This window comes from Dama dama, chromosome 25 (genome assembly GCF_033118175.1).
Source record: "Dama dama isolate Ldn47 chromosome 25, ASM3311817v1, whole genome shotgun sequence".
NCBI lineage: Eukaryota > Metazoa > Chordata > Mammalia > Artiodactyla > Cervidae > Dama > Dama dama.
The window spans coordinates 62,708,668-62,852,846 of NC_083705.1; the positions used below are offsets into that span (position 1 = coordinate 62,708,668).

Below are 144,179 nucleotides of genomic sequence, written 5' to 3' on the forward strand. Positions count from 1 at the left end.
TGAGAGATCTTGTATACAGAGTTTAAATATTGGTGAGCTTTCAGAGAAGATGCCAACTTCTTGGAGAAATGCCAGTTCAAAGGAAGCTGGTGAGGATCAAGGCATCTAGTAAGGGTAGAGAGGGGACTGGCTGGTCAGCTTGGATATGGAAGCTTTTATGACTGGAAGAGCCAGCAGGGACAGAGAACAGGGGAGAGATACAAGAGGCAAAGACAGAAGGATACATACAAAGAAAGTATGGTATGAAACCTACAGGTTGAATCAACACACGTTAGAATGCAGTGTAGTATAAAATCAAAAGAAGAGCATGATGGATGATCAGTGAAATTGCTCAGACATGGATACCATCCATCCATATGCTTTCACTTTCCCTTAAGACCAACGGTGTGTGCTTTTAAATTTCTGATATCTTCATATCAGGTCAACCAAGAGTTTGACTTAATATGCCTGGTAGCAAATGACAAATTAGGCAGCAAATAAAAAATTTCTAAGGAAAAGAATTATTTTTAGGTAATTTGACTAAGAAATGAGGAAAAAATGGCATCACATTGAATGCACCAAAATTCTGTGACTGCATCCTTTCTTGTCCTACAGATTGCATTCCCACCTGGAAACTGTGGTTTAGCCACAGTGCCTGTGGTTTAGTGCCTTAAACAAGAAAGCTGATTAATAGTCACCTGCTCAGTTTCTGTGAGTGCAACTGTGAGTGAGTGAAAGTCACTCAGTCTTGTCTGACTCTTTGTGACCCCTTGGACTGTAGCCTGCCAGGTTCCTCTGTCCATGAAATTTTCCCAACAAGAATACTAGAGTGGGTTGCCATGCCCTCCTCCAGGGGATATTCCCGACCCAGGGATCAAACCTGAATCTCTTGCATTGGAGGCAGATTCTCTACTGTCTGAGCCACCACAGAAGCCCCAAATTCTTCATACATTTGTTTTGTAAGATTGACTGAACACTCCTCTGATCAGGCACTGTTCCAGGCCCTGAGGATAGAGCAGCAAACAAAATAGTCTTCAACAGAGCAAGTGTTCCAGTGGGACAGTGACACAGAAGTCTGGAATTCAGTAGTGGGAAACTATTCCAGTAATCCAGATATTAGATAAGGAAAAAAAAAAAGCAAGCAAAATATGTGCACATTATGTAAATATATACATAGCAGTAAATCAACTTAAGAAAGTATAAAACTGGGCAAAGGTTAGAGTTAAAATGGGGGTGGAGGATTCTATTTCACTTCAGAAGCTTGAGGAAGGTCTTTCTGTTGAAGTGTCTCGGAGCACAGATCTGAGTGAGGGAGTGAGCCATTATAACTGGATGAGGAGTGAGAAGGGAATCTACTTGGGGCGTAGCAAGGAGGCCAGCATGGCAGGAATGAATAATAAGGACCAGGAGAGGGTGGGGGAGAGAATATAGAGATAGATGTCTTCAGAGATGTAGCCAGGAGCTACACTGAGGCTTTGTAGGGCATGCTAAGATTTTTGACATTTGCACCAAGAGTGATGGGAAGCCATTGGTGGGTACCAAGCAGGGGGATAACGTGATTGGACTTTCATTTGAATTGGATCATCCAGGCTGCTGTAGGCGACAGACTCAAGAATAAGAAGTAGGTGACAGGAGACTAGACTATTTTGATAAACCTGGCTTATCATGGTGGTTTGAACTGGGATGGTGGGGACGGAGGTGAAAAGCAGTGAACTTTGAAATATAAAAAAAGTACATGTGAGATAATTTTTTGCCACACTGACTATATGAGCTGAACAGTTAAAGTCAAAGTCCAAGGATTTTGGCTTAAGTACCTGGATGAGTGAAGAATTGGTTTATTGGTTATGATGAAGATCGGGAGATGGGCAGTTTTGGGGTTGTTTGCTTTTGGACTGGGTTAGTTTGGAATACTCTCAGGTATCTACATAGAGCAGTCATAGTGGCAATTTGACACAGAAGTTTGGAATTCAATAAGGAGGTTCGAATATGAGATATAAGTTGTGGACTTTTCTGTACATGGCATTGTGTGGTATGGTGCTGACTCTGCTTCATTTCTAGCATACAGTGAAGCTGTTCTCTGCCCCAAGTAGTTGCAACTTACAAGATTGCACTTGACTCTCCTCTTTAAAATTACCCTCCCACTCACACAACATAACCTCATTGCTCTATAATATACTGAGTTCTTAACTACTTTTCTCTCAGATATTTGAAGACAATTGAGAATTCTCTGTACTGTACTTGATGACCACAGATAAATAAATATACCCCAAAAGTGCCAAGTTAACAATTTTGGAACATCTCTAAAAGTTAAACTTAACTGAAAGGCAACTTTTAAATATTTTTTGTTGAAGTATACTTGATTTACAATGTTCCAGGTGTACAGCAAAGTGATTCAGATATACTATGTATGTATATACATATATTCAGATATATAGGCATGTTCGTATATGTATATATGCATATACATACATATATATTCTTTTTCAGATTCTTTTCTACTATTACAAGATACTGAATATATTAATAGTTCCCTGTGATATACAGTAAATATTCATTGTTTATGCATTTATATACAGTCCTTTGCGTCTGTTAACCCTGAATTCTTAATTTGTTCCTTCCTTCCCCCCATCAACTTACCCTGTGGTAATCATAAGTTTGTTTTCTATGTCTGTGAGCCTATTTCTGTTTTGTAAATAAGTTCATTTGTATCTTTTTTAGATTCCACATATAAGTGATGTCATATATTTATCTCTGTCTGACTTCACTTGGTATGATAATTTTTAGGTCCATCTGAAAGGCAGTTTCAAAGAGCTCTTCAGGCTAACTCTATTGGAGGACACATCAAGATCATCACACCTAGTGTAGCTTCAGAGTCATTCCTGAAACAACTCTGACCTAGTGTAGCTTGAATTGTTTTCTACCTAATATCCCTGAGGTGACTTCAGGGGACACCTTCAAGGTGTGGTCACAGGGAAGTTCAAGGAGAATATTGTACAGATATCCATTAATATCACCAAAGAAATTTTTGGGACATAGTTGCCTGGGGTCCTTCCATCTCTCTTCCATCCTTAGATTCAACTCCAAGAGACGCCTGGTGTCTAAAGAGTTTGCATGTTCATAATGAAAGACCTCTTTTGGTAAAGGTACATGTAACTCTGCATGTATGGGTGGGTGGAGTGGGGAAAAACATGAGGATGGAGACTTTTCAAGCATCTCTTGTGTTACTTAGATCTTTCTCTTCATTTGAATAGGTTGGATGTGCCTTTCCCTTTTTGCTCAGATTGGTAGAATTGCCTCTCCCTTCATCCATTTTTTAGTTGGTGGACGCACGTCAGCTATTGGATGGCTGTTGATGGCTGTGGGTGCCCTGTGGTTCTTTATGTGATGCCTGTGTCTCTCTGTCAGCTCTCCTATATGGGTGCCAGCAGCTGAGAGTGGTTTATCCTTTCAGTACACTCCACTGTTTTTATATATTTATGGCAGAGGATGCAGTCAAGGTTACAAGGGTTTTTTTTTTTTTTTTTTTTTTTTTTGATCCATTGAAGACTTACTGAGTTAACTGAAGATTACAAACAAGTTTCCCTTTGTTCAGGTCAGCTTTGGAGGTCGCAGATGCTAGGAAATAATATTTTTACATGGCTACTCATCATCACAAGGAAAGTTAATTTTCTCTTACCAGAGTTATTTTTCAACAATCAACTGAAAGAACACATCTAGCTTTGTGGCCATTTTACTCTTTCATCCATGTTACTTTGCTGCCTGAGTCATTGCACATAGTTCATCCAGAACTCACAGCTTTTATATACTGTTCTTCAGATAATGATGGACTGCATCATATTTGGGAGAAATGTATTGGTTGTAAACTGAATTATTTAGGGGAGTTAAAAAACAATTTAGACACCTTTTAATTCAAGAATTTAGGATTAAGGCTTATGATTATGACTTGTGGTAGTGTACAATCTTGCGCAATGTCATTTTGACAGGTGAAGACAGAAAATGAAAGCATTATCTACAACCATATTTCTTTAGTGTGATAAGTTCCTAGGGCATTCAAGGATTATTATTTTTTTTTTTAATGTGCTTGCTGCTTACCATTCTGCTACCAAAAACAAGCTAGTCAGAGGAGGCTAAGTGTTAGAGGACATCTCTGGTAACTCTTTCATCTGGAATCACTTGTAACAAAGCATTCTTGACTTCTTTTTTACTACTTCCTTCTCTGCTTTCCAACCAAACCAATTTCTGTCGAAGGAGCTGGACTATTTTTTTTTTTTAAACCAAATATACTTCTTACTGCCAAATGTATAGTGGAAAAATTAAATTAGGCTGGTAGTTTATCTTAATCATTCAAGAACATCTAGCTATTAATGGAAGTCAGTGCCACCAAACATGCCATGTATTATTAATACAGTATTGTTTTAGGAGGCAGGAAACAGAATTGGGAGAAAAATCATTCGGTGTTTGAGTCAGAAAATCTGTGGAGTCAGGGAGCTCAAAAGTTCTTTGTTAATAGTTCTGTGACCTTGAACAAGTAACTTTGCCTATCTGATCCTGGCTCTACAGCTATAAAATGCAGCCAAAAAGGACTGCCTGGAGAGCAAGTCAGTTGTGTCAAAGACATCAAAGTGTTACACTAGTGAAAAGAACCAGTGCTTTGAATAGACACATTGCAGTAAATAAATCTATTGCTTTGTGATTTTACACTGTACGAATTTGGAAACTACAGCATGTGCACCGGTTTTTTTCCCCGTCTAGTTCCCTGCAGGTGAGGTAGTTTATTTTCAGAAAAGAACTGAGCTTGTTGCCCTGCGGGAAGAGGAGGTTTTTCGGAGGGGAGTTCCAGAGAAACTGGCTGGCTTCGGGGTGCATAAAATTGAAATCCACGACTGCAGCCACTTCTGCAGGAGAGGTGTCATTTGAGTCCTTTCTATGGCAAGGGTGAAAGAGACCACCCATCACAGAAACGTGCATCAGGGTTCACTAGGAGGAACCACTCTAGGACATGATATTTACAATGTCACCAGAATATTTTCAGATAAACCAGGATACTCACTGCAGGAGGGAGAGGGCGAGGGGGGCAGAGAAGGAAGATGCAGTTCCAGTGAGTTCTGTTTTGGAGGCTCCGGAGGGTCCGTGAGTGTGCCCTTCCCTTGAGGGAGAGGGCTCAGGGGGCTGGAAGCCATCTAAGGGGAGCATCCGTTAGTCCCCAGGGCCCCGCGAGCCTTTTCCTTCGCCCCATGCTTAGGGGGCGGCTGGGGCGCGCTAGGGGCAGCAGGGTCGCGAGCCCCCCGCCCCCCCCCCCCCCATCCCACGCAGGTATCGGGTTCGATCGCCCCCGCCCCGTCCCGCGGGCATCCCCCTGGCCCATCCGGTAACGGTTTCTGGACCCGGAGGCCCTCCACTCTCCCCCCCAACCCCGCCTCCTCCACCCACCGGAGCCGCAGTGCTGCGCGGTTCCGAGAGGGGTAATCCGCCCCGGAACAGACGTGAGCGGCCCCGGGGCGGGGTCGCGGGAGGCGGCCCAGGGATTCCCCCACCCGCCTCCCCCCAATTCCCGCCCGCCCGCCGTCCCCGCACCTCACCGGGGGTTTGCACTCGCCCTCCCACCCCCGCCCCTTCCCCATCCCCCGGAACGACCCCGGCTCCTCCCCGCCTACCGCCCGGCGCCGGCTCCAGCCGAATACCTTCTCCCGGGCCCATCCCCTCCGCGGCGCGGCTCCTCCCCCTCCCCTGGTTCCCGGGTGTCCCCCCACCCCCACCCCCCACTCCGGGCCGCGCGGCTCTCTCGCGCCGCTGAATCGGGCACCGCCTCCATCAGAGCCGAGCCCGCGGCTCCGCGGAGCAGCAGCCGCCGCCGCCGCCGCCGGACCCTCCGCGTCCCCTCCCCGTCCCGCCTCTCAGTCCCGGGCGCCCGGGCCCCCAGCCCCCACCCTCCGCCTGCCCCCTCTTCCCTCCCTCCCTCCTCCGTTCTCCCTTCGCCCGCAGCCCGAGCCGGGCTCGCTCGCCGGGCTGGCAGGAGGGCGGCGGCGGCACCACCATGAGCTTTGAGGGCGGCCACAGCGGCGGCCGGCGCCGCGGGGCGGAGAGCGGGGACGCCGAGCCGCCCCCGTCGCCTCCCCCGCCGCCACCCCCGCCGCCGCCGCCGCCGCCGGGAGAGCCGACTTCGGGCCCCGCGCCCCCTCGCTACCTGCCGGCCCCGCCCGCGTCCCCCGAGCGCCGCGCGGGGTCCGACGAACCGCCCGCGGAGGTGGTCCCGCGGCACCGGGGCGCCGAGGAGCTGCCGCAGCCGCCGGCAGGGCAGGAGGTGTCGGCGACCGGCGACTCCGGCGAAGGTCCGAGGCGCCTTCCGGAGGCGACGGTCCCCGAGGTGGCGGCTGGGAAGGGCGGCCCCGGGGAGCCCGAGGCCGGCGCGGGTGGGGAGGGCGAGCGGCGGGGCGCCGGCGAACAGCCCGAGACGCGCTCCGTGTGTAGCAGCCGCAGCAGCAGCAGCGGCGGCGGCGGCGACCAGCGCGCCGGGCACCAGCATCAGCACCACCAGCCCATCTGCAAGATCTGCTTCCAGGGCGCCGAGCAGGTGAGGCCCGGCGGGACGCCGGGGCAGCGGGCCGTGGGCTCGGGCAGATCTGGGCTGGCTCCGGGTCCGGATGGCCGACTTTCAGCACCACGGACAGCGCCCGCTTCTGGGTTCCGTTCCTGGGCTGAGCGGTTGCGTGGCGGCTACCGAGTGTCCCTTTCCTGCTAAAGGCAAATAACCTTGTCCCAGTGGCGAATAGTGCTTGATTTGGTCTACACTTTTTTTTTTCCTACCTGGTTTTGCAGTTACACACTCCTCAGGTGTTTTAGTGATAATGCTATAAGTATCTCTTTGGTGAATTACTAAATGGATTTGGTTTATACATAGAAACCAACCTATATTCCTTTATCTACAAGTGTATCCTGAGGCAGATAGTCTTAGAGTACAAACAGGGAGTGAGTCATTTCAAAAGCAAAAAGGGCAGAGTCTTTCCTTGCAAAATGGCAAATTTTGGTGACTCAGTCTCACTGATGTGAAAAGCATGTTAGAGTTTTTAATAGGAGAAATAAAAATGGACTTTGATCTTGTGAAAGAAAGCCTATTTACCAACAGTGTACTTGATTAGAAACACAATTCTGAAATTATTATCTCCTTTAGAGGTGCATGCAAACTTATAAGCGAGTAATCGCGGGGGAAAACAGGATAATACGTCTCTCTTATGAAATGTGTGGTCTCAGAAAACATTAGGTTTAATATTTTTATAAGTAAGGAAATTGCATAAGAACATGTAGGCTTTCAGGAATATAGTGCCCTAAGTCAATATTTATGATGCTACATTTAGAAAAAAATAAAAGCATAATGCTATTGCAAGCTACTTTCTGGGATGGCATGCATTTCTTCTTTAGCAATGATTAAGAATAACTGCAGAGGAAATGCATCTGACCATCCACTTAAAAGTTATTAAAGAGATTTAATAGTACAGCTTTCTCCCAAGGGTATTGAGAGCTATATCTTGCAGACATTTTGTATGTTGGTAGAACATTTATGTCATGACTCTAAGTAATATCTTTGAAATAGTTTTAAGACTTTAGTTTCCTTCCCACCAGAGGTATAAAAATTTAATTTCATTTTTTAGGATAGAGTTCAATGCTTGTATCCTTCTGAGTAAATGGCTTTTCAAGAAAAGAAAGCAAGTGTTCTGTTTTAAGACAGAAACACAAGCATAAAGATTCATGCTGAGTTGTTTTCTTTTCAGGGGGAGCTGTTGAACCCCTGCCGATGTGACGGGTCCGTTAGGTATACACATCAGCTGTGCTTGCTAAAATGGATCAGTGAGAGGGGTTCCTGGACCTGCGAACTCTGCTGTTACAGATACCATGTCACAGCCATTAAAATGAAGCAACCCTGCCAGGTAAACTGTTGTGACATTTCCTTCCCCCGAAGTCATTTTGCTAATAAGCATGAGGATATCTGCATATGCTACTTAAGATATTCTGTGCAAATCACACTAAAACCAAGATTTAGAATTTGTAGAGATGTGCTTTGAGAAGTCTGTGACATTTTTATTTGAGAAACTCCAAAACCATTTTTATTCAAATGGCTTCGTTTATTAATTGGTTGTTTATGGATGAAATTATACTCATCCTAGTTTGTAAATGGGCAAGTTGCTAAAAAAAAAAGTCTTATACTTCAGTTAATTCAATTTTATTAATTAGAAATGTTACACAAATTATTTTAGTTGTATTTTGTTAATTTAAGCATTGAAACTCTAAATGGGCTCCATTAACAGGAGATAGATGCAAGTAAAGCAAAACTTTACTAATCTGGAAACTTTGGTGGAACCCATTATTTCTAATCTGGGCCATTTTTTCACTTAACCAGACTTTCTTTTTCATATGAGTATTTTTTCACAGTTTTATTTTGGCTACTTTCATTCATTGCTCTGTTCAACTACACAGTGGATGCAGAAGTATTCCCAACAGTTACTCTCAATAATATTACTGAAATTGTATGTATTCTTAGAACTTTTAGTGCATAATCACATGATCACATAATGCTCATAACCAGACAAAAATTCTTGGAGAGATAAGCTTTTTTTTTTTTTTTTTTTTGTATGGTGGAACAGATTTAGGTTCTTGGAGTAAACTGGTAGGATGTAAAATAATTCTAAGAAAGACATCTTAGACTAAAGCAGAATAGTGTGTAATTGACAAGATCTTATAGTGACATAGGATTGAAGTCCAGCCGATATAAAAGAGTAGGTTCAAAACATAGAAGTGAAGGAGGTAATGGGAGGAAAAGGAAGAGGAACTGAAAGTTAGGAGGGTGAGAAAGTAATAAAGTCCCATATTCCCTGTTTCACTTTAAGTTACCAAATTTAGTTTGCATTGAGCAATGTAAAATAGATGAAACTGTTAGTGATGGCAGTAGGAATATGGAAGCTGAATTAGTAGTTTAAATTTCATAGTTTTAAATTTGTGCATCCTTCATATAGTTTGCAATTAATTTGCATTTCTGATACTCACCATTTAAGGCATGATTAGGTGGCATGAAATGAAAGTATGAATTTTCTCAAGCTGGCCTAGGCTGATAAATAGTTTGGAAAGAAGATGAGTAACTAATGTGAATGAATGACGACGATGGTAAAGATAGGCACAAACCTGACATATTTTCTCAGAACCACTAACTGATTGACCTACTTGGGTATCGATTTATAGATCTGTCATAATTGTCTTGAAAAGCAGAGGGAATCATGCCCAAATAACAGGATATGAGTAGTATAATTGAATCTATAATAATTTTATGAATAGAATGTGTGGAGATGAGAAATGGAGAGCTTTGAGGCTCCAGTGAAAAGTCCCATGAGGAGTGCTATGGTCAGATGTTCCAGAGCTGATATAGATTGCTAAGTATTTTAAAAACTTCAACTTATGCCACAATATATTAATTCGCTTGGGGTGGCTAATTCTAAAGTAAATATAAATAGGTACTTGATGTAATTTTAAAATAGAGAAGAGACAGAGAGTTGGGGCAAAATGATATTTACTAATTCTAAACCTATAGCAGTATAGATTATTATTGTATTTTGCTTCATTTTAAAAATCAGTAGTTATTTTAACAAAAACAATTCCCCAAAGTGTGTATGTAATATGACTGAAAAATCAAGAGCAAACAAAAAACAACCAAAACCCAAAAGCTAACCTGGTATTACTAATACATTTAGGATTAATTTTATTATGACATGTGCAAATATTGTCATAATCTGTGGCCTGACCTGTTTGTTCCAGTGAACTACAAAATAATATTTAGAAACAAAATTGATATGAGCATGATGATGATAGTTCAGATCATGCCTGAAAACACAACTTTCCAGGACTGCATTATGTGCTTATAAAGCTCAATACTCTTAATGAACAGAACTCAGTTATGAGGTTCCCATAGTCTAGATTGCCATACCTAGGAGTAGATTATCCTCAGATAAAATTTGAATGATTGACTGACATATCTGTTATTGATGACCCACAAACTGAGCATTTACTCTGAGTTTTGGTTTCCTCTGGTGTGAAGCTAATCAAATTTAGCATTTGTCACACTCATGTTTTCATGGCATGGCAGAGATCCTTCTCATCATGGTATAGGATCAAACAGGAACCATGTCATGTCCTTCCCTTGCACTTTCCGAACCCCTTCATTTTAAGTAGAGAGCTTTCCCATAGCTGTGAGTGGGCAGCTCCTTGGATGTAGAAAGGAAAAAGATTAAGTAATGCTAGTAAGAGAAAGCATTTACTGAACACTTACTTTGTGCCAGGCACTGTTCTAAGAGCTTTACATATGCTGTTACTGATGTTTAATCTTCAAAATAAACTTATAAGGTAGAGAATATTATCTCTATTTTATACAAAAGGAAACTGAGGTACAGCATAGCTGAGTACCTTTTACTATGCTCATATCTAGTAAAAGACAAAGCCAAGACTCAAACAGTCTGAGGCTCTGGGGTCCATGGCCTTAGCCACTGTGCCCTAGTTGGAAAGTGTTCTTCTCAACTTCATCGTAGCCATCCTGATGTTTCTGGGTTCATCACGACTTATCCTGTGTTACACTGAGTCAAGCAGGCACTGGTTTCAGCCTGAGTCTTGATGATGGTCTAGAAAGGCTTTACCTATTGCTGTTTAACAAACTACCTCACACACTTAGTGGTTTAAACAACATCCATCATTTATTATCTCTTAAGAGTCTGTGGGTTGACTGAGATCAGTTGGAAGGTTCCTCTCCATATATGGCGTCATTCTGGAGCTGTGAGGTTTGACTGGGGGGGAACATCCAAGAGGGCTCACTTTATTTGACTTGCTCTTCACTGACTCAGTGGACATGAGTTTGAGTAGACTCCGGCAGTTGGTGATGGACAGGGAGGCCTGGCATACTGCAGTCCATGGGGTCGCAAAGAGTTGGACACGACTGAGTGGCTGAACCGAACTGAACTGACTTGTGCTGGTTGTTGGTTGGAAGCTCAGTTGGGGCTGTCAGCTGGTACTTCACTACTTTCTGTGTGTGATTTGGGTGTGATGATTGGGTTCCAGGAGCATAAATGTAAAAGTTACAGGTCTGTTATGACCCATCCTTGGAAGTGACATGGTTTTATGTCTGCTGCATTCCCTTGATTGAAGCAAATCAGAGGACCAACCAGATTCAAGAGAAGGAAAAATAGACTCCATCTCTGGAGCCTGCCCTAAAAAGAGTGGACATCTTTAATCCCCTGTGTGAGATAGCTTCTAAAATGGTGCTCTTTACCTACCCTGGTGTCTGCATTTTTTGGTCCTCATCAGGTCCAGATTGGTCAACTTGTACCACCATAACTCCCCTTTCAGGGATCAGAAATAAAGAAAGTTAAAAAATGGATGGGAGTTGGACTCCATCTGTGGTGCTCGATGCATACACTGAAGCACTTTCAGAAGTGACTGTTGCCATGATGCTCCTCTTGGTGTCCAGAGAGATGTGGGGACAAAGAAGGAAAGGAGCGGCTAGCCAGGAAGCATGTGTGTGTGCAGGAAACGTATTGCAATGAGTCTAAAACCTTAGTTCTACTTGTTTTCCTCATTGAGATTAGAATTCTTTGAGAATTTGGGTGTAAGCCTCCCCATTTCGTGAGCTTTTAGTGATGCTCAGCAACATGACCCAACAGAAATCTGATGTAGCCTGTAGAATATATTTAAATCTTAATTACTGTATCATTAGCAGCAGGGGCTAATTAAGACATTAGAAGTAATTAACATGCGTTTACGTTCCTACTACCTCCTTGCTGAATCTCTTTTATTGATTACCATATTCAAGATGATGCATTAATGATAATTTTAAGAGTAAAAGCTAATTCTGTTTTGAATCTCATATGGTGGTATAAAATTAGTGCAATCTAAGAACATATAAGATCAAATTTATTTTGAGATGTTGGTGATATTTTAAATTAATTAAGCAAGTATATTTAGCTTTATGAATGCTTTCAGTACTTTTTCAAGAACTAGAGATGTTTGAAGAGAGAACATTTGCTAGATGAAGTATTGTATGGGAAACTTTAAACATTCTATAAGACATGGACTATAATGCCTAAACATAGAAAAATAAAATATTAAATGGAAGGCAGTAGCTATGTTACCTTGGCTAAGTTAGTTAACTGTTTGTGCCTCAGTTAACTCATGTTTAAAAGATAATAATGGCACCAATTTTATACATTTTGGGGGGATTAAATATGTATATACCTGTAAAATGCTTAGAACAGTGCCAGCACGTAGTAGGTGCCATTTTAATGTCAACTCTGACGACATTTACTTGTTCAGTCGGCTAAGAGATGGGGACCTTCGCTTGCTCCCAACCACAGTTCCTGTTGTTTCCTTCAGTCTCTTGTCACCAAAATAAAGTTATTGACTCTTCTTTCCATATCATTCTTTATCCCTGCATGTTTATGCTCTGTTTTTCCTAGGAGAGCCCACCTAGGTTTGCAAGCAGATTGGTTATTATAAATAAAGAAGGAACCAGCATTTAAAAAATCAGATGTAGTGAGATGTAAAACGATCTCAGCCCATGGGCACATATTTGCTCTCCAGGTGTTCCTCCCCGTGAGTCTCTGTTGGCGTCTGCTTATAATTGGAGAGATGCTTTTGCATGGCCAAGCACAGGGCAGTACCCTCCAGGGTTATTGAGTAGCATTGCGTGTTTATGCTCTGGAAAGGCCCCTGAGTTTGGGGTGTGTGTGATAAGCAGGAGGTCAAAGAAACTCCAGAGATCCTGGGGGGGCAGCCCCAGAGGGCAGGTAGGTGGCCCCGCCTCAGTCACAGTGAATCTGGTATCCATCAGCTTTCCTTCCTCCTCTGTTTCTTGGAGCACCAACGACTGGCAAAGGGCTTGTGGGGTAGGGTCGGAGACTTCCAGGTGGGCCGCCTGCCTTTATAGATAACAGGGCCCCGGCCATCTTTACCAGCCAATAACATTTTTGTTAGTCTGCCCCTGCTGCTTTTCCTTGAAGCTCTTATAATGGGCTGTCAGCGACAGGTCTTCTTCCAGCAGTGAGACTGACTGGAGCCACTCCTTGGAAGGAGAGTATTTTTCATTTTTATCCATGTTCTTTTCCTGATGGGATTCATCGTGATAGTTTTGTATTAGAGATGTAGTTGACACCAGGCAGCTTCAACGTGGCTACCGTTCTAAGGTACAGCTTCTGGACTACATGCAGAGCGTTTATAGACCTTTAATGAACTTCTTGAGGGCCCTGTGATCATTATTTTGCTAAAGAGGGCTCTGTCGTGAAAGGGGTATTTCCTCCTTCAGAGGGGATTTAAGTTGTTCTCATGATGTAACTGATGCAGTAGGAGAAGCTGACAAACTATCACTGAGAATTGACTGTGATTTTGGGAAGGTATTAGGAAAACATCAGAGCATAACCTTTATCAGCGTTGCTGTCCATTGAAATACTCAGGCATTTGCATTTAATGGATTAAGAATGTCTGCACACATTCAGCATGGCTGAAGTGGTGACACCACCCCTTTCACTTTTTCTCTGTTGCTCTTGTTAGCATCTCTGTAGGTTTCACAGCAAATGACACGTAGAGGGGAAGCTTTTTATTACCATGCCTGAATATCTGAGAAACTGTGCTGGAACGTTAATATTTAAATACATGTACTGACGTATTTAACAGGTAATTAAAAATATCAAAATAAAGAACACATCATGAGGCATCTCCCTGGCCTTTGAAGTGATTTTTGTTTCATTTGCTTACTAATTCTCAAAGCACTTAGATCTGCATTTTACTCACTAGAGCAGATTAATAATCCTCTAGTGAATAAAACATGTAAATTATGCTGCATCTACTGCTATAGCCATCTCACTTACTGTATGGGCCGTGTGTACAGTAATTTTACAATCTGTCTCAAAGCCAGGTGGTTCCAAGATGGTAGTTTAAAAAAAAAAAAAGATGGAGACCCTTCAGGGCATCGTGGACTGGTGCTTGCTTTTATCCTTTATGGAGAGAGGACCAGGGATGATGCGGTCCTGATGGATGACGCTCTCCAGAACTTTCTTTCCCACATGTGTCTGCTTTTCTACATTCATTCTAGCTCTTTTTCAAGTATATCTTTCTTTTGACACCTTTCTCTTCTTTGCTCTCTTGGCCTCTCCACTCAGCTGCTTGTAGAAGAAGAATCTGTCCCTAAAATCTGTGGGACAGATTTTAGAAAAACTGAGGTAACACAGATCAATGTAGCTTGGCAGTCATTCTCTTGGTCACTTCGTGGGCATTCAGTGAATATTTGTTGTATGCATGAATGAATGAACACATGAGCGAGTGTTTTAGAAAGACAGAGAAAATCATGGGGGTTCATATTTCTGTGGTGAGAATGTGACTTAAGGAAATTAAGTCGCATTTACTGCTCACCCATTAACCATCTACTGTCAATTTTTAACTCCTTCTTCAATTGACCTCATACTCCTATTCCGAATCTGCCTGGGAAAATATGTTAGGTCCTTCAGACCACAGGAAAAAAAAAACCTTAAAAGTAGAGTCTATTTTTAAAAACCTAGAATAAAGAAAATGGTTTCCAGCGAGACAGATCTGCTCTTTTCAAAAACTAAAATGTCATGAAAAAGACTCTGTGAATGTGAAATTACCCATGTGTGACACACTCGGTTTCTTGAGGTTGTCACTGGTTGAAGGATTTCATCTAGCATTTGTTCAGAGAAACTGAATAATTTGTTGGAAATTTTACTGTATGATCATGGGTATTGAGGAACTGCTAAGAATGTCTACTGGGTAGTTTTCTTGGTGTGAAATCTGCCACCTGGCTGAAAACTAGGTGATGGATTTTTTTTTTTTTTAATGAGCAGTTTGTACAGTTGTAACATAATTTCCAGAATGATTTTCCACTGGTGTGTACAATACCTCAACACAGCGCGATGCAGCAAGAGAACCGACCATGTCTCCCTTACTCATTTCCTGCTTTGTCTTGGCGTGTGGCTTTGCCATGATATGACTGATGTTTGCAGAAGGGATTGGAACAAAGGAAACTCAGCTTCCTTCTATTTTTGGACCTTCTAAGAGTAGGATGGGATGACTCTTGAGGGTGAAGCTACAGTGCTTCCGACCCTTCAGAGCAGCGGGGAATGGACGAGATAATCGTCTACAATTACAAGGAAATGGATAGCGGACACTTGAGGACGTGGCCAAGAAAAACTGCACCATGGCTTGTACTATATCCTTGGATATTTGACAGCATCTTCTCTGTTCCCATAACTTATAATTCAACAACTGTTCTTATGATTTAGCCAAATGAAGTCCCACATTAAGTAGAGGTGGTCTGGAAGTAGTCCTGTGGGAAGACGTGACAAAAGCGTTGCTGTGTAAAGTCAATGAGAACTTATTGGGGAGATATTTCTGATTCAGTCCTTCCTTTTGGGTATATATGCTCTGAAAGCGACTGTCTAAAAACCTGTCCCCCCCCCAGTTTTCATCTCTTCAACAAAGTTGATTTTGAATAGTGACACCTGGGCAATGAATCTGTCCTTTTCATGGTAACAGGGTTCCATTGCCCTAATGTGTTTTTCAAGTTTTCTTTCTCATTTTGGTATGCTAATTATGTGCAAGTGGCCAAGGCTTAATCTAGGCACAGGGGCCCTCCTGGTATGAATGGAGCATCCAGCTCTTATTTCGGGAACCTTCTGGGCACTCCTTTGTTATATATGGACCTGCAGTTGTGCCCGGACACTTACATGTCATAACTCCAGGGTGCAAAATAGTTCAAATAAACAAGAACTATTTCAAGAAATGTATACAGGCTTGCCTTGGTTTGTTCAGCCTGTTTTTAAAAAAAGTCTTTAAGAAGGATAATATCTCTTACAAATATTGGGGGATTTTATTTATATTCTTGTGAAAGAATATTCCAGAAGCCACAGGAAATACTTTTTCTCTTTTCTTCACACCCCAGTGTTAACTTCTTTTCTGTGTTACATTTGCAGATTTTAATATAAGTATGTATGTAAGTGTCCTCGCTATCAGTCTAAAGGAAAATAAGAAAATCAAAGGCTTCCCAGGTGGTGCTAATGGTAAAGAATCCACTTGGCAATGCAAGAAAAGCAAGAGAGTCAAGTTTGATCCCTGGGTTGGGAAGATTCCTTGGAGTAGGAAGTGGCAACCCACTCCAGTATTCTTGCCTGGAGAACTCCGTGAACAGAGGAGCCTGGAGGGCTACAGTCGGTGAGGCTGCAAAGAGTCAGACATGACTGAGCAACTGAGCACAAAGAAATTAAAAACTTCACCAACTTTTGGTAAAATTAGTTGTAATCTTAAGAGCAAAAGTAATAATAAAGAGCACAGGATTTTCCAGGCATACACTGAGCATTCTGTAAATATTTCTTTTATCTTCCTTCCATCTTTTTCTTCCTTTTCTTGACAACATCTTATCCTTCTCTTTGTAGTGAAGATAGATGGGAGGTTTCCAGGGGAGCCTCCAGTTCTTCAGAGAGAAAAGACACAGTGAACAGGGTGACAGCCCTTGTCCACGTTGTGTTCTCTAGGGCCATCAGGCATGCCTTAGGGCAAACCTGGAAGTTTAAAGAAAATCTTGAATGCAGAATCCCTTTCAGTCCCCTCTCAAACTGTCTTCCTTTTACCTTTCACACTACAAAAGCTTCTATAAAAGACATTTTCAGATCTAGATAAGACTTTTAATAATTTGAGAAATAGTAGAAAGAAGAAAAATGTTAAATCAACAAAATTGGAACTAATTGTACTGAAATTTGTTGGGTAGCTTTGAGTGACACGTGGTCCCTAGACTTGGGGGAAAAGACCTCCTTGAGTAGTTTTGTGAAGCATAAGGATGGGTGAGGAATGTCCTTATCTCCTGTCTGGCTCTTCTGTCTGACCTACATGCTACTAAGACTGAAGTAGTATATATTACATAGAAGGAAATCTGAGATAGAAATGTGTTACTTTCATTTGGGGCATGATTAAGCTCTACTATAGTAAACTTTAGGGGAAAATCCTCAAGCATTCCTTGAATTGCTTTTGGGGAAACTTTCAACTTCAAGTGGTGGTGAATGCATAGAGATTATTGATATAACAGGGCATAGAGTTGGATTAATATCTGTTTCTTTTTCTTTTTTTTTTTTTTGTGGTTCTATTTTTATTTTTATTTTTTTAATTATTTTTTATTATTATTATTATTATTTTTTGGTCTTGGACATGAGTTTGAGTAAACTCCGGGAGTTGGTGATGGACAGGGAGGCCTGGCGTGCTGCAATTCATGGGGTCGCAGAGTCAGACATGACTGAGCAACTGAACTGAACTGAACTGATTTTTCATTTAGAAGATGATCTTAATCATGTCAAGGGTTAGCCTCAAAATATTTCATCTTTTTTTCTACTATGAATTAATTGATAATTATATATTGACTATTTTTTCACTCATCAGTGCATTAACCAATCCCACGTTACAAACGCTGTTCTCGGTTCTAGAGCTATGGAATTTGTTAAAACAGGCCTCTGCTTCTAGATTTAAATTCTTGATGATGAAGGACAAAGAACAAACAATAAGCAAACTAGGTAACTTTAGATTAACTTAATAATTTCAGTAGGAAAAATCTGGATGATTATAAAAATGGTTTACTGTAATGAACCATGTGATACTAGGTTAGAATTGGAAACATCAGTGTAAACTCATGTTTTGCTTACTATTGATACAAATGGTTACATATGGAAATGTTTATAGATATGTACTTGTGCATGGGTTAGTATACACACCCCCATTTCTTCGCTCTGTCTCTTGAGAAGGCCTAATAGTAAAACCCCAGTTACAGTTTACCTAGCACCAGATCTTGGTTTCCAATATCATCCTCCAATAAAAGGAACCAGTCTTATACAAGATGCTATTCTATGAGGTTGGAGTGTGTTGTTCCAAAAAATAAAATGTTCAAAAAAACACAACGATGGGACACAGCAGAAGGACACAAGAGCCAGCCTGAAAGATTCCCCAGTGGCTAAATTTGGAACAATTTAAGCAATAAAGTAAGTAATGTAGTATTGGATTATAATGTAAACTGTAATATGAACTTCCATGTATGCATATTATTATAAATAAATGACTACATGAATGAGCAAATGGAGGAAAAGAGACAAATCTCCCACAGAAGAATTCTAAATTATATATTTATATATTGTCCTCTCCAGGAGGTGAAGCCCAGCTCCCCTTGGCCCTTGAGTGTGGGCTGTACTTAGTGGCTTGTTTCCAAAGAGTTGACCGGTTACAGGGTAGAATGTGGGGAGAGGGATTAACTCAACAGTAGAGAAGTCTGGCAAATGGTGCCTAAGCCTGGTGGCCAAGTTTAACATTATCAGTGATAAGCCATGTTGCTAATATGTGCCCTTGATATGATGTGATGAGACTACCTTCCTTACCTTTGTGGTCTTCCTCCTAAAAACCCATAACCCTCATTGAACCATGAGAAAACCAGCAGACCAAACCAAACTAGGGGAACAGCCTACAAAATACCTGGCCAGTACTCTTCAACACTGTGAAGAAGAAAACAAGAAAAGTCCCAGAAGCTGTCACAATCCAGAGAAAGCTAAGGATATGTGGTGTGCATGCCCCTCTGTCCATGGAATTCTCCAGGCAAAAATACTGGAGTGGGTTGCCATTTCCTTTTTCAGGGGAATCTTCCCAACCCAGGGATCAAACCCAGGTCTCCTGAACTGCAGGCAGATTCTTTACCGACTAAGCTATCAGGGAAGCTTAGTAAAACTTAGTAAAATGTGGAGTTTAGTCAATAGTAACGTACCAGTGTTGATCTGTGACAAACGCACCTTAGTAACGTTAGATGCTGACAATAGGAGAAACTGTGTGTGGCATATGGGAACTCTTTGCACTATCTTTGCAACGTTTATGTACATCTAAAGCCACTCGCAACAGTTAGAACTGGACATGGACCAACAGACTGGTTCCAAATAGGAAAAGGAGTACGTCAAGGCTGTATATTGTCACCCTGCTTATTTAACTTATATGTACAGTACATCATGAGAAACGCTGGGCTGGAAGAAACACAAGCTGGAATCAAGATTGCTGGGAGAAATATTAATAACCTCAGATACGCAGATGACACCACCCTTATGGCCGAAAGTGAAGAGGGACTAAAAAGCCTCTTGATGAAAGTGAAAGAGGAGAGTGAAAAAGTTGGCTTAAAGCTCAACATTCAGAAAACTAAGATCATGGCATCTGGTCCCATCACTTCATGAGAAATAGACGGGGAAACAGTGGAAGCAGTGTCAGACTTTATTTTTTGGGGCTCCAAAATCACTGCAGATGGTGATTGCAGTCATGAAATTAAAAGACGCTTACTCCTTGGAAGGAAAGTTATGACCAACCTAGATAGCATATTAAAAAGCAGAGACATTACTTTGCCAACAAAGGTCCATCTGGTCAAGGCTATGGTTTTTCCAGTGGTCATGCATGGATGTGAGAGTTGGACTGTGAAGAAAGCTGAGCGCTGAAAAATTGATGCTTTTGAACTGTGGTGTTGGAGAAGACTCTTGAGAGTCCCGTGGACTGCAAGGAGATCCAACCAGTCCATCCTAAAGGAGATCAGTCCTGGGTGTTCATTGGAAGGATTGATGCTGAGGCTGAAACTCCAATACTTTGGCCACCTCATGTGAAGAGTTGACTCATTGGAAAAGACCCAGATGCTGGGAGGGATTGGGGGCAGGAGGAAAAGAGGACAACAGAGGATGAGATGGCTGGATGGCATCACCGACTCGATGGGCATGGGTTTGAGTAAACTCTGGGAGTTGGTGATGGACAGGGAGGCCTGGCGTGCTGCGATTCATGGGGTCCCTGAGTCGGACACGACTGAGCGATTGAACTGACTGAACTGACTGAAAGCCACTCTAAAAGTCAGTTTTTTTTTTTTTTTTAAGGTATGGGAAACACTAAGCGTATCTAGATAGAAGGGGTAAGGAAAGTCTTTGTGAGGCGATGATAGTCAAACTTAGACCTAAGATTGATGATAGGGGGAGCAGCTAGATTAAAGACTCGAAATAAGGAAGACCTTGTTGTATTGGACGGAATAAAAGGAGATCCATGAGTGAGGAAGAGTAGGAGATGTTGGGGAAGTAGATATGCACCTTACCCTGCAGGCCACTGTGACAGATTTGTGTTTCATTCTAAGAGTAATGGGACATCATTGTAGAGTTTCAGGCAGAGGAGTAAAATAATAAAAGTAACAAATGCCTTTGGTTACTTTGTAAAGCCTGGATTGGAAGGAGCCTGGGCTGAGAGCAGGGATGCTGCTAGAATGCTACTTGATGGATAGGAAGGAGATAACAGGGGTTCCTATTAGGATGATGGCAGCAGAGATGAAGAGAAGTGTATCCAAAATGCTTTGAAAGTAGAAGCAAGAGTTAACTTTTTTTTTTTTTTGTAATTTATTTCATGACAAAACACCTGAACTGCGTTGAAGCTGCATATAGTCTTTTTCTAAGGTAGTGTCAGTTTTCATATATTTTGCTGTAGAAATATTGTGATTGGTTATAGGATATTGACCTAGATCCTGCTGAGCATGTAGGATATTATATAATACCATAAAAATGCAACATATTTTAAAAATATGGACACTTTGAAATTCTGAAACACATATGGTCCAAAGTGTTTTGGGTAAGGGATTTTGCTCTAACATATGGTCTATTCTGGAGAATATTCCATGTGCTCTTAAGAAGAATATATATTCTGCTCTTGTTGAGTGATGTATTCTATAAAGGTCTGTTTGGTGTAATTAGTTTATTTTCTTGTTGATCTTCTGTCTAGTTGAAAGTGAGGTACTGAAGTCTCCAAATGTTATTGATAAATTGTCTATTTCTCTCTTCAGTTTTGCCGGCTTTTTCTTTATGTATTTTGGGGCTCTGTTATTAAGTGCAGATACATTCATAAGTGTTATGTCTTGATGGATTGACTTTATTCTTTTTAATTATAAAATGTTCTTGGTCTCTAGTAACAATTTTTATCTGTAAGATACTAGAAAAGCTACTCCAGCTGTCTTTTAGGTATGTCTGTATGATTTCTCTTCATTCTTTTATTTTCAACCTATTTGTTTCTTGAATCTAAATTGTGTCTCTTGCAGACAACACATCATTGGATTATTGGATAAAAGAGTTTGGACCTGTGTGTAGTTATTCCTGTATGTAGTTGTAGTGTCTAATGAAAATCGACAAATACTGTTAACATTGCTTGAAAGGAACTGTATCACCTGAGGCTTGATGTGAGTAATTGAGAATTTGTGGAACCCTAGGCTTTTCTGATAAATAGGATATTCTTATAGCCATTCATAAATACTCAACTGTTTCTTCTAAGTCTCCAGAGCCCCCTGAGTATGAGCATTTTGACACAATTAACCTTTGTTATTTTAGATAATCTTTTTATACACTTGTTACACATCGTCTAGAGGAGCTGAGATTATATGTGGTATGATATAGTGGACAAAACATAGACTTTAGCAACATGCAGACCAGGGTCTAAATTTTAGCTCAGCTACATGCTGAGTTGTGTGACCCAAAGTGATACCATATGTATTCATTCTTTAGTGTTGTTGGAAAGTTAAATCAGGTAACATTTTCAAAGTTCTTGGTGTGTAACTGTTTTATTAGTTCTGTTAGAACAAGAGTTGGAAAACATAAAATTCTGCTAGGTTTTAGATTTGTTGTTTATTCATTTACATTCATCCATTTAATCCAACAAATATTTATTAATTACTTACTAGGCCAGGCACTGTTGTAAGGGTTGGAGATAAACAGACTCGATGGGCATGAGTTTGGGTAAAAACCGGGAGTTTGTGATGGACAGGGAGGCCTGGCGTGCTGCGATTCATGGGGTCACAAAGAGTCGGACATGACTGAGTGACTGAACTGAACTGAACTGAAGCAAAAAAAATAAAATCCCTGCTCTCAGAGGGCATATACTCCAGAGAGGAAGATTGATAATATACAAATAAAAATTCCAAGTAAAAAAATTAGTAAATTAATTCATGGTAAGTGCTAAGGGAAAAACTTTGGCCAAAAAGAAGGGTATGAAAAACTGAGAGAGGTGGTTAAAATTTTAGATGAAGCAGTTAGGAGAGGCTTCCCATGCATGAGATTTGACATTGATTGACAGAACTTTTCCATATATGGCTTTCTAGAGACAGGAAGTGGGATATACTCATGAATGTTCAGGGCTTCCCCAATGGCTCAGTGGGTAAAAAGCCACATGCAGTGCAGGAGACACAGGAGCTATGGGTTCGATCCCTGGACTCGGAAGATCCCTGGTTTGAGAAGATCCCCTGGAGTAGGAAGTGGCATCCTCTCCAGTATTCTTGCCAGGAGAATCCCAGGGACAGCGGAACCTGGCGGGCTACTGTCCAAAGGGTTGCAAAGAGTCAGACATGACGAAGCATGACAGTGATGTTTACCATGGTTAGTTTTCCTACTGAAGTACGTTCCATTCTGGGTTTTAGTTTTCCATCAGTAGACTGAAGAGGTCAATATTTTACAGCCTATAGTTTTCAAGTTTACATAAGTATATTAAAAACCTTGGTAGTGGCCCTATTTCCTTGACCCGTTGTATATCTTGGATATTATGGTGACTGTTCAGATATTGGTTTTAAAAGCAAGGAAAAAGACTACACAGATATATATATATATATATATATATATATATATATATAAAGAGAAAAAGAATAGTGAAAAGTGTATTTTGGATTCTAAGAATCACAGATGCTCAATTTGTACTTCCTAAATTATTTAAAACATTTGTGTTGCCACATTCACTGTTCAATCTATAGAATTATCATGGGATCTTAAATACAAACTATCATATATTAGAAACTTGAGAAATTCAGCCTGTTTGGATTATAATTCTTTTTAACACTGATTTTTATAAGTACAATATATTTTATAAATATAGTGATAATAAAACACTCTTCTAGGACAAACACTTTTTTTTTCTGTTGAGAAACACACATTTTCTGAGATGGGTTATTTTGAAGGGAAGCTCCATCATCTCATGGAATGCCATCCAAGAAACTTGGTTATCTGGAGAATGAATGTGTGAGGCTGTAATTTTCAACGTACTGTAATTAGGAGCTTTTGACATGGCATGTATATGACTTGGCCACTCTGAAAGTCATGCAGGGGCTAAAAGAAGAGAGATGGCTTTTTATGTTGCTCCTGGAGCTACAGAAATCGATATTTGGGTTTCCAAAATCTGCTTGGCATAAATGGCTTCCATTTATCAGTGCAGTGGAATGCAGGGTACCCATCTTTTTTGAATCTCCGCCGTTGACAGAGAATGAATACAAAGGAGCTCTGAAGGTTGAACACTTCCTCCTCCTCCTCAGAAAACTTTTAATAATACGGAGACATTTTGTCTCAGCTTATGGTACTTCGCTCACCAAAATGGGATAATCAGTTCCTCAGATTTGACGGGAAATGTCATCTGTAACAAAATCCCTGGGTTGCAAAGGCATGAGCATAAGTGGGTTATTCACAATCTTTTATTCAGGAGAAAAGGGATGGTTCCTTCACGAGGAGTGACGTGTTATAAACACATGCAGGAAGGAAGATAGATGTTCTTACGGCAAATATTCTCCATGGAGCTCCAGCCTGGGTGTCCTGTGTTTGATTGTAGTTTAGATCTTCTGTTAAAAGTCTAAAGCCTTTCAAGATAACTCAGCATCTTGAGAGTTTGTATAAAGGGCAGCATCTGACGACTGACATCCCCTTCCCCAGTGAGATGTCAGAAAAACTTCACCATGCAATTCCGCCCTCTAGTGTTTCCTGATAACTACAGTCATGGTCTCGAAATTGGACCCACGGTGCCCAGAATTTCACTAGATCAGAGATAATTCTACATATTTCACATCTTGTTTGAAAATAAATTTGGCCCGGGTTCCATTTGTGTAAAAGGCGTTGACATCTGTTTCTGTTTACCTAATTTGTTTCAGAAAAGGTGCTCCCCCCATTTGATTAGATTTTTATTAAATCAAACTTGTTTTCTTTATTCTACTTTGCAAATATGGAGGATTAAATTTTAGTCTGTTGAGAGACTTTGGAATAACTATGTCTTAAATAGTTTAAGAATATAAATCATGTGAGCTCAAGAAGAATGTTAAATCCATTTAAAGTTATTTCAGGGAGCACATTCACATGTTGATTCCCCACTGAATATCTAGGTGCAACAAGTTTACATAGAAGATGATTATGACATCTAGCATCCCTGTCAAAGCTGTGGTTTTTCCAGTAGTCATGTATGGATGTGAGAGCTAGACCATAAAGAAAGCTAAGTGCCAAAGAATTGATGCTTTTCAACTGTGGTGTTGAAGAAGACTCTTGAGTCCCTTGGACAGTAAGGAGGTCAAACCAGTCCATCCTAAAGGTAATCAGTCCCGAATATTCATTGGAAGGGCTGATGCTGAAGCTGAAGCTCCAATATTTTGGCCACCTGATGTGAAGAACTGACTCATTGGAAAAGACCCTGATGTTGGGAAAGATTGAAGGCAGGATAAGAAGGGGATGGCAGAGGATGAGATGGTTGGAAGGCATCACCGACTCGATGGACATGAGTTTGAGCAAGCTCTGGGAGTTGGTGATGGACAGGGAAACCTGGTGTGCTGCAGTCCATGGGGTCTCAAAGAGTCAGATATGACTGAGCAATTGAACTGAACTGAACTGAGCATCTTTGTCAAAATATTTGCAGTACATTGATGATCAAGTATTTTAGGTATTTTGGAAATAAGACAAAAAAATCCTTAGTATTTGGATTAATGTATTTAAGAGAAACTGCTGTTGTTATTCAGTCACTAAGTAGTGTCCAGCTCTTTGCAGCCTCATGAATTGCAGGAAGTCAATTTTCCTTGTCCTTGACCATCTCCCAGAGTTTACTCTCAAACTCATGTCCATTGAGTCAGTGATGCTGCCTCATCTCTGCCTCGTCTCATCCTCTGCCTCCCGCTTCTCCTATTGTCCTCAATTTTTCCCAGCATCAGGGTCTTTTCCATAAGTCAGTTCTTTGCAACAGGTGGCCAAACAACTGGAGCTTCAGCTTCAGCATCAGTCCTTCCAATGAATATTCAGGGTTGATTTCCTTTAGGATTGACTGGTTTGATTTCCTTGCAGTCCAAGGGACTCTCAAGAGTCTTTTCCAGCACCACAATTCTAAAGCATCATTTCTTAAGAGAAACTATTGATCAAATATTGGGGTGGTTTTATTATTTGAAAGAGAAACTGATCATATTTCAGCTTCTTTTGTTCAGCTTCAGATTTTTCAAAGAGGCCCTTTTATTTTGCTGCGGGCAACATTTTTAAAAAGAGAATTAGATGAGAAGCAATGTTCATGATGTAAAACTTATGAACTATATGTGAAAATGAGGTTTTTAATTACTGCTGATTGTTTTACTAATGGTGAGCCATCTTGCTTGAGGGAGAAAATTTTTCCAGGAGGCTTAAGTTCTTAGTTAACAACCAGAGGAACCTTAATTAAGCAGTTACTATTGAGGCCCCAGCCGCCTCCTGAGGTTTATCACTGTGGGGAGGGATGGTGGAGAGAGAGTGTTTCTGTCTGGTTTGAGTACCCTCAAAATAGCTAGAATAAATAAAAAGAAATAGCAGAAGGAAAAGGAATGATAAGTAGAGTTTTCTTTTTATAAGTGGGAATATAATTTTATTTTAGAGATACAAAGGTTTCCAAGAATATTAATAGGGGTATTAGACAAACTTAGTTGTCTTGAATAGTGTTAATATCCTTTCCAAGTCAATGAGGCCATAGGTACTCTTGGTTCCATGCTCAGAAACTAAGACCTGTTAGTTATTTTGTGTGTGTGTGTGTTAAACTTGTGGTTTGGTTTCTAAGTAGTAGTTAGTTTCTAAGTAGTCTTGGTAATGTGGTTATATAAAATTGCTCATGGTTAGAAAACTCAGATGTTTTAAAACTTTATATTTTATATTGGAATATAGCTGTTAACAACGATGTGATAGTTTCAGGCTTTCGGTAGAGTGACTCTACAGCCACACATACACAAATATTCATTCTGTCCCACACTTCCCTCCCAACCAGGCTGCCATATTAGCATTGAGCAGAGTTCCATGTGCATATAGTAGGACCTGTTAGTTATTGAAAATGAATAATACATAACTATCGATAGGTCAAAGAGCTCAGTTTGCAATACTGTCCCTGCCTTCTTGGCTGAGTAATTCAATTATCAAGAAGTACAAGAAAGCATGGTAAAGGTGGAAGGAATGTTACACTCTGTTGGGGAAAATGATTTCAGCACTGTGGTGTCCAGCCTCATAGGTGGGGCAGGGGGCTTGTAGAAAGCTTCTGATAGACAATTATGTGGGCATAACATTCATTAAATATATTTTAAATAGGGATAATGTGAGGGGGATTTTAAGTGAACAGATAAACATTTAAAAGAAATACACTGTCTCTTCCATAAAGATGCACATGTAGTTCTTTCGCCTTATCAAAAATTGAAGAGTATTTTGAGACCAGTCCTACAAACCTGGGGAGGACTGCTCGTAGGATTTCAGAGAAGATTTTAAAAAGCTGAACATGATAATAATTGCATAAATTAGCATGATAAATTTACAGTTGAATATCTTGGTCGTGTATAAGCTTTAGTTTTGACAGCTGGAAAAATGTTCTTCATCAGATTTTCATACGGTGAGAAAAATGGCTTACATTACTTACTAAATGCCTTTTTCTGAGTAGCAAACCATAGGTGCTAAATGAAATAAACACAGAGTAAATTAAAATTATTTTTGCAAGGATGATAACATGCTTTCAGTGGTTAAATCTTACAGCAAAATGAAAGCATATTCATTTTTATGGTGTTATTGCAATGGAGAGTTAATAGCAAATTGGGACAATTTTCAATGAAATAGCATAACGTTTCATTAAGAGTAAGGAGAGGAATTCTTATATCAATCATGTATATGCATTACACATTCTGTGTGAAAACATATTCATTTAACCATTTCCCAGCAGCTTCACATCGATATAAGATTAGTATTTCCATAAAGAACTACAAGAATATTGGCCATTGTTGAAGGCAGTTTTAGTTTATAGTTTGAAGACAAGGCCTTAATTTCAAATAAGGTGCTAATTATATGTAGATGACAGTTCTGTAATATGAAAAGAAAACACAGAACTCCTTATCAACTGTGAGTCACAATTTGGCCAGCACATTAGAAGTAAAGAGAAGCCCATTTCTCATATGGTATCAGAATCCAGTGATGGAATTTCTTCTAGATATCTGGTCAAAACCACACAGTGCCAGCAGAGTGACTTTACAATGATGAAATTATACAGTGACTATCTTTTAAGTATCTAATAAATCCACTCAGAACTCAGTACAAAATTATATTACTTTATCTACTTAGAGATATTTATGGATTAAAACGAACTTGATTGCACCGCGAGCAAAGTGCAAAGTGATGTAGATTAGACAAGCGTTTACTTTAAGCAAATCCCAATATGTCATTTCCAGGATGGAAAATATTTCTAAAGTATGATTGCAAGCTATCCGGTATAGGAGGATTAGAGTACGTTTGAGCATCTTCCCTTGGACACGCTTTCTCTGCGGCAGAGCCTTTGAAGAGCTCGGAAAATAAGCGTGTATTGTAAAGTTTGTGTCACACTACAAGGACACTTGTGGAGGTTCTTACTGATAATAATAATAGCTGTTGTTTATTGAGCTCTTAGGTGCTTAAGAGGCACTGCCCCATTTAATTCTCAAATATACTGTAAGAATGAACATCTGGAAAAATGGTGCTTCAGTTTAAGTTTGTGTCCACATTTACAGGATCAGCCAAACTCTCTGGAGTTCAGTGAAGTGTAAATCAGTTTGGGAAAATGGAAAAACCCTTTCCAATCAGTTAAGGAGACTGAATGTTAGTTTATGAGTCACCACATATAGTGGCTCAAAGGTGAAGAATCTGCCTGTAATGTGGGAGACACAGGATTGGTCCCTGGTCTGGGAAGACCCCCTGGAGAAGGAAATGGCACCCCACTCCAGTATTCTTGCCTGGAGAAGCCCATGGACAGAGGAGCCTGGAGGGCTACAGTCCACGGGGTCAGAGCGTTTCAGACACAATTTAGTGACTGAAATACTACAACAACAACAACACGTCACTCTGAGATTTGGGATAAATGTAATAATTTGCTGAACTGTTTTTACAGAGATAACTCAGGAAAGCATGATATTGTCAGAAAGCATGTTAAAACTGTAATAATTGAGATAATATAGAGACCAATAAAAAATGAATAATCTCTCTCTCTATTAACCCCAAGGCCCCACCCCAATCCAGATAATCACTGTTAAAACATCGGTCTGTATAGCTCAAGTCCTTTTTGAAGAATGCATTTACATGTATATACACATATGTTTGTGCATTTATAGTATTTTTTTCCTCACTTCATGCCTTGTTCTTTAGTTTCTTTTACTGGACAGTATATCATTACATATGACTATTATTTTTTTAATTAATGCATTAAGTATATTCTTCAGAATGAATCTAACAGTTTATTGGACAGTTTTTCTGTTGAAGGACACTTACATTATAATTTTTCACTGTTATAAAAGTGCTGCAGATAACCCTAGGCACATGTTGGGGACTTAATGGTAGGGTGGAGCCAGATGTGGAAATGTTGGTGTATAGGGTATGGGCCATAAACTTTTGAAAGACAAAGTCCCTTCCCAATTGACCACCATCTCCACTGTCTTAATATGACACTCCATCAGCGGTGTAGGTGAGCATTTTCCATATCTTCACCAACACTGGCAATCATCAATTATTGATAGTAAACTAAATTATTAATGTTTTATAAAAATGATACTTTGTTATTTTAAATTGCATTTCCTTAATTATCAGTGAGCTGGAGTACTGCTTTTTGTGTTTACTGACCATTGGCATTGCTGTGTGTGCTTACATGCTCATACCCTTGGCCTGTTTCTGATTGAGACCAAGTTTATTAGTTTTAAAAATTTATGTTCACATCTTTACAAATTTTCCCCTTTTCTTGACCAGCTTGATCTGTCAGTTTCTCTTGTATAACTTAGAATCTAATTGGGATATAGACATTAACAAGTCATCATGCAGTTAATTTTTAAATGTGTAAGGATTATCTTTGTGTTACTGATTTTTAATTGAATAGCCTTGCGATTAGAAAACATACTTGATAAGGGTTCAGTGTTTCAGTATTTGCTGAGACTTGAGTTTTGGTCAACTCTATGGGTAGTTTCTGTGAATGTGTAATATGTGCTTGAAAAAGAATGTGTTTCCTTCAGTTATTGGATGCAGTTTCTCAAGTCTGATTGGATTGTCCGGTATGGCTTGCCCCACCCCTTACAGAATTCTTGAATTCCTAAGGTGAAGTTAACAGATTTGCTGGATGTGTGACTACAAAAAGCCTCTTGCATCCCTTTCTCAACCATGTCAGAGAGGATTTGGTTTAGATGCCAGTGGTGAATACCCAAAATACCCAAAGCTCAGAAAAGATAAGAATGTCTTTCTCTCTTTCATGAAAATGTCAGATAAGGTGCTCTGGTCCTGTGCAGGTGCTCCAGGTGTGAGAGTCCAAGTTCTTCCTCTTATTGTCCTGACATGTGAGACCCTCATCTCATGGTCACCTTATTGCCAGTGTTGGCTGCTTCAGCTCCAGACATTACACCTACATTCCAGGATGAAGGGGAAAAGAAGGGAAAGAACCCTCCACAAGAGATGTGTGGAAATGTCTTGAGGCCACTTCCCAGAAGTGGTGCACAGCACTTCAGACTATGTCCCATGGTCCGCAGTTTAGTCTAATGACCTCATCCAGCTGCAGGGCAAATTAGGAAGGGTTTGGTCTTTATTCTGTGACCTGGCTAATTTGGGGAGTTCTTTAACAAAAGGGATGAATAGGTATTGAGTAGCAATTAACAGTCTCTGCCATAACTTGTTTCCATCAATATATACACATATCAATTAATACTCAATTTATTGAATGCAAGTGTCTTGAAATGTAAAGAATACCGCTTTAATTTTGTGTGCCATCTTTGTTAAAATACTTAGAACTCCACCTTTTCTACCTCCTAAACACAACTCTGAACATCTGTATCCCTTCTTAAGAGCATTTTCAGCAACTACTAGTTGCCTCCCGAGTCACATTCTTGCTCTCTAGCATGGTGGTCAAGGTCTTAATTGACCTTGTCATAGCTTAAGTTACCAATGTATGCCTGCTTCCTGGGCTGCTTCTTGCAATCCTGTTAAAGAGTTATTCTTCTTTTCCCAAAATAAACCATGAACCCTGCCTTAGTTCCTATGCTGGTGATGCTCCTTTGTCATCTAGGAAGTGTGCTTTCTCTATTTTCTACATGGAGAAATCTCTTGCTTTTCAAGTCTAATCCAAAAGCCCCTTGTCCATTGAGCCACTCTGATCACTCCAGAATGTGCATTATCTTCCTGTTGGAACCACTGTGACACTTTATCTTTTCTGTAATTGTGTACACATTTTGTCTCTCTGCTACACTGGGAGGCTTGTGAGGGCAGATCTAGTGCCTGAGTTACTTTTCCATCCTCTCTGCCTAGCCATGTGTATAATATTGGACAATAATGCATCAATAAAGGGGTAAATAAAGTGAATGATTGATTGCTTATAAAATGTGTGTATTTAGTGCTATAATATTTATTTTATACAAATCTGTAGTATTAAATTACAGTAATGTAATTCTTTTTCTGTGTGGTCCAAATGATATGGTCAGTTCTTGATCACAGTAATAAAGCAGAGATGCTTTCAGTTCAAAGATAACATGACCAGCTGCAGGTGGTGAGAGAAAACATGATCCTACTTACTGGCATATCTTAATATTTTAACAGATTTATTCTTAGCCAAACAGAGGAAGCAGAATTTAGAAACAGTGCCAGTTCCTGAAGTTGGATTCATCAGGGGGCACTTTATTTCATAAACTTTGGGAAGGAGTGATGAAACATCTCGGGTTCCATTTGTGTCTGATGGAGGGTAAGAAATGGATGTCTGGTTTTGCTGTGAAAGCTGTTTGTAGGTAATCTTATCCTGTGGTTTTATATCTATCTTGTTTCAAACAGGATTTCTTTACATCAGACTGGATCTTGCCAAAATTTGGCTTAGTATCTCTAAGATGAATTAATAAAAAAGGTTTGATACGGTTTGTGACACGGATCTTGATCCTGCCGTTCTTAGTCTTACATTGTACACATACTCAGAACATGTGCTTTAACTCTATTTTTGCAAGTTGGTGCAGAAGCTTGAAATAAATCTCATGTTTGGACAGAAACTGAAAAAAAGGTCTTTGTTAGATGGGTAGGCAGGTAGAAGCTGTCTGGTTCATATCGCACTCACCCTGAGAATCTCAATTAGTGTGTATTCATCTTGATAGATACACAAAAGCTTAATTTGGAAAACGTCATTTAATCATAATGGAACTGTGAGAGAAACATAAACAAAATATAAAACTCAACTAAAAAGTGTCTTGTACTTGATAACTGAGATGCTGGAAATATAACTACTAATGTCAGGTCAGAACACAAGAACCGCGGTCATCACAGCTGTTTGAAAAATTTCTGGAAGTGCAAGTTAATGCAATTCGGAAAGAGATCCAAAAAAATGGGCATATGTTTCTTTCTATACTTGCCTCAAGAGAGACTATTACTCTTTGCCTTCACCTCCAAATGACAGCAACAAGAAAACAAAACCCAGATAGTCATTATTATTTTATTTGCATTCTTTTGGTTAGTGGGAGTTTGGATATCTTTTCATATGTTTATTGGCAAAGTTAAGAGTGAGTGTTGAAATGTTTACTTGTGGCAGTAACTAGAGACATGGAGGGGAGAATTCTGATTGACGTCACTTTTCGATAGCTCCCATCTTACACACACACACACACACACACACACACACACAGAAGCACGTGTGCTCTTAAGGCAAAGTAAATAAGCTGCCAGGTTTTTGTCTTTCCAGGAGACAAAGTAATTAATCAGTCTCTTAATTAATTAAGAGTGTGATGTGTGGGGGAGTGGTTCTGGGAAAAGGATTTGGGTCCTATAAACTGATACTCTGTTTTAGGAAAGTAATCTAGGAATGTTTATACAAATACAAAATCTTCAACTCTTTGATTTGGCAATCACACCTTGAGATTTACTCTAAGGATATAATTATACAAGTCTGAAGTGGTGTATGTACTAGGATATTGACTTCTGTCTTGTTTGTGATAGAAAAATATTGGAAAAGATTTAAATGCTCATCTATCAAGGTGATGTACATCATACAATGGTGTAGTATGAAACCAATGAAATGTATGGACTTGGGATAATTTCTGCATCCTTATTTTGAAAACAAAATGGAGGTTCCAGAGCACATGTATGTTCTAATTCTACTTCGTAGTTGAATAGATAGGTAGATTCATATCTATATATCTAAATATACCTATGACTGTAAAGAGATAGAAAAAACATTTGCTAAAATATTGACATTGATAATTAAAAATCTAACTGGGAAGATCAGCTGGTAAAGATTCCACCTGCAATGCAGGAGACCTGGATTCAATGCCTGGATTGGGAAGATCCCCTGAAGAAGGGAATGGCTACCCTCTCCCGTTTACTGGCCTGGAGAATTCCTTGGACTGTATATAGTCCATGGGGTTGCAGAGTCAGATATGACTGAGCAACTTTCACTTTCAACTGGGAAGATACCTGCAAATTCAAAGCTGATGGGGAGTAATGAGAGATACAGTGAATTCTTAAGGTCTCAGGGTTTCAGAGAAGGGGAAGCTTTGTGTAGCAAGAAGGGTCAGAGGGTCTCACATAATGGGAAGAACTTGTGTTGATTCATTATCCAAGGTAGGGTTTGAGTGGGTAGAGAAGCAGGAACAACAGCATCTTAGGTGGAAGTAAAGCATTCATCTGCCTCATTGGTGTGAAGCAGTGAGGGCAGGCACCAAGAATCATGTACAAGTTACGGCCTGCAGACTCAAGGAGCTTATAGTCTAGTGGAGAATAAAAGCACTTAAGTTACAATCCAGTGTGGAACGTGCATCTATAAAACTGTGCCCAGGGCACTGTGAGAATACTGAAGATGGGCACTTACCTAAGTCTAGAGGGTGGTGAATGAGGGGGAGGGGGGACAGGGAGGGACTCCATGGGAGAAGTTTCCAGGAGTGGTGAGTATCAGCTGAAACTCAGAGGGTGAGTTAGCTATGTGGGGAGTGAATAATGCTAAAAATAAATGTGAATGTTTACCTCAGTTTTGATGGTTACATGGATAGAAGAGGCTGCCTCCAACCTACCAACAGGAAATGAATGCATTGATGAAAGTGAAAGGGGAGAGTGAAAAAGTTGGCTTAAAGCTCAACATTCAAAAAACTAAGATCATGGCATCTGGTCCCATCACTTCATGGCAGATAGATGGGGAAACAGTGGAAACAGTTACAGACTTTATTTTGGGGGGCTCCAAAATCACTGCAGAGGGTGACTGCAGCCATGAAATTAAAAGATGCTTACTCCTTGGAAGAAAAGTTATGACCACCCTAGACAGCATATTAAAAAGCAGAGACATTACTTTGCCAACAAAGGTCCATCTACGCAAAGCTATGGTTTTTCCTGTGGTCATGTATGGATGTGAGAGTTGGGCTATAGAGAAAGCTGAGCACCGAAGAATTGATGATTTTGAACTGTGGTGTTGGAGAAGACTCTTGAGAGTCCCTTGGACTACAAGGAGATCCAACCAGTCCATCCTAAAGGAAATCAGTCCTGAATATTCATTGGAAGGACTGATGCTGCAGCTAAAAGTCCAATTCTTTGGCTACCTAATGTGAAGAACTGATTCATTTGAAAAGATCCTGATGCTGGGAGGGATTGGGGGCAGGAGGAGAAGGGGATGACGGAGGATGAGATGGTTGGATGGCATCGCTGACTCAATGGACATGAGTTTGAGTAAACTCTGGGATTTGGTGATGGACAGGGAGGCCTGGCGTGCTGCAGTCCATGGGGTCACAGAGAGTTGGACACGACTGAGCAACTGAACTGAACTGATCTTGTGTGGGTGTGATACCCTCCTCCTCTTCTCTGTCCTCTGTTAGGAGTACAGGTCCCTACAGGACTGCGTCTCCTCTTTTCCTACCAGACTCTTCGTGGATCTTTCTTTACAGCTGTGCCCGTAGAAAAGTTCTTTCGCCAGCCTCCTGGTCGTCTTCAGCAAGAGGTGACCCTCATGTGCTTGTATTTTTGATGTGTTCATGGTGGGAAATGAGCTCAGCATCTGCTTACTTGACCATCTCCAGCTCTACCACCTAATAGAGAGCATACTGATATACCCACACCCAGTCTTCCTCATTATTAACATCTTACATTAGTTACTATGGTGCACTTGTCACAGCTAAGGAAGAAATACTGGCACATTATGATTGACCAAGATTCATTAAAATTTCGCTATTCCTCCCACCCCCAATAAATTTTTTCTGGCTCAGAATCCTCTCCAGGGCAGCACATTATGTTCAGTTTTTGTGTCTCCTTAGGCTCCTCCTGGCTGTGACATTTTTTAAACTTTGTTTTTGATGACCTTGATAGATTTGAGGAGAATTGGTCAGGTGTCTTCTAGAATGTTCCTCAGTGTGGGTTTGCTGATGTTTTTTTCTCTTAGATAGACTGGGATTATGATTTTCAGGGAGAGGTGAAGTGTCATTCTTAACATATTGTATTAAGGGTACCTGCTACCACTAGGAATTGTAACCACTGATGTTAGCCTAGATCACCCAGTTTGAGATAATATTTATCAGGTTTCTCTACTGTAATGTTCCTCTTCCCACTTCCTCCCATAATTTCATAATTTACTCTTTTGAAAACAAGTTAGTAAGTGCAGGCTTCCTTGGTGTTTCAGATGGTAAAGAATCTGCCTGCAATGCAGGAGACTCAGGTTTGATCACTGGGTCAGGAAGATCCCCTGGAGAAGGGAATGGCCACCTACACCCACAGACAAGTATTCTTGTCTGAAGAATTCCATGGACAGAGGAGCCTGGCAGGCTACAGTCCATGAGGTCACAAGAGAGTTAGTTAAGACTGAGAGACTAACATGTCCAGCATTCAAAGGGTAAAGATCTTTGACTTTATTAAACAAATGTGTTGAACTGTCTTCTATTACTCTGAACTGTTGAAGTGAATCCCAATTCTTATCCTTATCTAATGGGAAGTTTTTAAAAAAATCATTACTGAAATACAGTTGATTTACAATGTTAGTTTCAGGTGTACAACAAAGAGATTTAGTTATACGTATATATACCTGGAGAAAGAAATGGCAACCCACTCCAATATTCTTGCCTGGAGAATCCCATGGACAGAGGAGCCTGGTGGGCTACAGTCCATGGGGTTACAAAGAGTTGGACACAGCTGAGGGCTTAAGGTATATATGTATTTTTGTTTAGATTCTTTTCCATTATAGGTTATTAAAAGACACTGAGTTTAGCTGTCTGTGCTACACAGCAAGTCGCCATTGATTATCTACTTTATATATAATAATGTATATATTTTAATTCCAAACACCTAATTCATCCCTCTCCTCTTTCTCTCTCTGGTAACCATATGCTTGTTTGCTATGTCTGTGAGTCTATTTCTGTTTTTTTTTTTTTTTATTTCTGTTTTTTTAAATAAGTTCATTGATATCATTTTTAAAAAGACTCCACATATAAGCAATATCATATAATATTTGTCTTTCTCTGTCTGACTTCATTTAGTCTAATAATCTCTAGGGCCATCCACGTTGCTGCAAATGACATTATTTCATTCTTCTTTATGGTCAAGTATTCCATTGTGTTTATAGGTACCACATCTTCTTTATTCATTCCTCTGTTGATGGACACTTAAGTTGCTTCCATGTCCTGGCTATTGTAAATAGTGCTGCTCTGCACACTGGGGTGCATGTAATGGGAAGAATTTTCTCTTGTGATTTTCCTGCAAGCTCCATGTATTCTCTTTTTGTCATTTCTGTCGGCTGTCATTCTTAACTTTGCCCTTTTTTTCTGTTGTGTGCACATGGCATTTAAAATCCAGATTAAGATTGAAAATTTTAGTCAGCTATCCTCCTGTTTCCACTTAATTTAAATGTTTGCCTAATAGCCTAAAAATTCAGATAACAAACTGGAAATTGTTTTTTAATTACAGATTTTGGCACTGCAGGGTGATATACTTACTTTGGCACCGTGAATTTCTCACTTTGCTATTAAATTATATATGATTTCAAGGGATGTGGAGCCACATGACTCATATTTGAGCATTCCTCTGTGGGTTTGACAAACAGATTGCAATATGTTGCTTTGATTAAGAATCAGCGGGCTGCATGCTTTAACTAAAAGTGAAAACCCCTAAAGCAATCATATAGGCTGGTAGAAAAACAAGTAAGATTAGGGGATAAAGGGGGAGAAGGTCAGTGAGCACACATTTAATAGTTCGTGCTAGAACGAAGAGAGAGAATAGGACTGCAAGTGATGCTGTTAGGAAGTGTCCCATTCTGGAGAGGGCCGAGAGGACCTGCTGATTATGGCAGATGATGGAGATGATAATGCACTGGGAGAGCATGTATGGTCTAGGCAACTTGGAGCAGTTTGATAAGTTTTATTTTAAAGGGCACAAGTCATCTCAGTGAATATTTAAAGAGTATTCAAGAATGCAGCTACGGGCTTTCCTTGTAGCTCAGTCGGTAAAGCATCTGCCTGCAATGTGGGAGAGACCTGGGTTCAATTCCTGGGTTGGAAAGTTCCTCTGGAGAAGGAAATGGCAAACTATTCCAGTATTCTTGCCTGGAATCCCATGGACAGAAGAGCCTGGCAGGCTACAGTTCATGAAATCCCAAGAGTCAGACACGACTTAGTGCTATCTTTCTTTCAAGAAGGCATTCTTGACTTTTTTCTTTACTATACTCACTTTACAGTGTTAATTCTGAGTTTCTCTGAGAAACAGTAAATTAACATTTTCCTCTTGTTTTTCCATGCATAAAGTGCTTTCACATTCATTCACTGAATAATCCCACATGAAAATATATGATGTAATTTTAGCCATTTTACAACTGGGTCTTTCGAGGCTTGGGGAGGTTAACCAACTTATTCTGGCTCACTTGCTCAGAGATGAGCAGGAATTTCTGTTAATTTCAGTTGATTGGCTTCAGCGAACCTGAGTGAGTAACCTTGACTGAACGGGAGTGAGTTGTGCACCTGGGTCTCCATACAGCTGCTGTCTACATTGGAGTCCACTGCAGTCTATTTAAGTCAGAAGAATTCTGAAGCCCTGCCAGTGTTTGGAGATTTTACTATCAGGATGTCTAAGTCAAGTTTCTGTTTTGGGAGGTGTCACCCAGAGGAGCCTGGCGGGCTACAGTCCATGGGGCCGCAACGAGTCAGACATGACTGAGCAACTAACATACACACACACCCCCCCAGACTCAGGCTTGACGATTATGACTATACCTCCTACTCCATGCCCACATTCCACTAGACTCAGGTGAGATTCTCTCCAATGCCTGCCTCCCTCTCTCTGACCTTGCCCTGGTTTCAGTAAATCCACCCTGGTTTAGGTAAAAAGGGTGGATTAGGGTTAGAGGAAAAATCCCCTTTTTCTTGCAACATTTCCTAGGGCTTGGCTCTTGCTTAGGACAGTTCTCTTTCTTGAACACATTCTTGTTGAGCGACGTTGAGGTTAACTCCTGAGAGGTCACAGGGAGTCTAAAGACAGGCTCACCTCAGAAGGGGAGAAGGTCCACATTCAGTGGCACAGTGAACCTGCTCCGGGAAGTCAGCAAGGAGGAGCAGACTGGCCAGGGGGGCCCAGGAGACCTGGCGTCAAGGTGCTGGAGGGACAAGGAATGACTGCACAAGAGGAGCAGTGGGCGGGTCAAGATGTGTGTCCCATCTACTGTCCTCGCCATCCCCTGTCTGCTTCCCAGCTCCAGCACATTCACAGCGCTCTCTTACTCCCCACCTCCCTCTGCTGCCTTAGAAGTAGGATGCTGGTGCTGCTTAGTTGCTATGTTGTGTCTGACTCTTTTGTGACCCTGGCTCCTCTGTCCATGGACTTTCCCAGGCAAGAATACTAGAGTGGGTCGCCATTTCCTTCTCCAGGGGCTCTTTCCAACCCAGGAATCGAACCCGGGTCTCCTGCTTGGCAGAAAGATTCTTCCCCAGTCTGAGCCACTCACCTGGGAAGCCCCAGAAATAGGGATGGAACAAAGTCATCAGCTAGAAGAGCTTCAAATAGAGTCGAGAGCCAAGGACAGGTGAAACTGAGAAACAGAGAATGCAGAGGGAGGAGATAAGGGCATAGGGGGTTTTGTCTCTTTTAAGGTCTGATACGATTTGCTTTTGTACATTAGAAGGTGATATGCCTGCGTCCCTATTCCTGTCCTGCAGATAGGTTCATCTGTACCATTTTTCCAGATTCCATCATATATGTGTTAATATATATGATATCTGGTGTTCTCTTAGGATGGGCATGCAGACACGGGAGGGGAATGGGAGAGGGGGACGAATTGGGAAGGCAGCACTGATATATATACTACCATGTGTAAAATAGCTAGCTAGTGGCAAGCTGCCATATAGCACAGCGAGCTTAGGTCCATGCTCTGTGATGACCTGGAGTGGTGGAATGGTGGGGCAGGAGGGAGGCGATTCATGTTGTACGGCATTGTGAAGTAATGATGCTCCAATAATAAAATAAAAAAAAAATAATAATTTGAAAATAAACCTTTTAAAGTATTTTTGAAAGAAGATAAAATACACAAAGTACAAACAGGGCTTTCCCTCTGAGCAGACTAACAGAGGAGAGGAAGGCAGGGGTAACGGAAGCTGTGGTGGGATGACCTCCGCCTGGTCCACCAGATGGCACAGCGCTCTGCGCTCCCCCAAAATGGCGGCTTCCGGAACTTGTCGGCAGTTTGAATCCTCAGGGCAAAGCTAGGCTGCGTTTTACAGTACTTCCTCTAGGGTATATATATTTTTTAATCTGGTTGCCTTAAGAGCCATCCACTTGGCTGAAGACACCGTTGGACTCAGAAGAGGAGTATTTGAAGTCTGTCCCAGTGGTCCTGGAGCGGAATTACTCTTCCTGTTGTTATTTTAACGAGGAAAGTGAGCGTGAGAGGAGGAGATGATGAAGGTACCAGGCCCGCCCGGAAGACTGTGTTCTGGTTGTCAAGTTCTTGGATGCTGTTGCCTCTTAAACATCTCACCTCAGAAATGACTTGCCTTTGTCAAACAGAGCACCATTTAATAGCCTCCCCTTCCTTTTAACTACTTGTTGGGAACTGTTTTGGAAACCACGATGCCAGCTCTTCAGTGAGGTTTTTAGTCATGTTGGCCTGAGTGGATACTCTGTGAATAAGCCAGAATCTACTGTTTTTCCTTTGAAAAATGGTCACAAGACTGGCTCCTAATGGCACTCCACGTGGCAGTGACTCATGTGGAAACCAAGGGGAGGCTCTGACTTGCCTTTTAAAAATCTCTGTGTTAAAGTCATTTGCCAGGAAAAAGGGAAAGAAGGCTCTTAAAAATCCATCAGCATCCTGGTCACGGAGGGCCTTGAGGGGTTCCTGTACTGTGAGGTAATGACCCGTGAAGTGTCCACATCCTGGAAAGTACCCTTGACAGGGCAGAGGGTTTGGAGGCAACACCACCCTTACTTGCTCAGGGTCACAATATATTGTCATGTGCTTCTTGGCTCTTGAGCTTCAGTCCACATTTTCAAGATGAATGGAAAGAAAATTTTATTGGTTTTTTAATGTCCTTTTCCTTCAAAATATTAAAGTGATCCTGCTGTGCAGATGAGGGTGTCCTAAGCCAGAGTTTAACTTCTGATGGGGGTGTTTCTTTCCTATTTCTGTTTCTGAGTTTCCAAAGACACCCCTTTCTTTGATTTTGCCGATCAGATATGACAGGGTAGCCATGGTTCCTGGTGACACTTGGCCTGCACATCCCATGGGTGCCTTGAGAAGGACCATGGTTTTGTATTCATTTAATCCAGTGCCTGAGGTTTGGGGAGTATTTGCTAATAATAAAGAGGATTTGTGCTACTGAGTGCTTCCTGTGTTTAGATTTAGGACCAGGATGCGAGACAGATGAGGACAGTTTATTCTCCTGGTAAATCTCCAGCACCTAGAACCATATCTGGCACCCTGCAGGCACTCAATAAATATTTTCACGTTCCACAAGTGTGTCTGCCGTCTGATGAGATATGCATCGGCTGTTGCATAAAGCAGAGCGCTTGCTACGCAGTCCCTGTCTAGAGGGTCCAACGGACTCTGGGAGGTAGGCTTTATATGTGTCTTCTTCTGGTTTGGCAACCAGATGATTCCTGCAACTTTCAGAATAAATCAAGGGTCCTACCGGGTGGGCCCTGCCTCCCTGCTTCCTCTGTTCCCACTGCCTTTGCCTTACTTTGAGAAAAGAAAAAAGAAGGATTCTGAATAAGTACACACCCACCTAAAACACCACGTAGTAAACTCTTTATAAATAGTAGTTGTTATTGTGATGTTACTGAAGTCACCATGTTCTTCTGTTTTATTGAATTTTTAAAAAATCAAGTGAATAAATTTTAAATTTTATCAAATTTTGTCCAATTAGTTTTTAATGAAAAACATAAAATTTCTTTCTACTTATTATTACAACAAAAAGTTATGTCAACATTATTCTCTAATGTTGAACAGTCCAAAATTTTATTGGATTATAGTGATTTATGGGCTTCCCAGATGGCTTAGTGATAAAGAATCTGCCTGCCCATGCAGGAGACATGGATTCAATGCCTGGGTTTGGAAGGGCCCCTGGAATAGGAAATGGCAACCTACTTCAGTATGTCTTGCCTGGAAAATCCCGAGACAGGGGAGCCTGGCAGGCTACAGGGGTTGCAAAGAGTTGGACACGACTGAGCGACTGCACATGCATGCATGCATGCATAGTTGATTTACAATGTTGTATGAGTTTCAGGTATACAGCAAAATTAGTCAATTATACATATAAGCACTCTTTTTTTAGATTCTTTTCCCTTATAGGTCATTATGGAGTATGGAGTAGAGTTGCCTGTGCTATACAGCAGGTCCTAGTTTTTATTTATTTACTATTTTTTGGCCATACCTTGTGACCTGCAGGATCTTAGTTCCCCAGCCAGGGATCGAACCCATCCCCCCTGCAGTGGAAGTGCAGAGTCCGAACCCTGGACTGCCAGGGAAGCCCCTAATATTGCAGTCATTGAACGCCTGTTGTGAGCCCCAGTGAGCTGCGTGATTTGGCTTACCTTAATTTAGGACTTTTGCCTTGAGAACATAAGTGAAATTTGTCTGTAGTTTTGTTTCCTGTGGGTGTGCCATCTTCAGATGTTGGTGTTGATTTTATGCTGGTTTTGTCGAAAGAGTCGAAAGCTTCCCTTCCTTTTCCATGTGCATTGTAAGTAGCTGTGAAGTCTGATCCTTTAAGGATTTGTAGAATTCACAAGTGTGAAATTGATTACATCTGGTGCATTTTGGGAGGGGTTATTCTTTGAAAAATGTACTACAGTTTCATTTGTGGCAATTAGTAATGTACAAAAGTCATCCATTCATTTAGGATTTTGCATTTATTATAATATTTTTCAACCAAGTAGTTTTTATGATGCACATATTCTATGAACAATTTGTAGTTATTTCTATAGTCTCACTTCTGTTTCTTTTTCTTTATTTTGGTTAGTCAAAGGTTTATCTTATTTATTGGCCTTAGAGTTCTTAATTTAAAAGGAAGACTCTTTGTATGTGTGTGTGTGTGTGTGTGTGTGTGTGTGTGTGTGTGTATATATATATATATATAAAAGTAGTTTAGACTGAATTTTCCTTTGAGCACATCATAGCTGTATCACAGCGATTTCAATAAAGAGCATTCCGTTTTATTATATTCTGCATATTCTGTATTCTTGGTTTAGATTTCATATTTGACACAAAGTTTATCTTGGAGAATTAAAAATTTTTCAGATGGTAGAATCTCTTGATTTTCTGGTTTTGTTATAGATTTTTATTTTACTGTGAACATAAATTATTTTTATCTCATTTTAACTTTTGTGATTGATTGAGGCTTTATTTTTGACCTAATAAATACTCAAAATGGAGCATTTGTAAAGAAGCTGTATTCTCTGTTCTAAGATATGGAATTCCATTTATGTATCAATTAGAACAGTTTTGTTTCTTATTATTTCTTGTTCATGTGATCTTTCTTCAGCAGGAATAAATTGTCTTCTGTATTTCTTATACTTCTGTGCTTCAGATAGTTTTGTTATATAAATGCTGCTGCTGCTGCTGCTAAGTCGCTTCAGTCGTGTCTGACTCTGTGCGACCCCATAGACGGCAGCCCACCAGGCTACCCCATCCCTGGGATTCTCCAGGCAGAAACACTGGAGTGGGTTGCCATTTCCTTCTCCAATGCATGAAAGTGAAAAGTGAAAGTGAAGTCGCTCAGTTGTGTCTGACTCTTAGTGACCCCATGGACTGCAGCCCACCAGCCTCCTCCATCCATGGGATTTTCCAGGCAAGAGTACCGGAGTGGGGTGAAATGATGGCATATTTATAAATGCTTATTGTGGATTGTACTCTCTGCAGGTTTAAAGTAGCCTCTTCCCTTGTAGCTAAGTTGGTAAAGAATCTGCCTCCAATGCAGGAGACCTGGTTTTGAAGATCCTCTGGAGAAGGAAATGGCAACCAACTCCAGTATTCCTGCCTGGAGAATCCCATGGACAGAAAAGAGTCTGGCAGGCTACAGTCCATGGGGTCTCAAGAGTCGGACATGACTTAGCATCTAAACCAAACTTCTTATTGGATGCTCTTTGCTTTGAATTCAGTGTGCCTGATACTAAGATGAGGATTTCTGGTGTTTTGCTGGTACTTGCCTGGCATGCCTTTACCCAAACTTTTATTTTCAACTTTTCTGAGTCATTTTATTTTAGGTGTTTCTGACATAGAGCATACAATTTTTTTTTTTTTCCTTTGAGAACCAACTTGAGGTCTTTTTGTTTTGATTTTTGAACATAATGCACATATGTTTCATACTATAATAGATATGTTTAGCCTTAATTCTATAATTATACTTTATGCTATTCTTTGCTTTATTACTTCACTTTTTATTATATGGTCTCAGTTTAATTGTATGTTTTTCTCCTGTTATTTGGAAAGTTCTTGCCCATCATGCCATAACTGGTTTAGTGATAACCTTTACAACAATAGTTTCATAGTTAATTATAATCTGTTAACCAGTGTCTATCTATGCCTCCTAAGACTCATGAAGAAATGAGGATAATTCTACTTATTTCTACATTCCATTCCTTCCTCCTACCATCTAGTTTAGTTGATTATACTATATATTTTTAGTTATTCTATTTCCCTTTATATTTTTACTTCACTTAAATTTCCTTTCCTTTTCCAGATTTGAATTTTATGTTTTCACCCTGGCAATAAAAGATGAGTCAACCAGTGCATTCCACACTTCTCAACTTCTCTTTCTGTGCACTCCCCGAGTTTTGTTGGCTACCTCATTTCTACACCATTTTTGTTCTGTTCTATAGCCACAGTTCCCATGGTGGCTTTAACCCTCATTTTTCATTAAATGCAGTCTCAGTGCTCAGTACTAGGCATTTTGCTGCAGTTTTTTTTTTTTTTTTTAATCATCTCTTCGTTTTCCTTGCCTGAGGACTTCTTGTCTAAGGTCTTCTAACATGTCTTAATAGTGACTTTTCCTGGGGGAGAACCAAGGTTAGCTCATGTCTTTTCCTTCAAAATAAAGTCATCTCTTTATCTTATCTGGATGCCCAAAGAATTTTCTTTATTATTTGAAGTCCACTAGCTTCATGTTATGCATTGGAGAAGGAAATGGCAACCCACTCCAGTGTTCTTGCCTGGAGACTCCCAGGGACGGGGGAGCCTGGTGGGCTGCTGTCTAGGGGGTCGCACAGAGTCGGACACAACTGAAGCGACTTAGCAGCAGCAGCAGCAGCAGCTTCGTGTTGGTAGTTTTTCCCCTTGGTATCCAATGTGCACTTTCAGTCTGTTTTGAATTTTTTGTTTCTAGTATTTTCTTGTATTACTTACCTGTTGTATGTACATATGTATGTGTGTGTGTATATATATATATATATATATATATATATATCTTACTTGTTTTTGCTTTTTTTCTACAGCATTTATACAAATATAGCATCTCTTTGTTTAATTGCTATCACTTTCTCCATGAATTTTTAAATATCAGATTACATTTACTCCATAATTTATAGATGAGAAACTGAGGCATAGTAAGAGATAGGACTGGCAAGGATTCAAACCCAGGTCTACCTTTGCGGTGTCTTTTTAGAGGGGCACCTGTCTTCCTACTAAAGATCTTTCTAAGTTTGTTCCTCCTCTTTCTCTCCTTTTTTCCTTACCTTCCCCCTCTGCATCCCTCTCTCTCTGCCCTTCCCTCCTCACTTTCATTCCTTCTTATTATCTTTGATATCTTTCCCCACATCTTTTCACTGAGGAACATGTTCCAAATAAAAATGTGGCTGTACAACTGTATGTCTTTGGAAGCAGTGGTGGAAGAGAGGGAGCTGGCTTGATGGTCACATTACTTACTCATACTGTTTTGGAGCCATTTCCTCAGGAGACATGGAGACCTCAATTACTTTTCATGTACCCTAAGACTTCTGAACTTTTTAATAATGTTCTCTTTGGGCTATGTGATCTTGTTTCTGAAAAGATACTGTGATATATAATGTTTTCCTTTAAGCCTTTCTTTTTAAACTTTGAATCAAAAACTATAGGTGATATTCATTAAAGACTGAGAGTGGCCAATGGAATGGGAAGGAATTCATCTCATGTTTTTATTAGTCAATGTAGATTTCCATAATGTACTTGATTTTATACACAGCTTTTTAATTCATGTTCATTCAGTTCCTGGTCCACTAGCTCCTAGATCCATTTTAGACACACCTGCACTTACTCTCTGTATTGCCTAGTGTAATTAATGCATGTATTTACAGAGGATGAGATACAATATGCATGTTCTGTAAATGACCCAGCAGACATCTCTTTTGGATCTCATCCTATTTATTTCTGATCACTTCAGTGTTTAACAATGTCGTTTTGAATTCATAAATTCTTCTGATTTGGTAAAAGATCCAAAGCTATTACGTTTATATACTGCGCCACTGTGTAGTGACCAGTGAAGAGATTATAAAATGTACTGAGCCAGGAATTAACTTTAAAAATTCATCCAAAGCTATACTAATTGTTTTTTTCTTCCAGTTTTACTGAAATATGTTTGACATACAGCACTGTAGGAGTTTAACATGTAGAGCATAATGATTTGACCTACATACATTGTGAACTGGTGACCGCAGTGAGGCTAGTGGACATCTGTCATCTCACATCGATGCAAAATTTGAAAAATAGAAAAAATATTTTCACCTTGTGATAAGAACTCTTAGGCTTAACAACTTTTTTACATAACATGCAGCCATGTTAATTATATTTATCATGTTGTATTAATACATTATGTCTCTAGTACTTAGAATATGATTGGAAGTTTGTACCTTCTGACTGCCTCCTTCTAATTCTCCCTCCTCTCACCCCCCTCTCTTTATCCATTCATTTATTGATCGACACTAAGGTTGCTATATAACTTATTCCTTAAAAAGTGAATTTACTGATTGTATTTATAACTTTAGTGTATGCTTACGGTAGGGCATTTGAAAACTGTGTGTGTGTGTGATGTTACAGAAGCGTACTCCTACAGGCACAACGATTGCTTAGTATGCTTTCTGTTTCCTTCTGGTCTTTATATACACACATACTTTTATTAAATTTTCAGTTCAGTTCAGTTCAGTCGCTCAGTCATGTCCAACTTTTTGTGACCCCATGAATCGCAGCACGCCAGGCCTCCCTGTCCATCACCAACTCCCGGAGTTTACTTAAACTCATGTCCATTGAGTCGGTGATGCCATTCAGCCATCTCATCCTCTGTCGTCCCCTTCTCCTCCTGCCCCCAATCCCTCCCAGCATCAGGGTCTTTTCCAGTGAGTCAACTCTTCGCATGAGGTGGCCAAAGTACTGGAGTTTCAGTTTCAGCATCAGTCCTTCCAATGAACACCCAGGACTGATCTCCTTTAGGATGGACTGGTTGATTCTCCTTGCAGTCCAAGGGACTCTCAAGAGTCTTTTCCAACACCACAGATCAAAAGCATCAATTTTTTGGTGCTCAGCTTTCTTCACAGTCCAACTCTCACATCCATACATGACCACTGGAAAAACCACAGCCTTGACTAGACGGACCTTTAAAATTTTAGTCATGCTTAAATATCTAAAATTTAGTACTGTTTTTCTCTTTGTATTGCTATGTTATCTCATTTTGGTAAATATTCTTTATTTATGGTTTCTGTAATGGCTACATAATTTTAAATAAGGCTATACCAAATTTTAGTCACTTCATTATTATTAAAGCTCTTTATTATCAGATTTTGTCCATATTTGTATCTATTTTATTAAGATATCATGATTTTTGTTTTCAGTGCCAATTTATTTGCTTTCTGTTTCATTGTGAAGTACTACATGTATAGAAATATAATATAAACATGAGCCTTTTTCAGACTCAAAATACGAGACTGGTCATGGGAATGGCTTGTCATTTTTACATTCTCACCAAGAATGTGAGTGGTTGCCTTCTCATGCCACACTCAACATTTAGCTTTGTGAGTTTTAGATTTGGTTGTCAATTTTACATGGAAAAATGGCATTTTTGGGGTTTAATTTTTGTTTCTTCCATCTATGGAGTTGTGTGGACTGTGATATTTATTATCCATTTGTATTTTTTTCTGTAAATTCTCTAAAGAAGTTCTTTGCCCAATTGTCTGTTGGTGTGTAGAGTTTTGCTTATTTCCTTCAAAGGCATTTCAAATATTTCAATATTTTTCATATACTTATAAATATATGTATGCATATGTGGGTGCATGTTACAATATTTTTGTTCCTGTTTAGGTAAATTAGTTAGCTAGTGCTGTGTAACAAAAAACTATGAAACTTGGTGTCTTACAATTATCCTTTATGATTGTTCGTTAGTCTTTGGGCAGTCTCTCTATGGTTTTTGACCCTGACTGCAGTGTCTAATGTCTCTGCAGTCAGCTATGGGGTAGGGAGATGTTTCTGCTGATCTTAGTCAAGATTTCTTGCATTTTAGGCAATGACAGGCTGGCTGAATCCTATTGATCTAAGCTAGAGCAACTGAGCTCTCTCTTCTTCAGCAGGCTAGAATGGCATGTTCAAATGATAGGGTTCCAAAAAGGCTTGGAACTGGTATACAGCTATTTTCGATGCTTTTATTGGCAAAAACCAGAGCCAAAGTCACAGAACCAATCCAGATTCAAGAAATGGAGAAACAGACTCCACCCCTCAGTGGGAGGAACTGCAAAATGCATTGCAAAGACATAGATAAAAGGAGGAGGGGATAGTTGTGAACATTCTTTAAATTGTCCACAGTAGCTACCTAGTTGGTTTTTGTTTTATCACTGGATCCTTTTAGGATATTTCCTCATCCTTTTGTTACAAAGATATTTCTAAGATATATCTAAGAGACATTTTAAAAACTAATTTTACTTTTCTTTAAGTGCAAGATTTTCTCAAGTATGTCTTTGATTATTGCATCTATTCCTGCTTATGTGCATACTAAGTCGCTTCAGTTGTGTCTGACTCTTTGTGACCCTATGGATCATAGCCTGCCAGGCTCCTCTGTCCATGGAATTCTCCAGGCAAGAATACTGGGTGGGTTGCCATGCTCTCCTCCAGGGGATTTTTCTGACACAGGGTTTAAACCTATGTCTCTCTTACATCTTCTACATTGGCAGGCGGGTTCTTTACCACTAATACCACCTGGGAAGCCTCCATGTATTCCTATTGCCTGTGTTAATGTCAATCCCTTACTCCAATGTGAATTTTGTCCTACCTGTTATGTTTTATTATTTCTTTGCAATTATTTGTCTCTGTTGTGGCAAGTTGTGTTTCTATCTGTTCCTGTTAACTTTTCATCTGAGGATTTTCTGTCCTTGTTATTTTCTGCTTCTAGCTCTTATAAGGCATTACTTCTTTTATTCTTGAGGCTTCCAAGAAGTCTTTAAGATGTTCTTTGGGTTTCTTTAATAAAACATCAGCTCTCCTATTTTTGGTCTCCAGACTAACACTCCACGCTGTCTTGTTCTCTGACACTTTAAATATAAATCATCTATATCCAAATGCGACCCTTGATTTGCCTGTATCTGAACCTTTTTTTCATATTTTAGGACCTTGCTTGTAAAGAGCTCTCCTTATACAGCTAAATTTCCATGTCCTGTTGACCCTTGAACAACATGGATTTGAACTGCATACATCCACTTACACATGGATTTTTTTCATAAATGTTACAGTACTACACATCTGTTGGTTGAGTGAACAGATACAGAACCTCAGATACAAAGGGCTGCCTATGGGACTTGACAGTTCACAGATTTTGTTCTGGAACCCATCCCTTGCAGGTACCAGGGACAGCTGTACACACTTTTGATCATTAAACATCCTTGGTTCTTGCAGTTCAGACACTCTAGGGAGTTTATGAGGGTCATGTTAGGGAGGAAGAAGCCAAAGGTGGATGCAAAGTGTAAGCTCCTAGACCAGCAAGAATTGGAGCCCTGAGATGCGTTCTAAGTTGGACTGGTAGGATATACACGACTGGCCTGAGGCTAATAAGATTAGACCAAAAGGAACATATTCAAAACGGGGCCCATTATTCTCTTTATCGTCACCTTTTCAGACATATTAGTTCCTCTTTGCTTTTAAGCCATTCAGACAACTCGAGAATAAGTCACATTATACTTGGTTCTGACCATGGCAACAGCTCCTGCCTCATTCTCCTGCATCACTTGGGCAGCCTCTCTAGCCACAGCTGGGGATGATTTGAGCTCTTGTCTTGAGGGCATGGATCAGGGATGAAAGAAATCCTCTGTAACCGGCTCTGGGCTACATTCTGGGGCCTAAGTCCTTGACCTTGTCTCTGCTTTTCCTTTCTGTTCTTTCTATGTGGGTGAACCTTACCCTACCTCAGACATCTGTGACTTTATCATTGCGTCTCCCTTTTAAATGCTGCCACATCACTACTATTTAATACCTTGCTTCAGAAGTTGGCAGAAGATAGAACTGTGTAGGTATTTAGATACAAAAGGACATATATTCCAGTTCCAAGCACAAAGTAAAATGATCTTTCTATTTAAGCTGTTCTTTGTGAAATGACAATGTTCCCAGGTTATTTGAGCTGAAAAGGATCTAAGAGATCATCAGGTGTACCTGCAAGAAGCTGAGCCCCAGAGGGGCAAGGATGATTCATTCATGATTCCAAAATGGGAAGTCAGATTCAGGTCCCATCAATCCACTGCTTTTTTATTCTTTACTTTTCCTCTGGTTCTTCACACTACTTTGCTGATAACATATTTTAGTTTAGATTGTGTTTTTTTCTTTTCTCTTTACTGTTCTTAGTCTCCCAGTCATGTCTGACTCTTTGCGACCCCCGTGGACTGCAGCCCGCCAGGCTCCTCAGTCCATGGCAATTCTCCAGGCAAGTATACTGGAGTGGGTTGCCATCCCCTCCTCCAGGGGATCTTCCCAACCCAGGGATTGCAGGAACCCAGGTCTCCTGCATTACAGGTGGATTCTTTACTGTCTGAGCCATTAGGGAAGCCCAAGAATATGGAGTGGGTAGCCTGTCCCATCTCCAGGGGATCTTCCCGACCCAGAAGTCAAACTGGGATCTCCTGCATTGCAGGTGGATTCTTTACCGGCTGAGCTACCAGGGTTCAAATCTTTTTCACCTTTGTTCTATTTTGTATACTTTCTATATTTCAAAATTGAAAATATAGCCAGAATCTAATAGAAAGTCATAAGTAAGAAATTGTAGCTTATTATTTTCTGCTTTCCTTTCTCCATAGTACGTAATTCTAATGGCATTATGTTACTGCTTAAGAACTAGAGTACACTACTGCCTGCTATTTCTTTCATAATGATTGTTTGGTTTCTTCCTTACAAATTAATGAGGAGTTACTGCAATTAGGATTAGAATGTTGAACTATTAAAAAAAAGAATTCTGTTGAACTGTTTTATTAATAGGCGTTGCCTTAAGTTGCATGTGCATCCTGGTTAGTTGAGCCTGTCCTTCTGTCCTAATTCTCTAGGCTGTCCTCTATTAAATGGAACGGTCAAGCCACTGCTGGCTTTAAAATGTGTGTCTAAAGGCATTTGTAAGTATTCACCATTATTTCATCTATTTAAAATGAAATATCAATCCCATCAGATCACATTTGCCTGGTAAATTAACATGAGCCTTCAGACATGTTGTTTAGTCACTAAGCCATGTCCAACTCTTTGAGACCCCATGAACTGCAGCTCGTGAGGCTTCCCTGTCCTTCACTACCTCCTGGAGTTTGCTGAAACTCATGTCCATTGAGTCAGTGATGCCATCCAACCATCTCATCCCCTGCTTCCCTCTTCTCCTCCTGCCTTCAGTTCTTTCCCAGCATCAGGGTCTTTTCCGATGAGTTGGCTCTTACCAACAGGAGACTAAAGGATTGGAGCTTCAGCTTCTGCATCAGTCCTTCCAATGAATATTCGGGGTCTATTTCCTTTAGGATTGACTGGTTTAATCTCTTTACAGTCAAAGGGACTCTCATGAGTCTTCTCTAGCTCCACAGTTCAAAAGCATCAATTCTTTAGTGCTTGGCCTTCTTTATGGTCCAACTCTCACATCTGTACATGACTACTGGAAAAACCTTAGGTTGACTATTCAGGCTTTGTTGGCAAAGTAATGTCTCTCCTTTTCAATATGCTGTCTAGGTTTGTCATAGCTTTCCTTCCAGGGAGCAAGTGTCTTTTAATTTTGTGGCTGCAGTCACTGTCTGCAATGATTTTGGAGCCCAGGAAAATAAAATCTGTTACTGTTTCCATATCTATTTGCCATGAAGTGATGGTACTGGAAGCCATGATCTATAGGCCACAATAAATTTTGTCAGGTGGAAAAAGATTTCGGAAGTGAACTCATTTCAGTAAGAATGGAAAGTGTTGTGTCTACTATAGAAACATATCTGGAGTTAGACTGTCAGCTTACGGTTGGATCTCTGGCAGTGTTACTGGGTTGATTTGTTGGTGACATGATTGTCTTCTACCTCACTAATGACAAATTAGAGTATATTTTGAGCACTCTGACTTTGTTTAATAATGCTGTCTCAGTTGTCTTCATGTATAAAATTGTTACTGCCTTTTGCCCTTTTGTGTCTATCCCTTTATATATATCACCATCAGACTTTTTTGTTTTAACCAGAACCAAGGATGTTTTATTCCTCTTCATTGAGTAGCACCCTGCACAGATTTTGTTCTGTAATATCCTACAACTCTACAGAAGTCTGAAAGACAGTAAAACTATCTTTATAATGCCCAAATATCATGGGCACAGCATTTTGTGTAACAATATCCTAATTTTGAGTGTGTTTAGCGTAGCAGAAGTCTTCAAGTTCAAGGTTTGTAAGCACTCGATCTTTTTAAATAGCTCATGATCTTCATTGATTGGAAATACTGACCAATGTTTAGCAAATGGTTAGTAAAAATGTGAATGCACCTATTATGTATGTGTGTTTATCACCTAGAATTGATGGTACTTCCATCAGCATAGCAGTTAATAGAATTATTAGCTGAGAGGTGGACCAAATTTCTACAATTAAACCTGGATTTAATTATTGAGTTTATTAAAGTGAGATGTTACTTGTATTTATTTACATAATTCAGTTAGACAGAATCTTAAGGGCAACAAATAACTATCTCATTTTCTCTGTAACTGATGTAATATTTTGTCTTTATTAATTTACTAGGAAATTTTCACATCTTGAAATGCCAAGAAAGGGAAGACATGGAAATTTCATACTCTTTGCATTTAATAGCACAAATTTTTAATTGCATAGCACAAATGCATAGCATTGCATTCTCTTTTTAAAATTCCGATTTATTTTTCTTTTGGTCCTTGATCACTAATAGGAATTCCACACTCTGATAATGGTCCCAGTGCCATGTAAGGACAAAAATAAGTTGGGACAAGTGGCATAAAATGACCTCAAACAAAAGAATTGTGTAACTTATTGGGATGAATGTCAACCGGAAATTACTCTTTCTCTATTGAAACACTTGAAAACAAACTCAAAAATGGTATTAGTGATATCTTACTCAATTCTACAGCTAATTTTTATAAAGTACTTTTTGGATCACTGAAACTCAGTATAGAAATAAAGTATTGCTCAGCCAGCAAGTTGCTTGAAAAGTAATTTACTTAAGGTATAATGGGAATGTAAAATAATCCTAAAATAAATATTATAAATATCTCTATTTGGACATCTTTATACAGGACTTCCCAGATGGCTAGTGGTAAAGAATCCATCTGGCAACGCAGGAGTCACAGGAAATGCAGGTTTAATCCCTGGGTTGAGGAGATCCCCTGGAGGAGGAGATGACAACCTACTCCAGTATTTTTGCTGGAACATCCCATGGACAGAAGAGCCTGGTGGGGTACAGTCTATAGGACTGCCAAGAGTTAGATACAACTGACATGAATGGAGCACACATTAAATAAAATTCAATTTGACATAGCTATTTCATATAAAACACTTGCCTTAAAAATAAGGAAATTTTTCCATTTTAAACTGTGACTTTAAAAATTGTTATAGTCTATTGCTTCATAGATAAAAATGAAGGGCACTGACTATATGCTAGAAAAATGTTTCCTGAGCAATGCCAAGAAAATACATTCGATAAACACTGATAAACAGTATGAAGGTGACAGAAAATATTTCCAGGCATACCACAACTTTAAATACCTGTAAATGTCTTTGGATGGTTTGACAGAATACTGTTTTATTTGGAAAACATCTGGCTTTTCAGAAATGAAAGAAGGCATTGTGCCAGGGTAAGCAGCAGCATAGCAGCTCATGTCAATTGTATGTCAGTTGCATCAATTGCATAAACTATGATGAACAGTTCAGAGCTTCTGGGTTGCCACATGAAGGACTGAACGATGATATTAAAAACAGAGACATTCATTTGGAAGATCACCTTTTAATCAACCCTTCCTAATCGAGGGTTCATGAGACTTCTTTGCATAGGCATAATGTTGGAAGGGAGTAGTCTTGTATACAGAATAAAAGAGACACTTTGGAAAATGAAAGCAGCTAGGCACAGAAGGGCAGAGTAAATGAATGTCTAAGGTTTAAATATCCATCTGGAATTGGTGTTTTGTAAGTTACTTGCATGAACAGATGGCCAAACTTGCTTACATTTTTTCCCCTGAATTTTGGAATATTAAATCAGTTTTCCTATGAACTTTGAAAGACTTATTTGAATTGGTGTTTTCACACACACGCACGCACACACACACACACACACACACACACACACGTTTAGTATATGACTGGTAAATTCATTCCAAGGAAGTCATTTCTTTTGCTAGGGCACATGCTATTACTCAGAGACTTTTCTGACACCTCAGTCTGGAATTACACAGGGACCTTCAGCAAGAGCATTAAATTCTGGTTCTCTGGTTCTTTCCTCTCCTTTCTAGGGAGGAACCCTGAACAGCTTCAGACCATTTCCAAATACTCCTGGGAATACCCAGGGGCCATTTCAGTGGGCTTGAATATACCTTGGCAGTTAGTAGTTGTTCCGCAGTGTCCAAAGCTGCGTGGAAAGAGCCAGCCATGGGCTCTTGAGCGTGCACTTGAGCTGTCTGCAGACTGCCACAGTCCTTGCGGGTCCCTCCACCCAACAGGTGTGAGGAGGCGACTCCCTCACTAGGGCCCTGACGTGCCAGTGGGTCTCTGGGAGTCTGCATATAGCCCAGCTGTACCGGGCCTCGAGTCAGGACACGGAGAACTCCTCACTTTGTCTGTTCAGCTGTATTTCACCTGATGAGGCCGCTTTGTGTCTTGGTGTCTTACCATTATTTCAGGAAACATAGTTTTAGCCTTTTAAGTGACACGCAGCCTGAATCAGCCCTGATGGGAAACACATAGATCTCTAGATGTATGTGTGCGTGCTCAGTCATTTCAGCCATGTCCAACTCTTTGCGACTCTCTGGACTGTAGCCCGCCAGGCTCCTCTGTTCATGGGATTCTCCAGCAAGAATACTGGAGTGGGTTGCCATACCCTCCTCCAGGGGATCTTCCTGAACCCAGGGATCGAACCCGAGTTTCTCCCGCATCTCCTGCGCCGCAGGGGATCCTTTACCACTGCGTCACAGGGGGAGCTTCCACAATTGTACATGTCCATTAATTCTTGTTATCCTGGGGATTTCCACCGTAGCCTGTGAAACTTGAATGTTTTACTCGTTACTCTAGATCTTTAAGTATCCAATTAATTAATTTTATGTAACTTTAATTATCTCCACCATTCATGTTTGGAAGAACCATTGGGGGGTGCTTTTTACTTATTGATTTTTTGACTGAGTTAAGATGATCTAAGTAGGTAGATTTATGTTGTTTTAAAGATTTACGACCCTTCAAATATATTCATTCTCCCAATTTTTAGTGCCTTGATTAAGTTATTAATGTGTCTCCTTATAAAGCATCCATGCCCATTAAAAGTAGATGCTTATCAAAGCAAGACTTTTGAAGATGTCATATCTTAAGGTTAGAACAAGCAGTGTTATGGTGGGCAGTTACTATGGTGAATTGGTTTAATGTCAGTACTTATTAGAATTTTAAGTCTACAATTGGAATCTTAATTCAATATGTCCCATTATATGAGCACCTTGAAATATTTGAAACCAAGTATTTAGGACTAAAGAGAGATCCAAAGGGAGAATATGTCATTGAGCTTTTCTTGCCTTAGGAAATACAGGACCATCATATAATGCTAATATTTTTCATTCTTATAAGCACTTAATTCTTATAAAATGTCTCTGCAGGGCATTAAAAAAGTAGCTGTTGTAACAATAAGAACAATATAGAAAGGCTTTGCAATTAAAGACTTAAGTTGAATTCCAGCTGCAAAGTGTTATAATTTGAAATAGAGTACACAATAATTCATGTGTTAAAAATTGGTCTATCTGCCAACATTATTTTGTAAAAGATTTAGTTGTTAATTAGAGGCATTTGTATGGCACATTCTTGGCATGCGACTTCATGGAATTGGTGAGCACTGTGCAGATGAGAAACGGATTCATCTTAATTCTTGATTCTCCTTTATTTAGCTGTCAAGTGATCCGTATGAGCCCCTTACACCCACCACCCCAACTTTAAACCATCCATGGTTTATGTTAAAATGATGGCTCCGTTTTTTCCTTCGTTAACAATTTCTCCTTGACTGCACCAGGTCTCAATGCTTAATTTGCACAATAACTGTTATCTGGAGTGATGTTATTTAAGAAACCCAAACTCAACTGAAGCAGTTAAGGGATTCATCTGAATTCTTTACGGTGAACACTTTCTAAAGGCTTGCTAGCAGAAGTTATGTTCACAAATCAGAATGAGGACGTTCTCATCACACTAACTTGGTATTAACATATAGGGATTTTAGGGCACATATGTCTTTGTTCTCACACATTCTGGATTTCTTGACATGGATCACTTTGATAGTATAATGAAGCAGAAGTCAATAAGAACTTACAGACTGCCAGGGTCCCCTGCTGAGAGAAGTCCATGGATGAAGCAGTTCTAAGGTCCTGGCAACTTCTATAAGCTCCAAATCCATCCTGAGATGCCCACCTTGGGGCTAGATTCTTCATGGCAGGCCAGGTATTGCTGGGAAGTTATTCCATACTTTAAAAGCCACATGGCAAGGGGCCATTTTGGAGACCAAACAGCACTGACAGCTCGTAGATAATAGAATTTATTGAACTTGAACCACATGTCATCCCAGTCATAGGATAGTTACATGTATTTTCCTCAGTCTGGGTTTCTGGGTGACTCTGTAGTAAAAAATCCGCTTGCCAATGCAAGAGACACAGTTTGGATCCCTGAGTCAGAAGGATCCCCTAGAGGAGGAAATGGCAACCCACTCCAGTGTTCTTGCCTGAGAAATCCCATGGACAGAGGAGCCTGGCGGGCTGTAGTCCCCAGGGTTGCAGAGTTGGACACAACTTAGTAACTAAACAGCAGCAGCATCCTTAGTTGACACGGCCGTAGCCTGACTGATGTTTAATATACGAGTTGGCTTTTGTGCCAGTACTCAGTTCAAACGTCAGATGGTCATGAATATGCTATCAGCAGTGTTCCAAAGAAGGAACCTTGGCAGTGTCATCCTCACTGGGGTTGCATTTCAGCTTAATGTGACATATCCCGTTATCAGGACCCCATGGGACAGATACTGCACATTACAGTACTTGGTTTAAACTCCACTTTACCCTCATTCAACTGACAAGAGGCTAAAAAACATTCTGGTAAAGAAAGCTTGGCTGAAAGGCAATTATAACAATGCACACCTAATCAAACAATAACAACACGGTTCAGCTGGTGTTCCTTGTACCAGGGCAAATCTAGCAGATCTGACAAAACAGTTAGCCCACAACTTAGAAATGATTAACAGATTAATAGAAATCGAAAGATGTAGATTTGCATCTTCTGTTGTTAATTATGAGTCTTGCCCATAAGTGTATAATGTTGTGTTTGAGATATAAACTAATGATTTTATAAGTCTCTGGCTTGGAAATTTATGCCTGGAAACTTCCAGGGGCACCTCTGGATATTGTCAATTTTCAAGGGAAATACGACACCATCTGTCTGGAAATGGGTGAATTGCTAGCTCAGGGTAGTTCATGGTTTCAAGTTTCAAGCTTCCTTTTGATAGCCTAAGTTTGTAAAGTCAAGATTTTCAGGATTGCTGGGATGAGATGAAAGTGCCCCGTGAAGACAGAGCTGAAACAGGGAATGGAGGAGACAGTGTCTTCTCTCAGTTGAAAACTTGAGAAGCCGATCAGTGTCCAGCAGGGACACATGTTATGTTACAAGTAATTGTGGTCATTGAATAATGACAATTATTATTATTTCTTCAAGTGGCTACTAAGTTGTTTAGACAGGTACTTATTTAATTGTCTGGATCTGACTACTTTGTAAACAGGACTTTAAGCTATTTCATTTGGCTTAGGGGCAATGTGAGAAAATTTATTGTGATGATAGAGGCCCTGTGGAAAATTTAGGATTCTTGCCTGTAAATCCATCATTGCCAAGACCTTTTCAAAAATTAATAGGCAAAAAGGAACAAATCTATTACATCATTTCTCTAAAGATAGTTTCAAATCACATTTTAACAGAGCAGACCATTTTTACTCATGTGTCTAGAACCTTTATGAATGTCTTATGAAACCTGCAGTTCTCACCGTGTCTACAGATTTTTATTAGGCTGACCTCAGCTCTTGAGGCATTATTCACCCTGAATTGGTGACTGAATTTCCAAGAGCCATGGCTTACCTTGGGTTTTCATTTCATTATGCAGCTGTGATGATGCAGGCTGAGGAGGCAACCCAAACACCAAATTCCCTGTAGCTGTCACTGACGTGAATGGATATGAGGTTCCTTAGCAGGGGAGCATGTTTCAGCCTTCCCTATGGGAAGTAGCGATCAGTATTAATAGAACATATAGGGAAGGAGGCCATGCCTCTCGTTTTGTCTTTGCTTCTAGGGAACACGCTTTTGTACTCCCTGCGCATCTATTTTCAGTCCATTTTGCTGACCTCCAGCCCTAGCTGTCCATCTTGTGTAGAAGTATGGTCCCCAATTCATGGTTCTGTCCTCTCCTGGATTAATGAATAAGAGAGGTCATAATTTCTGCATTACTGAGTCTCACAGGTTGAATTCCACGTTATCCCCGCCACATGCTAACAATACCAGGCAACCAACTCAGCCTCAAAGTAAAACCCTCAGTGTTCAGTGGCAAGGCAGCACAGGACACATCCTAAGGCCTTTTACTGTGTATGAGTTGCTAGGGCTGCAGTAACAAGAGTGCCGCACAGTGGCTGGCATGAACCGTAGAAATTTCTAGTCTTAGAGTTCTCAGGCTGAAAGTCCGGATCAAGATGTCAGCAGAGTGGTTCCTTCTGAGAGCCGTGAGGGAATTGTCTGTCCCTGGCCTCTGTCCATAGCTTGGAAATGGCTGTTTTCTCCTGTGTGTTCATGTGGTCTTTCCTGTATATGTGTCTTTGTTTTTAAGTTCCTGCTTCTTACAAACACACCTATTATACTGGATCAGGGACCACCCTAATGACCTTACTTTATCTCAGGTACCTGGTGTTATGAATGGAATGTAGCTATATCTCTAAAATTTGTATATTTAAATCCAGTCTCCAGTGTGATTATATTAGGAGGTGGGACCTTTGGGAAGTGATTAGGTCATGAGGGTGGAGCCCAGTGATGGGATTAGTGCCCTTATAAGAAGGCCAGAGAGATGCCTAGCTCTCTTTCTTCCATGTAAGGATATAAGAAGGCAGTCTTATGGTATCCCTGGGCAGACTCAAGGAGGCGTCTTCACTGGAACCAATTATGCTGGCAGCTCTGTGGGTTTCCCCAGTGGCTCAGTGGTAAAGATTTTGCATGAACTGCAGGAGACATAAGGGACATGGGTTCAATCCCTGGATCAGAAAGATCCCCAGAGAAGGGAATGGCAACCCACGCTAGTATTTTTGGGTTGCAAAGAGTCAGACATGACTGAGTGACTAGCGCACACACATATCATTTTATAGATTCCGAATATAAGTGCTGTCATATGATATTTATCTTTCTCCGACTTCACCTAGTATGAAATCTCTGGGCCCATCCATGTTGCTGCAGTAGAGCAGCAAAAATATTTTATGTCACATTGGAACATAGTTGATTAACAATGTTGGGTTAGTTTCAGGGGTACAGCAAAGGGATTCAGTTATATGTACCTGGATCTATTCTTTTCAAATTCTTTTTGCAGAATATTGAGCAGGGTTCCTGTGCTACACAGTTGGTCTTATTTGTTATCTATTTTAAACATACCTATGTGTACATGTTCATCCCAAACTCCCAATCTCTCCCCTACACTAACCAATTATATTGGTACTCTTATCTCCTGATCACCATAAATTTGTTTTCTAAATCTGTGAGTTAGTCTCTGTTTTGTAAATAAGTTCCTTTGCATCATTTTTTTTAGGTTCTACATATAAGTGTTATTATATGATACTTATCTTTGACTTACTACACTCAAAATGATCATCACCAGGTACATCCATTTTGCTGCAAATGGCATTATTTCATTATTTTTGTGGCCGAGTAATATTCCCTTTTATATATGTACCACATCTTCTTTATCCATTGATCTGTTGATGGACATTTAGGTTGCTTCCATGTCCTGGCTATCGTAAACAGTGCTACAAGGAACACTGGAGTGCATGTATCCTTTCAAACCATGGTTTTCTCTGGATGTGCCCAGGAGTAGGATTGCCCCGATTGCTTGTGTTTAAATCCAGTACTACTGCTTCAGTTTAGTTCAGTCGCTCAATCGTGTCTGACTCTGCGACCCCATGGACTGCAGCACGCCAGGCTTCCCTGTCCATCACCAACTCCCGGAGCTTACTCAAACTCATGTCCATCGAGTCGGTGATGCCATCCAACTACTGCTTAGCACATACCTAAATTCTCTGTCTCCTAGTTTCTGTCTGTACAATGAAGATAATAATATTACCAATGAGTTAAAATGCATAGTGTACCATAGACAGTACCTGGAGTAGTACAGTCACTTGAAAAGATTCATATTGTGATTATTGTTACCTGTGATAGGGTAGCTATAATGATATGATATTGATGGCATAATTGATAGAGGTCATGAAAGACTACCTACTTCAGGACGGGTACAAAGCTTTAGCCTTCCTTTTTGGTTCTGTCGGTGGACAGTGACCCTTGGCAGTTATAGCGGATTCAGCCGTGATCGGAAACAATGGCATTATTGGTGTGACACTTACATGCAAACTGAAGAATTTATTCAGGTGTTCACGCAAATGTCACTACCTCAGCAATTCCTTCTGTCACCGCTAAATCTAAAGGAGACACCAGTGCATCTCATCATTACTATCTCATCATCCTATTTTAAATTTTTAATACTAGTTATTACTGGTTTGTTTCATTCACTCATTGGCTTACTCATTTAACCAGTATGTATTGCATTCCTACCATGTGTTATGCATCAGTTACAGGAAACATAAGAATGATGAAACAAGAAAAAGTCCTGGTCCTCATGGGACTTATATTCTAATGGATAAGGTAGATTAAAAATAAATAAGTATATAAATATATGGTAAATATCATATATTAGATGATGAGAAACTTCATGTAGAAACACAAAAAATGTGCTAGGCTGCAGTAGGTAGGTAAGTTTGCAGTACTATATACTGTGTGCATTTTGGACTCTTGTTGACTATGAGGGCTGCTCCACTTCTTCTAAGGGATTCTTGCCCATAGAAGTAAATATAATGGTTATCTGAATTAAATTCGCCCATTCCAGTATATTTTAGTTCACTGATTCCTAAAATGTCGATGTGCACTCTTGCCATCTCCTGTTTGACCACTTCCAATTCACCTTGATTCATGGACCTAACATGCCAGATTCCTATGCAATATTGTTCTTTACAGCATCAGACTTTTACTTTCACCACCAGACACATTCACAACTGGGTATTGTTTATTACTTTGGTTCAGCCTCTTCATTCCTTCCAGAGCTATTTCTCTGCTCTTCTCTGGTAGTATATTGGGTACCTATAGACCTGGGGAGTTCATCTTTCAGTGTCAAATCTTTTTGCCTTTTCATACTGTTCATGGGGTTCTCAAGGCAAGAATGCTGAAAGAAGAACCAATTCCAAAGGAGGGCAATGCCAAGAATGTTCAAACTACCACACAATTGCACTCTTCACCAGCTCAATGAACATGAGTTTGAGCAAGCTCTGGGAGATGGTGAAGGACTGGGAAGCCTGGCGTTCTGCAGTCCATGGGGTCATGAAGAGTCAGACACACCGAATGACTGAACAACAATATTGTGTGCAAGGAATGTCTCACTAAAGGCTCACAGTTGAGGAGAGGTCTGAAGAGAGTGATATATGTGGATATCTGGTTGAAGAGTGCTCTAAAGTATTGGGAATAGCAACTGCAAAGGGTGGGAGGTACACAGTTTAGTTGTATCATGTGACAGTAAGGAAGTGGGTGTGGTGGGGATGAAATGAATGAGGGGAGATGCATCAGTTAGCTTTTGTTGCATAATAAGCCATCTCAAAGCCTAGTGGTTTAAAACAGTGACCATTCATTTAGCTTAGTAACCTATTTGTGGGCAGTTTAGCTGGGCAGTCTTCTGTTGGTCTTGATGGAGCTCAGTCACGTCTCTGCAGCTATCAGAAGTTGAGCACTGATTGGCCTTGGGGAACCACAGACAGGATGGCTTATCTCTGATCCACATCCTCTAACAAGTTATTGGAGGCTTGTTCATATGGCAGGTCACTTCTCCCACATTCTATCCGTCAAAGCAAGTCTCATGTCCAATGCCAGGTTCAAGGCCTGAAGAATTTGACTGTTGATGGGACAAACAGCCAAACACTGTGTCCATTTTTTGCAGTGTGCCCTAAGGAGAATGGCAGGGCATGAGGTCAGAGAGGATTTCAGCCTTGCAAGTTGTATATGTAAGTTGATATTTTATTCATAATGTAAGTTGTAAGCTGGAAAGCCATCCGAGGGTTTGGAGCAGAGCTTTGACATGGTCTGAATTAATAATTGAAAAGTGTTTCTTTGGCTGCTCAGTGGAGAACAGACCATAAAGGGACAAAGTGGAAGTTGAATATCCAGTTAGGAGGCTGTTGCAGTAATCTTAAGTAAGGCTTGGTGCCAACTTGAACTGGGGTGGAAGCAGTGAAAGAGGTGAGAATTGACCACATTGTCCATATACGTTGAAAGTCATCCCTGGCTTATTCTTACTCTCTGTCATTTTGAATGAAAACTCCTTGTGGCCAAGGAATATTTTATTTCCCACAATTTTCTCAGCTCCTAGGACCATGGCTGCCACGTGGTAGATGTTCAAAGCATATATGTTGGGTGAGTCAATGAGTAAATGCATCTGTTGGACTTTAGATTTCCAAGGTGAACTTGTGGAAAGAGATAGAGCCCCGTTCTCAGAAACTCCTCCCGGGACTCCAGTGGCTCTGGGCTGCTCATGGATGCTGCGGAGCAGCAGGTGCAGGCCCTGCTTGCTGTCCTTGGACCATCTGCTGGGAGGGGAGTGTCCTTGAGTTAAGTACTTAGCAGTGTAAGTAAGTATGGGCATAAAGCCTAGGGGAAATCCATTTGTGAAGGGTTATTTAGTACACAGTGCATTTTAAGCTAGTTCATTTTACTTCATTTCATTCTGCGTGTTTATTTGAATCTGTGGGTTGAGTTTTTATTACCATAAATAGAAGTAATAAAACACTGAGCCTTGGGTTTTTTTGCCTTAGAGGAATAATTGGTGGAATAAACTCAAAATTGGAGGATTCTTAAAAGGTATTGTCAGCAAGTCAGTAAACATAATTGTTCTGTTGACTGATTGGACTTCAGCATCCCCAAACAGAGAGTCTTCATGGGCAGGCATCCTTTAACATTTTAAAATCCCAAAGCTTCCGATCTTCATGGCTCTGGGAATTTGGATTAAAATCAACTTTTCCCCAAGCTGCATGTATAATGTCAGTGATGCTTCTGGCGTGATCTCTCCCCAGCTTGGACCAGAGAGGGAATAACAGCCTCTTCAGAGCTCATAGCTCTTCTTTTGCTCTAGACCTCAGCCCTCCCTCTCCACTACCAACAGCTCAAGTCTTTTGTTCCTTGGTTGTTTCTTCTCTTTCTTGACTCTTCAGTGTCTCCACTTCAATTGGATTATTTCCAAGAGTGGTTGTACAGAGTTCTATAGTCTCCTCCCCTCATTCTAACAAACAGAACAGAAAAAGCAAAAAGCTAACAAATAAACCTGCCTTTGACCTACTCAGCTACTATTTTCCTTTCCCAGCCACACTCCTTAAAAGTATTGCCCATGATTAACTGTTACTACCTCTTTGCTTCCCAGCCATTCTTCAGCCCACTCTTAAGCAAGATTCTTCTGTTATGTTCCTGAAACTGTTCTTGGTAAAACCAGTCATGGCCCGGAAGAGGGATCTTCAGACATTTCAGAATATGATGCAGTGGGTGATGCCCTCCTCCTTTCTCTTATTGCTCTTGATTCCCCTCACCTGGGTTCTTATCTTCTCTCTGACTGCTCTGGCTTTTTTGTTTGTCTGAATTTTTATCCTGGCTCTTCCTTCTCTATGCAGTGTGGTAATTCTTTCATGCTCGTAAATCCAACTACCACCTTGATACCTCCACCTGAATGTTTAGTGGGAATTTCAAGCTAAACGTCTATAGCAGAACCGTTGGCCTTTTCCCTTAAACCTCGTCCTTAAAGTCTCCCCATCGCTGTGTGCTGTACCCCCTCTCACTTGTCTTCTCTAACCACCATCTGTCTCGAGTCATTGCCACCTCTTATATGGACCAGTTGAATGTCCATTTAAATGAACTTTCTGCTTCTCTTCTGCTCAGATCCATTCTCCATCTATACAGCGGTAAAGGAAACGTCACTTCTTGTGTTAAAATCCTTCAGTGGTTTGTTTCCCTGTGAGCTTGGAAAAAAAGTTCAGTCCTTAAAAGGACTCCCAGGTTCTGCCTGACCCGGGCCATGCCTGCATCTTCAAGCTCCTTTCCTGTTGCTTGTCCGTTCACCTGCCACTTCCCATCTCTGGTTCTATATGTTCCTCAAAGTCCCCCTAGGTGCCTGGTGCTCTTCCCCTTGCTGTGCACACCTGTCCCCGAGCTCTTCTCCTGATGAACTCCTGCCCATCCCTCAGGTTTCAGGATAAAAGAGTCTTTTGGTTGAAGCGGCTTTCCTGAACCCCTAAACCCACATCCTCCCTTCCTCCTTCAGAGCAGCCTGTGCTGTCTCATAGCAGTTGTCACAATTTATGGTTACTTGAGAGCTTCCTTTGTGCCATTTTGGGTCTAATTTCTGCATCTTCTGCTGGCCGCTAAGCATCATGTGAACAGGAACTTGCCTGTCTTTTCACCAACGCGTGTCCTACATCAGGCATGTGGTAAGCAGTAAGCTATAGGATGAGTGAGTGAGTTTTCTTTCCGAGTTTATTGGGGAGGAAAGCAGTCATCAATTTCCTTGGGCCTGTGGCCTTCCTGAGGGACCAAGTCCACCAGTGGGTGTGGCTGGGTTCTGCTGCTTTGTGTAGAGTACTTCCTACGTGCATGTTATTTTTTCCCGGATGTATAAGTGGATGTGAGTTCAGGACTGTGAAGAAAGAATCTGGCCCTGAGATCTGTCTACCCAAATGATTCAATTTAAGCAAAGAAAATCTGATAAAGTCAATTTTTATCAGATGGCTTTAGAAGGTGAGTGAGCCAACATGCTGAATGGGTCCACAGTCAGGAATAAATTATTCACAGCATCCCAAATGAGCCCTATTACAGCACAGCTGATTCAGTCATATTTTATTTATCTCTGGATTGAAGAAAATCAATTTGAGGAGATTTGCAGGTCAATCCCAGTATCCTGGTGCTTACCTGCTGTGGATAAGTGGGTAAGCACCAGGATACCATGTGTTGTTAAGTTAGGTGGTTCTTTTCAAGTGAAACAGCTGCAAAACTTTCTCCTGCTCTTTCTACCTCTCTGGTAAGATCTCCACTGCCGGTATTCAACACCACTGCAGTGTTTGCACATTTGTTCTTCTCAGTGCACTTCTGACTTGTAATTTAAATGATGGCTCTGGGGTTCTAATCGTCAGAATGACATTTACGTTAGAGTTTAGTTCTTCTCCTTTATCTATGTCTTCCCTAAACGTCCTTGCTGGACAATGTCAGATCTTCTCCTTGAGCTTTTATTCCTGTGCCCGAGAAAGTCTTAGCACTTCCTAGCACCTTACCCTTCATGAGGTGATAGGGCTCTGAGAAAACAACTTCTGTTATAAGGGTGCTCTGGGGGCATTTTACCCAAATTCGTTTGCTTAAACATTTTTCTCTTGGTTTAGATAACTTTTTATTTAGATGCATGAGTGTGTCTGCATGCTCAGTCATGTCTGACTCTTTGCAACCCAATGAACTATAGCCTGCCAGTCTCCCCTGTCCATGGAATTTTCCAGGCAAGAATACTAGAGCAGGTTGTTATTTCCTTCTCCATGGGGTCTTCCCAACACAGAGATTGAACCCACCTCTCCTGCATTGGCAGGTGGATTCTTTACCACTGTACTACCTGGAAGCCCCTTTTATTTACATAGTTCTATTTAAATTCTCAGAACCATGAAAACTGCAAGCCTTGAGACTTTAAAATGTTTAAGGATGCTTTGTTTTGGGATGCTGAAGTCCTATTGATCATTGCATGAGGTTATACCTTTGAATTCTTTCCAAATATTCCAAAATGTGATACCGTCATGCATGGCAGGGTACAGCTTCTACTTGTCATTCCAGTAGCCTAAGATTAATTTTTCTAAACTCCTTATAGGATCTTTTACTATGTCAAAGTAGATGGACTACAATTCATTACTTTCCTTGAGAAGTCCATATGGTAGCAGAAATGATTTCCCACATCATCTGTAATAAAAGTTCTCTGCAGTTTGGGGGTGGAGGTTACAGGGAACTAAACCATTGGAAGTCCTTAGGGTTGTTTGATGAGATCATGAACGTGGTGGAGGTGATGGTTTGGTCACTCAGGCGTGGCCGACTCTTTGCGACCTCACGAACTGTGGCCCGCCAGGCTCCTCTGTCCATGGGATTCTCCAGGCAAGGACGCTGGAGCGGGTTGCCTTTTCCTTCTCCACATAATAGTAACAGTAGTGTAGTGTTAGTCGCTTAGTCATGTCTGACTCTTTGTGACCCCTGGACTGTGGCCCGCCAGGCTCCTCTGTCCATGGGACTCTTCAGGCAAGAATATTGGAGTGGATTGCCCTTCCCTTCTCCATCACGAGCATGGAGAAGCAGGTAATCCCAGCTCCCTGCTAGGCAGGGCACACATCATGAAGGTAGCGTAGTGGGTGAAGTATATTTCCTGGTGAGAGGGATTCAATTCCCAGCTCCAGGCATTGACGTGTGGTCAGTTTGATTTCTTAGTGTTCGATTCAATTTTGTGGTTGTTGACAGACAGACAGAAGAGACTGAGGACAGTAATGTCAGGAATGCTGTTCATTGACTTTGAAATACTCAAGCATAAAGAGGATGGTTTTCTTTGTTGTCTGCAGGGTGTCTTTTGATGGTCATTAAGAAGTGCACACCTGTTTCAAAGGCAAGAATCATGTCACTAAACTTTGCCATCTCTCTCCCAGTGATGCTCAACCTCACAAAGTGCATGGCAACATGGGCTTCCAAGAGTCTCTAGTTCCCACAGAGAAACCCGCAAAGCCAATCTCAACACAAGTGTTCATACTGAAATGTTCGCAGAAAAAAAGATGAGCTTCAGAAAAATAAGCAAGCTCCAAGTTTTCAGTTTAACTGATAAAATTTTCATATCAGTCTTTTTATTCAATCCCACATACCCAAGTTTTAAAAAATTGTAGATGACTCCTAACTTACATGCTTCCTATAAATACTTTTTTAAAAAAAACTTATTTGTAAATGCTTTTTTGAGAAAAAATATTCTCTTTTCCTGTCATTGCTTCTATCTTCTCTTCTACCTTCCAAGGGTCTTGACTCAAATTTAGTGATATGATCCTGCAGTCCTACTCCTGCACATCTATTTGGAGAAAAATATGGTCCAAAAGGATGCATGCACCCCAGTGTTCATTGCAGCACCGTTTGCAGTAGCCAAGACACGGAAGCAACCTAAATGCCCAGTGACGAATGAATAAAGAAGAGGTGGTACATATATACAGGGAAATATTAGTCAGCCATTAAAAAGAATGAAACGATGCCATTTGCAGGAACATGGATGGAGCTAGAGATTGTCATACTGAGTGAAGTAAGTCAGGTAGAGAAAATCAAGTATCATATATCACTTACATGCAGAATCTTAAAAAAAAAATGCAATACAAATGAACTTACTTACAAAATAGAAACAGACTCACAGACTTCAAAAACAAACTTATCCTTACCAAAGGGGCAGGGTGGTGGAGGGAGGGACAGTTAAGGAGTTTGGGACTGATATGTACACAATGCTATATTTAAAATGGATAGCTGACAAGGACCTACTGGACAGCATAGGGAACCCTGCCTGATGTTATGTAACAACCTAAATGGGAAAAGATTTGCAAAAGGTCACATGTATATGTATAACTGAATCACTTTGCTGTACATCGGAAGCTAATATACCATTGTTAATCAACGATACTCCAGTATAAAAATTAAAAAAAAAAAAAAAACAGATTTAGTGATGAGTTCATTCTTCTCTCCTAAACTCACGAGGCTGTGGCATTGAGCTGCACTTGACTGTTTTCCCCAGCTGAGGAGAAAGCCAGAAGCTCAAAATACACACTGCAGGGAACCATAGGAAGAGGGCCTGAGTGCATATCGAACGCAAGCGTGATGAAGTAAATGGATGAATTAAGGAATGAGATGGCTCTCATTACAAAACAACGGGTTAAGTTAGGTTCACAGGTTTTATCTTAAGCAGACTGACGAAATATTTCATTTTAAGTTATGCTCACTGCAAGATGCCCTTTACAAAGTCCCACCTTAGCCTCCATTAAAAATGTTACTGCAGAGTCAAGACTCATAATCTTATTCACGACCTTCACCGATGACAGGAATTTATTCACTGCAGAAGGATAAAGTAATCGCAAGAGGGCGAGCCATGGTGTGCAGGTAAATACTATAAATACCATCGGCTAGAAGAGCTGGGACTAATGGCTTCTGATTCCATGACACAGCTTTGTTCCTTTTTGGATTCTTAACACACCCAGTAATAAAAGTAGATTTAATTAAGGGAAAATATGAGGCCACATTGCGTTTCTTTTTCATATCATTAATTAAGGCAGCCACGTCTTCCTGATGACAAAAGACTTCCAATAGTGTCTGCCCTGCATATGTACCACAAGCTCCTCCTCACCTACTGGTTCCACAATGTAAGACTTCTGGACCTAAAGGGAGATTGCCACTCAAGAATAATGATGCTTCCTGGGAAACAGACAAGTTGGGAATAAGATAAAAGGGCATGTTGGCAGCTGACCTGCAAGCCTAATCAGTTCACAAATGAAACACCAGAAATCTTTTTCAGATTTTGGCTTCCTTCTATATTTTTTCTTGAGTTGCATAAATCTCAATTTATATATTATAACCAAAGTTTGTGTTAATTTTGTTAATTCTTACACTATAAACCAGCTCTGTGAAAAACTAAGATAATAACCTTTCTTTGAAAATAAAAATATGCTCTTGATATAGAGTATTGGTATTAGGAGGAAGGATTGTATTGTTAAAAATTTTTCAAAGACATTATGGTGTTGAGATTTCTTAAATTGAAGTACAGTTGATGTACAATATTGTATACATTTCAGGTGTACAGTATAGTATTTTAAAGGTTATGCTCCATTTATAGTTACTATAAAATACTGGATATATTCCTTGTGCTATACATTACATCCTGTATCTTATTTATTTTACACATAATAGTTTTTGCATTTAATTCCCTGCCCCTTCACTGCCCCTAATCACCTTCTCTCTCCCCATTGGCCACTACTTGTTTGTTATCTATATCTGTGAATCTAGTTCTGTTTTGTTATATTCATTATTTTATTGTGTGTTTTATAGTTCACATATAACTGTTATCATATGGTATTTATCTTTCTCTGTCTGACTTATTTCACTTAGCATAATACTCTTTAAGTCCATCCATGTTGTTTCAAATGGCACAATTTCATTCTCTTTTTATGGCTGAGTTAAGATAGGCACAATAAAGGACAGAAATGGTATGGACCTAACAGAAGCAGAAGGTATTAAGAAGAGGTGGCAAGAATACACAGAACTATACAAAAAAGACCTTCACGACCAGATAATCACCATGGTGTGTTAACTCACCTAGAGCCAGACATCCTGGAATACAAAGTCAAGTGGGCCTTAGGAAGCATCGCTGTGAACAAAGCTAGTGGAGGTGATGGAATTCCAGATGAGCTCTTTCAAGTCCTAAAAGATGATGCTGTGAAAGTGCTGCACTCAATCTGCCAGCAAATTTGGAAAACTCAGCAGTGGCCACAGGACTGGAAAAGGTGTTTTCATTCCAACTCCAAAGAAAGGAAATGCCAAAGAATGCTCAAAGTACCACACAATTGTGTTCATCTCTCATGCTAGCAAAGTGATGCTCAAAATTGTCCAAACCAGGCTTCAACAGTACATGAACTGTGAATGTCCAGATGTTCAAGCTGGATTTAGAAAAAGCAGAGGAACCAGAGATCAAATTGCCAACATCCATTGGCTCATTGAAAAAGCAAGAGAGTTCCAGAAAAACATCTGCTTATTCTTTATTGACTACGCCAAAGCCTTGTTGTGTGGGTCACAACAACTGTGGAAAATTCTTAAAGAGATGGGAATACCAGATCACCTGACCTGCCTCCTGAGAAATCTGTACGCAGGTCAAGAAGTAACAGTTAGAACTGGACATGCAACAACAGACTGGTTCCAAATCGGGAAAGGAGTGCGTCAAGGCTGTATTTTGTCATCCTGCTTATTTAACTTATATGCAGAGTATATCATGCTAAATGCTGGGCTGAATGAAGCACAAGCTGGAATCAAGATTGCCAGGAGAAATATCAATAACCTCAGATATGCAGATGACACCACCCTTATGGCAAAAAGTGAAGAAGAAACTAAGGAGCCTCTTCATGAAAGTGAAAGAGGAGAGTGAAAAAGCTGGCTTAAAACTCAACATTCAGAAAATGAAGATCATGGCACCCGGTCCCATCACTGCATGGCAAATAGATGGGGAAACAATGGGAACAGTGAGAAACTATTTTGGGGGGCCTCAGAATCACTGCAGATGGTGAATGCAACCAGCCATGAAATTAAAAGATGCTTGCTTCTTAGAAGAAAAGCTGTGACCAACCTAGACAGCATATTAAAAAGCAGGGACATTACTTTGCCAACAAAGGTCTGAATAGTCAAACCTGTGGTTTTTCCTGTTGTCATGTATGGATGTGAGAGTTGGACTATAAAGAAAGCCGAGTGCCAAAGAATTGATGCTTTTGAACTGTGGTGTTGGAGAAAACTCTTGAGAGTCCCTTGAACAGCAAGGAGATCCAACCAGTCCATCCTAAAAGAAACCAGTCCTGAATATTAATTGGGAAGACTGAAGTTTAAGCTGAAACTCCAGTACTTTGGCCACCTGATGGGAAGAACTGACTCATTTGAAAAGACCCTTATGCTGGGAAAGATTCAAGGCGAGAGGAAAAGGGGATAACAGAGGAGGAGGTGGTTGCGTGTCATCACCGACTCAATGGACATGAGTTTGAGTGAGTTGGTGATGGACAGGAAAGCCTGGCATGCTGCAGTTCATGGGGTTAGAAAGAGTTGGACATGACTGAGCAAGTGAACTTTACTAATATTCCATTTTATGTGTATATGTATATATATATATGGTGCTTCTCTGGTGGCTTAGATGGTGAAAAATCTGCTTTGTATGTATATATATATTCACATTTTCTTTATCTGTGCATCTGTGAATAGACACTTGGTTTGCAGTCATATATTGGCAATTGTAAATAATGCTTCTATAAACATTGGGGAGCATGTATCTTTTTGAAATAGTGTTTTCTTTTTTTTTAAAGATATATACCCAGGAGTGGAATTGCTGGGTCATGTGGTAGTTCTGTTGTTAGTTTTTTGAGGAAGCTTCATACGGTTTTCTACAGTGGCTGCACAAATTTTCATTGCCACCACCTGTGTACCAGGATTCTCTTTTCTCCACATCCTCACCAATATTTGTTATTTGTGTTCTTTTTGATCATAGCCATTCTGATAGGTGTGAGATGCTATCTCATTGTGGTTTTAATTTGCATCTCCCTGATGATTAGTGATGTTGAGCATTTTTTCATGTGCGTATTGGCCATTTGTCTGTCCTCTTTGGGAAAATGTCTATTCAGGTCTTCTGCTCATTTTTTAGTCAAATTATTTGTTGTTTTTTTTTTTTTGATGTTTCATTGTATGAACTGTTTATACATATTAGATATAAACAGAACTCCTATTGGTCATATCATTTGCAAGTGTTTTCTCCCATTCAGTAGGTTGTGTATGTTTTTTAATTTTTTTTTTTTTTTGTATTTTCAGTGATTTCCTTTGCCGTGCAAAACTTTTAAATTTAATTACGTACCCCTTGTTTATTTTTGCTTTTATTTCTTTTGCTTTAAGAGTGAGATCCAAAAAAATATTGCTGAGATTTTGGTCAAAGTGGGTTCTGCTTCCTCTATAAGAGTTTTATGGTCTCTGGTCTTACATTTAGGTCTTTAATCCATTTTGATTTTATCTTTTTATGTGATGCGAGAAAATGTTCTAATTCCATTCTTTTTCTGGTAGCTGTCCAGTTTTCCAAGCACCACTTATTAAAGAAACTCTGTTTTCTCCATTGCATATTCTTGCTTCATTTGTTGTAGATTAATTGACATTAAGTACCTGAGTGTATTTTCAAGCTCTCTATTTGCTTCATTGACCTGGGCCAATCCATGCTGTTTTGATTACTGTAGCTTTGTAGTATAGTGTGAAGTCAGGGAGCATGATACCTTACAGCTTTGTTCTTTTTTTCTTAAGATTGCTTTGGGAATTCAGGTTTTTTTTTTGTGGTTCAGTATAAATTTTAGGGTTATTTGTTCTGTTTCTGTGAAAATTATCATGGGTATTTTGATAAGGATTGTGTTAAATCTGTAGATTTCTTTGGGTAGTATTGATATTTTAACAATATTAATCCTCCAATCCAAAACACATTATATCGTTCCATTTCTTTGTTTCATATTCAGATTCCTTCATCAGTATTTTATAGTTTTCATAGTACAGGTCTTTCACTTCCTTGGTTAAGTTTATCCTAGATATTTATTCTTTTTGGTGAGATTTTAAACATAATTATTTTCTTGCTTTCTCTTTCTGATAGTTCATTATTAGTGTATAGAAAAAGAATCAATTTCTATATATCAATCTTGTATCCTGTAAGTTTACCAAGTTCATTTATTAGTTCTAATGGATAGAGACTTTAGGGATTTTTATATTAAATATTATGTCATCTGAAAATAGTGGTAGTTTTAATCTTCTCTTCCAGTTTGGATGCCATTTATTCTTCATCTAGTCTGATTGTTGAGGCTAGGACTCCAATACTCTATTATGTAGAAATGAAGAGAGTTGAAATTCTTGTCTTATTCTTTATTTTAGAGGAAAGGCTTTCAGTTTTTCACTGTTGAGTATGTACCTATGAGGTTGTCTCATGACAACATGGTCCCTCTATACTAACTTTGATGAAAATTTTTTTCATGAATGAATGATGAAGTCTACCAGGTATTTTTCTGTGTCTGCTGAGATCATGTGCTTTTTTCCCTTCTTTTCATTAATGTGCTTTATCATATTAATTGATTTACAAATATCAAGATGTCCTTGCATCCCTGTAATAAATCACTTGATCATGGTGTGTGATCCTTTTTATATATTGTTAGATTTGGTTTGCTATTGTTAGTTCTCCTTTTTCATTTCTTATTTTGTTTATATCTATCTTCTCTCTTTTCTTCTTGATGAGCCTGACTCATAGACTATCATTTCAAAAAAACCAGCTCTTGGTTTTATTGATCTTCTTTATTGTACTGGAGGGGATCTCTATTTTATTTATTTCCTCTCTGATCTTTATTATTTTTTCCTTCAACTGACTTTGGGCTTTGTTCTCCTTTTTCTAATTCTTTTATATACCAGGTTAGGTTGTATATTTGAGATTTTTCTTATTTTTTGAGGTAGGCTTTCTGAGTGCTTTTTTTAAACCTCTAATATTTAGTTCAAATAAATGCGTGCGAGTAAGTCACTTCAGCTATGTCCAAATCTGTGCAACCCCATGGACTGTAGCCTGCCAGGCTCCTCTGTACATGGGATTCTCCAGGTAAGAATACTGGAGTGGGTTACTATGCCTTCCTCCAGGGGATCTCCCCAATCCAGGGATTGAACTCATATCTCTTAACATCTCCTGCATTGACAGGCAGGTTCTTTACCACTAGTGCCACCTGGGCAGCCCAGAAAAGCGAACACTGACCCCAGTGTGATTTGAACACACAACCTTTTGATCTGGAGTCAGATGTGCTACCATTGTACCATGAGGTTGGCCTCAAATAAATATGTATTTAATATTATATAATTGTATTCTAATTGTGCATTCAGATATGAAAATTCTGCTCTTCACCCACAGTTAGTAACCCACATATAAGCAGTGAAAAATGCAATGAATTTTTTCATGGGGTTGTGTGGTTTTCTTCTTTATATCTGGCCTCCTTTGAGTCCAGTGACACAATTTAATGATTCATTTGTGCAAAATAGTCTTACAGGCACAGAAACTGAATTATGTGATCTTGATCTCAGTTAGTGTCCTAAACAATAGTCTTTGTCTTATCTTTTTTGTTTTCTAAAGGAGACCTTTAAAATTACATGTATTAGAAATTTTCTAAATTAATAAAAACATACAAATATAATTTGTCTAGAGATCTAGGAAGAAAATATATTCCCTATGTCACCAATATGTTGCACCAATGGTCCTGGGGAAAAAAAAAGTGACAGTTGCTGTTTTTGCCTGTTGGATTAAGCATGCCTGTGTGTGCCTTCTCTCAGGGCTCAGCTGGTGAATTTCTGGGAACTCTGACCTCTTTACAGTTAACAGCTAGATGCAGTCCTTTGAACCTTCTGTTCCAAGGGTGCCATTAAGTGCTTAATAAAATCATCTCCTGTGATACTCACAGCAATCCTATAAGGTAGGTATGATTATCCTGTTCTGAAAATGAGGAGACTGAGGCTCTGAAAAGTCAAACACATTTCCGAGCTTATGTAGGAAGTAGCAGAATTAGGCCTCTCATTGAGACCGGACCACACTGAGGCTTGTTGTTCAGTTCAGTTCAGTTTAGTCACTCAGTCATCTCTGACTCTTTGCGACCCCATGGACTGCAGCACACCAGGCTTTCCTGTCCATCCCCAACTCCCATACCTTACTCAGACTCATGTCCGTTGAGTTGATGATGCCATCCAACCATCTCACCCTCTGTCATCCCCTTCTCCCGCCTTCAATCTTTCCCAGCATCAGGGTCTTTTCAAATTAGTCAGTTCTTCACATCAGGTGGCCAAAGTATTGGAGTTTCAGCTTCAGCATCAGTCCTTCAGTACTCAGGACTGATCTCCTTTAGGATGGACTGGTTGGATCTCCTTGCAGTTCAAGATACTCTCAAGAGTCTTCTCCAACACCACAGTTCAAAAGCTCAGCTTTCTTTACAGTCCATCTCTCACATCCATACATGACTACAGGAAAAACCACAGCCTTGACTGCTAAGTCACTTCAGTCGTGTCCGACTCTGTGCGACCCCATAGACAGCAGCCTACCAGGCTCCTCCATCCTTGGGATTTTCCAGGCAAGAGTACTGGAATGGGATGCCATTGCCTTCTCCGATAGCCTTGACTAGACAGACCTTTGTTGACAAAGTAATGTCTCTGCCTTTTAATATGCTGTCTAGGTTGGTCATGGCTGCAGTCACCATCTGCAGTGATTTTGGAGCCCCCAAAAATAAAGTCTGCCACTCTTTCCACTGTTTCCCCATCTATTTGCCATGAAGTGGTAGGACTGGATACAATGATCTTAGTTTTCTGAATGTTGAGCTTTAAGCCAACTTTTTCACTCTCCTCTTTCACTTTCATCAAGAGGCTCTTTAGTTCTTCTTCACTTTCTGCCTTAAGGGTGGTGTCACCTGCATATCTGAGGTTATTGATATTTCTCCCAGCAATCTTGATTCCAGCCTGTGCTTCATCCAGTCCGGCATTTTGAATGATACACTCTGCATATAAGTTAAGTAAGCACAGTGACAATATACAGCCTTGATGTACTCCTTTCCCAATTTGGAACCAGTCTGTTGTTCCATGTCCAGTACTGTTGCTTCTTGACCTGCGTACAGATTTCTCAGGAGGCAGGTCAGGTGGTCTGGTATTCCCATCTCCTTCAGAATTTTCCAGTTTGTTGTGATCCACACAGTCAAAGGCTTTGGCATAGTCAATAATGCAGAGGTAGATGTTTTTCTAGAACTCTTCTTGCTTTTTCTATGACCCAACGGATGTTGGCAATTTGATCTCTTGTTCCTCTGCCTTTTTTAAATCCAGCTTGAACATCTGGAAGTTCATGCTTCACACTGAGGCTTGTGATGTTAACTATCATCAATGCCAGGCCGGGGACACAGGTACATGGTCATAAACACACATACTCATGTATACATGTGTGTGTTGACTGAAGGAAAAAAAGTACAGCGTACAAGTTGAAAATTTTTATTTGGTAACTTTCAGTTCAGTTCAGTCACTCAGCCGTGTCCAACTCTACAACCCCACATACTACAGCACTCCAGGCTTCCTTACTGAGGATTATAGCCTGGGAGCCAGCCACTCAACTCTGAGGAACAGTTCCAAAAAGGTAAGGGAGGAGCCAGGATATGTAGGAGTTTTTGCTGGAAAAAGAAACACGTAGTCAAACACCAAAAGATTACTGCTAATCACACACAAAAATGATTATAGTGCTTTTCCATGTATAGGAAAGTACAAAAGTCTGGGCTCATTGAAATGATTTCTTAGGTAGGCATCTTAACTATCTAGGGCCCGTATCCAGAGTACAGAACATTTCCTGTTTTTCTTCTTTCTGAATTCCCCTCAGGGCACACCTCTGGGTACCACTGCCAGGGCTGGTGGCTTGCTGGTGGGCAACGCTCATAGTTTCCTGGAATGGCTGGCAGTGTTCCTTTTTCATAGGCATGCACACACACAGAAACACACACACAGACACCGCACACACTACACAAATGCTGTCCGCACGGAGCTGTTTACAGAGAGCTCTGCTTCTGCAGCTGCAGGAGAAACTCAGACCAGAGCATGCCTTTCTCATGCCCCTCAGCTACCTGGAAAGACACTGGCACTGTTTTCCGTTGCCTGCTCTCTCGGGCCACTTCAGCTCGGAATCTCTCATTTTGCAGACCCCCTCTTCACCGCTGCCCACCCTGCCCCAGGTCGCTAAGCCTTCTGGAAATGAATGGAACTGACCCTCTCTAATCCCCCTTTTCTCCAGAGGTTGTCCTGCCTGGGGATGGTTCTGCCACCAGCAGGTCCCCTTTCTCTTCCCTGACAGATGTTAAGACAGGACCTTCCAAGTTCCATGCCCATCACTGCAGCCCTGTACCTGCCCTCCTCTCCCATCTCCTAGCCAGAGATTTAGGCTTTATTTCTTTAGCAAGAGCACATTTAATATTGTAGCTATTTAATAATTTATTAATTACTTGGGAGCATAGGAGGCCTTATTTCACTGTCTGCAAAGCATGCTTAGTTTCAGTCATTCATTCTTCCTGCTTCCAACTAGAAATCTTTTGTCAGAGAAGTCTTTTGAAGAATAGGTTTTTATTTAATAGGGATATAACCTCCTAAAAGGACTTCTCTGGTGGCTCAGCTTGTAAAGAACCCTCCTGCCAACGCAGGAGATGCAAGAGATGCAGGTTCAATCCCTGGGTCGGGAAGATCCCCTGGAGAAGGAAATGACAATCTGCTCCATTATCCTTGCCTAAAAAATCCCATGGACAGAGGAGCCTGGTGGGCTATAGTCCATGGGGTTGCAAAGAGTCAGACATGATGCATGCACACATACAGCCTTCTAAAAAGCAATAATATGCTAATCTAATTTCAAAAAAAAAATCAATAGTGCTTCCCTCAAGCCCTTCTCTTTTCTCTAAACTACTTACTTTTTTCACTCTAAGCATTTTTTGGGGAATGGAAAGCTCTGGAAAAGTTGCCTTCACATCTCCTCTTAGATAAATCCTGTTCATAAATGAAGTGGCTTAAAAGCTAGGTCAGCTGTCATGTGAATAATTTAATGTTCGTCCCTTCTGTAATGTGCGTTGTTTTGGAACATTTCTCAGGATAGACAGAGATTTTCTAAAAAGTAGAGGAGCAGCTTAGTGAACATCTGACCGTAGGCAGGTCCCTGGCCAGTGTTGGGGATCCTCCCTGAGTTGCCTCTGACACTGTGGGTCATGGGGCAGGGGGTTTCTACCGCTACCATGAGTTATGGGCTGGATCCGTGGGCTTGACGAGGGAGAGTTGAGTGACTAGTACATTATCCCATAGGAGTGAGAAGATGGCCCAAGTTGAGACAGGAGATGTTTCAGGGTAAGTTCAGAGGCGTCATGGCAGAGTGGCTGGACCAGCATCAATGGTCACATTGATGTCCTGGCAGCCAGCTTGGTGGCCTTGGCTAGCAGTTTACTTCTCTGCTGGGACCTGTCTTTTCTCTTCCTTAAAGCAAAGGGCCTCTGAGCAGCTTTCTCCCTCTTTCCACATGTGTTTCTACGAGGATAGGTTCTTGGTTGTGCATGTTCAGATCTGAAACAGGTTGATCTCTGTCCTCAGTAGACAGTTTTCATCTGTGCCCATCATTTCTCTCCGAACCAGATTGTCTTCGTTTTTGTCTCTCATCTGAAGAGCTCTCTTTTCTCCAGGACCACAGGATCATTTAATTTGTAGGGTAGGTTCCCTCTCTGATGTGCCTAATCCAGAAGCTGTTTGGTATCAGAATGTTAGAATTACCCTAAAGTTGTTGAATAGCTTTCTTCCAATTCCTAATCAAAAACCATAAAAGGCTAATCTGGGTTGCTTCAGTGTATGGAGACTCTGTGCAGGATGATAATGCAGCATTATGGATGCTTTAGTGACCTTGACTGTGGCCTTGGATGGGGGTAAGTCAGTCTGTTGTTCCATCTATCCATTCATTGATCCATTCATTTGTCTACCTATCACCCACCCATTCATTCACCCATCTATCCTTCCCTTCTCCCCCCCCATCCTTTCCTCCCTCCTCCCTTCCTTATTTCCATCACTCCCACCCTTCCTTCCTTCTTTCCATCCCTCCCTCTTTCCTTAAGCAACATGCTTTTCCTTCCTTTATCAATGCTTCACTGAATTACCTGTCATTCATTTCAAAAATTAGCATGCTGGGTTAATAGATGCCTGTAGCTTATTTCATGCAGAATCACAAGGAATTGGAATTCTTTTTTTTAATTAGCACATTAGTCACCATCTGACATTGTCCTCCCCGCACCATTTCTCACGCGTTTTCCGGCTGAGTCACCATGTAATGCAGTTGGCTGGCTGATGAGATGACCCCTGACATACTTTGGACATCACCGCTATTAGGTTTCTCAGGAAACTACATTGAATTATCTTGAAAGAAATCAGGCTTTTTCCCGCTCGTTTTCTTTTTCTTTTTTTTTTTTAAAGATAAGCATGCTTTAAGTTCAGAAGAGAGTACAGCTAAAATACCCACAGTCCAAACACAGTGTCCATTTTGGTCTTAAGTGTGATAGACTAGTTTCTCGACCTTGGCACTATCGACATTTTGGGACTGATAATTCTGTGGGGCTGACTTGTACACTATAGGATATGAGCAGCTTCCCTGGCTTCTACTTCCTAAATGCCAGAGGCACCATTTCCAGTGATGATAACTGAAAATGTCTCCAATATTCTGTCAAATTGGACACGGGACAAGGTGGGCTAAAATCATCCTTGGTTGAGAACTAGACCAGAAAGTTACAGTGACTTTGGGATCCTTTCATGCTGTCAAAACAAATCACTCACACAGAGAGATAAAGCAGAACTAGGTCTCCTTCACTGACCCAGTGTGAGTTCTGATGATGTGCCAGGCACAGTGCCAAGTGACAAGGACTCAGTCAGACATTGACAAGGTTTTGTCCCTGCCTGCACAGAGCTCCCAGAGAAGTCGGGGAAGCAGATGCGTAAACCGATCATCATGTATCGATGGGAGTTAATAGGGAGAAAGTTAGTCATATTGCTGGATGTTCTGTGTCTATCAGACTGTTGACCAACATCACTTCTCAAACAGTTCTTCTGGGGTCCTGCAAATACAGCCTGCCTTTAAACCGGGCACCCCAGAAGCATCCCTTGTTCTTTCCTTCACCTTGGAGCCTTGCTCAGGTTGCTTCTCCTGAAAGATCTTATCTCAGACTTCTACATCTCCAAATTTCCCCTGTCACTCACAGGCAGGCCAGTCTCCTCCAGGAAGCCATTCTGGATCGCTTTAGTTTGCGTTGATGTCTGCCCACCTAATTCCCATTGTGAAACTCACAGTCTCTTCTGCACAGTTGATGGCTAAATTGCATGCTGTACTGCTTGATTCCCCTGTTTCTCATGCATTGGTTTCATCCCTCAAGTAGATTATAAGCTATTTGAGGTGGAAGCCAGGTACTATACTGAAATGTTTACATTAATGGCCTAAGAAGTCACTATTTGACTGCTGTTGGCTTGTAAAACTAAGTGTGAGACTTGAACTCAAATCTATTATAAAAAGACAAGTAAAAGAATGATAAAATGAAATTAAATCAAAACCTGTAGCCAAAGAGAGAGAGGTGCTTGGTCGTCTGCCTGGCACGTTCTTTTCTGCCTAATGAACCTCTACTGATGCGTCAAAACCCCAGAGCACATTACCTTCCTCTTTATGCTTTTGTGGCTCCAGATTGTGAAGCGCATCTCTGCTCTGCTCTTTGAGAGTGCTGTGTGCACAGATGTGGTTGCTGGGGAATCCCCTGGGGTGAGCCGCTGCCTGTCTCTAGAACCCAACTAAGGAAGGAGTGCTAGGGGTGAAGATGTCCGTACACAGTTATTCTGAGACAACTATATCGAATGTCATTTTACAGTGAAGAATACTGAGGTCCTTATGAGAAGAGTAACTCACGTGGTAGAAGAGCCAATTCCAGTTCTCTTTTTGAACCAGCCTCCCCATAGCCAAGGAAAACCGCTGTGTAAAGACTGCATAAATTACACAGAAGAGGTGATCTTGACTCATGCTCTGGTCCTTAACGATCAGAGGTACTGTTCTGACCCCCGGGAGAGTATACGGTGTTCAGTCTTATCAATGAAAATAACCAATAAACCGTCTATGGTAAGAATAGAAAAGAGCTTTATCTGAGATAAATTGAGGACTCTATCTCAGGAGAGACCCTCTCATCTAACTCCAAGGAACTGCTCCAGAGAAGCATGGTTTTTATGCTTGTCAGAACAAAGAGCATGAAACAAGTCAGGAATACATTCCTGGAAGGTTTCAAGAAAAACAGATCAGGACACCCACAGCCAGTCAGTATGGCCTTGGCACCTGGGAAGACAGTCTTATCATCAAAGGAGGACCAGCGTTGGCACCTTAGGGAGGGAGGCACTTAATCTTTATTTTTAGCATGGACATTCCTACTGCTCCTCAGTGCACCTTTTTCTTTAATAATTAAAGCAGGTGTGCAGCGTGTGTTTGATGGGCCACAAACAGGATGTTTTAGTTAGCATAAAATTCACCTCAACTCAGGTATAAGCCGGAATGACTTCCCTGTACCTCAGGATGTGAAAGTTTCTTTCATCAGTCTGCATGAACTGAGCATTTCAAATGAGAAGGTAGTTGCTTTCCATGAAAATCCCGTTCCGAAAGCAAGGCTGAAAACAGTAACAGCCCACTGAGAGTTTTAGTAAGTTCCATTAACAAAGGTAGCTTTCAGTTCGTGGAGAGAACAAGTAAATATGATTGTGACCACCTACTAATTACTTAGAGACGTCCTGGAGAGAGTATGTTCAAACATCATGCTAATACATGCATGCTCCGTCACTCAGTCATGATCACCATGGACTGCAACCTGCAGCCAAGCTGGTTCCTCTATCCATGGGATTTTTCCAGGCAAGAATACTGGAGTGGGTTTCCATTGCCTACTTCAAGGGATCTTCCCAACCCAGGTATCAAACGTGCATCCCTTGGGTCTCCTGCATTGGCAGGAGGATTCTTCACCACTGCACCACCCGGGAAGCCCATTCAAACATCATTAGTACCAAATAATGAGAAGAGTATAGAAACAAAAGCGCTTGATATGCAGGCATACACTTTTAATTCATATGGGGTAAAATCTAGTTATTGAGATTAACTACATTAGACAGTTGACACTTGAGGCAAATTTCCCTGGTTTGAAACAATGGATAGCACCTGCTTTTGTTGCAAGAAAGAATTAACACAGAGAGGAAAAGGGCAGTATAAGGTTTTGAACACTGAAGAGCTGAAGTGTATTTTTATTTCAACACTTGGAACATTAAATCTGGATCAACATACCTTTGACAAGTATGGACATCTACAACAATCAGAACAGTTGAACAAGAGATTACCTTGAGGGATGAGATATGGATGGTTCAGAAAGAATTAGAAGAATAAAATGCAGGAGTAAATATGCATTTTCTTAAGTGAGATCCAGAATCTTTGGTGTCTTCATGTAGACTCCATACCCTACAGTTGCTAAAAAAAATACTAGCTTGTGGCCCTAGTGGTAAAGAACCTGCCTGCCAGTGCAGGAGATATAAAGTGATGTGGGTTCAATCCCTGGGTCAGGAAGATCTCCTGGAGGAGGGCATGGCAGCCCACTCCAGTATTCTTGCCTGGAGAGTCCCATGGACAAAGGAGCCTGGAGGGCTACAGTCCATAGGGTCGCAAAGAGTCGGACACGACAGAAGTGACCTAGCACGCGTTAGTTCAAAAAGCTGTTGCTCCTGTTAATATCAAGTCACTTGAGAGACTTTTTCTCAGTGAGGCGAAACCTTATATCTAACAATACTCATCTCTTATAAAAAAAAAAAAAACTTCACACTTTCTGCCCCTTTGATCTGCCATCTTCCTGTGACTCTGGAGACAATTAGATAGGATGGTCTCCAGCCTCCATTTACTAAGACTTGGGACCTGAATAGAGGACAGCTTTGGTTAGAAAGGTTTTTCTGGACAGATATTTTTTTGGAAAGGCTCATCTGACATATGGGGTTAGTGTCCATGCCTCTGGTCATTAACAGACACTTCTGTTCAGGTTCCCTACCTACTCCATGTCTGTGGGCTCTGCTAGTCCTGCTTCTTACTTGGTGATGAAGCTTTCTCTTTGTTCCTCTCATCCTGGAGTTGAATTTTCAAGCTTGCCAGGCTTATCTGATCACTCTGGCCCAGACCTGAATTTTTGGTCCCTTTGCTGTTCCACATGGCCTCAGGCCAGTTTAACAGTTTTTTTCCTGAGTCATCCAAGACTATTCTCCTAGAGTTAAAGTCAAAGGGCAGCCTTGCCTCAGTTCAGTTCAGTTCAGTTAGGTACGACTCTTTGGGGCCCCATGGACTGCAGCATGCCAGGCCTCCCTGTCTATCACCAATTCCCAGAGTTCACCCAAATTCATGTCCATTGCATCAGTGATGCCATCCGGCCATCTCATCCTCTGTCGTCCCCTTCTCCTCCTGCCTTCAATTTTCCCCAGCATCAGGGTCTTTTCAAATGAGTCAGGTCTTCACATCAGGTGGCCAAAGCTTTGCGTTTCAGCTTCAGCATCAGTCTTTCCAATGAATATTCAGGACTGATTTCCTTTAGAATGGACTGGTTGGATCTCCTTGTAGTCCAAGGGACTCTCAAGAGTTTTCTCCAACTCCACAGTTCAAAAGCATCAATTCTTTGGCGCTCAGCTTTCTTTATAGTCCAACTCTCACATCCATACATGACTACTGGAAAAACCATAGCTTTGACTATTCATGTGTAAGCTCCATGTGACCCCAGTTGTCATGAGGAAACCTGGGATGACTCTCAACACTGGAGGGAAATCTTCTTAGGGTCCACCTTCTCTCAGAGGTTTCCTTCCTGGGGGAAGACTATTTCTCTCCTACTTCACAATCCGAGGACCCAGGCACATAGTTCTGGACACTCATCCCAAGAAGTGTGCATTTTGAGGTACAGGAAATGCTGAAACGTCTTGTTTGTGGTCCATCAAACATATATTGGGCTGGCTTCCCTGGTGGCTCAGTGGTAAAGAATCCACCTCCAGTGCAGGGGACTTGGGTTCAATCCCTGATCCTGGAAGATCCCCTGGAGAAGGAAATGGCAACCCACCCTAGTATTTCTTGCCTGGAAAAATGCCATGGACAGAGGGGCATGGCAGGCTGGTCCATGAGGTCTCAATGTGTCCAACAGAACTGAGTGACTGAACAACAACAAAACATACATTTTACGACTGCTTTAATTATTAAAGAAAAGGGTACAAAGACCAGAAGTAGTGAATGTCACTTGTGCTGCATTATTATATTTATATATTGATGGATTTGATTTGCTGATGTTTTATAGAGGTTTTTTTTGTGTTTGTTTTCATCTATGCTCGTAAGGAGTATGGTCTGAAAGTATTTTTTTTCTTGTAATGCTTTTGTCAGGTTTTGGTACCTGGTTGATGCTGACCTCATAAAATGAGTTGGGAAATATTCTGTCCTCCTTTATGTTCTGAAAGAACATATGTAAAATTGACATCTTATTTTCTAAATGTTTGATAAAATTCTCAGTCAAACCATCTGGTCCTGGAGATGTTTGTTCATTAGTTTGTGGAAGGCTTTGGATTAAAAATTCAATTTATTTTATATAGTATTATTCTATTTCTATACATTCTATTTCATCTTGAGTCAGTTTTGGTAAGTTTGTTTTTCTCAGAACATTTGTCTATTTTCCGTTTGTAATTGAATCCAATCCACTGGCATAACATTGTCTACAGTGTCCTCTTAATGTTCTTTTCCTCTGTGACATTGGTCATCACATCTCCTCTTTCATTTCTTGGTTCGTTTTTCTAGAGTTTTATTGATTTTATTAACATTTAAAAGAAGCAGTTTTGTGTTCCTCTAATTGTTTTTCCTAGGTTGTTTTGATTTCACCTTTCTCACACAAAGCAAATTTCTCTTGCATGACTTTTATCTCAGGTCTGACGAATTTATGAAAATGCTTTTCTCACAGAGAAGACTCATATTAAACCATGAAATCATTTTTAATATGCAACCTATAAATGAGAGTCTTCAAAGAATAGGCATATAATTAACTGAATGTTTTATCCGCCTGTCAAATTGATTACACATTGAGATGTTTTCTGCCAGCGTTTCAAATTCCAACTTTAGTGGTTCAATTTAAACACCATCTAAAGATGATTGAAAATGGGTTTTCACTGAATTCATTTTTCTGTAGAGGACCCTTCTTAAGAACAGGTGTTTTCTCCTGTGACACTGGTAAGTAATACCACCTGTCACACTGCATGTTATAAATCACTGTTCTGCAAACCTATTAGCTGTGATTCATATCTGACCTGCCTTGTAAAAACAAAGATGAAACAGTGCTTCAGACTGAATGATTTAATGCTCACTGAAAGAATCTACTTTCTCTGAGTTCAGCCTCATTCCCTCTGAGCACGTGCTATTTTCAGGGAGGAAATTGGTTCTAAATTGAGAGGCTGCATTAACTCTTTCAGACAACAGAATGACAGGAACACATCTTTCTAAACAGCTTCCTGGAGGCCTGATGGAGTGCACGCCTTTCTCTGGTTCTCATCTTACTGGCTAGAAGTGATTTATACAAGGAGGGGACTCGATCTCATCATGGCTTGGGCTCCCATCATTTCTTTAAAGAAAATTCCTGGCTTTTTCTTCCATCCTTTTTTGTCTGAAGACAGTAATACACCTGTGATTGTATTGTTGTTCAGTTGCTCAGTCGTGTCCGACTCTTTGTGACCCCATGGACTGCAGCACACCAGGCTTCCCTGACTTTCCTCATCTCCCAGAGCTTGTTCAAACTCAAGTCCATCGAGTCAGTGATGCCATCCAACCATCTCATCCTCTGTCAACCCCTTCTCTTTCTGCCTTCAGTCTTTCCCAGCATCAGGGTCTTTTCCAATGAGTCAGCTTTTCGCATCAGGTAGCCAAAGTATTGGTGCTTCAGCATCAGTCCTTCCAGTGAATATTCAGAATTGATTTCCTTTAAGATTGACTGGTTTGATATCCTTGTAGTCCAAGGGACTCTCAAGAGTCTTCTCCAACATCATAGTTCAAAAACATCAGTTCTTTGGCACTCAACTCTCTTTATGGTCCAACTCTCACATCTGTACATGACTACTGGAAAAACCGTAGCTTTGACCATATGGACCTTTGTCAGCAAAGTAATGTTCCTCTTCTTTCGTATGCTTTCTAGGTTGGTCATAGCTTTTCTTCCAAGGAGCAAGCATCTTTTAATTTCATGGCTGCAGTACGATTTCATTGGTAATGGCAACAGTTAGTGCCCTGGTTTCAGAGCAGTCTATAGAAATTATTGGGGTACTTATCAAGTTTCCCATGAAGTGAAGTGAAGTGAGGTCGCTCAGTCATGTCTGACTCTTTGTGACCCCATGGACTGTAGCCTACCAGGCTCCTCTGTCCATGGAATTTTCCAGGCAAGAATACTGGAGTGGGTTGCCATTTCCTTCTCCAGGGGATCTTCCAAACCCAGGGATCGAACCCGGGTCTCCCGCATTGTAGGCAGACGCTTTACCGTCTGAGCTACCAGGGAAGCTCATGAAGGCGATGCCAAACCAATATGGACCCTCACACACCATCATACACCATTTGGGGCCACACACACTTGTCTGTGTCTTTCTAGGACCGATGGACCTTACTTGGTACCTCTCTGAACAGTCATATATAAAGAGAATATTAAAAAGTTTCCAGTATGAGTCTATTTAATTCCTTCCAAACTTTGTTAAAATTAAAGAAGTATAATTCCATTAGCGTGTCTTCATTATGTTAATATTCATTTATGTGTATGTATATGTGCTTAGTCCCTCAGTCATGTAGCCCGCCAGGCAAGAATACTGGTGTGGGTTGCCATTTCCTTCTCCAGGGGATCTTCCTGACCCAGAGATCAAACTTGGGTTTTGTATTGCAGGTGGATTCTTTACCATCTGAGCTAGAAGGGAAGCCCCATATTCATTTAACAAACTGCAACTTTCATACTGAAGAAGTATGTGAGGATCCCATTTGAAAAGCTATTGGTCAGGTTTAGTCGGTATTCTGCTGAGCTGCTTTTTGCATTTGTTGACTTTTTTCATCCCTAGAGTTACCTTTAGATAGGTATAGCTATGTCCTCTTTTGTTTTGCTTTTAGATGAAGGATGTGTCAGTTTAAATAGACAGAAGATGTGAAAAGCAGACATTATGCAGAGGAGGACACTTAAGAGAGAAGTTAGGCTTTGGAAACAAATCTGAGTTTAAATTCTCACTTCTTTACTCACTGGTGGCTTCGCCAGAGCTGAACCTTATCCTGTCGGCAGTGATAGAATGGATGTGAAGAGAATGCTAATCTGGCAATCAGATAGGTGATGGAAACTAAAGTCAGGCATGGTGTATTTAAAGCATTGACTAGGTGTGTTCTGCTGTTTGGCGAACACAACGGGAGGTGAGACTCGGCTTCTGCTATCATGTCATGCAATGTGTGGACGATAGGATTCCAAGACAGCATGGGAGTCCAGTGAAAGAAACCCACACTAAACAGAAGCATACATAGTGGCTCATGGGGTCCATAAGGTGGAATTCTGCTTAGAAGAGAAGGGGCAGGAGGGGGCTGCCTTTTTAGAAGAGTTGGCATCACAGCAAGTTATGGATGGATGAGAGATTTCATCAAGTGAGAACGTTCTCAAAAGCAGAGAAGGGACTGAAGTAAAAGGTATACAGCCTTTGGGACAATACAGTGAATCAGATGAAGCTGAATTGAGGCATATACCTCTCTCTCCTCTCTCCCTCCCTTCCTCCTTTCATCCTTCCTTCCCTACCTTCCTTCTTTCCTTCCTCCCTCTTTCTTCGCTTCTTCCCTGTCTTCCTTGTAATATTCTTCCATCCCTTTCTTCCATCCTTCCTGCAAGTTATGTGCCAGGAACTGGGAATATGTGCTGAACCAAATATTTAGCCTCCTTAATGGAGTTTAGAGTCCAGCCCAATGGGGGCAGGTTTTCTTTCATTAAGAATATAGATTTGGGAGTTAAATAGAGGATCAGCAAGTGAGTCATAGCTGGCTATGCAGCTAGAAAGCTGTTTCAGTAGACCAGAAAGACAGTCTTGAAACTTTTATCAAAAAACTACCATGGCACTGAAATGATGGGGTATAGGAGAAGGACATGGCAACCCACTCCAGTATTCTTGTCTAGAGAATCCCGTGGACAGAGGAGCCTGGTGGGCTGCTGTCCATGGGGTCGCACAGAGTTGGACACGACTGAAGTGACTTAGCATGCATGCAATTAACTGTTATCAGAGCTCAATGAAATTATTACACAGAATAGTAACAGGGTTGAGAGCATGATCTAGAGGCCAGACTATATGGGTTTATATCTCAATCCCAGTCCTTACTAGGTGTTTTCATTTGGAGCAATTGTTAAGCCTCTCTCTACCTGTTTCCTTATCTGTAAAATGGGGATTGTAATAGTACCTCTCTCCTAAGGTAGCCAGGGGAATTAGATGAGTTAATATGTATAACTTCTTAGAAAAGTGCCTGGCACATATTAGTCCTGGATGAATACAGGTCATGAATATTAAATTACTTCTTCTAGTACACTAAATTAGAATGAACTTCCCAAAGAGGAATCAATTGGCCCCATTTTTTCTAGAAACAATAGTTTCAATAGTTGTGTAGAGGTGAACAGCTTTTCAGGAATATAAAAGAGTTATACTTATTCACATATTATAGATTGAAAGAAAATAACAGCAATTATTGGCTTTAAACCAATCTGATTATTGTTACTTTCCTTTCCAAACTTGGGAAGAAATTTAAGTGAAAAATACATATATACACATACTTATGTATGAAATTTTAAAGGAGAAAAAAGTGTGCTCAGCAGTTGACATATTTTGTTCAAGATTCAGAAGCACCTTACAAACTGCAGTCCAAGCCTTCTGTATTATTGGGGTAGAGAGAGAAGCCCCAGGATGCTCGTCTACTGTTTTTATTGTCCAAGCTAATGGTCCATTAACACAGTTCCTTTAGTCTGAGCCTGGTAGATAATGAGTGTCTTCCAGGGCAAGAAGTGTTTCCTTGTGGTGGGAAGTAGTAGTATTTTTCCTAGGGGAAGAATGTGAAAAATCCCACTTTTTGCACATAATGGTAAAAATAAGAGAGCAGTATACAGTGGGTGAAGAAATTATCAAGATGGTGTCAGTGTTCAAAGAGCAATCTCTAAGTTCATAATTGGTTTCATAAATTTTATTTCAGTAACGGTTTGTCCTCATTAGCTGTTCAGTGAAATAGTGCTAATTTTAAGGTTCATTAGCATATGAAGAATATACATGCACTTTCAGACACACTTGCATGCACATTTGCACTATTAGTGAAGTAACAGAAAACCAAAGTTGCAGGGAGCTCATTACAAATTTTGAGCAGTTTGTCCTTCTTTAAAAATAAACTTCAAAAATCTCAAATTACTTCTTATATCCACAACAAAAAAAAAATCATTTTTGATAGTAAATGATTGAGCCTCCAGGTGTATTATAATCAAGAGTTGTTCTTTTTTATCCTAGCTTCCTGATATAATTTTAAATGCATTGATTGCAAACAGCCAGACATTTGAATTTTAAACCATTTTAAATTTGGTAACACCAAACAAGTGTGAAGCATCAATGTTTCCTTTTTTTCTTGTTGGGGTCTAGTTGACTTACAGTGTTGTGGTAGTTCCATTTGTACTGTAAAGTGATTCAGTTATATATATGCATTCTTTTCAGACTGTTTCCTTATAGTTCATTGCAAAATATTGAGTACACTTCTCTGTTATACAGTAGGTCCTTGCTGGTTATCTATTTTAAGTATATTAGTGTGTATATTTTAATCCCAACCTCCTAATTTATCCCTTCCCTCCCCCACCCTTCCCCTTTGGTAACCATAAATTTGTTTTCTATGACTGTGGGCCTGTTTCTATTTTGTATACAACTTCATTTGTATCAGGGCTTTTTTTTTAAGATTCCAAATATAAGCGATACCGTATGCTTCTCATTTCTAGTAAATCTGTCTTGTTGTTCATTCACCTTTCTCGTTAAGGAATGGCTGAGCCTCAAGTTTGGGAAGCCTGCCACCTGAGCATGGTCTCCCCGTCCTGGCAGTCAGCGGACTCTGAGACCCAGAGTCACCAGCTTCCTTGTCCCAGGACACACCACAGCACCATAAAACCATCCCCCCCACCAGTTCTCCCAAATCCGAATGCCTACGAGGGTGTCTGTGGCCACCATGTTGTTACTCACTTGTCATGCAGGCAGCCTGGATCAACTAATTAATTAATAAGCTTAACTGGAGTAAAATATAATTAATTATACAACATTGAACTGTCCAAATTTAACACCACTGAAATTACATAATAAATCTGGAACATAAAGGATTCCTGGCAAAAGGAAAATAGATATCAGTATGTAAAGTGCCTTCCTGGTGAACCCTCTTCACACACTTTTGACTTTCTGACTCCTGTGATGCAGGCATATGTATTTTGAAACCTGTAGCCCATCATGTGAAAATCAAACACACACATACACACACACACAAATTGGACACCTTTGCCTCATGGGTTTAAAATGATGCTTTGTTTTCACCTGTGTGATGTGATTAATAAACTGATAAAGACTAACATAGTGTATACAGACCTGTTAGCATCCATCTAAGCTGGAGATTAGTTGGAAGCAGTTTTCTATGTTCCTTACCAGGTTGTTGTATTTAATGAAGACTTTAATGGGCATCAAAACTAAACAAGACCACAGACACTGATACTTTATACTTGGCTGGCAACACCAAATTTTAAATGGCTTAAAATTCAAATGCCTAGTCATTTGAAATTAATGTGCTTAATGTTATGTCAGGAAGATAGTGAAAAAAAATAAAGCTTCAGATACGTGCTCAAAATACAATACTGATTTATTTGTAATGATAAAATGATATTGACTAGTTCAGTTATTATTCATGCAAATTTATAAAAATAACCACTTTTCAATAAATTAATCTTCATATTAAAATGATTAAAAATGTCTTCAATATAGAATCTACAAACTTTGTCATTTGTTTCTGGTTTTGTTTTTTTTTTTAAGAGAAACCAGTAAGTGACTTGAGAGAATGAAGTATTTTGAATTCATTTTGATATTTAATCTTTAACAAATGTAGATTTTATAGTGTCTTAAGAATATGCAAGGTTCAAATCATGCTTAAAATCATTATATGTAACTTATTTGTGGTGAGAGACTGAGGCAATGAGGGAGAGAGGGAAGTTATGAGTAGTGATAGACTTTCTGGGGATCACATATTCACACTCCAGGTAAGTAAAGAGTTTAAGGAGGTTGTCAGATTCACCCAATGGATTCTGAGTGTTGAAGCTTATTTGTTTTTTTAAAGGTTATTTAAACTGTTTAGGAATTCTTCTGACAAGCCATATGTGGTAAGAGCCACAACTCTCACACCCAAGGAGATTGTGCAGGTTGTTTTGAGTTTCATTGCTTGACTTACTGGTAGACCATAATAGCAATTCTAGTTTTGTTTCTGTCTCAGTGATGCAAAAGTGAGAACATGATTAATTAATTCTCTCAAGTTGTTAACACCCTTGAAAGATTTTTCATCATTTGTACAATAAATCCTCTCAAATGTTAATGCTTTGGACACCAAATTATTGTCTCCATTGAATGGTGGTTGCTTATACAGTTTGTGAGTTTCAAAGATACTCCTTCAAATACAAATTCTAAATCTTGACGAGAATGGCTTCATGGATTGCTCATTAGATAATGAATAGCCAATAATATCTGAGCATATGAAATGTAGCAATAACAGATAACATACAGTTTTATAGTTTCCTTATAATTATTTCAGTGTGTTAAATGACATTTTCACAGATGTTCTTATATAGCTTCTTTATTTACTTTTTACATTTTTTCACAAAAGGAGATACTTCCCTTTTTTTTGCAGTAGCCAAATGTATTAAGAGCAAAATAAATTTTCAGGCAGAGGAGTCCTCACCATGTTTCTTCAGAATGCATTTAATTTCATGCATGTGTGAAAGATGACAATGTGATTCCTCGGTACTAAATATTCCTCAGCCATTCACACTCAGTATGGTTATCGAAATAAAACTAGATTAAATTTGCAGAGTGGTGAATTACTGAAGATAATGAAGTTGAGGCAATTCATTAATCTTTATCTACTGGTCTATTTTTTATAAACTGAATGAAATGGAAAAAAAAATTCATTTGGGGACCGATCAGATTGAAAAGGGTCTAACGTGAAGAGAAACATGGGGCTAAAAATGTTTTTTTTTTCTTTTTAAATTATCCACAGCACTTTTTCTTACATGCCTCTGTTTTTCTTTTAGTGGCAAAGCATTTCTATAACACTGGTTGAGAAAGTTCAGATGATCGCTGTAATTCTAGGATCCCTGTTCTTAATAGCGAGTGTGACCTGGCTCCTCTGGTCAGCCTTCAGCCCCTATGCAGTGTGGCAGAGGAAGGACATCCTTTTTCAGATCTGCTATGGAATGTATGGTTTTATGGATCTAGTGTGCATAGGTAAGACCATGATGTTCAACGCTAACAAACTGTCAGTAATCCGTTTCTTCCAGCTCTTACCGTTTCCATCAGTCGGATCGAACCTAGAATGTGGTGGTTCACGTGATCTTGGTTCTCTAGCTCATTAACTGCCCGGGGCACCACAATCCACCACTTTTCTCAAAAAACATAGCATCTCTGTTCCTAAGTAATCTGAAAAAAAAAAAAAAATGAACAGGATAATGCCCTTTTAAAGTGGTTTATTTTGCATCATAAAGAAGGAGGAGTTGAAATTATTTGGCGGTGGGTGATGGAAGGATAGTCATTTAATTTCTAAGGAAGAACAGCATCTAAATCCCCTCACGAAGCTGGGAAGGTATTGACTAATGTCAATGGCCATAGTGTGCGTCCGGGGAGAACACAGATACCTGGAGGTCTTATGTCGTGGCCTGGCAACCTCAGACTCCCCGCCCAGGACGTAAAGGGCTCCTTGGAAGGGTAAGGACTTGGGGACGGTTTTCCTTGCCGTTCTGTGCCGCTTAGTTTCACTTATTACATTTAGTGGTTCAGAAGAGGCAAAGGATGGGACACTTTAGCCAAAATAGACGGTACAGAAAAGGTTCTTTACGTGTTTCACTGGCCCAATCACACTTCCCTTGTGCCATGGGAAAACGGAGGCTGATTCAGGCAGCATCTACTTGTTGTGTATGAGGTGCCACAGGCATGCGATGGTGACCAGTTGGCACCAGCGGACAGGCATGGAGAGCAGCCGTACCTTACCCAGGAGAGCCCCTGCTCCGATGTGGCGCACAGCTTACAGGGTGTAAAACGAGGAAAGTACGGTCCGAGGACCACCCTTGACCGCAGCAGCATCTGCAGCACCTTGTAAAGAAATGCACGTTCTCAAGACCCGCCCCAGACCTGCCAAATCCAACACTTCAGGGTACCCCTCTCCAGCCACCGTCTGTGTTTACAAACTCACCGACAGGCAGATGATGTGAGAGCCACTGGCTTCAGGGAATGGACTCGACCTACGATCAAGTGCCTTGGCTTCCAACCCTGGCCTCTGCTTGGACAGGTCGACCTTGTCTCTCTCTATTCCTTTTTTTTTTTTCCCCTCACCTATAAAAAGAGAATAAGCTTCCATAGCACACAGACTTAAATAAAGGGAAAGACTATTATAAAATAATGATGTAACTGGGAGTTGTAGATTAAGTGTGTTTGAATGAGACACAAACACTGAAAGACTTGAAATCACTTAAAGAAATACCTCTACTCACAAAAGCCTTTCAATTAGCAGCAATTTCAATATTCTCAGTCAGTTTTTCTAAGAGAACTTTGTACATTTAAAAACTATGACCAGCTGGAATTTCACCTCTTTTTCTTCTTTTCTCCATTGTTACTAACACAAGACTAGTAAGAAAGAAAAGTATAAAAATTTCAAGTCAAGAAGGAAAAAAGAATGGAGGGAGATGTCATGAAAAATATGTAAACTGAGCAGAAGTGGCCTGAATAATTGGGTTAATCATGTACGTGAACAATCTGCATTACATGTGATAATACATATGTAGGCATTTGGAAATTCCAGCTCTCTATTCAAATAAACCTCTGGGGTATGGCTCTAAATTGAGACGGATTACAGAATTGTTCTACAAATCCCTCAACAAATTCAGAAATAGTGTTTTCTGTCTTTCAACATAAAAATTATAAAATGTGCTATTCCATTGATATTTAGAGATGGAAAATGAAACAACCATTAGGCTCCCAATCTGACCTGAAGGGAAAAGAATTGCAGTTGACTTTATTACAGCTCTCAAAGGGACAGGCCTTTCTTGCTTAGGAAATCATCTTCTTGAATTTCATAGCTTGCATTTAATATTGAGTTTTTAAATCTTAATGTCTGATTGCTGATGTCAGTCTTTTAATCAAGATTATTAGGATTCTGGTTTTAAGAGCACATACATAGGAACTAATGATCTTTTTGACAACATAAGACATATTTGGGCCTCCCTTCCGAAGTGTGGGTGTTTGCCCGTTTTATAAAGTTAAGTTTCTTAGGAAGAAAAACCAGTGGACATTTTCCTGGAGAAGCTTTGGAGAGTGAGTTTTCATCTAGGTTTTAAATATTGACAATCCTTTTCATTGTCTTTTGGCTCATAGAATCAAAATCCCATCATTCAATGATTTATTTGTATATTTTGAAAAATATTAAAGAATTCAGATTGAACAACAGTGTTTATTTCACTTTGCAATGTCGTTAGTTAGACCCAGAAGTGAAATGAAAGTCACTCAGTTGTGTCTGACTCTTTGCCACCCCATGGACTGTAGCCCGTCAGGCCCCTCTGTCCGTGGAATTCTCCAGGCCAAAATACTGGAATGGGTTGCCATTTCCTTCTCCATTTTGGACCCAGAGAAAAGCTTATTTTTCCCCCAAGAAATTGGAAACCTATTAGAGTTAGAAAGCAAATACATGTAGGCTACCAACAGCCAGCTGGATCATGGCAGGTAATTATTCCTGCTAACATTTCAAATTTATTAAAATGTCTGCTAACTAAATGCAGACAGTAACAAAGTAGCTTACATTGATTATACCTCAAATACCCATGACTGCAAGACCAGAGTCAGAGTGAAAAGCATACATCTTTGTGTCCAATTTGTTCAATTCAATCAGCTTTCTAGGTGTCAGACACAGTGCTAAGTGCTGGGAATGCAAATGAAAGCCAGTCACTTTCCTGCCCTCTAGGAGCTCCCAGCCACACAGGCAGGACAGATGTAAGTAACTAGAATTCAGCAGGATGTGCAGTGATGGACTTAAGCACAGGAGATGGTGGTTGGACAAAGCGGGGGGAGATTGACACTGGTTGTTTTATGTGGGAAGGGAACTGTTTCAGGCAGATTTCATGGGGAAGTGATAGCTGAGCATGCTGATGGATGGAGAGATGCTTGGCACGTGGGGAGATGGTCCCCTTGTCACTACTGGAGGCTGTAAGATTGGCTCCCCATTTGGAAGGCTTTAAGGTGGCTGGAAATATTCCCGTATTCCTGTTCGTCTAAGCTTTTCAAACTTATTTATACCTAAACGGAAAAGGAGCAGATTGACAGTTTCATAAATGTTCTTCTTAAAAAAATATTTTTGTGAATTCATAGAAGATTATTCCAGAATCAAAACAATGTGATAGTCCAGTCAGGGTAAGTAATGTGTTGTAGTCAGTCACTCAGTCGTGTCCGACTGTTTGTGACCCCATGAACTGTAGCCTTCCAGGCTCCTCTGTCCATGGGATTCTCCAGGCAAGAATACTAGAATGGGTTGCCATTTCCTCCTCCAGAGGACCTTCCAGACCAAGGGATGGAACCCACATCTCTGACATCTCCTGCACTGGCACCATTCGGGAAGCCCACATAATGTTTAGAAAGAGAACTTGGGGAAATTTACTTATTCCCAAAGTTAATTTGTTACTTTCATTTATTATCAACTAATATATCTGCTTTCCCAAGATCCAGTTTCTTCTTGCTGTTAAAGTTTTGAATTCTCCCAAGGGTCTGGGTACCTTGATAGTTTAAAGACCTGGATCAGGGCTGTCCAGGAGAACTTTCTGCAATGAGTTAAATGTTGTGTATCTGTGTTGCCCAGTACTGTAGACACTAGCTCCGTTTGTCTGTTGAGCACTTGAAACGTACTTAGTGTGAATGAGAAACTGAATCTTAAATTTAATTTTATTGAAACTTCACTTAAACCACCACCTGTGGCTCGTGGCTACCACATTGGACAGATTTCTAAATGATGGGATGGTAAATGTGTAAGGGTTTGATCAACAAGTTTCACCTTGTCTTTATAAGCAGGTTGTACTTCCTAAATGATGAAGTAACTGTTTCATGAGATGAATAAAGTGAAAATGAGTGCAAGAGGATTGGGAAAAGGGTATTAACAGTGAAAGGGTGGTGGTCCAGAGGTAGACAGAAAGCTGTCAGAGGGAGCTGTCTTAAGGAAATGGAAGTACAGAGAGATGTAACTTTAGCTTATATTTGGGGAGCTCTTTTAAATATTTAAGTAGATGGCATTCAGACGATGACTGTGTACTAGGAAAACTAATATAAAGGATCTAAATCACCAAGATGCTGTAGCCCAGGGGCAGCAATTTAGGGAGAAGTAATAGTCACAGTAGGCTCACAGTGGCTCCCTCCTAAGAAGTTTTGCACAGTAGACACAGAAAGATAAGTCAACTCAGAAATTAAAAGCAAATGCCTGGCAGAAGCCTCTGGGCACAGAACCTGGTTCTCAGCTCCATACATGGCACGTGGAAAAAACAGCACACCCGCTTCTATTGGCTGTGTCCCTCTAAGGATGCTTGGACCACGAGAGGAATATGTTTCTGAGTGACTCAAAGAAATGAGGGATTGAGATATGACCATAGGATGCGGAGTCATCTGATGAACTTGCATCTGGAAAGTGAAGGCCGTTACCAGGTCCCTCCGTGTCTGGTGACCCTGAGGAAGTGAGTTCATTCTCTCATAGAAGCAGTAAGCTAGAATGAAAGCCTCATCAAGTTCCCTGTTACATGGGATTCCCGAAGTAGAGGGAGCAGTGCTTATACCTAATCTCATGCACACATCAGGTTAGTGCCAAAGCCACGTCTGGAAGATCTGTATCTTCCTTGGAATGATAAGGGGAGGGTCATGAGGGTTATGGCTACAAAATTTAGAAATCTGGATCACTGTTGTTCTTTTAAAAAATTTTGTTAGTCATCCAGATAATATAAATATACACATATTCAGATTAAAACATCTTTCGTGTTTACAATTGCAAAATATATAAAGTTTAAAAAAAAAGACCCTTTCCCTCCCACTGCCCTTTTTCATGTCACTTCCTGTGCAGAAATGTCCCCTCTCCAATGTTGATGTATATCTTCGAGATCTTTTTCAGTTTCCCTTTTTGACATGGTGATCGGTAGTTTGGATTGTATTTAACACCATTAGAGTGATTTTCTTAAAATCCATTCTATGACCATCTCCTTGGAGAAGGAAATGGCAACCCACTCCAGTATTCTTGCCTGGAGAATCCCATGGACTGTAGCCCACCAGGCTTTTCTCTCCATGGGGTCACAAAGAGTCCGACACGACTGAGTGACTGAGCACATGACTATCTAGGTTTGTGGGACAAGTTTATCTAAGAAAGTCGGAGTGGCCACACTGGACCTTGCTCCTGTGAGGCTTGTCCTGTCTGGTGTCTTTTAGGGACATCAGGATCACCATGTGCAGCTTTCAAGAGCAGGACAGTGTAAATTCCATCTTATAATTTATCTCATTATTTCAAAAGCATCCTGCGAGGTAGTTCTGGTTCCTGCTCGTTACATCTGTGTGTGTGTGTGTGTGTGTGTGTGTGTGTGTGTGTGTGAGTACGTCCTCTGTTCTGCATGCTTGCACTTGAATTTGAGAAATAGAATAATCAGGAGAGTCAGCAATAACAGAATTGGGACATTAGCCATAGAGACATGCTACAAAGGGAAGCGATTTTTCTTAAAGCAATTTCTGGGAGTGTTTACTACATGAGAAAAAGAGATTGAGACATGAATGCCTTTCAGCATTAACAGTGTAATAGGTGTAGAAGAAACTGACCCCAGAGCTCCTGAATGTGTTGGAGAAGGCGGGAGTCTTGGGAGGCAGTGATCTGGATCACCCCTGCTGGATTTCGCTTTCCAAGATCTTCAGAGCAGATCCAGTATTTCAGTATTGTATTCAAAAATAACCCCAGACATACTAGAATGAGGATCAGATCAAAGTGCCTTCTTCTTTCTGTATCAATTATAGTCAATACTGAACAGTGCTGCTTCTGCAGAAATTTCATGCTCTCCAACATGAGGTTTTCCTGAGTTTCAAGTACAATTTTTTTTAATCTATATAAATTTTTGTATCTATCATGGCCCTTTTGAAAATCTGTTTTTCATAGTTGATAATATATCTAGCTAAAGCTACTCAGGCAAATGCAAGAAAACTATTTAGAGTTACCAGTTGATAACTTTTATTCACATTTCATTCTAGAACTTTGGAAGAACAAATAAATACAACAGATTCCTGTGGTCTTGGATTGACGATATTAGACCTGTATTTACAGTTTAAAAGGCACAGTAATTCTCTTTAAAAGGCACAAATTCTCTTGCTTTTGACATTGCTTCACGTCTCTATTTTTTTGCCTTCAGGCAGAACAGCTAAAAGTAACACAGGGTTTAACATTTGATTGATGGGAAGTGTAAAATGCAAATTTTCAATTTTTTTTTTTATATTATATGAGGAAAGATGAAGAAGTTTGACAGAAAATTTCAGGATATTCAGTGTCTTGGTTACAAGGAATGAATCCTTGCCATGGAGGATGACCAGTGTCTATTTCATGGCAGGGTTGTTTTCCCCTAAAATGATGCTTCTAGGTCATCTTCCTTCCTGTGGCTGGATTTCAACACATACAACCTAATTACATAAGCGAAGCATAATTGAGAAAGTGAATCAACTAAGGGAAGAAAATCCTAATGCATTCTGAACAAAATATAAATGACATTGAAACCATCCCCTGTTTGAAATTTTCCATGCTTTCTGGCACTTCCCAGCATGATTCAGAAGTTGACAATATTTCTTAAGAGTATTTTAGGTGAAAAACACATTTACTGAAGGAAATTAGTATTGGAATGGAAATATGCCACAATAATTTAGAGCAGGAAAAAAAAAAATGGGTTTACTGAAGAGCACTCCCTGGAGGGCTCCCAGCTCTTACCTTGTCACATGGGGTCATCACGAAACAGAGGTGTGCTTGAAAAGGCAGCTGTTGGTGAGGTTTGTAAAATGTGCAGCCCCTGGGTTGTGATAGAGAGACAGAATTTTCTTCTTTAAAAAAAAAATGTATTGGAGTACAGTTGATTTACAATGTTGTGTTAGTTTCAGGTATATAGCAAAGTGAATCAGTTATACAGATATTTTAGATTGTTTTCCCATATAGGTCATTACAGAGTATTGATTTGAGTTCCCTGTGCTATAAATAGGTCCTTATTACTGATCTATTTTATATATAGTAGTGTGGACATGTGAGAGACAGCATTTTCTTAAGCTATAGAGTATGTATGGATAAACATAAAATTTGTCGAATAGTTTCAGGCAAAAAATGTAGAATTACCGAGAGTACACTCGATTTCACCAGACTCTCTAGGGCCTGTGAGGTCCGGCACAGAGCAGGTGTGGATGCCCACCAGGGTCAACTCTTGCCTGGTCTTCCCAGCGGAGAGCCTGGACCACAGAGTCCAGTTTGACCTGACGTTTGGCATCTCCACCTGAAGAGGCTTTCTGTGTGGGATGTGGGGATCCCTCTTCTCTTCTTACCTTCTGCCCAACCGCACAGCCCCAACTCTTTCAAACCTGTCAGCGACTTTGATCATGAGATTTCAGATCCACGTGAAGTAGAGTTTTTTGGTGGGAGAAACCCACCTTGCAACACAGTCCACCCTGTCCCACCCCAGTCACCACCATATCTGGGATCTGAGTCACTGGAATCACTCGGGAAAACAAGCTTGGACTGCCAGTAGGTCCACATGCAGCCCTGGGGAGGGGACAGGGATGTGAAAGCTTCTTGCGTGCCCTGTTTGGCACTCTGGGTTGCAGTGGATGGTGGGGGTTGCGGTTGCCTTTGTCTCACACCTATTTGCATAGGAAGCACGGATGTGGGTGCATCTGCATGAATCATAAGACGTGGGAAGAAAAGAAGCTCAACTTAAAAAGTGTTTGGCAAAATAACTAGAAAAGTCAATTAGCCCAGTGCTTCCTTTTTGAATCTTCCTATCACAGTTTTCCCTCTAGACAGGAAAGGACCAGTCAGCCACCTCGGCTCCATTTCCTTCTGTTTCCTAGTCTATAATTTGATCGGGGACCAACATGCCTCCAGGATCTCAGTTTGGCTACCTGGGAGACCTTGGCTCAGCTGCTGACTTAGGGCAGACAGAAACCTTCTTCTCTAGCCCAGAGTTCCTCTGGGTTTCCCTTCAAACATCTCCCCAGGGGAAGACTGGGCTGGGAGGTTGGCCACGCTGGCTGGTCTGTTACCCTTGCAGCCAGGGCTGTTAACCAGATTTGAATGCTCTCCTGGTTTGTTTAGAATTATTTCTTAGAGCAGAATTTCTTTACAAGCCCAGATCTTTTTTCCTGATTTCAGAATATCTTGGCATGCTTCATGCCCCCAGGAAATGCCCCAACTTCGCTTAGAATCTAGCCAGGGCCCTTGAAGGGAGAGGCAGAGTGGCCCCTTGTAATTCAACATCATTAGGGGAAGAATAGCTCTTTACCCTTTATATGCTGTGAGAAGTAGGCAGTTATTATCTCTTTACTCTGGAGGTACAAAGTATAGGCTTGTCTATGCCTTAATCATACTGATGTTTACCAGTTTTTCCAAAGATTACTGTCATAGCAGGTTATTAGTGATACTGCTGCCTTTAAAACTCCAGGGAAGAAAGTAGAAGCAATCTTGCTTTTGCTCCTTGCCCTCAGGGCTGTGCTGAAACGGTCTCTCAAAGTGAATTCACTCTTCCAGCCCTCCTCCTGGCAGAGAAAACCCAACCCCAGACCTTCCCTTCCTGTGACCGTGTACAGTTCAAGTATTTTTTGGAGAAACATGGACATGATTAGCTGAGCAGCAGACCAAATATATTGTTGTTGCTGACTTTTGTTTCCTCCTTAGGAAAAAGTGTGAATCTTTTAACCTCTCTCAATTGGTGGCTCAGATGGTAAAGAATCTGCCCACAATGCAGGAGATGCTGTTTTGATCCCTGGGTTAGGAGGATCCCCTGGTGAAGGGAATGGCAACCCACTCCAATATTCTTGCCTGGAGAATGCCATGGACAGAGGAGCCTGGTGGGCTACAGTGCACGGAATTGCAAAGAGTCAGACACAACTGTGCCACTAAGCACGCATGAAATTGGGGGCAGTTTAGCCAAACAAGTATTAGTCATCTATTGGGCCAACCTTAATTGGGTATTTATTGTGTCCCAAGCCTGGAGCACAGGCTAGAGATACAATTAATTCAGAGTCTGCTGCCTGTTTTTATTATCCAAGATCTAAGAATGATTTTTACATTTTGAAATGGTTGAATAAACATTAAAAGAATATTATTTCATGACATACGGAAATTATGTCAAATATAAATTTCCATGGCCATAAAAAAATGTTTTGTTGGAAGCCGGTCATATCCATTCATTGATGTGTTATCAATGAGTGGTTGCAGCCTCAACAAAGAGGGACTGTGATATCTGTGTAACCTATAGTGCTTACTGTCTGGCCCTTTGCAGAAGAGCTTTTGGGCTATAGCATCCTCTCTGCTCTCCAGCTGCTGGCGAGAGACAGTCAGGGAAATGAGCAATTAAGACACAACATGCAAAGTGCCAGGAGAGAAATATATGTGAGAGCAGATGGGGGAAGGGTAATCATCCTTAGGGTTGGAAATTTGAGCTGGGGGTTTATATCTGGTAGTTGAAACCAGCGTCTGCAAGGGAAGTGATTCAGGAGAGCTGTGCAGCATTTTGAAGCAGACACAGAGCAAGCAGAGAGATGAGCGTGGCCAGAGAAGGAGAGAGTGGGGTCGGGTGAGGTGAGGAAGGGACTTGGGGGCGGAGGAGCAAGTGGCTGACAGTGCCAGATGCTTTATCAAGAGTAGGTGAAATCAAGCCAAAATGCATCACTGGATTTGGCAGTGTGGGGGTTGGCTGGATAGACACGGATTGCAGAGAATGGCTGGGGTAGGCAGAAGGGGCTCAGGATGTAAGTTTATAGATCATGTTTGAAAAAGAGCACAGTTAAATGAGGGTAGAATCTAGGCGTGGGGGTGTAGAATTGAGAAAAGTTGCTATTCACTTGTTTTAATGGCGAGGTGAGGTTTGAGCAAATGTTGAGAAGACAGAAGGAATCAGAAGGCAGATTGAAGATCCAGGAGGGGTGGGATAGCTTGATGCCCTTGAGGTGCAGAGATGGAACTCAGCACTCAGGAGAGGGGTCTGTCTTGCACAGGAAGGGTCCTCCCGACCCTGAGATGGGCAGGCGGGGGAGGAGAAGGTGGACATGGCTGTAGATGCCTCACGCACTGCTCTGGGAGAATAAACAGAAGGACCTCCTTGCAAAAGATCTGTTGCTCAGGCAGTAGGTGGATGTGTGCTCAGTCTCTCAGTCATGTCCAACTCTTTGTGACCCCATGGACTATAGCCCTCCAGGCTCCTCTGTCCACGGAATTCTCCAGGCAAGAATACTGGAGCAGGTTGCCATTTCCTCCTCCAGGGGACCTTCCCGACCCAGGGATCGAATCTGCATCTCCTGCATCTCCTGCTTGGTAGTAGGTCATGTGGTCATCTGCTGAGATGGAGAAAGCACCATGTGGGGAGAGGAGTCTGTCGAGAGCATTATAAGTGATGGTCAGCTGCAGAGAGCTTTGGGGAGAGGAGGCTGAGCCAGGAGGCATGAAGAACCACAGGACATGGCTGACTGCCCTCCTGAGGCTGGGCCAGGGGTGCCCCAGTCTACAGGGCTAGGAGGCTGTGTGTTTTTACCCATTAGGGCTGAGGAGTGACTGCAGAGGGGTGAAATGGTGAGACTAGGCTAGGATGAGGCTTTATATCCAGAGTTGCTGGAATACCAGCAAGGACAAAGATCAACCTTGTCCTTCACCTTGAGCGGTGGAGAGTGATTACAGGATGGGATTGCTTTCTCAGTGACTGGGAAAGGAACCAGAGCCAGAAAGAAGCTGACAGATTAAGGGAAGATGATTGCCCAATAGAGGGGCTTGAGGTCATAAAGAAGCAGAATAGGGTACATTCATTGAAATGAAGTAGTTCAGTTGGTAAAGAATCTGCCTGCAATGCAGAGAAGACTCGGGTTTGATTTCTGCGTTGGGAAGATCCCCTGGAGAAGGAAATGGCAACCCACTCCAGTATTCTTGCCTGGAGAATCCCATGGACAGAGGAACTTGGCAGGCCGCAGTCCATCGAGTCGCCAAGAGTTGGACACGACTTAGCGACTAAACCACCACTACCTTTAAAATGAAGAAAGTGGATGAGTGAGAAGCCCTGGAGGTGGTTGTTGCCAGCAATGCTGGAGAGTGTCAGGGCTTGTGGTTGGACCAGGTTCTGGAAGGGAGAGGCCTGAAGTGAAGGAGGGACAGCAGAGGGTAAGAGTTACACAGGTCAGATCACAGTCCAGTCATCCACATGGACGTGAAGGGGGTCGGTCTGTGGGGCTACAGAGATCCAGGAGCCAGGGAACAAGTCATCCGAGATGGTTGGGAGCAGCTGAGGGGTCAGCAGGGGACATTCCTTGTGATTTCATTCTGTATGTGAGCATGCATATGTGTGTGTGTGTGTGTTTCGTGTGACTTCACTCTTTCTCCAACTTGACTTATTTCCACGAGAGCGGTTGTGTGATTTCTAAACACATGAGGCTTGGAACAATTGCAGCAACTTTAGAGAGAGCTGAATATATCCCTAGGCTACTCTAAAATGAGGTTATTAAAGAGGCCAACTCAACTTGGACATGGGAAGTTTTCCTTGGAAGAGAAAGCAAAGGGGGCTGTGGTAGTGGGAACGGTGACAAGAAGCAGCTCCCTTGAGTTCAGAATCTGGAGGTGGTTCATCAGAGCTGGCGCCTGGTCTTTGGGGACCTCCTGACTTCAGACTATTTTGCAACCAAGAACTTTCTCACCAAGGAGAGTGTGAATGTGATGATTTTTCTAAACTATGTTCCTACTTGGAGCACAAGAGGATTCAGGGCCGTGGGTGTCCTGACAGGGTTCCTCTGGGGTCATGAGGAACCACAGAGATGAGCATATTTCCAAACATGGTGAAAGGAGGTTTTCAAAACAAATCTCCAGTGATGACTAAGATTATGTTTACTCTGATCCAAGCAGTGTTCTAAGCACTTTACCTCGATTTTCACACACAGTCTTCATAACATCCCTATGGGGTGTAGGTACTCTTCTCCTCATCTCGGAGATGAGAAAACTAAGGCACCATTAACTAGTTTCCAGAGGCCACACAGATTAGAAGAGGGACCCAAGATTGGACACTGTGGCTCCAGAGCCTGTTATAGGCTGAGCTTGAACTGGTAATTTATAAAATGTTCCTGTCTATTTAATAAACTGAAACTACTTCTTTAGTTACTGTCTCAAACACCTAAGGTATGATACCAGAAATAAATATTTCTTTTAACTACTAGTTTTAGATCAGAAATGGAGAAAAACATTTCCCTAAAAACCCAAAGTAATTAGCTATTTTGTGACTCTTTAATTTATTGTTAATTAATAGAACAAAAATATACAGAAATGTATTAAAGATAAAATATTTAATGTTACCATACCAAAATCCATTTCTCACTCCATTGTTTTAAGTGAAGCAGTTTCTTGATAAGAATTACTTATGCAAAGAATCACTTCTCAACCTTGAATTTTCTTTGCTAGATCACAGAATAGAATATTAAGGAAGCCTAAGGTCTGAGCATTTTTATATTCAGGTTAAAAATTCTAATTAACATCAATTCAAATATATCAAATTTAATTGATATTCTCAACTACAATATATTGCTGATGTTATGTGGATGAAGTCAAAGAGTTATACATTTTACTTATGCTGAGATGACAGCTTCTGTTTGGAAAATTTACCCACAGTCTGTGTGATTTAAGAGAAATGAAAAGCAAAGTCAACAAAAGTAAACTAGCCTATGTCAGGTCCAAAGATAAACAGGTTTTAATTAGATATTTCAATTAAAACTTCTAAAATATTTTTCTCACCCCATGAAATGGAACAATCAATACATGTATTGTTTACCCGTAAGGTTAATAAAATCATAATCTGCAAGTTTGCAGTAGACAGTTTACCCATTGGAGATGGAAGGGAAATTTGCATATTCATATTTCAGCTTGCCACTAAGAAAAGTCCACTAATAGCCTCCTCAGAACTGGCTTTGGTCCAGAGTGTGGGAAACAAATGGAAATCAACCAAGGTAGATCCTGAATTCTTAAAGAATTAATTCACAGAAGGTAGACATCTCTTTAAATCAGATGCTGTAACATTGAGGTATGCAAGGTTATTTATTAATGTTTTATATATTGTGAAGATCACTACAGTCCTCCCATCTCCTACCCAGATGTAGCCATGCACACTTCAGGGTAAAGGTCAGAGGAGAGCTGACCATCGCCGCCTCTTGTGTTACTGAAGAAAGATTCTGACTGTCTAGTCATAGTCAGGTAATATCCCTTGGGTCAGAGGCACACTTGTGAGGACAAGCTTTGGCCAAGGATGGCTCCTGAAATCTGAGTTCTTGCAGAGGAGTACACTGGATCAGGCTTCAAGGGTCTAGCTCTGATTCTGGCTTTGAACGTAACTGCGGCCCATTGGTCAAACTATGTCACTTCTCTGGGCCTCAGAGTCTTCATCTCTGCACATGAACCGGTTGGGTTAAATCATACCCAGTATTTCCTGATTTGGAAATTTAGTTACTATGTTTGTCCACTTCATATCTTTGTGGTGCCAGGTGTTCCATCCATCCATGATTTGAAGGACAGAATTGGAGTTGCATTCAAATGAAATTAAACCAATTCTCGTGAACACTTCTGGTTACAAGGAAACTGTGTGTCTGTGTGCTCCGTCACTCAGCTGTGTTCGACTCTGTGACCCCGTGGACGGTAGCCTCTCTGTCCATGGGACTATCAGTCCATGGGATTATCCTGGCAAGAATATTGGAGTGGGTTGCCATTTCCTTCTCCAGGAGATCTTCCTGACCCCAGGGATTGAATCCCAAGTCTCCTGGGTCTCCTGCATTGGCAGGTGGATTCTTTACCATCTGGGAAGCCCAGGGGACCTCTAGGATACCTGTATTATATATTTAAAAAGTATTGGACTCATTCCTTTATGTCTTTTATTGAAATAATAATATCCACAAATCTTTTTTTTCCTCAAGCCCTGTTGGGTGGAAACTTAGATAATATGACAATTCTTCTCTCCAGTGAATTCTTTTAATCCTTTTTTTTAATTAGCATACTGTATATTTTATAATGTATAATAAGTTTACAGCTTTTGAGGAGTATTCTGTGAATATACCTATGGTAGATTTGTGCTCCAGGGCTGGTGATTGAAAGAGCAGAAGAATCTCCTTTCTACTGAGGAAGAAAAAAAATCATTAAAATAATTAATTAATGGATTGGTTTTTGAGCAAAGCAAGTGGTCAGAAAAATGGCTAGCATTTCTTTTTTTAATTCTCCTGTTTTGTCTGGAAATAGAAGAGAAGAGTATCCGCATCTGACTCTTAGGCTTTTTGGTCTGGCACAGGCATTTATAACTATATCGTTCATGATTGTTTAACTCAAGTAAACATTTGATGAGCAGGCCAACAGGATAGAGGGGGAGGCTGCTACAATTTGCTAAGGCTAAAACCAACACTTGTAAAGAATTTTCACTCTTCTACTTCTGGCAGGCTGTGTGTGTGTGTATGGGTGTGTGTGTGTTTTGAAAGGGGTGGGGCAAAACCCACTGTTATGAAATAAAGGCTCAAATCTTTAAACGCTTTTCATTTCTATCTTGGAATACATGTTTCAGTTTGTCTTTGGTATCTCCAGGCATTACTCTTAACTTTTGAAAGAACAGTACTGGAGACATTTTGTGTTTTAACAGCACTGTTGCACCCAGATGGAGTCAGTCTTGTCATCTTTTAGATTCCAGTGACAGTTACTCTTTTCTTTCTCATTCCCTTTCATTTAGCAAAGGTTTATTGAGTTCCTACTATATATCAGCAATTGAAGTAGGATTAGGGTTCCTGTCCTCAAGGAGTACATGGCTGATTGGGGTCACAGACCTAATATTCTCTCTTCTGTGGTTTTATCTCAGATTTGCTAAGAAGACAGAATTAGCAGAATTCAATGCAAGAGGATAGACTAGCCTAGGTGATCTTTGGGTTTTAGCTTAACTGATTTGAGGGGAAGGTAATTAGCTGAAATAAGGATGGTAGGTTGAGAAGGAAATCCAAATTATGTCAGGACCTTCTAGAAAAGGGAGGGCTTCCCTCATTGCCAACTAGTGAGAAGTGATTCTCCATGTTAAAGTTTGCCTTTGCATCTTGTTCTGTTTCCAGGCAGTGTTGTCATCAGCATTGAAGGGGCAGCATGAATGTGCTCTTTGCATCCAGGCTGGTGACACAGATCTCACTGAGTGGAGAGGAAGGTGTAGAGGGCGACAATGTTGTAAAACAAACACTGTGAACTTCCTTTTGTGTGCTCCCAGAGGTGCAGTCATTTAGGGTCTTCACTATGGTCATTTCTTCATGGGTGCCATTCTCTACTTTGAGGATGCAGAGGATTAGATCATCCATATTTAGACATTAGCCAGTCTCTAGTGTCAGGTGTTTCCATGTCATGAGAAGTTTCTGAATAATTTGTTGTCCTTATCTCATTTCTTGTGCAGATTTTATTGCCAGTGTTCATGATGAATCTGTTTTTGAACCACTGAGCTTTTAACTCTTATGACCAGCCTGCCATTTTCAACTTGGTTCTGGGGGTGGGGGGTATATCAAAATATAATAATCGACAATAGAAAAAACAGCTCATCTTTAATAGATATAAGTGCATTTATGTAGGATATTTCTTTTTATCATTTGTTATGATGGGTAACACTGCAAATTTGTATTCTGAAAAATCCCCATATGTAATCAGGACACTGTATTAATAGCTCCCAGAGGCCTAGATTTAGGGTATCAGAATGATCACTTTCTTTTGTGAACTTAGTGATTTCTCTAATTGAATATGTATTGTCTTTTAGTCTTTATGGGCTTCCCTCATAGCTCAGTTGGTAAAGAATACACCCGCAATACAGGAGACCCTGGTATGATTCCTGGGTAGGAAAGATATGCTGGAGAAAGGAAAGGCTTCCAGTATTCTTGGGCTTTCCTTCTGGTTCAGCTGGTAAATAATCTGCCTGCAATGCGGGAGACCTGGGTTCAATCGCTGGGTTGGGACGATCCCTGGAGAAGAGAAAGGCTACCCACTCCAGTATTCTGGCCTGGAGAATTCCACAGACTGTATAAGTCCATGGGGTCACAAAGAGTCAGACATGACTGAGCGACTTTCACTTCAATCTTTATATCTCTATTTAAGTTTTGTATTTTTGCACTTCTTTTTGTTTTTCTGATTTTTGTTTTACTTTAACCTTCATATATAGTTGAGTCCAACAAAACCCATTCAGTATACATAGAAATAAGTTGTTATTTCTTCAAGATTCGTATTAACAAGATTCAACAATGGAAAAGTGACTTTTAAAGTGATTACCTCTACACTTTCGTCTGAGTTTCCATAACTGTTGGGCATTTAACTGTTGAGTATCTTAGGAAAATGTGAAAGAAGAATTAATGCATTTTATTACATTCTAGCAAAGATGCCCTCACAGAAAGTATCTTGGGCCACTGCCTTATTTGGTTAACCCTTGCTGGTGTAACCACACTCTGGTCTTCCCCAAGTTCCTCAAGGGGAATTAAGTAGTAATACTGGGGCTACTTTATGAGGTTGACTCTAATCCACTCTAATCTGTTCTTCTTAAATGGAGTTAAAGGGGACCAAAAGTCACCATTCTGCTGATGGTACACACTGACTTTTCAGAATGACACAGGTTATATTTACAGAGTTCAGTTACATGGAAACTCACTGAGAGAGAGAGAGGGAGAGAAGAAGAATCTTGGCCAGGGAGAATAGTTAAATTTAATTGAGAAATCTTGGACATTTTCACAATTAAGAGAGCCTTTTCAGGGAGAGTGGTTAAATTTAATTGAGAAATCTTGGACATTTTCACGATCAAGAGAACCTTTTCTGGCCAATTATCTGCTGAGAGTTCTTTAGGTTTCCCAAGGGTCTCTGTGACTGAACCACACACAGGCCTTTAGGTTGTGTTATAATTAGGATCTTGCATATCTTGGGACAGCTCAGGATGGGTACCGCTTACCAGATAGAGAGTGCACCACTCACAGTGTTGCCTGCATATAAGGTTCCTCAACACTTTTCTCTCCCTAGGATGAGGGCAAATGGAAGGGGCTGTTTTCTTGGCACTCCTAGAGATGAAATAGTGTTGGTGACATACAAGGCTATTAAAAATGGCAACTAATTATATCACTTTGCCCAAATCATAGTCTCTGGGACTTAATTTACTCATATTTTAAATGAGGGTGATGTAGTTTATATACCAGGTCTGTCTTGGTTTGTTTGAACTGCTATAACAAAATACCACAGCCTGAGTGGCTTAAACAATGAACATTTATTTCTTATAGTTTTGAAGGTTGTGGGAAGTCCAAAGTCAAGGTGTTGGCTTACTCAGTCTGGTGAGGGCTCTCTCCGTGGTTTGCAGACAGCCATTTTCTGTTATTATCCCACAGGGCCTTTCTTTGGTGCATGCACACACACACACACACACACACACACACACACACACTCATTTGCACACAGAAAACTCACATCTCTTTCTCTTTGTATAAGGGCATTAGTCACTCTCAGGAATTATAAATCTAATTACTTCCCAAAGATCCCACCTCCAAATACCATCATGTTACAGGTTAGTGCTTCAGCATATGAATTTGGGGAGATATATTCAGTCAATAGAGTGATCTTTCAGTTGGTCATTATGTGACTAGAAGATACAACCATCCTTTGGAAATTTACCATGAGTAGGCTTGTAGTACTCAAGGTTTACAATTAGACACATTTGGGCTTCAGTCTCAGAGCTGATATCATCATGACATTGGACAACTGGCTAAATCTCTCTAGGTCTCAGTTTCCTTAACAGGGAAACTAACTATTCAAAAATGTACCTATTTATAGAGTTGCAGTCAAGATTACACAAGAAATGAAATGATTAGACTGGTGGTTTGGTAGTTAATACCAACATTTGTTTACATTTGACCACAAAGTTTGCAAGTCTCTGTTAACGTAACTCACCATTTGTCTATGGGCTTCCCTGGTAGCTCATCTGGTAAAGAATCCACCTACAATGCAGGAGACCCCGATTCAACTCCTGGGGCGGAAAGATCCCCTGGAGAAGGGATAGGCTGCCCACTCCTGTATTCTTGGGCTGCCCTGATGGCTCAGACTGTAAAGAATCTGCCTGCAATGCGGGAGACCTGGGTTTGACCCCTGGGTTGGGAAGATCCCCTGGAGAAAGGCATGGCAACCCACTCCACTGTTCTTGCCTGGAGAATCCCCATGGACAGAGGAGCCTGGTGGGCTGCAGTCCATGGGGTCACAGAGAGTCAGACAGGACTGAGCAACTAAGCATGGCACAGCACATTTGTCTAAATTGAAATAAACAGAGACAAATGGTGTATATGTCTGTGTGCACACGGATGCATACGTTAGTCTGTGTACCTTGAGAGTCTTCCCATTATTTCTTGGGCAGTTAGCTAATTTTCTACTACCACATAAGAATTTCAACTAGCACACTACTTTCAAGTTTGGGATATATTTTACTTTCGTAAGCACTGTGCCCTTATTTCAATGAACCCACAGACTATTTAACCTTTTCTGTTGATAAAGATTATTTCATAACAAAAATGTTCCTTTGTACATCAGTAAAGGGATGCTCTAATTAAATGCTACTGGCAAGAAAATGATTTAAAAAAACAAAACAAAACAACCAACCACACACACAGGGACACCTACACACATATTCTCCTCAAGTCTCAAAACTCCAAGTTCCCATGAATCACACCGTGTTGACACCTTTGCCATTAATAATGTAGCAAGGACCATAAAATGTTTAATATTTACATTTTCTAGAAATTATCATTGCTTTTCATTTCAGAGTTAGTGACTCAGATGAAGTAAATCTAAGCTTGTTTTCCTATGACCTAATATGTCAAGATGACAAATTCATTTCAAGGCTTAACTTGAGGTGTGAGTCAGAGAGTGGCTAAGGATGATGTGAAGTGATCCGTTATTAAACAAGAGGGGACCAGTCATCAGGAGGATTCTCAACACATGAACTAGAATGAAATAAATCCTTACCTCTGGATTTCAATGATCATAGTAGTCAAATTTTCTCATGAACACTCATGAACACAAATGGTATTCGCCACAGCTTCAAACAATCTAAAGGAGAGAGAGGGAAAGTGTACATTACAAAGGACAGTCTTGGGGTGAGATGGGGGGGGTCTCATATTTTGGTAAAATGAAAGCCCCTAGAGGATGAGGAGTAATTCCAGACATTTGTGGAGAATAAGGGCTTTCCTGATAGCTCAGTTAGTAAGGAATCCGCCTGCAATGCGGGAGACCTGAGTTTGATCCCTGAATTGGGAAGATCCCCTAGAGAAGGGAAAGGCTACCAACTCCAGTATTCTGTACTGGAGAATTCCATGGACTGTATAAACCATGAGGTCACAAAGAGGCGAACACAACTGAACGACTTTCACTTTTCACTATGGAGAATAAAGCCAAGTCAAAACATCTCTCATAACTTGAATGCAATTAAGAAGCAGCTCGTGCAGGGGAAAACTTAAAGAGGACTTGTCTTCATGAGAACTTCACGTATTTCTCCTTTAAATTTAGTTCAAAATGTACTATAAAGACTTGTGGGATTTATTTCTGCTTGTTGGGTAGATTTATGTATTTAGGAAAAGGCTACCAGGAATATATTCCCAGAAAATGATTTAAGCTCGAGTAAATGACCTGATTTCTGGTCTTTCAAAGGAAATCAACAAAAAAGACTAGGGTTCTATGAAATGAGTGGATTTCCCTGGTGAAACCAGCCCCCCATTGCTGCCCTTATCCAGAATGAACCTGTTTCAGACCATAATGGTCTTGTGATTAGTGTGAATGAATGCCCCTCACCACCCTTGTGGCTCAACTGGTAAAGAATCTGCCCACAATGCAGGAGACCCCAGTTTGATTCCTGGGTTGGGAAGATCCACTGGAGAAGGGATAGGCTATTCACTCCAGTATTCTTGGGCTTCCCTTGTGGCTCAGCTGGAAAAGAATCCACCTGCAATGTGGGAAATCTGGGTTTGATCTCTGGGCTGGGAAGATCCCCTGGAGAAGGAAAAGGCTACCCATTCCAGTATTCTGGCCTAGAGAATTCCATGGGCTGTATAGTCCATGGGGTCACAAAGAGTCAGACACCACTGAGTGACTTTCACTACACCACATAGATTCACTATTGATTTTTAATTAATGATAATATCTTGTATTTAGATAGTTACCATCCCCAAGGAAATCTGAGTGCTTTATAGTTGATCAATTTCAATTTATCTTCATAGCATCTGGTGGAATGTACAGATTAGGTATTCGAGTCACATTTTAAGGAGGAAAAACATAATCAGAAAAGTTAAATTGTTACTCGTGGAGATTTCAGAATGCTAATATTAGAATTATCAATTAAAACCTGGTAGTCTTGACTTATAATTCTGACTGTTTCCCCAAAACATCTGGTCATTTGCGTCAATTCTGATTATTCCTTAGGAAAAAAGGAATCAAACAATTGAATTGCTATGATTGACAAAAGTTTACATTTCTCCTTATTATTTCGGTGGTATATAATAATTGGGTTCAAGATATTTTTGTTTATGCATTTTTTAGTGGCCTATGTTAGTGTCTTTAGAATGCTCTTAAGTCATGTGCATTAGAAGTTTATCTCCTGGTAAGGGATAGATGTTGCTAAGAGTCGTTCATAACATAGCAACTGAACAACAACAGAACGGGATAGGTATAAAATTTAAATTCTGATATTAGATAAGTATGATTTTTTCAAAGACGAGGTATCTCCATCACCTACCAGCAGTGTCTTAGTTGGCCAAAAAAATAAAAAATTCTCCCCAACAAAAGCTTGTTCCAAACACTAACCCGTTGTCCATACGGGAGGTTATCATCATTCTTTCAGTCACCCATTCTTCTAGCCTTAAAAATGGGAGACTGATTTTCCCCCTTTTGGCATTTACAATTTCTGTCAGCTTTTCCTCTGGCAAGTTTATTCCTTTGTTTCTCTGTGTTCTACTGCTGACACTCTGCTCCTCACATAAATGTGGTAAATTCCTTATTTATCTCCCTCCTTCTGTTGTCTGTTCCTCAACCCATCTTAGGTCAATTTTCCTAATAAATTTCCCATTATTTTTGAAGTTATGAATTATCTGGGTGCATAAAAGCATATAGAATAATACATTGAACATTCACATCCCCACGACCGAGCTGAAAAAAACACGATACGAAAGATACAGTAGAAAGCCCTCTTTGAAGCCTCTCTCCATTTAATCCCATATTATCATGAATTTAATGGTCATTATGCCCATGCAAGTTTTAACATTTTTACCACGTATATATCTATACCCATAAAAAATGTATAGTATTTCTTCACTCCAATCAATTATATTTCTAAAATTTTCATTTGGTATATGGCTTTGAGATTTCCACTATTGCCTCAAGATTTGTAGTGCATGTGACTTTGTTCCCTTCTGTTTCATTGCTATGACCCTTTGGATCACAGTTTATCCCTTCTTTTCAGGATGGACATTGAGATTGGTTGTGATTTTTTTTTCCGCAAATACACACAAACATATAAAACATTTTTTACATGTTTCCTTTTTCATATTGATGAGAGTTTTCTAGGACATGCACCCAAGATTCTAAATGCTGGGAGGTGGTAGGATCTTCTCATTTTCAAATTTTGGTTAAAAGTGATTGTGTCAACTGACACACCCTCCTTACGTGCCATGTTGCACTTTAAGAAAGACTTCATTGGCCTCTCCTCCCACTTTCAGTGGAATTTCAGATTCCTCTAAGAGAAACTCCTCCTCGCTTTTCTATCTGAAGTGCCCTCTCCACCAGGGACTCCTTTTTGTAATGGGTCACAGATTCCAAAGCTTTTAGACTATACATTGAAATGTAAATGTGTGGAAAATGCAAGGTGTGCTGGGATCTCGGGTAGACGGTGGAGATGGAGCCGTGCATCAGGGCACCACATGTACAGACGGCCAGTTTGCTGTGCCCGAGGCTCCTGTGTTATCTTGTTTACTTTCCCGAGAGTCTGAATCAGAAATGTGTGGTCGCCCGTTCACCGTATAGCAGCCAGAGCCCTCTGGAGCCCGCCTGCCTGGGTCTGAATCCCTGCTCCAGTGCTGCCACTGTCTGCGCTTGGGCAACTTGTTTGTAAAATGGAGGACACGCTGGTGCTTGCTTCATAAGGGTGTGGTGAGAACTGAATGAAACGATATAAGTAAAGCCCTCAAAGAAAGAAAGTGAAAGTAAAAGTCGCTCAGTCATGTCTGACTCTTTGCAACACCATGGACTATACAGTCCATGGGCTTCTCCAGGCCAAAATACTGGAATGGGTAACATTTCCCTTCTCCAGGGATCAAACCCAGGTCTCCTGCATGCAGGCAGATTCTTTACCAGCTGAGCCACAAGGGAAGCCCAAAAGCTCTCAAGAAGGTGCTTAACAAATATTTGTTGAATTGTTGAGGGGAGGAAAAATAATAGAAGATTCGCTCATACCTCCTTTGTGTCATCGTTTTAGAAGCTGTGGAGATGGCAGTGAGCTTGACAAATCCAGTTGGCAACACAGACCAAGCCCCTAACACATTGCTTGGCTCACACTGAGCACTCAGGAAGTATACCCTGATTGTACAAATGACAATGTACAAATTTACAATTTGTACAAATTCATACAAATTTGTACAAATGTACAAATGGTGGTTTCCTAGTGTTAGTGTTAGTCTCTCAGTCGTGTCTGACTCTTTGTGACCCCATGGACTGTAGCCCACCAGGCTCCTCTGTCCATGGAATTCTCCAGGCAAGAATACTCGAGTGGGTTGCCATGCCCTTGTCCAGGGTATCTTCCAACCCAGGGATCAAACCCAGGTCTCCTGCACTGCATGCGGATTCATTATTGTCTGAGCCACCAGGGAAGCCCTGATGGTTCTCCTAAGGCATCATAAATACCTAAGCCTACCCTGAGCCAAAATGAAGCAAGTAGTTTGTACCCAAGATGACCTTACTGTCTGCATGGCAGTAGATTCTTATTTTTGAATATTGACTACACCTGTGTAAGACAGCTAGTAGCTTGCCATTAGACATATTTGAGTAGTCAGAATACCAATTTGTTTGATGATGCTGAGTAACAGATAATTGACTATTTCCTTAATGTCTTACTTGGATGCAAAATAGCATTCTCACCTTTTTGATGATGACCAGTCTTCCCCCCCTCCCCCACCCTTAAATTTCAGGTCTCATTGTCCATGAAGGCGCTGCAGTTTACAGAGTGTTTAAGCGCTGGCGAGCTGTCAACTTACACTGGGATGTATTAAATTATGACAAAGCCACAGACATCGAAGAAAGTAGCCGGGGAGAGTCTTCCACGAGCAGGACTTTATGGTTGCCGTTGACGGCTCTGCGGAACAGGAACTTGGTCCACCCAACCCAGCTGACCTCCCCAAGGTTTCAGTGTGGCTACGTGTTATTACATCTGTTCAATCGAATGAGGGCCCATGAAGATTTGTCAGAAGACAACAGCTCGGGGGAGGTTGTGATGAGAGTGACTTCAGTGTGACAAAGCTGAGAAGGTGCGGTGTGGACCACCCTGCACATTTTGGAATGTAATTGCAATGAATGGCAAAACCATAGCACTTCTAAAAACACACATCTATGAACTTTTTAAAATTTATGCTTTTTATATGAACATTTGAATTGCAAATACATTTTTCTGAAAAAAAGAGTCCTCCTGTTCTTTGCTTTCTAATTTATCACATCTTTTATAAGTTGGTACTTGAAATCATTATACATATTATTTAACTCTACTTGGTTAAAAGAATGATAAAAGTTATACTTAAGGTCAAAACTATTTTTTCTTGCTTGTTTTAAATATATTTTTATCAAACGTCTTGCTCCATGTGTAATTTTTCAGGCATGCTACGAATGGGGAAGAGTTCAGAATGCTGTGGGAAAATTTCCAAAGTGCCCATCAAGGACAAAGCCAAACATCCTCTGTGATGCTTGCACTGGTCCTCCTCATGCTTCCAGCTGGTTGTCAATCTAAGCGTGACTTTTTTGTGTGGGATCAATTAAACTGTCACCAGGAATGCAAGTCTTAGGAATTATGGCTTGTTTTCTAACTTCTGAAATAGTTCAGAGAGCTTATAAAAATACAGATGATTGGAATAAAAATAGTCTTACAGACATACTTCAAAGATACTGCAGGTTCCCTTCCAGACATGCAATAAAGCCAATATCACAACAAAGCAAATCACTCAAATTTTTTGGTTTCCCAGAGCACATAAAAGATGTTTACACTGTACTGCAGTGTGTTAAGCGTGCAATAGCATTAGTTCTTAAAAAAAAAAAACAAAACACGCAATGTACTTACTTTAAAAATCTAAATAGTGCTAGCCATCATCTGAGCCTTCAAGCTATAATAATAACTTCAAAGATCACTGATTCCAGATCACCATAACAAGTATAATAATGGGAAATTTGAAATATTGCAAGAATCACCAAAATATGACACAGATACATGAAGTGAGAAAATGCTATTGTGAAAATGGTGCCAATAACTTACTCCAGAGTTGCCCTAAACCTTTGATTTGTCAAAAATGCAATGTCCATAGGCACAATTTAAAAAAGAAATGAAGTGCAGTAAAACAAGATATGCCTGCACTACCAGGTCACATAGACAGGGCACCCTGCCTACTTATAACTGAAAAAGCTCACCAAAACGTTGCATCTTGAACATGTAATAATAACACTGCCTCATGTTTCCTTAACCCTCTCATAGACCAGCCACAATTATATTTGTTAATTATTAGTATCTTGATTTCCGTTGAGTACCATCTTAATTAGATTTTGTTTTTGTGAGAGCTTATATACCTGCTTAATCATTTAAACACTGATTCTGTTACTTGGTTTAATGAAGTCCTGGGGAATATATTCTCCAGCAGTGAGAAGTGGTTCTCTTTTACTAGATAAGTATTTTTCAAGAGAAAAGAGGAAAAGTGAATCTCTTGACTCCCCAGGAACAGGTTGCTAAGTAGAGATACTTGGAGATTTTCCACCTTTTCCTCCTCCTCATGGAAGTAAATGGCACATTTTAACAGGTAATGACAGAATAGATGAGGAGGCAGGCAGTCCTGCTTTCATTGGAAACGAGATGAACAGGTAGGTCATTTGAAGTAACTGATGGTGAGATTTTTTAAAGCACATGAAATCAAATGCTTTACATTCTATTTTCTAAAAATAACCTTTGAGTGATTCATAATAGAACAGTTAACATTTACAGGTAACCTTGTGATTCATACAGAGCCAATTCTACTAAAAGTTGAAATAATATTTTCCCAGTTAATAAAAAAGCTGCATCACAAGTGAGTTAAAGGGGTGAGCATTTGCAGAAACGTGAAGAAAGAATCAGGAAGTCATGAAAGAAGGAAAATTAAACTACTCTTTCAGGACAGATCTAGAAAGTGAGAGGATCTAGGAAGAGTTGATTGTTTGTACCCGATGTTACAAGAGCACAATCCCGGGTGAGGCACCAAAGGGCAGCGATCCGTCCTGTCCCCCTGCTCTCTGCCCTCGGTCTTGCCACCTGGGACAAAAAAGAAGACTGTTCATTTAATAGTGAAACCAGGGGTGCAAACTTGCTGGCAAAGCAGCAGTCCATGACTTGTGCCCCTGAGGGTGGACACTTTAATCACAAAGGGAGTCTTCAATGGCACCACATTTAATGCAGTGTGCTCTTGTTTAATTTAATTAAACACACATTGAATTTTGGGTGCTGTTGTTTATAGCATGATGGTAAAAATACTGGATCAAGAGACTGTAAACACAAGTGAGACTATCACTGCTCCACCCTTTGTATTCATACCAACCTTTGTATTCATATCAACTTCCCCCGAAAAGGAGGAGGAGGAGAGGATGGGAGACTCCTTCCGTAACCCTGCATGGAGTGCCCAAGGCTGAGGCACCTGGAGATGACAAGGTACAGAGGGTCTGTCAACCGGAAAGGAAGATTCACCCCAGCCTCCCCTCCTTCCCACGACCTTGCCCTATGGACACCCATTTTGCCCATACCTTCATCTTCCCTCACCATCTTCACAGGCCCCAACTCCTGACACACTCCCATACCCATATGTGACCCAAATCAATGCTGGAGAAGAATCTGGCAGAATTTCCATTCAACAAAATGTTTGGTCCCTGAAATGATTACATAGAAACTCAAATTACTCTGGGTGGAAGGTGGGGTGGGTGCATTGAGGGAACTGAACTTTCTGTTTCAAAATGAAAATTCTATGGATTTTCGTGGTGGTCCAAGCTTCCACTGCAAGGGAATGAAGACCCCGCATGCCATGTGGGGTGGCCAATAAATAAATAAATAAAAATTCTAATACGCTGTATCAGTTGTGAACTTCCATGATGAGTCAGATGGTAAAGAATCCACCTGCAATGCAGGAGACCTGGGTTCAATCCCTGAGTCAGGAAGATCCCGTGGAGAAGGGAATGGCAACCCACTGCAGATATAAACAATTAATTTTCAATTGTGAATGCTGTTATCCAAGCTAAGGCTGTCTTAAATTTCAAAACCACTCATGGTAGAAAAAGAAAGTTGGAAATATTTAAAGAGTATTTTTCAATATATATAAATCTAGACCTGTATCCAGTCTGTCTATTTTCAATCAATAATCTGCAATACAAACATTGATGGGTCACCTTCTGTGTGCCAGACACTGGGAGCCGCGGCTGTGGAATGACCCAGGTTTGCAGGGAGACACACGACATGATATGGGTCAGGTTCCAGGTGAGTGAAAGGCAGTGGCAGTCCACAGGAGCAGTCAGGTTTCCCTGGGGCAACTGAAGAAGGCACCACTGAGGAACTGGCAGGACCTGGGCATTGAGGCATGAGCAGAAGTTTGCCAATCAGGTAAGTGGAGAAGAACAGCTTGGGGGTAAAACAGAGCATGTCCCAGTAATGGTGAGAGATCTCACAAGGGGGAGTGTAGAGTATATCTGAAAAAGTGATACAACCTGTTGACTTGAAAAAAAAAAAAGCACAACCTGAGACTTTCGAGTTAAGCTTTTGGGGGGCAAAATGAGGACTGCAGTCCAGGAAATAGCACCCCAGATAGCTCTGAGAGGCTCCTCTAAAGAGGTGTGGGGCCAGGACAGTATGTACATATGTGATTTTGCTGAAGGGGGAATACATGCAATCAGGGCTTCCCAGGTGGTGACTCAGAAGTAAAGAATCCATCTGAAATGTGAGATATGCGCAGAAGATGTGGGTTCAATCCCCTGGTTGGGAAGATCCTCTGGAGGAGGAAATGGCAACCCACTCCAGTATTCTTGCCTGGAGAATCCCATGGATGGAGGAGCCTGGTGGGCTACAGTCCACGGGGTTGAAAAGAGTCAGACACAACTAAGTATGCACTACGTATGTGCAATCAAGCACTTTTTTTTTTTTTTTTTTGGTGGAAAGTTTCTGCTGGTCTGTAAGGCTTCTGCTAGTCAGGAGAAAACAGTCACCACTGTGAAAGGTGTCAGTGCTTTTCTCTATATGAGGAGATACAAGAACTGGGCTCATAGAACTCATAAAATCAGTTCTTGAGATTATCTATCTGAAGACATGTCCTGCCAGTTTTCCTGGAGCACAGAGTGCTTCATTTCTTCCTTCAGGGAGTGTTGGAGGTCAGCAGCTGCAGCAGCACATGATTCAATCCTTGTGGAGGCAGATGGCAAGCACCCAGGGCAAGTGCCAATTTGTGGTTGACAAACCCTATGGAATTTGACTAGGTAGCTGGGACTGAATCCCACGGGGACCAATGAGAACATGGAGCTCAAGCATCGGGTGCTAAAAGCCGGCAAGGTCAACTCTAGGGGGAATAACTATCCTCCTTTGACCCCATAAGTATGGGTAACACTCCCAGTTCTCAAGATCAGGGGCAAAATGTAATGAATTATGACCCTATCCTCAAGAGAGTTTGGAGACATCCTACATACAGCAGGCAGCAGGCAGGCACTATTGCTATACGTTAGCTACCATAGAAAAACTGGAGCATCAAATGGATTTTCCTCCTATCTCCCAAAAAACCGTAATTCTGAAGCCAAGAGCATGCTGAAGCTGTTGTGAAATAGAATATATTTTTTTTTATTAGTGACAATTTAGTTCAGTTCCATCACTCAGTCGTGTCCGACTCTTTGCAACCCCATGGACTGCAGCACAGCAGGCTTCCCTGTCCATCACCAACTCCTGGAGCTTGTTCAAGCTCATGTCCATAGAGTCGGTGAAGCCATCCAACCATCTCCTTCTCTGTCATCCCCTTCTTCTGCTGCCTTCAATCTTTCCCAGCACCTGGGTCTTTTCTAAGGAGTCAGTTCCTTGCATCAGGTGGCCAAAGCATTGGAGCTTCAGCTTCAGCATCAGTCCTTCCAAAGAATATTCAGGACTGATTTCCTTTAGGATGGACTGGTTGGATCTCCTTGCAGTTCAAGGGACTCTCAAGAGTCTTCTCTAACATCACAGTACAAAAGCATCAATTCTTTGGCACTCAGCTTTCTTTATGGTCCAACTCTCACATCCATACGAGGCTACTGGAAAAACCATAGCTTTGACTAGATGGACCTTTGTTGGCAAAGTAATGTCTCTGCTTTTTAATATGCTGTCTAGGTTGATCATAGCTTTTCTTCCAAGGAGCAAGTGTCTTTTAATTTCATGGATGCAATCACCATCTGCAGTGATTTTGGAGCCCAGGAAAATAAAGTCTGTCACTGTTCCCATTGTTTCCCCATCTATTTACCATAAAGTGACGGGACTGGATTTTCATTTTTTGAATGTTGAGTTTTAGTCTAGCTTTTTCACTCTCCTCTTTCACTTTCATCAAGAGGCTCTTTAGCTCCTCTTCTCTTTCTACCATATGGGTGATGTCATCTGCATATCTGAGGTTATTGATGTTTCTCCCGGCAATCTTGCTTCTAGTTTGTGCTTCATCCAGCCTGGCATTTCACGTGATATTCTCTGCATATAAGTTAAATAAGCAGGGTGACAATATACAACCTTGACGTACTCCTTTCCCAATTTGCCAGTCTATTGTTCCATGTCCAGTTGGAACTGTTGCTTCTTGACCTACATATTTGTAGTTCATACATATTTGACGTACTTGACATACATATTTCTCAGGAGGCAGGTCAGGTGGTCTGGTATTCCCATCTCTTGAAGAAACTTCCACAATTTGTTGTGATCCACACAGTCAAAGGCTTTAGCATAGTCAAGAAGAAGTAGATGTTTTTCTGAAACTCTCTTGCTTTTGATTCAGCATAATGTTGACCATTTGATCCTCTGCCTTTTCTAAATCCAACTTGAACATCTGGAAGTTCTTGGTTTACATACTGTTGAAGCGTAGCTTGGAGAATTTTGAGCAGTACTTATTGACAGTACTTCTAAACATTTCCCAGAGTAAATAAATTTTATCATCTGACTTTTCTTAAATATCATTAAAAAATATTTTAATTCTATATGTTTAACTAAAAATATACCAAAATAAAGTAAGGTCTCACTGTTGGCTTCTGTTTCAGTCTAGGACTGCTATTCTTCTTCTCTTTTTTTCTTTCATAGATAAACAACATTTACATACTGTATTATTATTTTTGATTCTCAGTCCTTCTTTATCCATGAAGTTAGATCACAAAATTAATTTCTCTTTGCTTATCCAGAGTTTGATTCCTTATCATCTAGCAGCTTATCTTCAATTTAAACACCAGACATGTCTTGTCCATATTTTCCTTTAAAGCTTACTTTTTTTAGTTAAAAATTTTAATGATAGTAGATTGCAAATACCAGATATTCTAAAATTTTCTTTCCAAAATCATCCTTTATCAGACTTCAGTGGTGAAAATTTGGTTTTTATTTTTAATATATATGTTCATATAAATGTATAAATTTATGTTCAGTATATTTAGAAATAATTGGTTAAAGATCTTAGGAAGATACTTCAGGCAGTTAGTTTAGTTGCAGTTCTTCAGTTCAGAAAAAAAAATGTTCCCATCATGTTTGTGTGATACAGAATTGCAACAGGTGCCATATTTTGCAACAAAGCTCAAAGCTCAGGCCTCTGTCGAATGTACAAAATAATTCACTGTCTTCATAAAGATGCCATTTTATACACGGTGAATTTGTTTTGCCAATTAGTCAAAGACTAATAAACAAAGTTATTTTAAGAAATAGTCCCTTAGGATCCAGTGGGGAGATGAAAACAATGCATGATTTCGTGTAAAATTCTTAAAATTTTATTTTTTGGTCACACCATGCAACATACAGGATCCCAGTTTCATGACCAGGTATCAAATCTATGCTCCTTGTAACAGAAAGGCAGAGCTTTGACTACTGGACTGCCAGGGTTGTCCCACATCTGTAAAATTTTGATGGTGTATTAAAAAAAAAACATACCCCAAAGCATTTCACATTGATTTTCCAAGACAAGTTAGCAGTCTCTTAATTTTCTTGAAGATTTATTGTATTTTTGAGAAATTCTTTAGGGCTTAAAGGGGAAATCATCATAGTGCCTCAAGAAGAAGAAAGAGATTTGCTCTCAGATGCACAGGCAGTGAAGTCTAATGTATATAAGTGGATAATGGTAACCCGGGCATTTTAAATCCTGCCTTATGGAGCCAGAAAGCAGAAACATTCATCCCGGCTGCTGGACCACAGAAGGACATCAACCATGGATGAGAGGAGCCAGGAGAGAAACATCTTCTGACAATGCCACCTTTAGCACCTCGTCACAGCTGTAAGGGGCTTTGGGAATACAGATCTGCCTAGAGGCTGCTATGGCAACAAGGACAATGTGGAAGGAGGCTGGAGATGCTCTGTGGGACATTCTTCCCGTAACAGTCTTGGGAATGTCAGGAATTAGGAAGGATCCAAGGCATTGATTCAGAGACCAGGAGAAGACACAGTGCCACCCAAATTATGCTGCTCACAGTGTGATTGGCTGGGTTGGCTGCAGCTCTCAGGATGCTACTTCTGTAAATTCCCTTCCTTATTCATCAATCTTGTCTTAGGCAGATGAGGTGGATTCATCCTTTGATGTGATGTGCGTGAGCTCAGTCATGTCAAACTCTTTGTGACCCCATGGACTGTGGCCCACCGGGGTCCTCTGTCCATGGGATATTCCAGGCAAGAATACAGGAGTGAGCTGCCATTTCCTTCTCCAGGGGATCTTCCTGACTCAGGGATGGAACCCAAGTCTCCTGTGTCTCCTGCAGTGGCAAGCAGATTCTTTACCACTGAGTTACCTGGGAAGCCCCTGTAGCCTGTTAAGCCATTGTTAAAGGTAGTGTGACGAGGCACCCAGCAGGCTGCTCCTGGTGGTGACATTACGAAGAACCAGCTTCCCAGATGAGCTGGACAGACCCCCTTCCTTAGAGAAGTCGAGAAGAGATCAGGAGAAACAGCAACAATGAAAGGACAGGGAAAAGTGGGACATGGTGGCAACAAGCCCAAGCAACTGCCCATGAGGTGACTCCAGGGGAAGGCCACCTGGGAACGGACACGAGACAGCCTAATTGCAAGAAGTTTGTGGTCTTGGGGAGGATGAAGTCAAGTACACTGGCAACTCACTTACAGTAAGTTCCCTACACATGAACAAGTTCCATTCCAGAGCATGTTTGTAAGTCCAACATTTGTTTGTAAGTCCAACAAAGTTAGCCTAGGTACCCAGCTAACACAATCAGCTAAATAGTACTATGCTGTAGTATGTCTGGACATCCCTCATAGCTCAACTGGTAAATCATCTGCCTGTAATGCAGGAGACCCAGGTTCGATTCCTGGGTTGGGAAGATCCCCTGGAGAAGGAAATGGCAACCCACTCCAGTATCCTTGCCTGGAGAATCCCATGGACAGAGGAGCCTGATAGGTCCAGGGGATTGCAAGAGTGTAGTATGTCTATAATACTTTTCACACAAATACCACATAAAGAGCAAACAAACACAAAAATTAACATTTTCACTCTTACAGTATAGTACCCTGACAAATACAGTAGTACAGTACAATAGCTGGCATCCATGGCCTGGCATCAAGTGAATAGGCAAGAAGAGTTGCCGGAGGAGTTGGAGGAGGTGGGAGATGGTAGCACTGAAGGATCGTCAGCAATAGGAGAGGAAGGCAAATTGCAATTCCATTCATGCCTGACGTTGACAGAATGTGTGTTTGCATCTTTGAAAGTTTGCAACTTGAAGGTTTGTATGTAGGGGACTTACTGTAGGTGGCTTAAGTGTTGTGATGTCAGAAACAAGAAAGGAATGCATAAGAAGGACTAAGGAGTCAGATGGAAGCCTCAGGGAAAGTTACCTAAAGGAGGTAGCCTCGAAACTGAGAATCTGAAGAATCAGGAGGCAGAGAGAGAGTTCAAGAGAAGCCAGAGTATCTGGAGAGGAGGAGGTGGCAGAATGAGTCTAAATTCTGTTGTGGATTAGCTGAATTTGCATGGCTGTCAGACAGCAGTGTGGAGACATTCAAGAGGCATTCGGAAGTGTGAGTCCAGAGCTCAAGAGCAAGGTCTCTGCTAGAAGTACGTGTGTATGTGTGTGTGTGCGTGTGTGTGTGTGAGAGAGAGAGAGAGAGAGAGAGAGAGAGAGAGAGAGAGTGAGTGAGTAATCAGCACACAGTGGACCAGCACCTGGGGGAAAGAGGAAGGGGCAGCCAGAGTGGGGAGAAAAACCAAGGAAAGTGGATGTTTAGAAGCCAAAGGGAAAGCCTGCTTCAAAAGGGGAAAAGAGGTCAAGAGTACTGGCATGCCAAGTCGCTTCAGTCATGTCCAACTCTTTGCTGACCCCATGGACTGTAGCCTGCCAGTCTCCTCTGTCCATGGGATTTCCCAGGGAAGAATACTGGAGTGGGTTGTCATGCCCTTCTCCAGGAGATCTTCCCAATCCAGGGATCAAACCTATGTCTCTTATGTCTCCTGCATCGGCAGGCATGTTCTTTACCACTAGCGCTACCCGGGAAGCCCTCAAGAGTATTAATTGTAACTAAAAAGTCAGGTGGAGACTACAAAGCATCAGTGATATTTAGCAAAGGGGCCTTGATAATCTCAACAGAAGTGGTTCCGGTAAAGTTAGCGGTGGGGAAGAATTTGTGATCCAATTATGAATGGCAGTGAAAAGTACATGACAGCTGTGTTCTCAAAGCAGAGTTTTCTTTTTCCCTTAAAAAGGGTTTTCTTTCTCTCCTTCATTCCAGGAAGCAAGCAAAAATGGAAATAAGCTGACATGGGATGGGGTACAGCTGAGAGGCTGAGATTGTAAATAAATGAGGGAAGGGACCTCCCTGGTGGTCTTGTGTTTTGGACTCTGCTCTTGCGATGCAGAAGATGCTGGTTGGGCCCCTGGCAGGGGAACTAAGATCCCACATGCATCTTGGTGCACCCAAATAATGATAAATTAATTAATTAAGTGAGGGAAGGAGACGATCCTTACAAGCTCCCTGAGGAGGGCGTGGGGGTGGGCAAGGATCTGGAGCTCAAATGTTCATGTGTGTGCATGCTAAGTCACCTCAGTTGTGTCAGACTCTTTGCAACACCATGAACTGTAACCAGGCTTCTCTGGAGCTCATAAACAGTATTCAAAGTATTCAAACTTTTACCTCAACTGGAGGGGAAGGAAGAAAAGAAGCAAGAGGTGAGGATGAGTCTGTAGCTTTGGGGGAACAAAATAAAGGTCCCTCTGCTTAGAGGAGATTGTTTTCTTGAAACAGGAGCTGAGGCATCTCCAGCTCTATCCAAACCAGAACTGTTGGTCTCACCTAGAACCCTGCCATCATCATAGATGAAAATTGCACTCTTTCAGTTAGCTGCTCAGGCCAAAAATCTTGGTGTCACCCCTAAATCCTCTTGTGTCCCACAGTAAGGCCACTAGTGAATTCTGTCATTTCACCTTGTAACATTTGCCCTGAGTCTGATTGCTGGTCATTCCCTCCCTTTCTGGTCTAAACCACCATCATCACTCATCAGGACCATTGTCACAGCACCCTTAGCCAGCGATATTGGGGTGAATATTTTTTCCCACCAAATTCATGTCCATATGCACCCTAGGAATGTGACCTTATTTGCAAATAGGTTTTTTACATTTATAACTAGTTAAGATGATAACAGATCTCTAAATCCAACAGTTGCATCGTCACATGAAGGCCATGTGAAAACACATAGAGACACAGACAGCCAAGGAGGAGGCCATGTGATGATGATGGAGGCAGAGACTTGATGTGCAACTGCAAACCAGGGACTGTTGACATCCACTGGGAGCCGGGAGGAGGTGAAGGAGAATGATCTAGTGCCTTCAGAGATCAGCCCTCCCAACATCTTGATTTTGGACTTCTGACCACTAGAACTGTGAGAGAATAAATTTTTGGTTTTTGGCATCCAATCCCATCACTTCATGGCAGATAGATGGGGAAAAACTGGAAACACAGATAGACTTTATTTTCTTCGGCTCCAAAATCACTGCGGACTACAACTGCAGCCATGAAATTAAAAGATGCTCGCTCCTTGGAAGAAAAGCTTTTTCAAAAACTAGGCAGCATGTTAGAAAGTAGCCAACAAAGGTCTCTACAGTCAAAACTATTGTTTTTCCAGTAGTCATGTACAGGTGTGAGAGTTGGACCATAAATAAGGCTGAACACTAAAGAATTGATGCTTTTCAAACTGTGGTATTGGAGAGTCCCTTGGACAGCAAGGAGATCAAACCAGTCAACCCTAAAGGAAATCAGTCCTGACTATTTGTTGGAAGGACTGATTTCATTGACTATTCAGTGGACTGATGCTGAAGCTGAAGCTCCAATGCTTTGGCCACCTGATGCGAAGAACAGACTCATTAGAAAAGACCCTGATGCTGGGAAAGATTGAAGGCAGGAGGAGAAGGGGATGGCAGAGAATGAGATGTGACAACAGAGGATTGGACAGTTAGACAACATCACCGACTTAATAGACATGAGTTTGAGCAAACTCCGGGAGTTGTTGAAGGACAGGGAAGCCTGGTGTGCTATAGTCCATGGGGTCACAAAGAGTGGTACGTGCACAGGATTGAGTGACTGAACAATAGCAATTTTGGTTGCTTTGCCCCAAGAAACTAATCCTCTCTTTTTGTACCCCCACTGTCTCAGCTCAATGGAGCAACAGAGTCCTCGCATCCAAATGTAAATCAGGTCGTGTCTCCCTCTACTCAAGTGCCCTCTTAGGAGGTCCCTTCCCTCTGAGCATGAAATCAATGTCCTCATCCCACAGGTCCCATGTGGTCTGCCTCTAGCTGCCCCTCTGCCGTCAGCTCTTCTGACCCTTCTCACAGCTCAGTCTGGCTCAAGCTGGTTTCCAAGAACATAAGGCACATTCCTGCTTCAGAACTTTAGCACCTGCTTTTCCTTCTGCCCAGAATACTCCTGTCCTCCAGTCCTTACAGTGCCACTTCAGCTTCTTCTTGTCAGGAGGTCCTTCTAGACCTCTTAAAAATGGCACCCTCCTCTCGGTTCCCTGACTCCACTTTGTTTCCCGGGCAAAACACTTCCTCACCCAACACAGCAGATGCCTACTTATTAAGTACTCTTTGCAGCCACACAGCTCAGGCTCCATGTCATCTGGGGCCGTGTCTGTTCACTGCTGCTTTCCTGATGCCTAGAAGGATGGCTGGCCCAGAGTGGGTCCTCAACAATTATAGTTTGAGAAAAATCACGAAATGAATCTGCTAAGAATAAAAAGGGAGAGGCTAGAATCAGAGGAGATTGTTGAAAGTACTTAAAACGGGTGAAGAATGGGAAAGAAAGGGGCCTGAGAAAGAGATGGACTGCTGGAATATTGACGGGACCGCTGACAGCAGACCCTGTGAATTCACAGTCAACCCGGTGAGAGCCACACCTGAGCACAAAGAGGGTTCGGTCGTGCCAAAGAGGCGCTGCTCACCACTATGTCCCTGATTAACTGGCTAGCCTTTGCATTAAGAAATCATGTGACAATTTTTAAAGCAAAATAAAGCATGGTCATTGACCTGCTAGGAGACTGCACTGCATGGCCTAGTCAGATTAGATAACCTCTAAGGTCAGGAAGCAACAGTTAGAACTGGACATGGAACAACAGACTGGTTCCAAATAGGAAAAGGAGTACGTCAAGGCTGTATATTGTCACCCTGCCTATTTAACTTATATGCAGAGCACATCATGAGAAACGCTGGGCTGGAAGAAGCACAAGCTGGAATCAAGATTGCTGGGAGAAATATTAATAACCTCAGATATGCAGATGACACCACCCTTATGGCAGAAAGTGAAGAAGAAATAAAAAGCCTCTTGATGAAAGTGAAGGAGGAGAGTGAAAAAGTTGGCTTAAAGCTTAACATTCAGAAAACTAAGATCATGGCATCTGGTCCCATCACCTCATGGGAAATAGATGGGAAGACAGTGGAAACAGTGTCAGACTTTATTTTTGGGGGCTCCAAAATTACTGTGGATGGTGACTGCAGCCATGAAATTAAAAGATACTTACTCCTTGGAAGGAAAGTTATGACCAACCTAGATAGCATATTAAAAAGCACAGACATTAGTTTGCCAACAAGAGTCCGTCTGGTCAAGGCTATGTTTTTTCCACTGGTCAGGTATGGGTGTGAGAGTTGGACTGTGAAGAAAGCTGAACGCCAAAAAATTGATGCTTTTGAACTGTGGTGATGGAAAAGACTCTTGAGAGTCCCTTGGACTGCAAGGAGATCCAACCAGTCCATCCTCAAGAAGATCAGTCCTGGGTGTTCATTGGACAGACTGATGCTGAAGCTGAAACTCCAATACTTTGGCCACCTTATGCGAAGTGTTGACTCATTGGAAAAGACCCTGATGCTGGGAGGGATTGGGGGCAGGAGGAGAAGAGGACGACAGAGGATGAGATGGCTGGATGGCATCACCAACTCGATGGACATAGGTTTGAGTAAACTCCGGGAGTTGGTGATAGACATGGAAGCCTGGTGTGCTGCGATTCATGGGGTCACAAAGAGTTGGACATGACCAAGTGACTGAACTGAACTGAACTGAAGATGTCATTAGCCATAACACTTGCCAATTTTCTTCTTTTCTTCCTTCCCCTCCTTCTCCTCCTTCTGTTACTTCTCCGCCTCTTCCTTCTTCATCATTCTTCAGCAATACCACCATTATCAAAATCCATAATTTATTTCCTTTTTTGAGAAAACAGAGCTCTTCCTGACTGTCACCATTTCAAAAAAGAAAAGAAAAAAAAAAAAAAAGGAGTATGCTTTATATTAAGCCTAGAAGAAAAAAAAAAAAAATGTTCTCTTTCCTGAATAGATCATCTTTCCAACAGTTATTCTGCCAGCTAGGATCTCTGGAAAAGTCCCACAAATATCTTAAGGGCCTTTGTGCTTGAAGCAAAATCTCCTGAAAGGAAGAGGCCATTAGTGTTTTGGGAACACATAAGCCAGGTTGTTTACAAGTCCCTGATTGGATGGATTGGGCTAGGATTAATCTTATCACTGCATATAGAGTTGGCCTAATGGCTATTGAAATGAAAAAATCAATGTTTCATTATATCAGCTTCCTAGAGACTTTTCTGTGAGCTGCAAAAATTACCTATGCAATTAATGTTTAAACGCCCTCTGTAGAATATTGGTGATAAATTGTTGTTGTTTAGTCACGGAGTCATGTCCATGTCATCCTCTGTTGCCCCCTTCTCCTCCTGCCCTCAGTCTTTACCAGCATCAAGATCTCAGCCTGGGCACTTCTCAGAAGATGAGAAGGAGGATGTTGAGGTATGTGACCTTGAAACAGAAAAATAGTAAGCTCTGGCGTTAGTTTCCTGCTGCTGCTGTAACAAATTACCACTTACCACTAATGGCTTAAAGCAACACATCTTTATTATCATATATTTCTGGAGGTCACAAGTCCAAAGTGGGTCTTCAGGAGTTGAAATTAGCAGGGTTCCTTCTGGAGGCTCCAGGGAAGAATTGCTCCCTTCTCTTTTCCGGCTTTCAGAGGCCGCCCACATTCCTTGACTTGTGGTCCCTTCCTCCATCTGCAAAGTGCGTCACTCCAACACCACATCTCTTCTCTTACTTTAACTGTCCTGTGTCCCTCTTATATGGGCTCTTGTGATTACATTTGGTCCCCCAGATAATCTAGAATAAGTATGATTATAATTATATATATTATATTGTTTATATATTATTAATAATCATCCCCATCTCAAGATCCTTAATTTAATTAAGGATTAAATTAAATTACCTGCCAAGTCTTTTTAGGACAAATTTGCCTGGTATGCCTATGGCAAGAGTGATCTTCAGTTTGTGCTCACCTGCAAGTTCATCATTCTCAGTGTCTAAACTTTTGCTAAGTAAGACTGCCTCTTCTAAGTTTGGGTCCTAGTTGGGCATAGGTACTGCTGGAAGCAGATGTTTCCTGAGATGCCTTCATCATATTCACATCATCAAATTATTTGCAGTAAAGCCTTTAAAGCATGCAGAGTCTAGGTCACCAGGTAGCCCAACAAAAGAGGGGGTGAAAAGGGAAAGTACTGTTCTGCTCTTACCTCCAGGACCCAGAGCAGCTGCTCTACTAAGAAGGCAAAGTCTTAAAAGTACAGGTTTTAGCTGTCCTACTGAAGTTGCAATTTGCGTACATGCTCAGGCTCCAGGAAGAGCCATCACAGAACAATCTGCTTCAGTTTCTTCGTAATCCCTTTATGGCTCAGATCCCGCTTCACCCAGGGACTGTCTCTTGAATTAAGAAGCCCATTGGAATTCACGCACAATGCAATGCAATCAGATAGACCTGCAAGCAGAATCATGTCACTCTCCAAATTTCCCTCGAGTTAGTTTTTGTTTATTTGTTACCCTTATTTAATTTTAGAATTTTTAAAGACAATCTTACTTGGCCAATCATGGATGAGGATGGTTTTTAGAAGGCACAGCTTTAGAATAAAAATCAATTGATTACTTCTTTGAATGTAATTTTCCACTATCATAATTGAATATTATGACCTGTTCAAAGAGAGTGTATGATTTAATAAAAGCAACTGACATTAATGAGTCTTCACTCTGTGCTAGGCAGTGTTTTGTTGTTGTTCAGTTGCTCAGTTTTGTCTGACTCTTTGTGACCCCATGGACTGCAGCACCCCAGGCTTCCCTGTCCTTCACTATCTCCCGGAGTTTGCTCAGACTCATGTCCTTTGAGTTGATGGTGCCATCCAACAATGTCATCCTTGGACACCATGTCGCCCCCTTCTGCTCCTGTCCTCAGTCTTTCCCAGCATCAGGGTCTTTTCCAATGAGTCAGCTCTTTGATCAGATGGCCAAAGTACTGGAGCTATAGCTTCAGCATCAGTCCAATGAATATTCAATGAAATCAGCCCTTTCAATAGATATTCATGGTTGATTTCCTTTCAGATTAACTGGTTTGGTCTTCTTGCTGTCCAGTGTTTGGAAAGTTTATATTTCTATTTTATGGATGAAGGAAGTCTGGCCTAAGAGGTAAATGAAATGTGGAAGACTACCAGGTGGTGAGTGGTGAAACTGAGCGCAGACTCAGGTAGCCTGACTTAAGTTTCTTTCTCTTCAACTCCACGATATTCCATCTACCACTTAGTTATTTTAGTTTCCCATAAAGGTAAAGCTGTCAGGGCTTCCCTGGTGATCTAGTGGTTAAGACGCCACCTTCCAGAGCAGGGGGTACAGGTTTGATCCTTGGTCAGAGAAGTAAGATCCCACATGCCACAGGAGGCAGCCAAAAATTTTAAATGAATAAATAAAAGAAAGCTCTCCAAATCAGTTGTTTTTAAATTTCCTGAAATATCCAGATAAGGGATTTTAAAATTTCTATTAAGCAAAGGTATTAAGATACTGCTTAATATGCTTTATAAACTTCCCCAACTTTCCTTATCACTGACACTTGTCTATTGCTTTGGCCTCTGCAAACACTGTTTCTTAGTCAACCCAACACCCACTCCCTACTCTCTTGCAACTGTCTCTTGCAACTGTATGTGTGTGTGTGTGCACTAAGTCACTTCAGTTGTGTCTGACTCTTTGCAACCCAATGGACCATAGCCTGCCAGGCTCCTCTGTCCGTGGGATTCTCCAGGCAAGAATACTGGATGGGTTGCCATGTCTCCCTCCAGGGGATCTTCCTGATGTAGGGATATTCCTGACCCAAGCCTCTTCCACCTCCTACATTGGCAGGCCAGTTCCTTACCACTAGTGCCAAACGTGGGAAGCCCTTGAAACTATATATGTATACACACATAAAATTTCATAATTAGTTTCAACTTTTTGGCCAGGGATGGCAATGTGCCACCATTTGGGAAAAGATACATAGACACAAGCCAGGTAGAGTAACTGGGGGGAAGTTACTGGCTTCCTGATTAGAAGGGTCAGACTGGTGACCCTCCCCCTCCCTGCTTTGAACATATGTGGAGGCTAGAGCTGAAACAGCCTTCTGAAAATTTTAGAATAACAGAGCTTCAGACACATTGGTGCTAACATCACTGAATATTTGAACCAATGACGGCAACCACTTACCTCTTAGCTTTTTGCTATGTGAGTTGAAGGAAACTCTGTCTTTCATTTTCTGATTTGGTTTTGTTTTTGCAAAAAAAAAAAAAAAAGCAATCCTTTTGCAAACTGAACACCCAATCTTTCAGTTTTCCCTACCACTCCATTGTAGAATTTTCAGCCAGGAGTTTACTTAGTTTTTCTTAATCTCTTTATTTTCTTTAAAAGCCAAAATTCTTTGCTGAGTTTTAAGACCTAAAATGCAAGAGGACCTTGGAGGTATCCTCTTGAATCTTCCATGGACATTTCATAGTGACAGGTTAAAAGCTCATCATTTTTTCCTTCTGTTCCTCAAACCCACCTCCGCACCATATTCCTTTCTTATTAAATGGCATCACGACCCAACCAGTTGCCCAAGCCAAGATGTAGGCATCAATCTGCCTTCCGATGGATTTACTTCCTTGATCTCATTCAGCCCCATTTTATCCACACCCACTGCCATTCTCTTTAAAGAAACACCCTCACGACTTCTTGCCTCACTTTCTTCAATAGTCTCTTATCTGTTCTCTCAGCTTCTAATTTTGCTCACACGAAACCCCATACTTCTGTCAGAGTGATTTTTCCAAGTCACAAATCTAATTGTGTCACTCACAGACTTAAAACATTTCAAAACCTCCTCCTTTTTGCCTTTAGGAAAAGATCCAGACTCCTGAAATGGCACCCAGAAGTTGATTTCTTTCTATCTATCCAGCTTCATTACCTGCCATGATCCCACCTGCTCCAGCCAGAACAGAATGAAGACTAAAAACCAGAATGGATCAATTGAAATGTATATGTGTATTCAGTCACTCAGTCGTGTCTGATTCTTTGTGTCTTCATGGATGGTAGCCTGCCAAGGCTCTTCTGTCTATGGAATTTCCCAGGCAAGAATGGAGTGGACTGCCATTTCCTCCTCCAGGGCATCTTCCTGACCCAGGGACTGAGCCCACATCTCCTTCTTCTCCTGCAGTGGTAGGCAGATTCTTTACCACTGCCTCACCTGGGAAGCCTATTGAAATGTATATACTGTAGCCCAGATGGTCAAAAACAAAACAAAAGGGATTTTAGTTTTTACAGGTGTGACTCTAGAATTTTGGGGTCCCTACTTTCATTGAAAGTGCAGTTGGGGTAGGCGTGAGATGTTTAAATTTGCTGGTTAAGATAATTCAATCTCTTCTGGTTTAGAGCACAAGTTTCTAAATAAAAGCTGTATCTTGTGAGCAAATGTCTTTTTTAAAAAATAATTTTTAGCTCTCCTCCATTTTCTTCTCTATTGTTTAGGAGGCAAAAGGGAAAGTGGAAAGATTTATATTATATACCAGTGGTGGGAGGAGGATGTCTGGTCTGCGTGTGATCTTACTTTGCAGACTGACCTCAGTCTCATGTGTAGCTGATTGACCAAAGGGGCATTAGCCTTGGTGCCCACTTCCTACTGGCTGCTCCAGTAGCCCACATGCCTCCTCCCTTACTGTGGCTTCTATGGTGATCGCTCCAAGGGAGTTTGGCGATCACTCCTGGCTTTGTGTCCCGCCAACCTGGGATCTCATGAGGATGCTGACTGTCTGAGGCTTACCCAGGTCCTTCAATCAATTCCTAGCAGTGGACTACCTGTCCTAGGGCATTTGATTGTCCGAGGGGTTGAAAACTCACTGCTAATTAACATTAATAATTATAACAAGTTATAGTTAATTATTAATTATAATAAATAGATGTGTTAATTAATTTTTTCTTATAAATTAATTCTATTATTTTAATGTGCTGCGTGTTCTAGTTAGTCACTCAGTCATGTCCAACTCTTTGCAACCTCATGAACTTTAGCCCACTGGCCTCCTCTGTCCATGGAGATTCTCCAGGCAAGAATACTGGAGTGAGTTGCCATCTCCTCCTCCAAGGGATCACCCCAACCCAGAGACAGAACCCAGGTCTCCTGCACTGCAGGAGGATTCTTTACTGACTGACTTTTTCCACCAGGAAAGCCCAACAGCACAATGAACACACATTAAGCATACAGTTGATCAGTTCAGTTCAGTTCAGTCGCTCAGTCATGCCTGACTCTTTGTGACCCCATGAACTGCAGCATGCCAGGCCTCCCTGTCCATTGCCAACTTCTGGAGTTTACTCAAACTCATGTCCATTCAGTTGGTGATGCCATCCAACCATCTCATCCTCTGTCATCCCTTCTAGTCCTGCCTTCAATCTTTCCCAGCATCAGGGTCTTTTCTAAGCAGTCAGTTCTTTGCATCAGGTGGCCAAAGGATTGGAGTTTCAACTTCAGCATCAGTCCTTCCAATGAATATTCAGGACTGATTTCCTTTAGGACTGGTTGGATTTCCTTGCAGTCCAAGGGACTCTCAAGAGTCTTCTCCAACACCACAGTTAAAAAGTATCAATCCTTCAGTGCTCAGCTTTCTATATAGTCCAATTCTCACACCCACACATGACTACTGGAAAAATTATAGCTTTGACTAGATGGACTTTTGTTGGCAAAGTAATGTCTCTGCTTTTTACTATGCTCTCTAGGTTGGTCATAACTTCTGTCCCAAGGAGTAAGTGTCTTTTAATTTCATGGCTATGGTCACCATCTACAGTGATTTTGGAGCCCCCTAAAATAAAATCAGTCACTGTTTCCACTGTTTCCCCATATATTTGCCATGAAGTGATGGGACCAGATGTCATGATCTTAGTTTTCTGAATGATGAGTTTTAAGCCAACTTTTTCACTCTCCTCTTTCACTTTCATCAAGAGGCTCTTTAGTTCTTCTTCACTTTCTGCCATAAGGGTGGTGTTATCTGCACACCTGAGGTTATTGATATTTCTCCTGACAATGTTGATTTCAGCTTGTGATTCATCCAGCCCAACATTTCGAATGATGTACTCTGCATATAAGTTAAATAAGCAGGGTGACAATATACAGGCTTGATGTACTCCTTTCCCGATTTGGAAACCAGTCTGTTCATGTACAGTTCTAACTGTTGCTTCCTGACCTGCACACAGATTTCTCAAGAGGCAGGTCAGGTGGTCTAGTATTCCCATCACTTTAAGAATTTTCCAGAGTTTGTTGTGGTCCACACAGTCCAAGGCTTTGGCATAGTCAATAAAGCAGAAGTAGATGTTTTTCTGGAACTTTCTTGCTTTTTCGATGACCCAGCAGATGTTGGCAATCTGGTTCCTCTGCCTTTTCTAAATCCAGCTTGAACATCTGAAGTTCATGGTTCACATCCTGTTGGAGCTTGGCTTGGAGAATTTTGAGCATTACTTCACTAGCATGTGAGATGAGTGCAATTGTGTGGTAGTTTGAGCATTCCTTGGCAATGCCTTTCTTTAGGATTGGAATGAAAACTGACCTTTTGCAGTGCTGTGGCCACTGCTGAGTTTTCCAAATTTGCTGGCATATTGAGTGCAGCACTTTCACAGCGTCATCTTTCAGGATTTCAAATAGCTCAACTGGAATTCCATTACCTCCACTAGCTTTGTTTGCAGTGATGCTTCCTAAGACCCACTTGACTTTGAATTCCAGTATGTCCAGCTCTAGGTCGTTGATCACAGCATCGTGATTATCTGGGTCATGAAGATCTTTTTTGTACATTTCTTCTGTGTATCTTGCCACCTCTTCTTAATATCTTCTGCTTCTGTTAGGTCCATACCATTTCTGTCCTTTATTGTGCCCAACTTTGCATGATATGTTCCCTTGGTATCTCTAATTTTCTTGAAGAGGTCTGTAGACATTCCATTCTGTTGTTTTCCTCTATTTCTTTGCATTGATTGCTGAGGAAGGCTTTCTTATCTCTCCTTGCTATTCCTTGGAACTCTGCATTCAAATGGGTATATCTTTCCTTTTCTCATTTGCCTTTTGCTTCTCTTCTATTCACAGCTATTTGTTAGGCCTCCTCAAACAACCATTTTGCCTTTTTGCATTTCTTTCCCATGGGGATGATCTTGATCCCTGCCTCCTGTACAATGTCACGAACCTCTGTCCATAGTTCTTCAGGCACTCTATCAGATCTAATCCCTTGAATCTATTTGTCACTTCTACTGTATAATCATAAGGGATTTGATTTAGGTCATACCTGAATGGTCTAGTGGTTTTCCCTTCTTTCTTCAATTTAAGTCTGAATTTGGCAATAAGGAGTTCATGATCTGAGCCACAGTCAGTTCCCGGTCTTGTTTTTGCTGACTGTATAGAACTTCTCCATCTTTGACTGCAAAGAATATAATCAATCTGATTTCGGTGTTGACCATCTGGTGATGTCCATGTGTAGAGTCTTCTCTTGTGTTGTTGGAAGAGGGTGTTTGCTATGACCAGCGTGTTCTCTTGGAGAAACTCTATTAGCCTTTGCCCTGCTTCATTCTGTACTCCAAGGCCAAATTTGCCTGTTACTCCAGGTGTTTCTTTACTCCCTAATTTTGCTTTCCAGCCCTCTATAATGAAAAGGACATCTTTTTTTGGGTGTTAGTTCCAGAAGGTCTTGTAGGTCTTCATAGAACCATTCAACTTCAGCTTCTTCAGCGTTACTGGTTGGGGCATAGGCTTAGATTACTGTAATATTCAATGGTTTGCCTTGGAAACGAACAGAGATGATTCTGTTGTTTTTGAGATTGCATCCAAGTACTGCATTTCAGACTCTCTTGTTGACTATGAGGGCTACTCATTTCTTCTAAGGGATTCTTTCCCACAGTAGTAGATAAAATGGTCATCTGAGTTAAATTCACCCTTTCCAGTCCATTTCAGTTCTGATTCCTAAAATGTCAATGTTCACTCTTGCTATCTCCTGTTTGACCACTTCCAATTTGCCTTGATTCATGGACCTAACATCCCAGGTTCCTATGCAATACTGCTCTTTATAGCATTGGACTTTACTTTCATCACCAGTCACATCCACAACTGGGTGTTGTTTTTGGTTTGGCTCCGTCTCTTCATTCTTTCTGGAGTTATTTCTCCACTGATCTCCAGTAGCACACTGGGCACCTACTGACCTGGGGAGTTCATCTTTCAGTGTCCTATCCTTTTGCCTTTTCATACTGTTCATGGGGTTCTCAAGGCAAGAATACTGATAAGTATTGACAAATGTATACACCTATGCAACAAATGTTCCATTGAAAATGGAGAACATGTTCATCACTGCGGAATGTTTAAGTCCCTTTCCAGTTGGTTTCTGTGCCCGCCAGAAGCTGCTGTCATATTTTCTGTTGAGATGGATGAGCATTGGCTGTTTTGAACTGCATGTAAATTAAATACATACACTCTCTACACTACAGTATGTGTACTTTATACCAGATAACTTTTGCTCTTCAAAATGTTTTTGAGATTTATCCACAGTATGTGTGTATCAGTTATTTGCTTTTTTGTGTGTGTTTGTGAGTAGTACATGTCTATACATGAACAGACTCTTTATCTATTCTTCTTTAATGGATGTTTAGACTATTTCCACTTTGGGTTTATCACAAAGAAAATGGGTGTGACCTTTCTCACATAAGTCTTTTGTGAACAAATATTTTAAGATATGTCTCTTGGATAAAAACACCTAGGAGTAGAATTTCTGCTTATAGTTTAGTTATGAGAACTTTTAGTGTAAGTAAATCCTCCAGTTTTGTCAGTTTCTTTCATTACATTTCCATATACACTTTGAAATCATCTCATCAATTTTACAAAAGCAAACAAAGTCTGCTAGGATTTTGTTTTGCTTTACATCAAAGTCATAGATGAACTTGGGAGCAAAAACTGTAAGATTACTGAGCCTTTCAACACATAAACACTCATTTAAGGTTTCATTAATTTATCTCATTTACATTTTGCAGTTTTAAGTATGGAGGTCCTTTGCATATTTTCTTAAAGTCATTTTTAAGTAGTTTATAATTTTATGGTTTTGTAGATGGTATTATATTTTATCTGTTTATTTGTTGCTAGCATATAGAAATATATTTATTTGAATAGATATTCTTTGAAAAGAATTGATGCTTTCAAACTCTGGTGCTAGAGAAGACTTTTTTTTTCCATTTATTTTTATTAGTTAGAGGCTAATTACTTTACAATATTGTAGTGGTTTTTGTCATACATTGACATGAATAAGCCATGGATTTGCATGTGTTCCCTATCCCCATCCCCCCTTCCACCTCCCTCCCCACCCCATCCCTCTGGGTCTTCCCAGTGCACCAGTCCTGAGCACTTGTCTCATGCATCCAACCTGGGCTGGTGATCTGTTTCACCCTTGATAATATACATGTTTGATGCTGTTCTCTCAAAACATCTCACCCTTGCCTTCTCCCACAGAGTCCAAAAGTCTGTTCTGTACATCTGTGTCTCTTTTTCTGTTTTACATATAGGGTTATTGTTACCATCTTTCTAAATTCCATATATATGCGTTAGTATACTGTATTGGTCTTTATCTTTTTGGCTTACTTCACTCTGTATAATGGGCTCCAGTTTCATCCATCTCATTAGAACTGATTCAAATGAATTCTTTTTAATGGCTGAGTAATATTCCATGGTGTGTATGTACCACAGCTTCCTTATCCATTCGTCTGCTGATGGGCATCTTGGTTGCTTCCATGTCCTGGCTATTATAAACAGTGCTGCGATGAACACTGGGGTGCACGTGTCTCTTTCAGATCTGGTTTCCTCAGTGTGTATGCCCAGAAGTAGGATTGCTGGGTCATATGGCAGTTCTATTTCCAGTTTTTTAAGAAATCTCCACACTGTTCTCCATAGCGGCTGTACTAGTTTGCATTCCCACCAGCAGTGTAAGAGGGTTCCCTTTTCTCCACACCCTCTCCAGCATTTATTGCTTATAGACTTTTGGATAGCAGCCATCCTGACTGGCGTGTAATGGTACCTCATTGTGGTTTTGATTTGCATTTCTCTGATAATGAGTGATGTTGAGCATCTTTTCATGTGTTTGTTAGCCATCTGTATGTCTTCTTTGGAGAAATGTCTGTTTAGTTCTTTGGCCCTAGAGAAGACTCTGGAGAGTCCCTTGGACAGCAAGGAGATCAAACCAGTCAATCTTAAAGGAAATCAATCCTGAATACTAATTGGAAAGAATGATTCCAAAGCTGAAGCTCCAGTATTTTGGTCACCTGATGTGAACAGCTGATTCATTGGAAAATACCCTGATGCTGGGAAAGACTGAAGGCAGAAGGAGAAGAGGGCAGCAAAGGATGAGTCACTAATGCAATGGAGATGAACTTGGGCAAACTTTGGGAGATGGTGAAGGGCAGGAAGGCTAGGTGTGCTACAATCCATGGAATTGCAAAGAGTTGAACACAACTGGCGACTGAACAAGCAAGTAGAAAAAATTTGTTTTTCTATGTAGCCCTTGGGTCTTGAGATGTAGCTAAATTCCCTCCTTATTCTCAAGGAGGATATTCTCTTATCCTGTTTTGTTGTTGTTACCGACCTGATGTTCTCTACATGCACAATCAGGTCTGTAACTATAAATAATGACCATATTATTTCTTTCATTCTACTAAATTTGAGTTTAATTTTTCTCTTCTTTGTCTAGCTTCTATGGAAGAAACTTAGACCATTAATTAATTTAAACCTTTAATCCTTTCAAATATAAGCACTTAAAGTTATGAATTTCCCTCCAGGTGCTGTTTTAACTGCATCCAGTATATCCTGACATTTCCTTTTCCTTATCATTCTACTCAAAATATTTTATAATTTCCCTATGATTTCTTCTTTGATCCATAAATAATTTAGGATATGTGCTTAATTTTTGAAGCATTTATAAGCTTATAGATATCTCATTGCTGTCAATGTATATTTATAGTTTAAGTCATTGTGGTTAAGAAGATGCTTTGTATGATTTAAACACACTGAAATTTGCTGAGATGATTTTATGGCCAAGAATATGGCTTTTCAGCTGGCGCTAGTGGTAAAGAACCCACTTGCCAGTGCAGGAGACATAAGAGAAACTAATTCAGTCCCTGGGTGGGGAAGATATGCTGGAGGAGGGCACTGCAACCCACTCCAATATTCTTGTCTAGAGAGTCCCCTGTACAGAGGAGCCTGGGTTGCACAGAGTCAGACATGACTTAGAATGCATGCACTCACATATGGCTTTTCTGACTTTATCAGTGATCTGTTCCTTCATAACAAGCCACCCCTAAAGTTTAGTTCAAGAGAGTCTCTTGGACAGCAAGGAGATTAAACCAGTCAATTCTAAAGGAAATCAACCTTGAATATTCATTGGAAAGACTGATGCTGAAGCTGAAGCTCCAAAACTTTGGCCACCTGATGCAAGGAGCTGACTTGAGGAGCTGACTTAGTGGAAAATACCCTGAAGCTTGGCAGGATTGAGGGCAGGAGGAGAAGGGGACAACAGAGGATGACATCACTCGATGACATCACTGACTCAATGGACATGAGTTTGAGCAAACTCTGGGAGATAGTGAAGAACAGGGAAAGCTGAGGTGCTGAAGTCCATGGGGTCGCAAAGCGTTGGTCACGACTGAGTAACTGAACAAAAAGCTTAGCTGCTTAACAACAAAAATTTATTATTTTTCATGATTCTGTTGGTTGTCTGAATGATTCTTATGTCAATTTCCCTTGATCTCACTCAGGAGTCTGCAGTCAACTGGAGGGTTGGCTGAGAGCTGGGCTCAGCTAGGACACTGGTTTGCCTGGACCTCTGTTCATGTGATATTTCAGTCTCTTAGAGGTTAGCCCTGCTCCCTTGCATCGTGGCAACAGTGTTGCAAATGGGTGGGGATAAAGTCAAAGGCCTCTGAGGCCTTGACTCCTAAGTAGTATAACATCGTTTCTGCCATGTGCTGTTGGTTAAAGTAGGTCTCAAAACCAGCTCAGATTAAGGAGGTGAGAAAATCGATTCTACCACTTCACAGGAGGAGAGACAATTAACTGGTGGCCACGTTTTCATGAAGTTTTCATGATTCTTAAAAAAAGTGTGCTTTGGTAATTGTTCGGTGTGGTGTTCTATAAATTCCTATTATGACGAATTGGTTAATATTTTTCAAATCTATATCCTTACAGATTTTTAAAATTTCAGTGTGGTTGTACCAGATTCCACTATCATTGTAGGTTTGTATGCTTTTTCACTTGTAACATTTTATTTCATGTATTATATTGTAAAGCTTTACTTTAAGAGATATCATTTGTTTTCCTGATAAATTGACCTTTTTCACTATGAAATGTTCTTCTTTATCTCTGATATGGAAGTTTTACCTAGTCAATATAAACTGGGCCGTAACAGCTTTCTTATAGTTATTATTTGCAATGATATACATTTCCTCATCCTTTTAATTTTTTGTGTTTTAATACTTAAAGTTCTGGCTTTCCGGGTGGATCAATGGTAATTAATCCACCTGCCAATACAGGAGATCCAGATTTGATCTCTGGGTCAGGAAGATCCTGTGGAAGAGGAAATGGCAAACCATTCCAGCATTCTTGCTTGGGAAATACCATGGACGTTAAATTCTTTGATCTAGATACTTTGAACTCTCAAAATATCTAAAGATAAACGTATTGTTTGGGCTTCCCAGGTGGCTCATTGGTAAAGAATCTGCCTGTGACTACAGGAGATGAAGGTTTGATCCCTGGATCGGGAAGATACCCGGGAAGAAGAAATGGCAACCCACTCCTGGTGGGCTACAGTCCATGGGGTCACAAGGAGTTGGACCCCACTGAGCAACTGAGCACACATGCATATGTAAAGTCTGCTTCTTGTAAACAGGATATGATTGGGTCCTGCTTTTTTATTCACTCTGAACATTTTTGCCTTTTAACTCCCCATCTGTCATGTAGAATACCACAGTCATGGTTTCTGGGATTAGAATTTGCGAGTATTTGGGAGGCCATTCTTTGATCAGGAATACATCATCCCTGCATCTCTACCTCCCATCCCTTCAGGACCCAGTGAAATTCTCCTCAGGAAAGTAATAATAATAGTAAACAAAAAAACTGTCGGTAAAAAACAGGCCAGCACAGCCTTGGGAATGGGGGAAGATGTATTATTCTCTTCTATTTTCATTTCTCAAGGACATAAAGGAGAAAAAAACAATTAATGGTTAGCAATTAATAAGCTACCTCTCCACAATTTCCTTTCTTTTCCCTCCAAACTTATGAAACCCTCAAAATCTCTAAAGATAAAAGTACCATTTAAAACATTAATTTATACAATTATTTGTCAACATCTATAGCTGAGGGATGTTGCAATGTCAGAAGAATGTTCAGAGAGAGGGTATAACATTTATCTCTCATGGTTTTAATCCTTATTGCTTGCTTCAGTTCTGATATCTTTATAGGAAACAGAATTCCACATGCCTTTTTGAATTAGACCCTAGTAGAATTATTTCTCGACAATCTGTTCCATTAGAAATCTTCATGGAGCCATGTTTATGAAGAATTTGCATTAACCTCCTACAAAATAAAAGCAAATTAAATTTAGGATGAAATTTTTCCTTTCCTTTTCACTTTTACTAAAATACTGGGGTATTACTTACGTTGGTCTTTTTTTTCTGAGGCTGGTAGGACTAAGCTTAATCAAAATAACAGGAAAACTTTTTATATAGAACTTTCTGGCTCAAGTCTTTTATGTTTGGACTAAAATTGGATTAAGATGTCTAGCTCTGATTAACTAAAATAAAAAAACGACTTCCACAGGTAATGATTTTTCTGGACATAGGAGAGAATGGGTTTGGAAACTAAGTAAGTGGGTTTTTGTCCAGGACACACACAAACTTGGAAGGTCTGTGACTTATAGGTTGGGTGAATAATAGCATGCTGTGATCATTACTGGTGTTGGACTTGGGAGATTCTGTGGTTCTGCAGAACTCGCTTTGAAAATATAATCAGGAGGAGTAGTTCTTTTAAAAATAAATCTCATAAATGTGCAGTTGCAACATCCTACAGAACAACCAAGTAACTATTAGCTCCAAATCCTTTATTTGGTTGTCATTACCAGAAGAATGTATACTTGAGTAAGGAGGTGGGCATCTCAGCTGGGCACAGGTGTTGGGCAGAGATTATAACAGTTTGTCAGTGTCAGTGGAAAACGTCATTATCAGGACAAAACATTGGGACTGTTGGTGCTCAAGGATTCATTCTCAAATGTCTGGAGCTTGCTTGGTGCTCCTAGTCATTGAGCCAAATCTAATTCTCATTTATCATGCTAGCTCTTCAGACTCACTTAGCATCAATTATAGCTGTCCTCAGGGATGTGGGGAAGTCTGGCTCCTAGTCTAGCCTTATGACCTCACGGAGGGCTGACGGTCTTTAATGTCAGCAGCACCCAGGATGGGACATGTAAAACTTGCCTCTGGAAACAAGGCTACTCTGTTTGGTAAATATTCATCCATCCTCATCATGTGCCGGGCAGTGTGAATGAGGGTGGGGGAGAGAGGGCTTGGATATTGAAGGAAAAAACAATTAATAATTAACACACGACCCCTCCACAGTTTACTTTCTTTTCCCCTGCAACTCATGAAACTCTCAATCTGTCTAAAGATAAAAGTAGCATTTGGGCTTCCCAGATAGCTCAGCAGTAAAGAATCTGAGAATACAGGAGATGAGGGTCTGATCCCTGGGTCAGGATGATCCCTGGGAGGAGGAAATGGCAACCCACTCCAGTATTCTTGCCTGGAGAATCCCATGGACAGAGAAGCCTGGTGGGCTACAGTCCATGGGGTAGCAGAGTTGGACACAATTAAATGACTGTAGAAGCCTGAAACACCAATTTATATAATTCTTTGTCAACATCTATGCCCACAGCACCAGTCATGAGTTCAGGTAAAGATGGCGCCCACCAGGTGGGCAGTGGAATCAGCACTGTCCCAGGACCTGAGAATAGGGGTCCCTGCCGTGTGTCCCTCATTGTACTCATGTTGCCCTAGTCTGCGCTAGCTGCACTCCTCCACGAGGCACAAGGGGATGATAGATCAAAGGTACCAGCCCACCAGTCTATCCAGAGCTCACTTCTACTGGTTTATTTGGACCATGCTCCAGGTATTAGGATCCC

At 40.9% G+C, this 144,179-nt stretch overlaps 1 protein-coding gene and 1 non-coding gene across 2 annotated transcripts; one reads left to right on the forward strand and one right to left on the reverse strand.

The window, feature by feature from the left end:
* The first annotated feature begins 6,013 nt into the window (after positions 1-6,013).
* MARCHF11 (membrane associated ring-CH-type finger 11) lies at positions 6,014-115,322 on the forward strand. Its single transcript, XM_061129411.1, has 4 exons — positions 6,014-6,550; positions 7,746-7,901; positions 91,481-91,673; positions 114,894-115,322. The coding sequence occupies exons 1-4, from the start codon at positions 6,014-6,016 to the stop codon at positions 115,214-115,216; spliced, it is 1,209 nt and encodes a 402-aa protein (XP_060985394.1). The 3' UTR covers positions 115,217-115,322.
* TRNAW-CCA (transfer RNA tryptophan (anticodon CCA)) lies at positions 73,302-73,373 on the reverse strand. Its single transcript has one exon. It is a non-coding gene; the product is annotated as a tRNA-Trp (tRNA).
* Positions 115,323-144,179: the final 28,857 nt, after the last annotated feature.

What these genes read in the sequence shown, in the direction of transcription:
- MARCHF11 (XM_061129411.1), top strand. Translation starts at nt 6,014, where the DNA reads ATGAGCTTTGAGGGCGGCCACAGCGGCGGCCGGCGCCGCGGGGCGGAG. An exon ending in GCTTCCAGGGCGCCGAGCAG is followed by an intron (nt 6,551 to 7,745) that starts GTGAGGCCCGGC and finishes TTTTCTTTTCAG; the next exon opens with GGGGAGCTGTTGAACCCCTG. An exon ending in AAATGAAGCAACCCTGCCAG is followed by an intron (nt 7,902 to 91,480) that starts GTAAACTGTTGT and finishes TTTTTCTTTTAG; the next exon opens with TGGCAAAGCATTTCTATAAC.